The 144,179-nt window shown below is 40.5% G+C and overlaps 4 protein-coding genes and 1 non-coding gene across 7 annotated transcripts; 4 read left to right on the plus strand and 1 right to left on the minus strand.

The window, feature by feature from the left end:
* The first annotated feature begins 3,945 nt into the window (after positions 1-3,945).
* Positions 3,946-8,462, plus strand: RPL37 (ribosomal protein L37). Its single transcript, XM_032214782.1, has 4 exons — positions 3,946-4,052; positions 5,866-6,001; positions 6,750-6,834; positions 8,344-8,462. The coding sequence occupies exons 1-4, from the start codon at positions 4,050-4,052 to the stop codon at positions 8,411-8,413; spliced, it is 294 nt and encodes a 97-aa protein (XP_032070673.1). The 5' UTR covers positions 3,946-4,049; the 3' UTR covers positions 8,414-8,462.
* Positions 8,180-8,260, plus strand: LOC116506902. Its single transcript, XR_004255108.1, has one exon. It is a non-coding gene; the product is annotated as a small nucleolar RNA SNORD72 (small nucleolar RNA).
* A 9,109-nt stretch (positions 8,463-17,571) lies between the features above and the next one.
* Positions 17,572-47,424, plus strand: PRKAA1 (protein kinase AMP-activated catalytic subunit alpha 1). Of its 3 annotated transcripts, none has more exons than XM_032212875.1 (9): positions 17,572-17,729; positions 32,494-32,635; positions 34,377-34,470; positions 37,749-37,893; positions 39,328-39,415; positions 41,371-41,595; positions 42,504-42,987; positions 43,102-43,228; positions 45,768-47,424. In XM_032212875.1, exons 1-9 carry the CDS (start codon positions 17,627-17,629, stop codon positions 46,010-46,012), a joined length of 1,653 nt encoding a protein of 550 aa, XP_032068766.1. In that variant the 5' UTR covers positions 17,572-17,626; the 3' UTR covers positions 46,013-47,424. The 3 variants fall into 3 exon arrangements, with proteins under 3 accessions (XP_032068766.1, XP_032068767.1, XP_032068768.1); XM_032212876.1 differs by lacking the exon at positions 17,572-17,729 and adding an exon at positions 25,973-26,423; XM_032212877.1 differs by lacking the exons at positions 17,572-17,729; positions 32,494-32,635; positions 34,377-34,470; positions 37,749-37,893 and having other exon boundaries at positions 39,409-39,492.
* Positions 47,425-54,381: 6,957 nt separating this feature from the next.
* TTC33 (tetratricopeptide repeat domain 33) lies at positions 54,382-93,590 on the plus strand. Its single transcript, XM_032214063.1, has 5 exons — positions 54,382-54,700; positions 56,065-56,294; positions 77,718-77,799; positions 82,324-82,455; positions 92,739-93,590. Exons 2-5 carry the CDS (start codon positions 56,074-56,076, stop codon positions 93,081-93,083), a joined length of 780 nt encoding a protein of 259 aa, XP_032069954.1. The 5' UTR covers positions 54,382-54,700; positions 56,065-56,073; the 3' UTR covers positions 93,084-93,590.
* A 6,140-nt stretch (positions 93,591-99,730) lies between these two features.
* Positions 99,731-123,760, minus strand: PTGER4 (prostaglandin E receptor 4). The gene is made up of 2 exons (XM_032212642.1): positions 122,058-123,760; positions 99,731-102,694 (listed from the first exon to the last, which is right to left on the minus strand). Exons 1-2 carry the CDS (start codon positions 122,886-122,888, stop codon positions 102,122-102,124), a joined length of 1,404 nt encoding a protein of 467 aa, XP_032068533.1. The 5' UTR covers positions 122,889-123,760; the 3' UTR covers positions 99,731-102,121.
* Between the last annotated feature and the right edge of the window lie 20,419 nt (positions 123,761-144,179).

Raw genomic sequence — 144,179 nt, forward strand, 5'->3', positions numbered from 1 at the left:
TTCCCTATCGGAAAGAATGGAGTAGCTGCGAATTTGTAACAACAACAGAAGATAATAACTTGGTGCTTCGCAGGTTACGAAAATCTCAAGTTTGATTTGCACAGTTTTTTAAAAGTTAGATAAAGAAATTATGCTGTGAAAGCGACTAGAAAGCCTCCCCTCCCCTTCCTGTGTGCGAGAAAGGGAAGGAGAGGAAGGAAGGAGGGAGGGGGGAAGGAAAAGAAGAAGGGAGGGGGGGAGAAGATGGAAGGAGAAAAGATGATGGAAGGAGAAAGAATGGGAGGAGAAGGAGGAAGATGGAAGAAGAAAAGAAGAAAAAGAAGAAGGGAGGGAGAAAAGAAGGAAGGAGGTAGGAAGAAAAGGGGAAGAGAGGGAAAGAGCAGAAAGACAAAGAGGATGAAGTTGATAGGCAAGAGGAAAGAGGAAGGAAGGAAAAAAGAAAAAGGGAGGGAGAGAGGAAAGAAGAAAAGATGGAACTAGAAAGGAAAGAAGGGAGGGAGGGGGGAAAGGGGAAGACAGGGAAAGAGCAGAAAGACAGAGAAGGTGAAGGTAGATAGGCAGAAGGAAGGAAGAAGGAAGAAATAGGGAAGGAGGGAAGGAGGAAGGAACAGAAGCGAAGAGGAAGAGAGAAATGGAAAGAGCAGAAAGACAGAGAAGGTAGATAGGCAAAAGAAATGAAGCTGAAAGAATGGAAGGAGGAAGGAAGAGAAAAGGAGGAAGGGAGTGAGTGAGGAAAGAAGAGAGGATGGAAGGAGAAAGGAAGGAAGAGAGGGAAAGAGCAGAAGACGGATAAGGTGAAGGTAGATAAGCAAGAGGAATGAAGGAAGAAGTGAGGTGCCTCAGGGAGTGGGAAAACATTTAGTGACCAAAGTTACAATGGCATTGAAAAAAGTGACTGATGACCATTTTTCACACTTAGCGACCGTTGCGACCATTTTTCACACTTAGTGACCGTTGCAGCATCCTCATGGTCACGTGATCAAAATTTTGTTTGGCAACAGATTCGTATTTATGCTGGTTTCAGTGTCCTGGGGTGACCTTTTGACAAAACATAAAATTTTTAATCAAGCCCCCCCCCCCCCCCGGGTCAATGGTGTCTCTCTTTACCAATCTGAAAATCTGGTCACCTTAGTGTAAGAACATCTCCTTTAATATTCTAACAGGTTATTGCCAGATTCCTATGGGGTCATGTAGCAGTAATGGTTGGTTCTACAGGCAAGAGGGGAAATGCAAATCCTAGATATTTTGGTTGAGCTAATCTTGTCAACTTTGGCTCCTTGCCTATTTTATTGCTTTTTTGGAGTCTCTTTGCTTATGAATAGAATGGCCCACTCTTTCTGAATGGATACGGAATCTCCATTCCTAATGACTAACCACTTCAGGTTTCTGCTTGAGGCTGTTTTTTTGCCTCTAAGAAGATGTCTCTCCTCTTCTCCTTCAGGGAAAATATTTATTTTTACAATTTATTGTACATTTTATTAAAAATGTATGTTGATAACTATAATAAGGTGCAGAGATTATAAACCTCTTCCCCTTATTAAAGAAAATTCTGTGGGCAGAATGCCTGTACAGAATGATTGCTCTCTTGTATTAATAGTTAATATAACTAATAGAGTTAAATAAATCACAATGGGATTATTATTAGATACTTAAGATATTGGAAATTAAGCCAAGATAAGATTAAATAATGAATAAGATTATATATTTTAATGTTGGCACATTGTACCCAGCCGACACACTGGTTAATGGAAAAAGAATTGTTTATATAAAAATAAAATAATTATATATTTTTTAAAAGAATGATTTTCTCTGTGACAAAAGGAAAGCCTACTGTTGTTTCTCCACTATACAAAGAAATAGGGAACAACCTATGAGGTTTTTTAAAGAAAAGGTTATATTTATATGAAGAAATAAAAGGAAATGTATTTTGCTAGAATCTTCAAATGCAACCTGGTATTTTCCAGTTCTGTTGGCTAACATTTCCATCATACTGTGTGGATGTCTCTTTAGCAATTTAGTAAAAAGTTTAATACTGTAATACATTGTTTAAATGATCAACAAATAAGTAAAGCAGATTGTTTTAAGATTTAAAATCCACAGATACGTAACCATTTTCTTAGAAACCTTGGAAACATTTATTTATGGTCCTCCCAACTCAACAACATCAGCCCCCCACCCCTTTTTAGTTTTTGGAAGGAAGACCACCAGGAAAATCCCAGGCTCTGAACTACAGTTAGAAGTTTGGGGGGGGGGGGGGGGTTCCAAGAAAGCAGCAATGATGACCCATTGCTGGGAATTAAGCTCAACTCAAAGGAGACTATACATAAATCAATTTATGAAAGAAAGATTCCATAGTTTTCCCATTTTCACTACTCCTTTATTTATATCACAATAATTAAAATCATTGATTTCCACTATCATAGAAGTGCTGATGTAGATTTTAAGAGCCAGTGAATTTACAAGAATGTAAATACACTGACCTCTGGTGGTCATTGTAGGACAACCTTGTTAGTCTACTCCGAATTGGTTTTATAAAGTACCTATAATGCATCTCCATGCAATCTAAATCTGCACAATGATTCTGTCTTCCCCTCCTTTACCTCCCCAATTCAAACTGAAATCTGCATAAGTCAAGGCACTTTATATGACTGATAAAAGTGATCTGCAGTTTACAAAAATGTATGCCTTTAACAGTGGTGTGTTGCCAATTTTTTACTACAGGTTCAGGCACGCTCCCGGGCGTGCTTGTGCACGCTGCACTTGCACAGAAGCATCCTGGCAGGTGGGCAGAATCTCCCGCTGCTGCTACTACCGGTTCGCCCAATCCGGGCTGAACCGGCAGCAATCCACCTCTGGCCTTTAAATACATTTATTAATTGGAAAAGGTTCTATCAGATTCCTTGTGGGTTTTTTTTTAACTTCCAGTGGCAATCTATGTGTTTGTCACATTAAGTTATTCATAAAACTATAAGTAGTTATTGTTAAGAGTTAACAATACTTCTTAATTCATAAAACAAGCTATACAACTCCTCAATAATTCATAAAACAAAATATACATCCTCACTTATTCCAGTGTTTTCATTGTTACATCAAAACAGAAAATTTAATATTGTGTTAACTACGTAAAGGCTGGTAGATTGTGTTTTTGGTGACAGTGACAAATGATTGTGGTAAATAGTTAGTCCTAGTGACTAAAATATGAAATAGGAGCAATGCACCATGTTGCCAAAATTGAATACCGTACTGTAATTCCTTAGGTTTCACCTTCTCATATCCATTTAAATATTTTCTGAATTATTTTTATATGATCTTTGATACAACCTATGTTTGAAAGTAATTTGAACACCCACCCCTCAGCCTTTTCAATACCACGAAGCTAATTCACGGGAATAAACTAGTTATTATTTTAAAATTTCCACTTGTCAATATGCAGTCTTTTTTTCTTTTCTCCTGACTTTGTTATCTGTTCTTGTTCCCCACACCCGCCCCTCGCCCCAATATTTTTAAGAGTTTGTAAACTGCCCATTAGGAGTCAGGCAACTTAATCAATTTAATAAATAAATTAAAAATTAAGTCAATTAAATTAAATTAGCATTATAGTTTGGAGAGACATCATCATCTCGGGTTGCATTAATTCTTGGAGTTGCATCTGATCACAAGAGGCGGTGTGGCTGTATTTGTACGATGCTCCGAGGTACAAAGCACGCAATTATATTTCAACCAGTTGACCAAAGCGGCCCGAACAGTATTTATAATTCATTTGCCTGCGCGAAAATAGGGAAGTGGGTGGAGCTAGGTAAGGTCAAACGAACCACGTGTCACTTCTGCCAGACCTGCCCCTGCGCAGAAGGCGCTGCGGACGTCATTTCCCAGACAGCCCAAAGCCTGGCAATCTTATGTTCCTCGCTTTTCCTTCCGTCTTGGCCTCGGCGGACTTATTCAGTTGTGGGCCTCTCTCTCTTTCTCTCTCTTTTTACCGGAAGCGTGTGGAAGACATTGCGGAAGTGGGGGAGGGATTAGTTCTTTCTCGTTCTGGCGGCTGAAAGAAGATGGTGAGTCGGTGCTTGTGCTGAGGTGATCGGTTTCCATCCAGCACTTTTGGAGACTTTCAGTCCTGGGAGACGGGAGGGGGAAATTGCCTAGAGTTCATCAGACCTGGGGAAAAGTGTATTTTCCCAACAGGCTCCCGTGGTTTCATACAACGGTTGACAATGGAAGATTCCTGTCCCATGTCCAGGCCTAACTATTATTTTTCAGCCAGAAGAACGGCGGCTTTTCAGAGGCTTTTAGGGCATCGCTGGGATGGGGTGGAGAGCCAGGCAGTCCTCACTTTTAAGAGCAGGGAACAATATAGGAGGCTTTCTGCGCGCTTGGGTCATGTTTTTCCTCTCTACTTATTTATGTTGGAACTTCCTTTAGATGCCCCAAAATGAAGCGTGGTTCTGCAATCCATTAAGCAGAGTTTAAAAGGCGAGGTGCAGTGCATGGGTTAATTGAGGTTTTAAATCCATCTCTTATTCAGAGGGTTCTAAGATACGTTGCAGTTGGATAATTTAGGAATCCTTTAGTTCCAAAGGAAAGGGGTTGTAAGCGAAGGGCAAGTAAAGGTTTGCAGCTTTTCCTCATCCTATATGGCTTCTTTATTCCTACTGCTGCTTTGCCGTTCAGACGTGCAAGTTTCCTCCAGCGTGCATAGTCTGTGCCGGATCGGTTTAGAATGCTGGTTCTCTCAAGATGTGATCTGAATTTTTTGGGATACATTACCCATCCAACTTGATCAGCATGGGATATTGCAAAAGAGTTCTAAACAGGGAACAGTCTGCCACTAGATCCTATCATCATTTTAGCCGTTGACTATCCATAGCAGGATGAAGGCCTCTTCTGCATGTTTCCAGCAATATGGTCCCCAGCTTTCCTTTACCATTTGGGCCAACAATAATTGCTGATTGATCCATCCTGGTTTAAGTCTTTATCAAGTGGGATCTCCCCGTCTGTCTATTTAATATATAATGTAACTTCTAAATCAGCATACATAGGATTATCTCTCTACTGTTAATTCAGTTAACTGAACAATGCATTACCTTTATATCAACACAGCCAGAACAGCTAAAATATGACCTAACAACAGTACAAAACCTGTTAGGGTTGGTGTGGAATCTTCATTTTATTTTTGCAGTTGTATTTTAGGAAGTAGTGGTTATCAGCTCAGCCCGGAAAAACATTCTGCTCCTCAGATAGAAGGCAGTAAATAGCTATAATTATTGGTGCCAAATTGACAACAAATTCTCCATTAATTTGTTTACACACTTTTGAAGACCACATACTTTATAAAATTTATGACTGCCCATTTTAAAATGCATAGCTTTGTGGCTAACTGCCAGTTTATGAGAAAAAAACTTTTTTTAAGTTACAAATAATCCAGTACAAAAGAAAACCAAGGCAACATATAACAGACTAGCAAAACAGGCACTACTTGTAACTTCCCTGCCTTATACCTAGGGATGAAGGCTTCATCCATGATGTTGACACATAGATTTCTAAGGAGTTGGGTTGTACCTTTCAAATAAGCATACAAAAACCTTTTTATGTAGAGAAAAAACAACTCAATAAACTTTTGATAGGGCATTGCTTTGTTTTTTTCCACCTAAAAATCTGCTTAAAGTTTCCACAGAACTTGCAGAAGTGTAAGTATTTTGTAGGCACCGTTCTTTGAGCTATTGAGCCGGACCAATTTGATGCAAAATATTTTCTCTCCTGTTAGCTACTGTTGCTGCATCAAAGTGTTTCATGAATCACACAGATCCAATAGGTAAGAGTTATGGTAATGTTATCATTTGTGTAAAGTAATTTCCATGTCTGTTTCAGACAAAAGGAACATCATCTTTTGGCAAGCGCCGCAACAAGACACATACTTTGTGTCGGCGATGTGGATCCAAGGCCTACCATCTCCAGAAGTCCACCTGTGGAAAATGTGGATATCCTGCTAAACGCAAGAGAAAGTGTAAGATTGTCATTTTCAAAGTACACGATGCGCGGAGGGTTCGGGCACAAAAAAGGGCACATTTTTGGCTAAAATGGGCCATGCAGAGCACAGCAGAGTGCTTCTGGGGGCCTGGGAGGGCAAAAACGTGACCCATGGAGGGCTTGAGAGCCCAAAAACGGCTCCATTTTTCGTGAAAATGGGACGTGCAGCGCACTGCAGAGTGCTTCTGGGGGGCGGGGAGGACGAAAACGCCTGTTTCGGTCTATAAGACACCAAAATTTTCACCCAATTTTAGGGGGGGAGGTGTGTCTTATATTCTGAAAAATACGGTATTTCTGTAGGATGTTTTTGTATCAGTCTTTTATTTATTGAAGTTAATCCAAATACAGTGTATCAACAAAATGCTTCATACCACTGACGTTTATGCCCAAAAGAATGAATGGAACTCAAGACTTCCCTGCTCCTAATCTAAAACTTAACCACTAGACCAAGTTGGTTTTCATCGTAATTTTACTGTGTTTAATTTTTCTCTTATTTTGGGATAGTTTTCAACAACAGTTATTACTGTCCTAAAATTATATCAATAAAAATATTATTATTATTCTCCTTAGACTTCCCCAAAAGTGTTAACATGAATGTGGGTAATAGAAGCTGGTACAGGGATGGAAACACCCAAGCTCAGATTTCGATGGGAATAAAATAGGGCAGTGTAACAATGTGGAGTAAAAGAGAGTATAAATTGTGTGCCACCATATTTTTTCTTTAGATAACTGGAGTGCTAAAGCCAAAAGGCGCAATACTACCGGCACTGGCCGTATGAGGCATCTTAAAAAAGTCTACCGAAGATTCAGGTAATATCTCTCTAAATTTATTTTGGCTGAAACTATCAAGTTGTTGGGCCAGAACAATGCAGTCAGATTTCTGAATCAATCATAATATTGTTTCATGCATATTCCTACCAATGCTATGTGCCACTGAGGTTCATTTGTCCGTGAAGTGGGTGTCTATATAAACGTGACCAAACAAATGCGCGCATGGCAAAACTGCGCCGAGAAAAGCGTGATGTCATAAATGCGCACACAACAACACGCCGATGAAACGGTGCCCACAAAAGCGCGATTTCAGTTAAGGTAAGGGTTAGGTTCAGGGTTAGGTTTAGGGATTTCAGTTAAGGTAAGGGTTAGGTTCAGGGTTAGGTTTAGGGATTTCAGTTAAGGTAAGGGTTAGGTTTAGGGATTTCAGTTAAGGTAAGGGTTAGGTTTAGGGATTTCAGTTAAGGTAAGGGTTAGGTTCAGGGTTAGGTTTAGGGATTTCAGTTAAGGTAAGGGTTAGGTTCAGGGTTAGGTTTAGGGATTTCAGTTAAGGTAAGGGTTAGGTTTAGGGATTTCAGTTAAGGTAAGGGTTAGGTTTAGGGATTTCAGTTAAGGTAAGGGTTAGGTTCAGGGTTAGGTTTAGGGATTTCAGTTAAGGTAAGGGTTAGGTTTAGGGATTTCAGTTAAGGTAAGGGTTAGATTTAGGGATTTCAGTTAAGGTAAGGGTTAGGTTCAGGGTTAGGTTTAGATTTCAGTTAAGGTAAGGGTTAGGTTTAGAACTCGCGGTTATTACTTGTTTTTTGAAGGCGCGCTGTTGAAGGCGCGCTTCTGCGCTCATTCGTCAGCCCAATTTAGAACTTGCGGTTTTCTCGCCACGGTTTTGTCGGTCGCGCTTTTGTCGGTGAACATCTGAATAAATAAATGATGCTGAAGCCATTTTAACAGGAAACAGGCAATTACCTTAAGTGCCACCTAGATTTTGTCATTATTCCTTGCAGAAGCTTAATAAAATCAAGTTCCTGTTGAGAGGAGCTTGATTTCTGATGGTTCAGAGACACGTCTGTAATTTTTGTGGCAGCAGTATTGAGGTAGTTTTGTATTACCTTCTTTTAGGCTGTTGTTTTGTCTTTCCTGGTAGTCTCATATCAGGACAGTACTAATAAGGCTCCATTTTGATTGGATTGCCATTCTACATAGATTATAAGGCACATTCCTTTGGAGTAAATTAAAAATGTTTTCCCAAGTCATGGTTAACAATTGATTTCTTTAAGACACTTTAAGCATGCTAACCTTGTGCTTAAATGTAATATTCATTTAAATGACTTGGGAGTCACAACTTCAGCTTACTTTGATGTGCGAATGAGGATGCTATATGGATTTTAGCAGCTTATCTGTGATGTTAATTAAAACCAAAGTCTGAACATCTGATATCCTAAGTGATTTCATTTTGTAACTGAGATAAGCTGTTTTTTTAAAAAAAGAAAAAAAAATGAAATAAATATAAATGCTTAAATGCAAAAAGTCCTGTTTCTTCTTTGCCTTATACAGGAATGGATTCCGTGAAGGAACCGCGCCAAAACCCAAGAGAGCTGCTGTTGTGGCTTCCAGCTCATCTTAAGGACTCAGATGTTGGTTTAAAATAAATGGCTACGCTACAAAAAACAAAATGTCATCTTTATGCAGTTTATTCAAATTTGGTGATTTGTTTTGTTCCTTATTAATCTGAAATTTGACTGTAAAATATGGAAGTTTTTTTTCCCTTCACATACACAAAGCACATTCCTTATATCTAATAGAAAATTCAGATTTGTTTTAACATTTGGTGGAATGTCAATAATTAGATCTATATTCATATACATAATAAGGCCATTTGAGCTATAATTGGAATCTTGAACTGGTCAAACTTGCTCCCAATGTAGAGATTCAGGGTCTGTTGGTCATTGTGCTGTGATTTCTGTGTGTCAGTATCTGCAGTCAGACTATAATTTCAATAGTATAATCTTAAGATAAGCAATGTTTCACAATTGTGGCAACTTGGAGATATCTGGACTTTAGCTCCCAGAATTCTCCAGCCAGCATGTCCACACATCTTCAAATTGCCAAGGTTGTTGTTAGTTGCAAAGTCGTGCCCGACCCATTGCGACCCCATAGACAATGTTCCTGCCTTCCTTTCCTCTACCATCCTCTGGATTCCATTTAGGCTTATGCCTACTGCTTTGGTGACTCCATCCAGCCACCTCATTCTCTGTCGTCCCCTTCTTATTTTGCCCTCAGTCTTTCCCAGCATTAGACTCTTATCCAGCGAGTCCGTCCTTTTCATTTGGGGGCCAAAGTATTTGAGTTTCAGCTTCAGGATTTGGCCTTCTAAAGAGCAGTCAGAGTTGATCTCTAGGATTGACTGGTTTGATCATCTTGCAGTCCAAGGGACTTGCAGGAGTCTTCTCCAGCACCACAGTTCAAAGGCCTCAATTCTTTGGCGCTCAACCTTCCTTATGGTCCAACTTTCACAACCATCCATTGCAACTGAGAAAACCATAGCCTTGGCTATATGTACTTTTATTGGCAGGGTGATGCCTCTGCTTTTTGGTATGCTGTCTAGATTTGCCATAGCTTTCCTCCCCAAGAGCAAGCGTCTTCTTTTGGGAAAACCCCATGGACAGTACCAAAAGGCCAAGGTTGAGAAACACTTAACTCTTCAAACCCTGTTCTCATGTGGTATGCAAAGTGGGAAGCTGACCTATGGAAATGCAGAGCAAGATTTTGAAACATTCTATATGTGGGATTAAAGGACAATATCTTGAGAGGAAGAGTGGAGATGAATAAGAAATAGCTTTCTTGTAAATACACATAGTCCTTGACTTAACAACCATTACTTTAGTGACCAAAGTTACAATGTTTTATGACTTTTTCACATTTAATGACTTGCAGTATCCCTACGTCACATGATCACAATTTGGACACTTGGCAACTGGCATGTGTTTATGATGGTTGCAGTGTCCCAGGGTCATGTGATCACCTTTTCTTACCTGATAAAGTCATGGTAAAGTCAGATTCACTTAACTGTTATTAACTGCAGGGGTTCACATAACATCTGTGGCAAGAAAGGTGTCAAAATGGGGCAAAACTCACTTAGCAACAAATTTTGGGTTCAATTATGGTCATAAGTCAAGGACTTATGCTTTTAGCCAATTAAGTTGTTTACAACTTTTTTGTGAGTTGGAAAGGTCTTCATCTAATATTTAAAGAGATCACTTGTACCATGTTCTCAAAATTGCTCAAGCCTCTCAAGAGTTTTCCAATAGTTCTTTTATTCTTGTGTTATTCAGGCAAAAATTAAGCTTAATTAGTTCCTTTATATATTACCTGGCTAATTTCAAAGTTAGTTTAGTACAATTGGCTGTGCCAACTAGGCTATCAAAAAACTATGCCCAATAAGGCTAGTTAGATAACTATGCCTAACAAGATTATTCAAGTTGCGGTATTGTTGCCCAACTAGGCTACGCATTCACACAATACACACTCTCAGCACAGGTGATCAGGCTGCATTAGAGTGGGCTGGGAAGCAGACTGGGCGTTCCCTTTTCCAAGAAGAGTCATCTTGGTTCTAGGTCTTGGTTCCATGACTCCATCAAAATATACAATCCACTGCATTTGTTGCACCCACTAATGTTCCATCTGGTATCAGCAATAATGCATTCATGCAGACATCCAAGATCTTGCGCTATCAGTAATACATTCCAGCAACATGAGTTTCCCAGCGGGGCGATGTAAAGGCTAGATATGGTTGTACTATAGGCCCACTATACTCATGACTTATTGTAATATATGTTATACATTGTGTGTATGTAACAAGTATCAAAAAAATTGCTTTGGAGACCTGAAGGATTCTAATGAGCTGATAACTAGATGTATATACTTGACTATGATTGGATCCAGACTTCGTCATGAGTGATCAAAATCAATTGGAATTTAAATCCTTAATCATAACTAATACAATTTTTATTTAGCTACGCCCATTTACAAAACAAAATGTAAGATAAAGCCCTATTGGCAGTAAAACATTACAGTATAATAAACAATATAGACAAGACTTACCATATTTTTTGGAGTAAAAGATGCACCGGAGTAAAAGATGCATCATATTTTGAAGAGGCAAATTAAAAAAAAAAGTTTTTGCACTCTGCAGGCCTCCCCAAAATGGCTTGGTTTTTGCAAAAACGTGCCCGTCTTTTGTCAAAAAAAGAGGAGCATGCATAGCCTTTAGGAGGCTTGTAGAGCGCTCCTGGGGGCTGGGGAGGGGGCAAAAATGAGCAAAAACAGGTCATTTTTCTGCTCATTTTTTCTCTCCCCAGTCCCCAGGAGCACTCTGGAAACCTAAAGGTTATGCACTGCCATTTTTGCAAAGGGGATGGGGTTTCAGGAGGCGAAAAATGCTGTATTCAGTGTATAAGACTGAACACCCTCTTTTTTGAGGGGAAAAAGGTGTGTTTCTACTCCAAAAATACAGCAATTCCAGCATAGGCATAGTGCTTATTAATTAAATTCTTTCCCCTGGCCTCTCCTTGCCAAAACTAACCTAGTCTCTCAGAACAGGACTGCTAGCCACAGAAATAGTCCTTTTTGCCATTGTCATCACCATCAGATAATCCTTAATAAAGCTTCATGTTCAGCACTATCAGAGCTTAATAGTAAACTCAGGGAATGCATGTGGTTCAGTAGCTCTGGATGGTCTTGACATTAAAGCAAAAAATTGCATGAGATTTCAAATATGAACTGAAGTGCAAAAAATCCCTATATATAATACAGGAACTCTGCAGAATTCACATCTGAATAGTGGTCATCATCAGTAACTTGCTTCTAGCTCAGTGGTTCTCAACCTGTGGGTGGGGACCCCTTTGGGGGTCGAACGACCCTTTCAAAGGGGTTGCCTAAGACCATCGGAAAACACATTTCCGAAAAAATATGAAAACAAAATATAATTTTATGGTTGGGGGTCACCCCAACATGAGGAACTGTATTAAAGGGTCGTGACATTAAGAAGTTTGAGACCCACTGTTCTAGATTAAGATGCATTTTGGATGCTAATAAGAATGTTCAGAGAGACATATTGGTGGGATGGTAGAGACTATGATTAGTTCCTATACTTTAATAGTTAGACAGTTGTTCTGTGCAGCACACTGTCTGTTCTACTTTACCAGCCAAACGTGCAATGAAATACTACTTTACTTTGCAATAAAGTAGAAAAGTCCTAGATTGATTTCCTTTCAATACTATTAAAATGGCAATTGGGTGATTGGAAAGACTTTGTCACTAAGTAGAGAGCTTCCCCAAAATAATGTGGATAATAAAGGTAAAGGTTCCTCTTGCACATATGTGCTAGTCATTCCCAACTCTAGGGGGCGGTGCTCATCTCTGTTTCAAAGCCGAAGAGAAAGTGCTGTCTGAAGACGTCTCCGTGGTCATGTGGCCGGCATGACTAAACGCCAAAGGCGCACGGAACACTGTTACCTTCCCACCAAAGGTGGTTCCTATTTTTCTACTTGCATTTTTTACATGCTTTCAAACTGCTAGATTGGCAGAAGCTGGGAGTAATGGGAGCTCACTCCTTTACGTGGCGCTAGGGATTCAAACCGACAAACTGCCAACCTTTCTGATCGACAAGCTCAGCGTCTTAGCCACTGAGACACTGCGTCCCTGTGTGGACAATAGATCTGTGCAAATTAGCTCTGATTTAATTCACACGGGAGGTTCGAAGTGGGCTTGATTTGAATACTGTACAATAGGATATAAAAGATTTGCCCACAGGCAACCATTGGAAGGCTTTCAGACACCTGAAGCCACTTTATTTTTTGGAGAACAAGATGAAAAGAACAGAGATGGTACCGTAGATCCTTTAGAGGGCAGTAAACCCACTGGGGTTCAGCTAGATGAGCTCAAGGGTTTTATTGCAATTAAAAATATTTCTCCATAATGTCTTTTTAGGGCAGCTAGAGTACAACTGGAGAAAGTCCAACTTGGCATTTAATGTGTAGTGTAGTTTATAAATATTCAAATCTCTTTTAATAGTAAGCACCTACTTCTCCCCTAGTTGTTGGTTGTTGTTGTTTTTTTTTTTTTTTTGGAGTGCTGTGAGCTAATGTTTGGAATGTTTGGAATGTTTATTAACATTTATAGGCCGCCCTTTTCCCTGAGGGGACTCAGGGCGGCTCACATAAAAATCAGGAAGGGGGAATACAAACAATGACATAGACACATATAATAAAAAATAATAAGCAACATTCATTCATCATTCGGGAGGGGCGGTTATCTTTGTCCCCAGGCCTGACGGGCTAGCCAGTTCTTAAGGGCTGTGCGGAAGGCCTGGACGGTGGTGAGGGTACGAATCTCCACGGGGAGCTCGTTCCAAAGGGTCGGGGCTACTACTGAGAAGGCCCTCCTCCTTGTAGTTGCCAGCCGGCACTGGCTGGCCGATGGAATTCGGAGGAGGCCCAATCTATGAGATCTAATTGGTCGCAGGGAGGTAATTGGCAGAAGGCGGTCTCTCAGGTACGCAGATCCACTACCATGCAGGGCTTTATGGGTGACTAGTAGCACCTTGAAGCGCATCCGGAGATCGACAGGTAGCCAGCGCAGCTCGCGGAGGATAGGTGTTATGTGGGTGAACCGAGGTGCACCCACAATCACTCGCGCGGCTGCGTTCTGGACTAGCTGAAGTCGCCGGATGCTCTTCAAGGGCAGCCCCATGTAGAGCACATTGCAGTATTCCAGCCTAGAGGTCACAAGGGCCCGAGTGACTGTTGTGAGAGCCTCCCGATTCAGGTAGGGTCGCAACTGGCGCACCAGTTGCAACCCTACCACTGATCTCTAGGTTTTGGAAGGAAGGAGGAAGCCTGGCACAGGTGACTGGAAAGCTCTTCTCTTCTCTTCTCAGGAAGAACCTCTTCCACATTGCCAAGGTTTGATGGTATCAGAGCTGCAGTCTGCAGGCAATCTAATGCAGAAACAGGCTGACAGAGTGAGATACAGTGCCACACACAGAGGCTGGCACCAAGTAAATGAATTCATTGCCTTGCTTTGCATCTAGTTCTTAAAAGCAGGAAATGCTTCAGACCAGCATCACGAACTCATTATTATACAGAGAGACTCAAAGTAGCCTTAATCATGCAGCATCTAAAAATAATAATGTTGGACCCAGAGTGTGCCTGGTCAGCCTTGAGTTCATATTCAGAGTTCTCAGAGATGAACTGAACTCCCATTTATGCTGACAAGACCATCAGAAAAGATGTGTAATGTTCCATTAGCAAAGAGAGAGAGGGAGGGAGGGAGAGGGAGGGAGAGGGAGGGAGGGAGAGGGAGAGAGAGAGAGAGAGGTTTAAGATTTTTTTTCTGGCTGGCTGGTCAGTTACAGTAAAGTTGAGAGCTGAAAAAGTTGAATGATGGCCAAAACAACATTAGCCTTACTAGCTGCAATACATTTTTGGGAAGAGAACACAGACTCTGGGCATTTAAATGGTCAATTAGCAAATATCCAGTATTAGCAGCAACCAATTGCTATTATCAGTTTTCACATTATGAAGTCTCAATTCATCCATTCACATCTCTAATCCCAATACATTTTTCAAAATGTCATGCTTTTCTCATCTACTTTGAGATTTAAATTGCTTCCTTCAGAACAATTCTATATGTACTGGGTTCTCTTGCGATCAGTGGAACTTTTATATTTTGGGCATAATAAACATTGCAATAAAATAAGATTAGTAAACTACATAGATAGGCAAACATTCAGCCAGCTTTTGCATGGCACTTTAGGAAGATGCAACTTCTAAATTATCTAAGTTTCCTTTCCCTTTTCCCTCCTTCCCCCACTTCCCCTCCTTCTCCACCCCTCCTCTCCCCTTCCCTTTCCCACATGTATACATTTCTATGCATTCGACTCATATGACACTAGATTGCTTACAATTTATAAAGCTAAAACACACCCATACAATAAAACAATTCACAATCCCATTATTCTACCTCCTGCCATGCAATTGCTTTTTTGCCTGCCATACTAGCCGTGTTTTCTTTCAGCTTGGCAAATAGGGTTTCTTATCAGAAGGACCCTGAAAAAAGATCCTATTGTAATTGCAAATAACTTTAATAACTTAAAACTCAAAGGTTAAAGCTTTGTGCTATTATTCTAATTTCTTGATTTAAAGGATTGCTCTTATAGAAGATTTTACAGTAGATTCCTAGTAATGTCACCACAGAACTAGACCCCTTAATAATTCTTAGGAGAAGGAGGAGAGCAAACTTTTCATTTTATTCTTTCAGTTCAGGCCAGTACATTTACACATTTTGAAAGCAAAACTCACCTGCCCTAACATTAGCAGATCTGAAGACAAGAGCCAGCATGCTTGCCAAAGCTTAAAAGGAAACAAACCATTTTGGGGTCAATTTGCAACAGGGGTTCCAGTGTTGAAAATGCCCTATTTATCCCAGAGAAATCAAAGGAGGGTATTTTTATTTCTTTCTGTGTTTAACTTTTCCAAAGTCTATTGAGCCTCTGTTCACAATCTCCACCAAGGAAAATGTTAAATGGCTAGGCACCAAGCTAATCTCCTGTGGCCTCATTCCTAGAATATATCAACTATCTTTCCCAAATAATATATTTAAGTTGCAATATTGTGTGAGGGAGACCAATTTAAACCATGTGGTGATTGTATTTTGTTAGAATCTCAAAGTACAAAAAGAAAAAAAAGACTCTCCCTCGAGTCTTAGAAACTTAGAGCTAGATTTAGCCCTCTGATTCTCTGTGTTCAGTTCAGATCCTCATTTTAATTTGATGTGATTCAAGCAAATCTCCATTTAACCTTAGATGGGCAAGCTGTCCACCTATGTACAAAATAGAGATTTTGGAGAATGTTCCAAATCCTATCACTGGATTATCGTAAGAGACGGGATCTAACACCTTTTTGGAGAGAGGGTGCATTTGAAAATAATAAACAGCAAAGGAAGGCAGTGAACCTGGCCAGCAGTTTTATGCAGATCTGTGCATTTGAGATTTTAAGCCTCCCCCCCCACTTTTTTTTAACATCTTCCCATTTTTCTTTAAATTCCCTTGAAAAACTGGCAGGAAAATCGTGCTCTACAGTTTTCTAGTTTACTCCTGAAGTCCAACAGAATAATTTTCAAGGCTTCTGAAAGCTGAAATTTAGGTTGCAACTTGTTAGTTGCGAAGTTGTGTCCGACCCCATAGACAATGTTCCTATCCTCTACCATCCCCCGGAGTCCATTTAAGCTCACACTGACTGCTTCAATTATTCCATCCAGCCACCGCATTCTCTGACATCCCCTTCTTCTTTGGCCCTCAATCTTTCCCAGTATTAGGCTCTTCTCCAGTGAGTCCTTCCTTCTCATTAGGTGGCCAAAATATTTGAGTTTCATCTTCAGGATCTGGCTTTCTAAAGAACAATCAGGTTTGATGATCTCTAGGACTGACCGGTTTGATCGCTTTGCAGTCCAAGGGACTCTCAGGAATCTTCTCAAGCACCAGAGTTCAAAGGCCTCAATTCTTTGGTACTCAGCCTTTCTTATGGTCCAACTTTCACAGCTATCCATTGCAACTGGGAAAACCAGTTTTGAGGTTACAGATAGTCTATCCCTGGACTATGAGAGTTGTTTGCTAGGCTGAGAAGTTACACTAAGCTATATAGGTAATGGTTTAATATGAGACATTAGTAGCTTCCTGTTTTTAGTGTTTTATGCTTCCCAGTCTGATACTTTCTCTTTCCCACTTTAATAAGGGAAGCAAATATTTCAGTTATGATGGAAATGAGTATCCATATAGGGATCATGGATATGTCAGCTCTGTGGTATGGCTGGTATCAAATGGCTGCTCTGAAATTAAGCAGGCATAGCTGCATTATGTTCTGTGCAGAGAAGTGTTTATACTATATTTTGAGCCGTATTTTGGTGCTGGAGGATGCATTCTATTTTGTTCCAAGACTTATTCCTAAATGACATACTGTGTACACAGAGAACTATCATTCTGTGTTGAGCCAGCCACATTTGGTTGGCATCACCTAGGTTCAGAAGCTAAAGAGGAGATGAATTTGGTGAGCACTTGAAGAGGGGAAGCTGTCAGGAAATCCCAGGACTATAGGATAAAGTTGCTCTCGCCTCTCAGTCAGGAGGTTGTGAGTTCGAGGTAGGTAGAGGCAGATGTAGGGTCTCCTGCTTGAGCAGGGGGTTGGACTAGATGACCTGCAAGGTCCCTTCCAACTCTGTTAAAGTGGAAAATCAAAAAATGACTTGTGGCTAAGGATCTGGGGGGGGATTGCAACAGGTTAAGGAGCAAATAAAAGGCTTGTTTTCTTTCAATGGAAGAACCGTTAAAGAGCCTTTTATTTGCTCCCTAACCTGTTGCAATCTTTTCCCCCCCCAGATCCCTGGCCACAAGTCAATTTTTGATTTTCCACTTTATCCTACAGTCCTGGGATTTCCTGACAGCTTCCCCTCTTCAAGTATTCACCAAATCCATCTCCGCTTTCGCTTCTTTCTCAACCTGGGGCTACGGCAACCAAACGCGGCCGCCTCGGCAAGAACCTCCTTGCACAAAAGGCACAATAAAAACAACGGCCCCATAATTAGGAGTGGGCGTGGTCTTACGCGATTCAGAGTCGGGCGGGCGCTTAAAAGGGACCGCGTCTCTCCTCCTCTCGTCGGGCTCCCCCCCTGCCCGCCCCTTTCACAACACACCAGCGGGAGGGAGGGGGGGAGGGGGGGAGGGGAGGGAGGGTGACACGGTCCAGGCCCTGCTCTGGTGCGCAGGCTCGGCTTTCGGCGCAAGATGGCGGCGGCGGATAAACAGAAACATGAGCACGGGCGGGTGAAGATCGGGCACTACATCCTGGGGGACACGCTGGGCGTGGGCACCTTCGGCAAAGTCAAGGGTGAGCGCTGGAAAGGGAGAGGCGAGAAGCGGGAGGGCGGCGGCGGCTGTGGCAGCGGCAGCAACGGGAGTGGAGATCGGACTGCCGGCCGGCTTCTCCCCCCCCCCCTCCCCCTGCGTTCAAGGGGCAGTGGTGGTGAAGGTGAAGAGCCGGGCTGGTTGCGTCCTTTCTCACCCGCGGGGGTCCCGAGGAGGGAAGCGCCCCCGCCCCCTCATTTTTTTTCCTCCTGGAGGAAGGGTCGTTTAGCATGAAGGAAAGGTCTCCATGGGATTGCACCGCCCTCCCCTCGTTTTGCAAAAAAAACCCCAAAACCCTTCCCTTTTTTTAGGGCGGAAAGGAAAGAGGTGATCTGATGGCTCCAGTGCACTGGAGCATCCTTCAATCCAGATCAGTTCATTTGTCTAATCTATCTGTTTAATCTCCGTCTGTCTGTCATCTTGGTGGGGTTGCACATCCACCTGCCTAGGAAAACCCTTTCCTTCCCCCCCTCCCTACTTTTGGCTGGGGTACTTTAAACTCTGCTCCGTTAAGGAGCTGCCGAGGAAGCGGCCCCAGGGTTTTTCTTTTCTTTTGCTTTCCCCCCCCCCCCCCAAAAAAAAAAAAAAAAAGCCCAGCCCCGAGGCCGGGACTCGGGGTCCTGCAATCTGACCGGAAACCGCGACCTTTCAAAGGGCTTCTTCGTTGCCTGGAACAGCAAACGTGTTTTCTATGTTCTATGACCCCCTGCCTGCTTTAAAAAAATTTTTTTTAAAAAAAAATTATTTTTGCAAGGGAGCCGCACAGAGTTTTTGCTCCATTAAGCGTTGGATTGCCGTGCAGGCAATGGCAGCCTTTGGGGGATGCAAGGGACGGGACTAGTGGAGGAAAGAGGGAGCAAAAGTAGTGTCAGGATCCAAGCCCGCTTTTAGACTCTCCCAGTTGCTGTTATATCCCCCCCCCTCTACCTCCGCCCTCCCAATTTTGTTCTTCCTGCTGGGTTGAGTTCCGTATTATTGCCCCATCTAGTTTCAGCCAGTTCAGTGCTGCATCCTCTTGCTTGTTCTCTTCTTCTACTGAGATCTCTGTTGTAGACAATGAGTTAAAATGAGGAGGTAGGAACAACAATAAAGGTGTCTGAGATGGAAATCAGTTGCGTCTCCTTGGAATACTTTCAAGGAGTTGTTCAAATTCTCTCAAAAAGAAAGAATGTTTTGCCTGGAAATTAAGATGCGTCTTTATGTGTATGTGTGTGCCATTTCTACTTCATTCTCGTCAAGGTTTTTATTTTTAAATGGCATTAAGTGCTGAAGGAAGAGACAGCGTTTCTTCCAAAATAATAAATCTGGAATCACTGTTGAAAGCATGCTAAAAGGACAGATTTGCTTGATACAGAAACTTAAAGGGACTTTGCTGAAATATTAGTCATAGGTGTTGACTGAAAGATGCAAAGATTTTAAATCTTGTAATCAAATCCAAAGGCATTTCTGTAGATCAGCAAGGGACATTGGTTTTGTATGCTTGATGAGGCATGTTTTATTTACAAAAATATCTTGCATTTCTACAATTATATGTATTGATAATACAGTAAATAATCCAACTTCACAATATAGTTGGGACACATTGAAAGAATAGCAGGGTGTTTAATGTTATCCTTGAAATGTTAAGAATTTGCTTGTCTTCTAAATCTTGAAATTGGTAGCCATGTCTTCTTTGAGAGCATATTCCTCACTTGTTGCATCAAGATAGAGAGTCCAAGAAATCATCAATAACTTAGATCTTACTGAGTTAGTATACTCATACAAAGGTGTCTATGCTAATATATAGGGAATTGCAGTGTTTCCACCTGTGAATCAAGGACAGAGGAACATTTTGAAGGAGAATGCTGTAATCATTTCATTCTCTTTTCATTCTGCAAGCATTTACAGTATGTTCTTCCTTTCATATTTTGGAAACTTGGCTTTGATTTTCAAATGGCTGTATTCTTCTTTGGGTTGAATTAATTCATTATGTGTTGTAATTGTGATGTGTGGTATTGTGCTTGTCCAAAACATCATATGGAGAATATGTTGCTTTAAAAGTATAAGCTCTATGTGGAATTGCTCAGCTGCAGTATAGGTGAGCCATAACAAAAATAATGCACGTTTTGTACCTGACCCCAGGGAGTCCTGCTGTATTTTAAAACTAAGTACCATACCATTTAGATCCTCAAGGCTGTTTACATTATAGGAGCAATCTTGGAATTACTGGAACATCAATAATTCTGGAAAATTCCTGTCCTCAGGGATGGTATGAGAAAGCTTTATTAAATGCAACTGGTTAAATTGTTTACTCTTTTAAGTTTTGTCTGCAAAATTGTCATAATTATTTGATGGCTAATATTTAACAATATTTGCTCTTTCACAGCAGATTATCTAGGCGCTATTAGAGGTTAGACTAATGGGAAAAATCCTTTTGAAAAGACTCTGATTTTGTAGAAACAGTATAACAGCCTATTAAAATGCTGTCATTCTTTCAAAAAGAGATAAAGTGATAGACAGATCTTTTGAAATGATTCTAGGGCTTTCAGTCCAATACCAATTTTCACACAATCCTACAGAAATTCCTTGCTATTGCTAAATTGCATTGAATTTCTCAAAAAGTAATTATATATTTATTTTTTAATCAGCTTAATTCATGCACATGGCCATATTCTTTAATTGGGTTTTGATTGAGGATTGGCTGGTTTTCTAATCCGTCAGATACTCATCTGCTCATTAGAACACACCAGACAAAAGAATTGGCCAGTTCTTCCCTTTGCTTAATTTGGGCCCAAATGCTAAGACTGAAAGGTTCTCTAATAAATTGTAATGCTAATAGACTAGAGCATTTATGACAGCCAGTAGTAAAAAGTAAGGATTGTATTCTGGTGTACCTTCTACAGTAATTTTTAAGCTTACCAAACTAAAGATAGGTGCAGAATCTGAGTTCATCTCCATTTTCTCCTTTTCTTTCTTATTCAACACTTCGAAACAATTTATATGCATGTCAGGTTACTAGTTGCTATAGTACACTTTAGTTAGCTTAGCCAACAAGGTCAAGCCTTACAGCTTGATTCTTCTGTGCTCCTTTACTAGAAAGTCTCCCAGCGCTAAAACAGAGGTATCCGTTTATGTTCCCAGTATATGTGTATGAGATTTGCTTGATCGGATTGCTTTGTTAGTACTATTAATAAGACAGTTAATTGGCAGACCAGCTCAAAAGCAAGATAAGAACAGCATCTGCAATGTAGCTGTCTAATTTTTTTAAAAGTAGAATATGCTACCGGATTAACCAAAATCTCAGTTGAGAAATCGACTCTGTTCCAGCAGTTGCTGTCTGGGCAGTGTTCAGAAATATTGTAGGCATATGTTATTATTCTTAACTGCTGTTGTGGACAGGATTTTTGAATTGGATGAATCACTAGATGCAAGATCAAAGTGCCAGCTTCTAATGCTTTTCCAGCATCTATGACTAATGCTAACCAAGCCGAATTGGCATAAAGGGGAAAACTGATAACTATGTCAGGACAAGTTCTCTGTAGCTTCATATGTAGAAGTCACTGTGTGTAATGTCTTTAAATTGCTATACAACATTTATATGTTGTCTCTTTTAACAGCATACTGGAACATTTTGATATTTGGATGTAGCAGCTTTGAAGTTCGAATGATAGTACAGGGATTTGGACAAAAAACATTTGATTATATTCTCATTCTCTCTCTCTCTCTCTCTCTCTCTCACACACACACACACACACACACACACACACATTCTCTCTCTCTCAACACTCACATGCACATCTTTTTCAGGGAATTACAACTGAATTGCCATTGAATGAAGTATATTTTGTGTTTTGTAATATAAGCTCCTTCCCACAATACTTGTCATGAAAATAGTTTGAGTTGCCTTTATATTTCACATATAGTTCCCTGATTTTGTTAAAGATAGCTCCGTAAATACTTAAATGCTTTGGAAATGGTCCTAGATTTTAAGAAACATAGGGCAAGCATGTACCTGACAGATAACACCATGCCTCAATATTGTGTTGAATTGCCTTTATTTCTGTTTATAAGCAAGTGGAATCTTGCTTTCATCTCATCTTGTGGTCAGCATTTCTGAAAACAGAAATGTAGTCTTTCTGCTTAAAAATAAATTTGTTACCCTTATTTCCAGGTGAATTACCTCAATCAGAAATGGTTAACTTCTTGAAGCCTCTGGATAATCCGGGACCTGACAGGAATTCACTTGTCCCATCTTTATCCTGGTATAATCCAGCTATGGTGAACATTCCATCCCCTTCCCCAATTTCATTTCTAACAAAAAGAATCAATACACAAGGGGATTCACAGCTTATTATGCCTATTGAAGTAAATATTTTCTTCCATGAACTTATTGACATGTTCACATGGGAGTGTATATGCTGTAATCTTGAAAAAATATCAAGATTCTTCATACCTGTAAATTGGATTGCTTGACTTCTAGATGGAAGGCCATCTACTTCTGTCTTATATCTGGTATGGCAGTAATTTGCTGGGGAGCGGATTATATGCCCAATGTATTCTGAGATGTTCACATGTAGCATAATACAGTACAGTGTTTTTTAACCTTGGCAAATTTAGGATGTGTGGACTTCAATTCCCAAAATTACCCAATCATGCTGAGGAAGTTAAAGTCCATACATCATAAAACCAAATCTGAAAAACACTGATTTAATGTGTATTTCCATGCAAGTAAGTCCCATTATGCATGGAAACAGAAGCCTACAGTCCTTAGAGGTGTTTTTTTGTCTTAAAATATTTGAAATTATGAAATAAGTTTAGAAATTACTGGGATGGAAAAAAGTAATTATTTTTATTGTCTTTATTTGTCACTAAATTTTTATAGGAAAATTTATATAAGGAAAAAGCAAGGCAGTGCATGATTTGTGTCATGTGATTGCTTGGAAAAGTTTGTGTTGCTTTTCTATAGTAAGATTGAGAGAAATGATAATTACTTTTTGTACTGTCCAGTCTATGGCAATTATGCCGTGTGTCTTTGCTACTAGATTTAAAGGTTCTTTTTTTTTTTAGATTGATCAAGACTCAAGAGAGAAACAAAACCATTGGACCTCAGACAGATGTTTTTTTATATCTCTCTATAAGAGGTTGGGGAGATATTTTATTTTGTGAAAAGGAACATAAACATGATATGTGAATGCTTCCTATGTTCTTTTCTATTGTTGTTTCTATATTGTGTTATTACTATGATTAGCACATCATACTAGTACGATTCAATTACTACTATTTTATTGCTTTATTATAATGATCTATATATTATCTTCTATACCAGGGGTGTCAAACTCAATTTCACTGAGGGGTCAGGGGGACCAGGGGGGCATGGCCAGGGTGGATGTGGCCATCTCAACATCACTCGTGTTGGGCTTCTGTGGTGGCCCGAGTGCTCTGCCTGTGAAAACGGTCTCCCAAGTTCCGTTTCAGGTGTGATGGCCTCCTGCAACCTTCTGCCAGCGAAAACTGAGCTCAGGAGGGCCTCACGGTCCTCTCCCAAGCTCTGTTTTTGCTGGCAGAGGCACTGCGGGCCAGTTCCTTCACTGTTTCCAGGGCAACCCCGCGGGCCAGATCTAAACACCTTGCAGGCCGGATCCTGCCCCTGGGCCTTGAGTTTGACACCCCTGCTCTACTATTACAAGCGTGCATCGTTTCTTTCTTACGCCTGCTCTGTCTTAAATCCCCTGTCTCTGAGATTTCTTCTTTTTCTGTTGATGGACAGCATGTAGAGCTCTTGAACCCCCCCCACCATTATTTTTCCTCTCTTTTGGACCACCCACTCCTGAAGGAAAAACAACTTCTGCCACTTGGCTACTGTACTCTGTTTGCTAGTGGCTGTAGAGCTCCAAAATGCATGTCTCTTCCCATACACTTGTGTCAAGGTTGCAGCTTTATCTGCCATGCTGACCCTGGAGAGAAGGCTCAAATGGAAAGTCAAAAAGGCAGCACAGGGGCCTGCAATTTTGCTAAGCAGCTTATCTTCCACGTACAGGGAGCTCTTATGTGTAAACATGGCACATTCTGTGGATTTCTGCTTAAGGAATTACATTAAGTGGATTAAACACCTTTAGAAAGACAGTAATCATCTTAATTGAAGGAATGTGGCTTGATGCTCTCTAAATTTTGCTGGACAGCAGCTTCCGGGAACTAACCAACATTGCCAAAGTTGCAAGATGTGGAAAATTCAGCAAAATGTAGAAGTTCACAGATTCTTTATAAAACATCGAGTTAACTAATCTGATTGATTGATTGCCAGGTGTCTTTTTTTTGTTAATAGGTTGGACTGTATATTTTCTGTACATAAGAGTGCAAGATCTATTTTTAGCAAGACTCTTGACTAGAATTCGTGTTTTGTGTATCTTGGATTCCATCTAGACTTTGTTGTAAAAAACAATATTTGTGCTCTAACATTGCTGTCTAACATTGTCCCTTCTGCAAAGCTTTTAAACTTTTGTTGAAACGTTCCTTTGTAATGCAGGACATGTACCAGGCTAAATATATTCTCAGCTTTCTTGTTGTGTTTTATGGGGTGTGACAAGTTAAGGATAATGGTAACCCAGTGCAATAATATAACATTCCTGCTTATTTAAAATTAATATGTGCCTAAGACAGGCAGTGGTCATTCTGTCTACAAAATCTAAAATCTGTTTGGGCTTAGCATATTTTAATGGAGATGTAGCGTGTTCAGAGCCACTTCATTTGTACTTGTAATGTTTGATCATTTGTAAACATTGGACTATTCATGCTTATAAACAATTGGTCAGCTGTGATAAGAGAGATGCTCAGCAGAGAGGAAACTTTTGATGAACAGAAAGATAGCTCCTTTTTTAAAAGTATAATTGTATTCCTAATGGCCTAACTTGAGATCAAGGAAGCTACCTAAACTTAAGAATGTATTTGTATTATTTATGATTATTTAAAGTGTACATATGCTACTCAGGTGGCTCTAGAGGAAGAATTATTACTACAGTGAATTTTGATGAACTACAGTGAATTTTGATGAACATAATTAGTGAAATAGAATGATACAGTAACTATGGAGAAGTAGCGTTTTCAAATCTCACTCATTGGGGCAAGATGATCCTTCAAGAACAGCATAGGGAGTCCTTGACATATAATTATAATTTCCATTGCTAAGCATTGCAGTTGTTAAGTGATTTTATGACCTTTTTTGCCATGGGTGTTAAGCAAATCACTCCTGCTATTAAATGAATAGAAGAGAAAAGTAGGACAGGACCTTGGATGTCTTCTAGTTCAACCCCTGCTCTGGCAGGAAACCCTACACCATTTCAGACAAAAGGTGGTCCAATCTCTTCTTAAAAACTTCCTGTATTGGAGCATTTACAACTTCTGGAGGCAAGTTGTTCCACTGATTAATTGTTCTGTTAGCAAATTTCTTCTTAGTTCTAGATTGCTTCTCTCTGATTAGTTTCCACCCATTGCTTCTTGTCCTGCTTTAAGATGCTTTGGAGAATAGTTTGACACCCTCTTCTTTGTGACAGCCTCTGAGATATTGGAAAACTGCTATCATGTCTCCTCTAGTCCATCTTTTCATCAGATTAGATATACCCAATTCCAGCAGCCGTTCTTTATATGTTTTAGCTCCCAGTCCCCTAATCATCTTTTTTGCTCTTCTCTGTATGAATCATACAATCATTAAGCAAATCCTGCTTTTCCCATTGAGTTTGCTTGTTGGAAGTTAACTCTGAAAGTTGAAAATGATGATCAAATGATGCGGGATGCGCAACCATTATATCCATGCTGGTGTGTGCATTAAATAACCTGCTGGTTTCCAGCCATCTGGATTTTGATCATGTAACCAGTCATGTGAAGTCCAGTCATAAGTTGCTTTTACTGTACAATGGTAACTTTGAATGGTCAATGAATGAATGGTTGCTAATTGAGGACTACCTATATAGGAAACCTTTACGCTGATTCTGAAAGTCACTCTTTTGCAGTCCCTAAAACATTCTCAGAATTTTGTATGGTAATATGGTGGTTAAATATTGAAGACATGGTTTTCTGCCATCTTAAGGCAGGTATAATAGCAATAGCACTTCTATACCACTTCACAGTGCTTTACAGCCCTCTCTAAGCGGTTTACAGAGTCAACCTATTGCCCCCAACAATCTGGCTCCTCATTTTACCCACCTTGGAAGGATGGAAGGCTGAGTCAACTTTGAGCCTGGTGAGATTCGATCTGCCAAACTGCTGGCAGCCGGTGATCAGCAGAAGTAGCCTGCAGTACTGCACTCTAACCACTGCACCACCGCGGCTCATTACTATAGCAATAAAGAGTTTTTAAAATGCAAGGACCTCTTGTTTGCCCCCACCCCAAATTGGCAAAAATAGGCAATTCAGGGTCTGCCAATTCATTGTCACATACATTTCTATCATCCCTTTGTCCATTGTGGGTTTACACTTTCCAAAGGATTATGTGTACAAAGGTTAGAATGAATAAGTGTTTGTTTCTTGTCTTGTTTTGTGCTGAAAGTCTTAATAAGAGAAGGACTTCTGCCTCCCTTCTGACTTTCCCATACAAGTGTTGTAGAAGTACTTGAACTGTGCTTCTTGATTTCAGATGCTGAGATGCAGAAAATATTAGTGCATTTTGAGTCACTCATTTTGGAAGTTGGAAGATCACCAACCAAAGGTTTTTGTTTTAATTGTTATTAAAGTCTGCTGATAGGCTTGATTGGGGTGTGTGGTTTTGTTTTGTTTTTTTGCAATCTTTGAAAAATGGTGCAATAAAGCTTAATGACTTTGTCTTTGAAAAACTGTGAGTCAATTGCCAATGGCAAAAAGAGGAGGATTTCATTGCAAATGACCAAAAGCAACCTGAGTAGAGAAAGGTAATTTTTTTTTCTTTCTTTATTAGGAAAGAAAAATATTCACTTCAAATTCTTTACCCGTAGGTCCATTGTAAAAGTCCTTGTATTTAAGCTGCGGCTTTAATCACTAATGTGACCAAGACCTATCTATTAATTATTGATGTGTATCATGCCCCATTATGCTTACTTGCTACATACAGTCCTTTGGTATGATTTTAAAATGGAAATAATTTGCACTGTTGATTCCAGAACACGCCGTTCTCAACTCTGTCTTTGCATTGATCATGCTGTTTGAAAGTTCGGTTGAAAAATGTGGAAATTGGGCAATCTGTTATTTTTCTCAAAATAAAAAAAATGCACCACTCACCAAGAAAACAGGCCTATTAAACCTGTATCTGTTGCTGTAAGAGGAAAAGAAAAACAGATGGAAATTTCAGCTCTATCTTGTCTGGTGATATGGTCGTGTTCTGATCATATGCCCTGCAAGCCTTGAAGGCTGAAAATAATAATATATTTGTTTTAATTAAGGTAGAAGAACTTATTGTCTTTTCTGGAATTTTAGGATGACCTTTCCCTTTTAACAGGGAATTATTTGGGAAAAGAGTCTTCCTTTTAAGGAGAACTTCTCCCTTTATCTCTCTCTCTCTTTTTTTCTCTTTTTTTTTAGGTAGATTACATGAAGTTAGAAAGGAAAAAAGGCAAAGTCTTTTAATAAAGGGTGATATGATTAAAAGCTAGAATAGATAATAGAAATAAGAGAAGGGGGAATATCAGTGTACACATTTTTATATAATAAAATGAAAGCAATAATAAGAGAAAATGTGGAATAACTGAACAATGATAGATTGCAATCTAAGACTAATGTGCATTATTTACTAGAAATATATAAGTTGATTGAATGTAATAATTATGATTAACACTGTCAATTTTATTTGTATTAGAATGTATGACACGCAGATGTCACACTGTTCACATATTGATTTGATATATTTATAAAAAATAAAAAAAACTTGTGGAAAAAAGGAAAACTTAAAATGGTCTTTAGGTGTAACCTCTATCGAATGTCATTCACATCTCTGATATAAAAACTAAGTACATATGACTTGGTCTGGACAATAATAAGAATAAGGTAAGACACTAAAATTGAGCTTTTTTTTTTTTTTTTTTTTTTTGAAAGATTACAGCAAGGAGGCTTCATTTCTCTTTGAGATATTCTTGTCCTAACAGGTATATCTTTCTCCAGGTAGAAATATATAGCCTTAGACTAAACTTGCAGGCTTGCTATTTTCTTTGTTTCAGCAAGTTTTCCATTATTTTGGCAGATCTCCCATTTTCATAGACAACCCTATATTTATTCTTTAGGAGTTCCTGAGACATACTGCTCAAGGGCAGTGACATCTATTTGTGCATTATTGTACTTGTAGGAGACTGGATTTTTTTTTTTAAAGTCAAGGAACTGCAGCTTAGAGTTCTGGAGAATTGAGCGGTTCAAAGACATATTCAGTGAAATTTTGATTCATCTTTCCATGTTATGTCACACTGTTCATAAAAATTATAATTCCGAATATTTGCATGTGATCTGGATATTGCAAGTCATGTGGGCATGTGAGATTCTTAACGTCTATATTGCTTGTTTCAGCTTCCCACTGGTAGATAGATTCATTGATAGTACATTGTTCAAAAGCGTACATGAATCAAATATGGAATATTTATTCCATGCATAGATTATGTAAATATACACAAATAGTCTTCGACTTATGATCACAATTGAGACCAAAATTTCTGCTGCTAAGCGAGACAATTGTTAAGTGAGTATAAACATTGTACAAACATTTCTTGGCACAATTGTTAGCTGAATCACTGCAGTTGTTAAGTTAGTTACATGGTTGTAAAGTGAATTTGGCTTCCTCATTGACTTTGCTTGTCAGAAGATGATCAGATGACTCCAGGACAGGGGTGAAATCTACTTACCTTTGTTACTGGTTCACAAATGTGAGTGCGTGCAGGAAATCCTGCTTTCTAGCTAATATAAATCACATGTCACAGCTGATTGTTGGAAATACCAATTCGCCTGAACTGGTAGCTTTTTTTTTACTACTGGTTCAGGCAAACTGGTCTGAACCGGTAGAATTTCACCCCTGCTCCAACCATCAAAAAGACATGCCAATTGCCATACATCCAAATTTTGGTCATGGCCATGTGAAAAAATGTTCATAAGTCCCTTTTTTCTCGATACGTCATGTGATGTGATTGAGTTTGACACCAGTGGAATAGACAATCAAGAGTAAAGGATGGGGAGAAATAGAAAAAAGATGAACTCATCTTTCCCATAAAAGAAAATAAAGAGTCCATAAGCTAATCAGATAAGTGAGATAAAAAATAACTCAGAAATCCTAAGATGGCTGGTTGGACACTGAGGTGAATAATGATTAAAGGAAGGTTTATCTGTTACATTTTTATTCCTGTTCTGCTTCCTAACACAATGGAGCAAATGATGATAATCTGATTACTTTGGATTTTGAAGACAGAACTGTCAATTAATGAATCCAATGCTGCTCTCTCTCTCCTAGTAAAGTATTCAGTGGACTAACATTGCCAGAAGATACTTGTTTTTCCTTAAAATAATTTCATTACTTGCAAAACAGTCTCACAACACAAAACAGAATTGGGATCATCAGAATTTCAAGAGTGCCAAGTGGGTAGCGTTGCATAGGGAAGGTGCAGCAACAGAAAAGACATACCCTGTTTCCCTGAAAATAAGACCTCCCTGGATAATAAGCTCAATCGGGCTTTTGAGAGCATGCACTAAAATAAGCCCTCCCCTAAAATATTTAAACACATATGCAGCCAGTCCCTGCCATTTCCGAGCGGGAAGGGGAAAACATGCCCCCCCGCCCCCACATGCATCTGCCATCCACATGGAATGGCCTCTCAGAGGCTGTTCCTGCAAAGCTAGCTACCAGGCTCCTTCCCTTAGTGGCAGCCGTAAAAAGAGTGGCAGGCCCAGCAACGCTAGGGCTGGCAAGAGTATGCTAGAAACAAAGACAGACTTTCCAGCCCTCTCTGGATCAGTTGATCTGCAGCCGCAGGCCAAGGTTAAGGGGCCTCCTGCACCTCAAAAATAATAAGACCTCCCTGAAAATAAGGCTAAGCACTTATTTCAGGGGCCAAAAGAAAATAAGACCCTGTCTTATTTTTTGGGGGAACACGGTACTTCCTGGATCCTACTGATAATACTGTGTCACAGAAGGGACTTGGAGCATACCAACATGCAGTCCCATAACTAACCAGGGTGTGTGCCAACATATGACCCGACAAATGCGCGATAGACATATGCGCGCCGACAAAATAGCACCGATTAAAACCCAACGTCAAAATCATGCCCACAAATTCGCAATGTCAAAATCGTGCCAACAAAAGCGCGATGACAAGCACAATAAAGGGTTAGGATTAGGGTTGTTGATGACGCGATTTTGTTGGCGCGCATTTGTTGGTACGCTATTGTCAAAAATCAATTAGCGATTTTGACGGCGCTCATTTGTCTGTCGCGGTTTTGTCGGCGCGCATATGTCTCACGCATTTGGCGGTGAACCGTGCCACTAGCTTTAAAGATGACAAAACAGCATTTTGAATTGAACCCAGAAACCTTGTTTCTGGCTATGTACGAGTGGAATTACACGGAAGTACCAAGGTGTACAATCTATGAATTCTTGAGCATCTAACAGCTTTCAGTGCTTTTTAAGGGCTGTCCTGTGCAGAGTGGGACATAGGAATCCGATGGAGAAATGACCAAGGCATGACTTATCACAATAGAGCCTGGTAGTCCAGGATTAAGCGCATAAGATGGATTTGTACAAAAGCCTTTCTGCCTGTCTATTTCTCAAGTAGGAGCTGTGAGTCTAGAAAGATTTCCAAATTATGCACCAACTCTGTCTGGGTGAATGTTACCTCAACCATGTTTAGTGAAAAAGTTCTAGATCTGGGGAACCCTAAATCACAGTCAGTCTTATTCGGGTTGATCTGTTATTCCCATTCAGACACTCACAGACACTCAGACAACCACAATACACAATCTTTGGCCCATAACTTGGATAGTTCACAACAGAGAAACATATTTCAGTATTATCAGCATAGTGAAGGTACTTAGTCCTTTCTAATAAATTACCTCACCCAGCAGTTTCATATAAACGTTAAATTGCTATTTGGAGACCTGTGGGAACCTGAGGCTCCTGCAAAACAAAGATCATGGGAAAATCCCACCCCACCCCAGAATCAGCCCTACAGAGCAGGGGTGTCAAACTCAAGGCTCGTGGGCCGCATCCAGCCCATAGGATGCTTAGATTTGGTAAATATCAAAAGACTGGCCCATGGTGCCTCTGTCTGCTCAAATAGGCTGCGCGGAGGTGTGCCCCCTCCCTGCCGTGGCCCATTTTTGGCTATGAAAGTGCTGCAGCGGGACGTGGGGTGGAAAATGGGCCGGGGGGAGGCACCTGGGGCCTCCATGTAGCTTGTTTTTGGCTGGGAGAATGCTGCAGGGGGGCGTAGAGGCTGAAAATGGGCCGTGTGGAGCTGCCCGGGGCCCCTGCATGGCATATTTTTGGCCGGGAGAGTGCTGCAGGAGGACTCGATTAATTATGTGGCCTCAAGTACCTGATCATGAACCATGAAAATCTACTTTTCAGTTCAGATGAGTAGTATGATTAAGAAGGGCTAGTACACCAAACCCATTCCAAATCCACCATAGGTTATTTACAGGCACAAGCAATGCTGTCTCAATGCTGTAACCCAGCCTGAAGCTTGACTTAAAAGTGTCTCCATAGTTTTATTTTCTTCAAGAGCTGCAAAACACACATCTTCCTTAAACAAACTGGCCCAGAATTTCCACAGAGAACTCTTAAGGCTATCAGGAGTTATCTGTTCCTGACAAGGGGCAGATGACGAGTCTCTTACAACGCATCACTACCTTGAGACAAAAACCAAGTTTGAGGATTGGGGAACTAGGAGGCAAGGAATTAAAAAAAAAACAGGCTTGCAAGCTTCTGTTACTATAGTCAACGTTAACAAAAGTAATTTGAGTCCTTTGGTGGGATTGATTGGACACCATTCTTGCAAGTCTTAACTCTGTTCCATTCTTTTCCTTGTGTCTCCCCCCCTTCCCAATGAAATGTGAATTAGGGAGGTGTCTGCCCACTTCACTTGCACATATTTTCTTGTTTTGCACTTAAGCCATACAGTATCTTTTCACTTGTCGCTTGGTAACGGACATGGTGCATCTCTATCAAGGTCATCTTTTCTAATTCATTTATACATTCAGCCTAGCAAGCACTAGTGTCTCTCTCCTAGCAGCCATTTTTAAAGACCGCTTACAAGTTCAGATGTGCAACAAGCACAGTTCTGGGGACAGAACTTTTCATTTTTTCCCCCCACCAGACCATGCTGATCTGGTCATTAAAAGAATGGTCCTTCAGATTTCCAGAACAGGATTTGATTTGTGGATGTGAAATATTCTACCCCTAAAATGATATATCTTGCTCACAATATTCTCTCAGAATCCTACATCTGCTCACTCTGCCAAATGGCATTCTCTGGGTAAAGATGAATTCTCTCTTGACTTCTGATGACTATATGAGTGTGCCCATGTTGTTTTCTTGACAAAATAGTATGTGGGAAAGACTTTGAGCTGTGTCATAAAACTTTGTTGCAAAATCGTAATGTAGATTCTTTGAGCTTATTGTCCCAGTGTAACCACGAGGTCTATAAATAATAGTTCCTGCCTTTGTGTATTGTATGAATCCAGCCAATTTTTTCCCCCTTATTCACTGACCCCTGGCTCAGCAAACAGTGACTTTATGCAGCGTGCATTTGTTAATATTTGTTTTATCTTTCTTGCAGTTGGCAAACATGAACTGACGGGGCACAAAGTTGCAGTGAAGATTTTGAATAGACAGAAAATCCGTAGTCTTGATGTTGTGGGGAAAATCCGTAGAGAGATTCAGAACCTGAAACTTTTTCGGCATCCACATATAATTAAACTGTAAGTTGCTTTCAGAATAGAAGTTCTCTTATTTGGGGTGTTTCTCCTTCAATCAATAAAACAAATGTAGCCTGTTTTTCAGGTACAGTCCTGTTTGCTTACTGTGGTATAAATCAATAATGGTAGACCACCATTTATAATTTGGATAGAGTTGGGAAACTGATGACTTCAGTGTCAACTAAAGGATTATTGGTAGCCAGCCCAGTAATGAAAATGAATAGTGACTCCTCAGTTCCCCGAGAAGTGATGTGTTTGGTGACAACAAGGAAAGGAAGGCATAAAATATTTTAACCTAATAAAAGATAGGGTTCCTTTTGCCAAAATGTGAGATTACAAACTCTGTCCCTTGCTTTCAGTAGAGGCTTAATGATATGTACTATTTGCCTCAGGAGCCTCAAGCCAGTGTTTTGCCTGATGAGAAAATGCAGTGATTGTTATCTGAGTAAAGGAAAGGTTATCCTTTGTGGTTAGAGAACAAAGGTCTTTAGCAATGCAGCGGTTGAGTTATTGCAGAAGCTTCTCCTAGTTATCTTGTTTTTCTCACCTATTATGGGATTCGGCCCTTAGAATAGCAGTTGAACAATTGAAGGGTAGATAGTAGTGGACAGCAGACGTATATCTACTATCAGTGGAGAAAGTAAGGAAGAAGAGATGGGTCACCTATATGTTTGTATTTTTTATTTATTTGTATCCCAGTTGTATTATTTTTACAAATGACTCAATGAGATATAGAATAGAATAGAATAGAATAGAATAGAATAGAATTCAATTCTTTATTGGCCAAGTGTGATTGGACATACAAGGAATTTGTCTTTGGTGCATATGCTCTCAGTGTACATAAAAAAAAAGATACATTCATAAAAAATCATAAGGTACAACATTTAATGATAGTCATAGGGTACAAATAAGCAATTAAATCATACTAGGAAACAATCAATACAAATAGTAAGGATACAAGCAACAAAGTTACAGTCATAATTGGGAGGAGATAGGTGATAGGAACGATGAGAAGATTAATAGTAATGGAGACTTAGTAAATAGTTTGACAGTGTTGACTGTCAACAACAACACACCATTCTCCAATTTGCTTCCCAACAACAACCCTGTGAAGTGGGTTGCGCTGAAAGAGAGTGACTCACCCAAAGCCACCCAGCTGGCTTTCATGGCTAAGGCGGTTGTTGAACTCATGGTCTTCCGCATGTTACAGTTTGCTGGTTATCCTAATAAGTACAGTTATACAGTGATCTTAAATAGGCTTGTATAGATTCTCCCTTTCTTGTGAAATTGGGTTTTTAAATATGCTCAACTGATCAAATTTCATGTCAAGCAGCATCAATGAATTGTCTTCTTGTTATCAGCTTTATGTTAAAATTTAATAATAGGGAGAGGACTCTTTGAGTCTAATGGAAATCCTTTTCTAAGATGTTTTTACTGAATTGCTTTAAGTCCTGGTAATGGTTAGGCTGCTATGGCAATTGCTGTAAAAATGTTACCATATGTGATGTGACAGTTAATTCATGGGAGCATGAAGGATTTTTTTTAAAAAACCTACTTTTTCTTTCGCACAATGCTTTTGATAGTGCTGATACAAAGGGAATAATCCTGTTTTAACTCAAGTCTTGCTTCTAGCTGAGTGTGTATGTGATTGGGCTACTCAGCTATGTGTAGTTTTTCAAGACCTGTTTAATTTCATATACTGAATATATTGTATATTAGCAAATTAATTAAATGTGTCTCTCAGATATCAGGTTATCAGTACACCGTCTGACATTTTTATGGTGATGGAATACGTTTCAGGAGGAGAACTGTTTGATTATATCTGTAAAAATGGAAAGGTAAGGAAATCCAATTTCTCCAAAAGTGTCAGCTTTTCATTTTGAAGCCTTTCATTGTTCTCTTACACGGGGTTAGTACAATTAAGCCCCCAGAGTCTTTGTAAAAAATTGTGCTCATGATACATCACCTGTTTATGTGGGTGTTGGTCTTTTCTCTATATATAATATGAACAAAATCCCAATTGCATAGTTTGTAGGAGCAAACAAGTAAATCCTTCCTTGCTTGCAAAACATTTAGGCAATAAACTACCACACTCTTCTAAACTTGCCATAAATTAACAAGTACTACTTTCTATTATTTTGAATCTGGACACCCACAAAAGCTGAACTGAAACTTTAAAATGTTTCTAGAGACAGTCATTTCTTAAAATTATCCCTCTGAAACCAGCTCCTCCTGGCATGCATGGCACAGCCCCACCAGCTTTGCGTATTTGATTTTACTTTCTCCAAATTTGTATCAAAAGGTGCCACCGCTAATTTAAAGGAAAGCACACATGCACACATGTATATACAGGTAATCCTTGAGATAAAGTCACTCATTTAGTGACTATTCAGAGTTACAGTAGCACTGAACAAGCAGAGAGACTTACGCCTGCTCCTTGATATTGTGGCCATTACCGCATCCTTATAGTCATTTGATTACCATTTGGGTACTTGGCAATTAGTTTGTAATTATTATGATTGCAGTAGCCTGTGGTCATGCGATTTTGACCAGCTTCCCATGAGAAAGCCAGTGGGAAGCCAGCAGGAGGTAACCGGTTGTTCTGGCTTCTATTGCTTTTTCTCCAGAGAAGCCATTGGGTTAACATGTTGATCCTTGTTCTCCATAGTGCCTGCCCACCGTACCACCTGCATTCTGCAGCACCTGTCTGCACTCCATAGGGCTTGCCCATGGCACCTGCTCACCCATGCTACGTTGTGCCTGACCGCACCCTGTAGTGCTCTGCCAACAGCATATGCCTGCCAGTGCATATTCTGTACCACCAGTGGTGGCTTCCGGATCCCATTCCAACTGGTACGGTTGGAACAGGCCCGGCGTCACCCACATGGAAGCTCCAAATGACACTTCCGCAAGCCTTTGCGATGCTCCAGCTGCTTAGTGGAGCATCGCGCAGGTGCTGTACGTGCCATGCGTGTGCACGGAATTGCCAAAAGCTTTAAAACATGGTAAGGAGCTCGGGCAGGTCCTCCGGGGTACCAGATACAAGAATGGTATCTGGTACCCCGGGCAGGCTCCGGTATACAGTACTGGGGTGTACTGCCTGCAACCAACCACTGTGTAGCACCCACCCATAGCTCTTCCCTGCTAGCCCCCTTTTCTGAGGAGCAGTATCAGTGCCTCTTCCCACATAGCTGTTAGAGTGACATCTTTGCTTAACGACTCGCAGGGTCCTCACTTAACGGCAGTAACGGGGACTGCTAGGATTGCCATTGCTAAATGCTATGGTCACTAGCAGCAAGTTGGGCAGCAAACAAATTTAATAAATAAAATAAATAATAAATAAAATGAAAATAAATAAAACATAATGATGTATGTCAGGGGTGTCAAACACAAGGCACCCCGCGATGTGGTCGGATCTGGCCTGCAGGGCCGTCCTGCGTTGCTTTGGCCCAGTCTACCCAATGCAAAAAGGAAACATTGGGCCAGCATGGCTCAGCCCGGTCTACCCAGTGCAAAAAGGAAACATGCCAGTAGTTTGGGGAGTGGCATCGATCTGGTCACACCCACCCAATCGGTCATGCCCATTGAGTGGTCTCAGCCTGACCACACCCACCCAATCGGCCACACCCACCCAGTCAGCCAACCCTCCCAGTCAGCCATGCCCGTCTGGCCCCCCAAGGTCAACCACACAGCCCTCAATGAAATCGAGTTTGACCCCTCTGATGTGTATGATTGGACTACTCATTATGCATCACTTAGCATGGAACTTTCTGTCCCAATTGCCAACATAACTTAAAGACACAGGCAGATGGACGGACACACGGACACACACACACACACACACACACACCAATGGATCTTCCAGGTCTAGATCTTAATGTCTCTGGAAAGTGTTCCAATCCGTAGTTCTGATCATTAACCATTTACATCTCAGCAGTAACCTACGTAAACATATTTATTGGCATTCATTGTTCAATTTCCTTAAATTCCTTTAGAAGCGGGTATAAAAGTGTATGTTGTATTCCTAGTCATTTAAGTTAGGCTGCAGCTTTTTACTTTTCTTCAAATTAAGAATAATGTAGAAATGAGTGGAAAGTTATAACCTAGTAAGAAACTGAATCTTGAAACATTAATTTTAGATTACAGTCCATCTTGCACTCTCAAAATTTTAGAAAGATCTCCCAGATTTCCAATAAAATACCTGTAGCCCTCGATTTACAATTGCAATTGAATCCCAAATTTATGTTGCTAACTGGACATTTAAGCAAATTTTTGCCCTATTTTATGACATTTTGCCGCAGTTGTTAAGTGAACCACTGCAGTTGTTAAGTTAGTAACACGGTTATTAGGGGATTATTAGCTATGGTTAGAAAAAAAACACTATGGGATTTGTTGGTGTAGATGGGGAAGATTTTCATGTGATTCCAGAAAAAGAACGACTAAATGTCTTCCCTGCTATTAAAAGAATGATTAATGTTTCTATTATTGTAACATTGCATTAATTTTTAATAAGAAAATAATATGGATCCATATTACCGTAACATTAATAGTTTCCTCAGACTCTTACTCAATTAAGTTTTTAATGTTGATTTTTAAACCAGTTTAAAAATCCCTTTTCTCAACAAAGTGAGTGTCACCATGTTTTCTTGATTGTGATTTATTAATCCCACCACCCTCCCAGTCCTGCATACTTTGTTGAGGGAGCATCAGAGAGAGCAGAGAGCAAAAGGAAAAAAAATAATCAAAATTGATCACAACTATGTGGTAGAAGCCCTGCCCATATTTTACATGTGTCATATTAGCAGGGTTTAAAAGGGGATTGGGTGGGTGGGTAGTGCAATGGCTGTGATTGTCATCTTAACTGTTTTTACTCACCTTGTGAAAACTGCTAAACTCAGAAACTGCATTCCTTCTTTTGCCTAATTTTACTTATTCTTTTTTTTTTCTTGTCCTTTTCTTCCACGTACACTTTCTTTTAAAAGTCCCCATTGGACATTCTGGTGATGCTGCTCTCTTTTGCCACTAATGCTGAGACTGCTTGTAATGTGTGTGTGTTTCTTTAAAAAAAAGTACTCTTTTTTTTGCTCTCATCTCTTCCTCCCACTTCCGTAAATAGCTTGATGAAAAGGAGAGTAGACGTCTGTTCCAGCAAATTCTTTCTGGTGTGGATTATTGTCACAGGCACATGGTGGTCCATAGAGATTTGAAGCCTGAAAATGTACTACTTGATGCACATATGAACGCCAAGATTGCTGATTTTGGTAGGTTTTGTTTAAAGCCCATCTTTATATTTTGTTTGTCAAGTGTTAAGATTCAAATACCTGTGTTGAAGTCTATAACTCCACAGAAAGGTCTTTTATTTCTAGTATTAAACCCTTCTTTGCCAATTTAGGAACTGTGTGGTTTAATGTAGCTGTTAATCTTGCTTTTAAATTCAGGTTGTTTAAGAGCCGAGGTGGCGCAGTGGTTAAATGCAGCACTGCAGGCCACTTCAGGTGACTGTTACCTGCAGTTCAGCGGTTCTAATCTCACCGGCTCAAGGTTGACTCAGCCTTCCATCCTTCCGAGGAGGGTAAAATGAGGACCCAGATTGTTGTTGGGGGCGATATGCTGACTCTGTAAACCGCTTAGAGAGGGCTGAAAACCCTATGAAGCGGTATATAAGTCTAACTGCTATTGCTAACTGCTATTTTTACTTTGAATAGATGCTCACTTTATTTGTACTACTTCGACAAATTGCTCTTGAAATATCTATCTATCTCTATCTATCTTATTTTTTGGAGTATAAGACACAACTTTTTCCCTCAAAAAAGAGGCTGAAAATCTGGGTGCGTCTTATACACTGAATATAGCATATATTTTTTTGCCTCCTGAAATCCCGCCCTTCACCAAAATGGCCATGCATAGCTTGTAGGAGGCTTTCAGAGAGCTCCAGGGGGCTGGGGAGGGCAGAAATTTTGTCTCCCCTCCCCCAGCCCCCAGGATCATTCTATAAACTTCCCAATTCCCTTTTTTTGACAAAAAAGGGCCTGTTTTCGCAAAAAAATGGGCCGGTTTTTATTCTTTTTGCCCCCACCCCCCAGGAGTACTCTACAAGCCTCCTAAGGCTTAGTTATGCCCTTTTTTGGAAAAAACACGGGCCTGTTTTTGCGAAAACCAGGCCATTTTTGGGAGGTTTGCAGAGTGCAAAAACTTTTTTAAAAAAATTTGCCTCTTTGGTGCATCTTATACTCCATTGCATCTTATACTCTGAAAAATATGGTATCCATCCATCCATCCATCCATCCATCCATCCATCCATCCATCCATCCATCCATCTATCTATCATCTTTTGTATCTTTGAACTGCCCATTCTAGGCAGTGTATAGAAGCACTTTTTTTTTTTAAAGGAATGCAATTTTCTTTCTGCATTTTTTTCTCACCTGGCATTTTTGTACTTGCTACTTAGAATAAAAGTTGATCCTTTGTCTCTTTCATAACTCTTTTTCTTGTCACATTTTTATAGAGGTTTTGCAGTATTCATTTCTATTTAGAGAACCATTTTTTAAAAAAAAAATATTACACATATGATTCTGATTTTATTCCTCCTTGTGGTCCTGCCGTTGAATAGGATATGATGTATCCTCCCTAAGAGAAGGTTAAATATCTGTTCATCTTTTTTGTGGGTCTTCATTTGAACTCTTGTGCATTTTCAGGTCTCTCAAATATGATGTCAGATGGAGAATTTTTAAGAACGAGCTGTGGTTCTCCTAACTACGCTGCTCCAGAAGTAATTTCAGGAAGGTAGTTTCTCTTCTTGGATAAATGTATATATGTATTCTCAAAATCAAAGCCCTGCTCTTCAGTGTTAAAGCTGCAAGGTAGATTGAGATACTTCCAGGTTTGGAAATTTGAAATTCCTGGCTTTGATGGCTTCTTTTGATTTTATCTTAACTGTGTCTGTGCACAAGACAATGATGGTGATCACATGTCACATCAAACCATGACTTAATATACCATGCAACAAATTCATATGTACCTCATTTTTATTGTCTTCCTCCTGCATACCAGAAGGACTTCTGGAGTTTTAATTTTAGCTTGACATTGTGTTTGAAACAAGCCAGATTATAGTATTTGAATTTGAGTTGTTTAGACATTTATTAACTATAATTCTTAAGTATGAGTTTTACTCTGGACAATATGGCAAACTATTAAAAAAAATGCAAACTCATTCCAAATTCATCATTTAAGCAGTGAGGAGGAGATGTGGGGAAAAATCCTAGAAGTCAAAGGTTGCTGTGATATGTACACATTGTGTTGAGTCACCGATGGCCCAGGATTTTATGGGCTGAGGGAAACTTTTGAATGGTGGGCCAGAATCTGCTTTAGACTCTCTTTTCATTTAAGTGTACTTAAATTTTATATTTAAAGTTGGAATACAGTAAATATGTTTTAATATGATTAATATAATCGTATATATTGTCTTTCTGTCATGGAAAATCAGAGGCAGAAGAGGGCACTTCTGTGTTGGACTATTGATATGCAAACAAATTTCTAACTTGTTTAATATGTTTTTTGCCAATATTAATTTTAAATGTTTCTACATACATACCTGACCATAGAAGAAGACGAAAAAACTTCTGTCTTTTGATTGAAGTAGTAAAAATACCTGTGGTCTGACAGGGTCCCAAGCCAGGTTTCCCTTTTGGCTCAGAATAATTATAGCATATTTATATGCTATAATTATAGCATGTATCTTGTCAGAAACATATTTTCTAGATTATAAGGTTTTCTTTCTGACATTTCAATTTTTAGGTGCAATTTTATAAAAGACTCTTGATGCCTTGAAAATGCTTCCAGGGGCCCCAGATTACTCTATACACAATGCAGTTCTGTAATTGTATGCTATATTGCTGAATATAAATTGCATTTGAACTACACTCTTCAGTCAAGAAGCTCCTGAGCATATTTTGTTTTTAACCTTACAACAGTTCCTTAGTGTACTATGATCTATGCTTTAACTACAGCTAATAAAGTCAGGAGTGGGCAAGGAGTTTTGTATGGCATCATCTCCAGGGGTGTTAATTCACTTACTTTCCCTACCGGTTCGCAAATGTGATCGCGTATGCATCCATGCATGCGCTCAGCCTTCCATGCATGTGCTTTGATCACGCGTGCAGCTTGCACACATGCACACGGCTTGAAAACGTGCCTAATTTGAATGGCATAGAGCCGCGATTTTCACTACCAGTTCCACCTCTGATCATCTCCCTGTGAGGGAGATGATTCCGTCTTATCTTTACCTCAAATTTCCTATTCCTCTTACCTTAAATCAGTCACTACATAATGCTAATGAGGGCTAAAGTAATCAAAGCTTGCATTTAACTACTCTCTGAAACTTGAGGGCTTGGTTCTGTTGCTTTAGACATGCTGACTAATCCTAGATTAAGCATAATTATACAGAAAGAAGGTTGCTCAGAGAAGGGGAGAGGCTGTATCATGCCACCTCAGGAGACAGTGTTAGACTTCTATCAGCGCATTATATTTGTCCAAACCAGATCAAGGCCTTCATCTTTCTGACTTAGCTCACTTTACCAGTTTTGTTCTATTTTATATAACAAATCAGGAGTTAACTGCATGAATATTAGTGCTTTATGTAGCCTTTCATAAGCATTGCTAAGAGGCTAATAATCCAGGGTAACAGTTGCTTATGTTGTATTTTTTTACTTGGCAAAAATACTATGATCTCCATTTTACAGGTTATACGCAGGGCCAGAAGTTGATATCTGGAGCAGTGGTGTTATTCTCTATGCTTTATTATGTGGAACTCTTCCCTTTGATGATGATCATGTGCCAACACTTTTTAAGAAGATATGTGATGGTATCTTTTATACGCCTCAGTACTTAAATTCAGCAGTAATTAGTCTCTTGAAACACATGCTACAGGTGGATCCTATGAAGAGAGCAACGGTGAAAGATATAAGGTACCTTACAGCATCTGGTTCCGTCAGGGAGGCAGTGATCTTCTAAAAAGTTTTATTCAATTGTTGGCTTGGCGTTGGTTTGGTTGTTGTATCATATGAAGCCATTTTGTGATTAGGCTGAGTTGAATCAAAAGGGAGTTGGGCCAATACTTGAGTCCAATACACTCTGATGCCATGTTTGTTTTAGCTTACTTGACGATTAGTCCTGTGTATGAATAGAAAACCTCTATGTCTTTATTTTAATTAAGGGCATGATGTCTTTGCATATGAATTGAACCAAATTGGTCTTTATTTAAATTATGATATATAAAATTAAACTAAAATCTGAACTAGACACCCAGAGTCAACATATAGGGAATATGGGCGGCTTAATGAATGAATGAATGAATGAATGAATGAATGAATGAATGAATGAATGAATGAGAGAGAGACACACACAGAGAGAGAGAGTTATGGAATACCCCAAATTCAGGAATAATCATTGCTCAAACTGCATGGTGTCACACTTATAGTCTCTAGAACCGTGATGGTGAACCTATGGCATGCGTGCCACTTTTGGGGCGCGCGAGGACATGCAAGGCATTGCCCTATCAGCTCCAGCGTGCATAAAGGTGACTTATTTTGTATCAATGAGAAATCTGAAGCTAAGATCTTCAGAGTTATAAAAGGGAAGAGAAGAATATTGCTTAAAAGACTTACATTTTAGTCTGGTGATAATTACTACAGTCACAGCATCTAACGACTTTAATTTCAAGTTCAGCAAAATCCATATGTGAATTGAAAGAGGAAATGTCTCCCACCCCTTATTTTAGCATATTTTTTTCTGTGTACTTTGCATGTTCTGTCAGTAAAACATGGGGAAATGGTTGAACCGGCTAGCTTTTAATATGGTTCTTGCTTTCATCTAGGGAACATGAGTGGTTTAAACAAGACCTCCCCAAGTACCTCTTTCCTGAAGATCCTTCTTACAGTTCAACTATGATTGATGATGAAGCCTTAAGAGAAGTCTGTGATAAGTTTGAATGTACAGAGGAGGAAGTGCTAAGCTGCTTATATAATCGCAATCATCAGGATCCGCTAGCGGTTGCCTATCACCTCATTATAGATAATAGAAGAATAATGAATGAAGCAAAAGACTTCTACTTAGCTACAAGCCCACCAGATTCCTTTCTTGATGACCATTTTTCCCGACCTCACCCTGAAAGAGTGCCGTTTTTAGTTGCTGAAGTACCAAGGTCACGCCATACACTCGATGAGCTAAATCCACAAAAGTCCAAACATCAGGGGGTCAGAAGAGCTAAATGGCATTTAGGAATCCGGAGTCAGAGTCGGCCAAATGATATAATGGCGGAAGTCTGTCGGGCAATCAAGCAGTTGGATTATGAATGGAAGGTGAGTTTGCTTAAATTGTCTTCCTGCAAGTGATGCTTTTCAAATAGAGATAATGACAATCAATGTAATAATTCTTTTGATGTTTTCTGTTAAGTTTCTACTTTGTTTTCCTAGGTTGTAAATCCATACTACTTGCGCGTTCGGAGAAAGAATGCAGTAACAGGCACATATTCCAAAATGAGCCTGCAGCTGTACCAGGTGGATAGCAGGACTTATCTACTGGACTTCCGTAGCATTGATGGTATGTAAAACTGGTTATTTGCAGGCAGCCTCTTATGCAGAGTATATCAGTGTTTATAAAAGGGGAAAGAAAGATTAATTGTCTGCTTTCTGTGGTGCTTATGGTGGTGTGTCAGAGTATGCACAGTGTGACTATTATTTTGAGAACCCAGGAGCAAAATACAGTACCCAGAGGTTTTGTCTTTCAAACAGTGGTTTATCTACAAGGCATCCATCCATCCATCCATCCATCATCCATCCATCCATCTATCTATCTATCTACCTACTTACTGGTGGGTTCTGGATCCCGTTCCAATCAATACGGTTGGAACTGGCCTGGCGGCGTCCACATGTACGCACGCAGTGCGCAGATGCATCTTAGCACCTCTGTGACACTCCAGCTGCTCAGCGGAGCGTTGCACAGGCACTATACCCGCTGTGCACGTGTGCAAAAGAGCCAAAGACTTAAAAGACTGGTAAGGATCTCAGGTGGGTGGGTGGGCCATCCAGAGTATCATACTGGAAGGGTATCCGGTGCTCTGGGCAGGCTCCAGTACGCCCATACCGGGGCGTACCATCTGCAACCCACCACTGCTACCTACCTAACTATCTATCCCCCCCCCCCCATATATATATATACAAACATATACATATACACATACATACACATACTAGGCAAAACCAGGCAATCAATCAATCTTCAACTATAACACGGAAGAAAACAGGGAGAGAGAAACCGCCCTCACATGGCCTCCCTTATATAGACAGCTTCTTAAAGTGATAACCCTGCTGACTCATTCTCATTCCTTCATCCCGGGTTACAGCCTTACAGCAGCTGGTCAGCTATTAAATCATCATTCCCTTAACATGGCGCTAGTCTGGATCGTGCCACTACGGATTTAAAATTAATTGCAAAAGTTAAAATCCATAAGAATAGAAAGGAATCTATGTGAATGAAGATGGCATTTAATTTTATTGTACAAGGTGCGATGACAATAAAGTAAATTAAATTAAACTAAACTAGTAAGTAGCTGGGATCTCAGGTTGCTTCTCCCATTCATCCAATATCTGCAAACGAATAACAATATGTGCTTTAGTGGTCAGCACAGATGCGACTGTCAGAAATTGCTATAAGGCACCTCATGGGAAAATATTTCATCCATCCACTATAAATGATACATATAAATAATAAGCTTGTTTGTGAAGTCTCAAAGGCTTTCCCCCCCAGTTTTAATTACCGGTACCATATATACTTGTAGAAAGTTAGCACCCACCCCTCCTAGAAAAATGAAATATTAAAAGGGTAGAATATTTCCCCTAAAAGGGAGGCAGAAACTCATCCCCCACACCTTTGTCAATGGGCCATTAAGGCCCGGGCCAGTCTATTCTACATAACAAATCTACCTCCTTCAGGCAGAGCCCAAATCCCAAAGCCCTTTTAATTATATCATCACCCACAAAAGTCAACCAAACCTGGGGCTCAAAAGAATACCTACAAAGTTACCCATGCATGGCCCCATAGGAGTCTGACAACCAATTAGAACACAAGCTCAAATTCAAAGCCCAACAGAGGACATAAAACCCAGGCACTCTCAGCATCTCTTCTCTTTTTGCCCAGAATTTCAAGCCATGTGATCCTGTTTATCAATAAACCTTCTTTCCAAGCAATTTCCATGAATCCAGTGTCTTTTTTACTCACTTGGAACTGAACCCAGATGGACATTTCTTCCAACATATTTCTTGATGATAGATATTCAGAATCAATGGAATGGCAAACACCAGTGTAACCTGGTTTAGACTTGATTGGCCACTTATGGAGAAAGTCAAGCTTTTATTGAATTCAGCAGAGTGTTTTTAATAAATTTTAATAATAATAGTAGTAGGCACATTCTCAAAAGATCTGGAGTACAACTTGAACACCATTGTCATTGACCAAATCTCTATAAGTCAATTGCAAAAGGCATCTTTATTTGGAATTACACCCATCCTTGGATGGTACATTTAACACCATCAGACAACAACATCTGCCTATCCCAGAACCTGGGAAAGCACTCTCTAGATCAGGGGTGTCAAACTCAAGAGTGCTTAAATCTGGTCCGCGAGGCTGGGCTGGAAATAGCAAAGGACCAGCCGTGGTGCCTCTGGCAGCCAAAACGAAACCGGGAGGACTGTACATGGCTCCCCTGCGCCCTCTTTTGGCCGGCAGAGTGCTGCAGGAGGCTGTTCAGGCTGAAAACAGGAGCCCCCCCCCCCCCTCCCGTGCCCCATTTTGGCCGGCAGAGTGCTGCAGGAGCTGTCCGACCCATCTCCCTCCCCACCCCACGGAGAACTACAATTCTAGCCTGGCCCTCGAAGAAATCCAGTTTGACACCCCTGCTCTAGATGGATAAAAATGCCAAATCCAGTCTCAACACTTGGTTCACTGTGCAACCAACTAGAAACAATAATAAGGGTAACATGTTCATTCTGGATATGTAGAATGGCGACTTTTAACATTTTGTCTTTCTTATTAATTTCTCAAATTGTTCTAGCCTTTAAATTTTTCTCTTTGCTTGCCCTAGATGAAATTACTGAAGGAAAATCAGGGACGACCACTCCCCAGAGGTCAGGCTCTCTGACTAATTATAGATCTGGTCAGAAGGACTCAGACCCTGATATTCAAGCAAAACCATCTGATGCATCTCTTACCTCTTCAGTGACCTCTTCACTTGACTCCTCTACAAGCGAATCAACCCCAAGATCAGGGAGCCACACGATAGAATTTTTTGAAATGTGTGCAAATCTTATTAAAATTCTTGCACAATGATTTATAAGGTTGGCTTTTTTTTACAGCAATAAGCATGCCGGAAAAAAAGGAAAAAAAATCATAGTCAAATGCTTCCAATTATAATCAAGTTACAGTTAAACTTTGGCACTGAGAAGACTAGCTACATTGCAATTTGCACAGGAATCGAACTTGCATTTAGAAGCAGTCTACACTTCATACTGCATCCTTCCCAAACCAGACGTCCTCCAGATGTGTTTGCCATTCTGTCCGCAGATTAGGAAGGGCACATCTGGAGGTTTCCAGGTCAGGGAAGATTATCTTTAATGTACCGAAGCAAATTATGATTCAATAGTCTACCTGTATGATGTGCAGGTACAACAACAGTATGTTTTACATTGTGTATCATTAGGGCTTCACGGAGTTTGACCTTTATATGCTGATAATTTATTCCTTTTACAGTACATGTGCTCATTTATGAGATCAAAAGGTAATTTTTGGACACCGTCTTTGCTTGTATTCTGTTGTGTCAACAAAAGTGTTCCCCTTTCAAACAGCACTTCAGCCATCTGGCACCTACCCTAAGTTTTCACCAGCCAGTGGTGCACTTGAGTGGAAAAGACAAAAAAAAATGGTACTCTGCTTTGACCAATTTGGACTTTGTCCTGAAAATGATAATAACAAATGTAGCAATGTTCAGTTTAATTCAAGGAAGAGAAAGGCAGGGTCTGAAACTACGTTGCATGGGTTTTCTCCAACATTTGTTACATGTGACACGTTTCGGAAGCACTTTGTAAAATGGGGAGGTGAATGGTGTTTGAGTGTTCCTTGGAAGGCAATCAGAATTTATAGTACGAATGCACAACTTCCGACCATGGACCTAAGCAGGTGACCTTAGGAAGGATCCATGAGATAGGGGTATCCCCCCCCCCCTCCGCAGCACAACTGATCTGTGAGAATGATACTCTGCTTGACCCAGATTGCAACTCTGCAGGTTTTCTGACCCATGTTGGGTGCGTGGAAGCAGTTTTTTGCAGCCACAACAGGATATGGATTCTGTGCCTGAATCTAAACCCAATGGTCTCATGGTTGATAGGATAGCCCAGACTGGTATATCCAGTTCTTGGAATCACGTCCTGCCCTGCCCTGGGATTTCAGTGGCTCATGTTTTCATATAGCTTTCATACAGATCTCTAGCAGACCACCCTTCTAATAAGAGTGATCTGGATTTTGCCTGTGTTGCATAATCACTTTTTTATACTGCTTTTATAATATACCGAATTAAAATTTCTAAAAGTTTTGAAAGATGAGTAACTTTGGTTTTGTTTTGATATGTATAGAACTTAATTGGTTAGGTCAGAAATGAGTCAGCTGCCACAAATTAAATTTTCTTATTGAAAAAACTGCTAGAGAGAATCTTCCCCCGGCTCTAACTGTGAAAAATATTGGTTTTTTTTTAAAAAAAAAATTGGATAAAATGATGCTAAAGAGTTAAAAGAGGCTTAATTTGAACTGATTAAAATGATAGAATGGAAATACTGTATTATGTTTCAGCAATTCTTGTTTGGTGAAGACGTAACACTTAGCCACGATTTGCACAATTTGATTATTCTTGGCATATACATTAAGATTCCAAATGTATAAATCCCATTGAAACGAGATGATAAATCAGATTCTTGCGTTTATGAATTTGTTTTGGTGTCCTCTATGTTCCTCTTGGCTTCCACAACTGCTATAACAAACTAAGATGTTATCCCTCCCCCCTTCTTATTTTTATTGTTGACAGCAGAATTCTGTTTATTTACCCACTGTAGAGGATCTTTTAGTAATAATTCTTGAGATCAGTTTATGTGACTTGCTGTACTAGATAAATTGGTCCTAGTTTTGTTATCAGTTGTGCTAATGGTGTGGAAGAAATAGAAATCCTGGGATGTTGTTCCTTGCCAACATGCCCACAGTTAAGATAAGGCAGCAACCAGCGTTTTTATCTTAAAACCAGAAAAGAAGACGAAATTGATCTTTGCTTGCTACAGATGCAACACTTTAGTTTATGGGTAATGCAAATGCACTGAGAGAAAATTTCAGAACACAGGCAAATCCTTCACTGTGATTTGTTCCGGCAGGCCTGGGGCTGTTGAACCATCCAGCCCCATTCGAGGTTACGGCTGTTGTATAATTTTAAATTGTTGTTTATTTTACTTTTTTTTTTGTATCCCTTCCCCTTTTTTATTGTGAGCCGCCCTGAGTCTCTCGGGAATAGGGCAGCATACAAACCCAATAAAATTCTAAATCCTAAAATTTGATATGCATATGATTAAGAAAAAGCATCCATTAATATGTGATTATTAATGAGACTTAGGGTTAGGTTCATATATCATGCTATGGCATAACAGCTTCTGCCTGGCTTAGCATGTTGTGTGACCCCAGCTGTTACACTGTAAAGCTATGCTAGTTGTAGCTTATTTAACAGACCTTGATTCAGCAGACAGATTGTGATATGTATGCCCAGCCAATTGTTGCTTATTCAACAAACCATGGTTAAGCAAATAATGTCAAAGCAGTGTGTGAGCCTTCTTATAAGATGCCAGAGAACAGATAATGACTCTTGCTTAATGTGGTGCCTTTGGAATGTTTTGCAGTATGATTTCAATTATCATCAGCCTCCAATTTCCATGCTAAGCAAGGTAATAAAAAGTGTACACCAGCCATCATCCAGGAGACACTAGCTTGACTTCATCTTGTAAAGTAAAGTCTTTTACTTTGATGGGAATGTAAAGCAGAGATATCCAACAGAATTGTGCCAGCAAAGAATGTAAGAACGGCCAGTAAAGAGATGCTTGGGTTTGAATGCAATAGTGTATCTAGTATGTTTGTGCCAGCAACTCAAGATACACTGAAGAAGCTTGGCTCAGTCTATAAATGCATGAATTCAGAAGCTGCACTGTTTTAATAATTGAATTTAGTAGACATTGAACTTCAAAATTTGTGCTATGGTCAGGAGACCCTCAAATCTATAGCTATGAGCTTTTGCCATGGGCTGGCCTTTTTAGAGGCAAACACTTAAGGTGGTCTTATAATATAGTTCCATACTTCATTACTTCCCAGAATTCAAACAGTGATTTTATAACTGAAGTTGACTCGCAGTGACAAATATCTACTCCAAAAGAGATAAAATGTGTGGGAAGGAAAGGGCAGCGGGGTGTGTATATGTGTGTGTAAAAGGAGTCAGTAGCTAAATAGTGTTGCTGTGATATATAAAGAGAGACGGTTGTCTTGGGGACCAAGTAGTAGTCCTTAATTTACAACACGAAAATAAAACTACTTGTTACTTTGTGCTCTGCTGCATCTATACAATTACTGTGATTTTTTTTATTTATTTATGCTGTCTTAATTTGGAATTGTTAATACTGAACTTGGCAAATGGCATAAATGACCCCCCCCCCCCTTTCATAGCTCAAAATTGTTTTTGGCAAGCTACAATCTTAAATTTGGGGAAAAATAGCTAAAAATTAGTGTGTGTAAACCATAAGTGAATGTTTCTCTGTTTCAGTGGGTCCAAAAGTAAGTCCAGCCTGAAATAAAATTGTGTTGACTTTAGGGTTCCATATTTTTAAATCTGTCTGCATATTTAACTGTAGCTTTGGTATGTTTCCTGCTCAAATCCAACTGAAATGAATGGAAAACATCTGCTAGCCTCATCAGCTTGATTTTATATTCGGTGTCTACATTAAGAAATGTTATCATGTATAAAACTTTTAATTTTTTAAAAAATGTATATGTTTTATTGAATGTTGGGGCGGATGTCACATTATCAGGCCTTAACTTTGGAATATGAGGGCCAAAGTACATAGCAAAAAGGTACAGTTGCCTATTCTTAAATACATAATTTTGTAACTTTTCTTTAAAAGCCATTTCAATGCTCCCTTTTTACTTGTTTTGTTAACTTGGGCAGAGGAATATCTTGGATGTATTCAAGCAAAAGAATATGAATCAATGTTTTTAAATAATTTTTAGACTTAGAGTAAAATATTGATGTTGAAATTACTCCCCCTCCCCCTTTTAACTCAGACCTGGTGTGGTCTTATAGTGGAGGATTATTTGCTGGCACTTCTTAGTGATACAGAAAAATCAGGGCCGTTGATCATGAAATACAAGCTGTTTTGCAGAACTGACTATGATGGGAACTATGAAGAGAAAAAAAATCTGTTTTAAAAATGAAAAATAACAAGTGTATAGCTTGACTAAGCAGCCTATTCAAATATTGTTCCTTTGGGCTCGTTCCAGTAGAAAAGCCCTTCAGATGATCGGTTTTTATTGCAAACACTTCATAATTGATTGCTGAAAAGGGGGGTGGGGGTGGGGTGGGGACGTAGGAAGTGGAAACCTTGTGCAATGTAAATTGTTAACATTGGTAAAAAGTAAAAAAAAAAAAATCCATCTTCGTAGTGCAATCTTTCCAAAGGCTGACTTTTACATGTTTTGTCATTTTTAACTTTTCAATCAGTATAAAGTTTGAGATAATATTTGCCAATTGATTTTTACCATTGTATTGCTTATGAAATGGATGATCACCATTTCTCAAAAACGATATGTGCCTACTTTTATTGCATATTCTCTCTTTCTCTTTTTTTGTGGGGGGGGGATCAATATTGAATGAAATTGCTTGTGATAGCTGTATATGACCTGTTACTTTTAACAAACATTAAACTGTATGCAAGTAAAATTTGAAATGTCATGGTATAGTTTCTTAGCTTTCTTAATTCATCTGTCCTCCTTAATGGCTGGGGACTTTCTCAACATTGATGGAGGTTTACTACAGTGGGAGAAATATATTTTGACATTGGGTTAATAGCAACTTCTGATTCTCCAGTTATTGGTGGAAGTAGTAGCTCAGTGAGGAGCCTAATCCATGATGGCAAACCTATGGCATGCGTGTCACAGGTGGCAGGCGGAGCCTTATCTGTTGGCATGTCAGCTGTCAGCTCCACCAGCCAGCTCATTTTCGGCTTTCTGGAGGGCCGGAGGATGCCGTTTTCGCCCAGAGCCTGGGGCTGGCCAAAAAAGAACCCAACGGACTTACCGGAAGTTAAGAAATGATCTGGTTTCCAGTAGGCCCGTTGGGCTGTTTTTCGCCCTCTCCCGGCTCTGGAGACTTTCCTGCAGCATGGGGAGGGCGAAAACGGCTCCCCCCAGCCCCTCGGAGGAAATAGCAAGCTCAGCTTGGAGGCGAGCAGTGTGGTATGCTTGGGGGGGGGGGGGTTGTGCACACATACACGTGGGGTTTGCTTTTCATTATGGGTGCCGGCATACATGTGCATAATAGCAATTTTGGCACCCAACAACAAAAAGACTAGTCATCAGTGGCCTAATCTCTGACCCCTGGAGAGCAGAGGATAACAATGCTTTCAAGATGTCTTTCCAAGTTTCCTAGAAATTTGTCAGGGATTCATTAAGGGTATTATTACCATTGCCAAAGAGCCACCAAGACTCAGGGGATTTGGTGAGTAAGTTATAGGTAAGTACACATGAAACACCTTTGTAATGCAGAGGACTCTGGTGAAACCAGAGATGGATGTATCATATTTATTGTCAGTCGTTGTGGTCCAGGCTTGAGACCACAACTGGCATCCTATTACTCCCATCAGCCTGGTATCCTATTACTCCCATCAGCCTTAGTAGTTTATGAGTCTAGTTGTTTTTAGTTGCAAAGTTGTGTCCAACCCATCGCAACCCCATGGAAAACATTCCTCCAGGCCTTCCTGTCCTCTACCATCCTCTGGAGTCAATTTAAGCTCACACCTACTGCTTTGGTGACTCCATCCAGCTACCTCATTCTCTGTCGTCCCCTTCTTTTGACCTCAATCTTTCCCAGCATTAGACTCTTCTCCAGTGAGTCCTTCCTTCTCATTAGGTGGCCAAAGTATTTTGACTTTCATCTTCAGGATTTGGCCTTCTAAAGAGCAGTCAGGGTTGATCTCTAGATCTTACTGTTTTGATTGCCTTGCAGTCCAAGGGACTTGCAGGATAATGGGTTTAGTAGTATGACATAACTGGAAGGGACAGACCAGATTGCCTATTCCTGACCAAGCCCAGTATATTTTTTTCTGATTGGCAGCTGGTCTCTGTGGACAGGGAAGTTAAAGTCATCTAAAGGGGATCTGTGTTGGCTGTATGCAGTGGAGTACCCCAAGATGCAGAAGGTTCTTGGGGCACTATCTAATAAAATAAAATTCAATGGTGAAGAGAGTAAGGTTCTACATTTAGGCAAGAAAAACAAAATGCACAGGTACAGTATAGGTGGTACCTTGCTCAATAGTAGTAACTGTGAGAGGGATCTTGGAGTCCTAGTGGACAACCATTTAAATATGAGCCACCAGTGTGCAGCATCTGCCAAAAAAGCCAACACACTTCTAGGCTGCGTAAACAGAGGGATAGAATCAAGATCACGTGAAGTGTTAATACCACTTTATATACCACTTGGTAAGGCCACACTTGGAATACTGCATTCAGTTTTGGTTACCACAATGTAGAAAAGATGTGGAGCCTCTAGAAAGAGTGCAGAGAAGAGCAACACAGATGATTAGGGGACTAGAGACTAAAACATGAAGAACGGTTGCAGGAACTGGGTATGTCTAGTTTAGTGAAAAGAAGGAGTAGGGAAGACATGATAGCAGTGTTCCAATATCACAAAGGTTGCCACAAAGAAGAGTCAAACTATTCTCCAAGGCATCTGAGGGTAGAACAAGAAGGAATGGGTGGAAACTAATCAAGGAGAGAAGCAACTTAGAACTGAGGAAAAATTTCCTGACAGTTAGAATAATTAATTAGTGGAACAGCTAGCCTCCAGAAGTTGTGAATGCCCCAACACTTTTAGAAGATGTTTGAAGTCTTTTAGAAGATGTTTGATAGCCATTTGTCTGAGGTGGGTAGGGTTTCCTGCCTAGGCAGGGGGTTGGACTAGAAGACCTCCAAGGTCTCTTCCAACTCTTCTATTGTATTATTGATCCAGAGTAGAATTTAATTATTAATTATATAGGAGATCATCCCCAAATCCTACAACTATGGTTTTGATTGATGGTTTACAAAACATACTAGAGGAAGGCAATCTCCTTACTGCTGTTAAGAAAATTACCCCAATTTATCACAAAATTACCTGGAATGAAGCTTGTTTTAAGACGGGTGTACAACTTTGGTAACTTTAAGATCTGTGGACTTTAACTCCACAAGTCTTAAAAGTTGCCAAGGTTGGACATAGTTTTAGAAAGACTTTATTTTTACTATTCTTTAGAAGTTCAGGTGTTTATAGCTTAAGTAAAAGTAAAGGTTCCCTTTATGTGCTAGTTGTTCCTGACTCTAGGGGGCAGTGCTCATCTCCGTTTCAAAGCTGAAGAACCAGCACTGTCGAAGACATCTCCATGGTCATGTGGCCTGCATGACTCAATGCCAAAGGCACGTGAAACACTGTTACCTTCCCACCAAAGGTGGTTCCTATTTTTCTACTTGCATTTTTACATGCTTTCGAACTGCTAGGTTGGCAGAAGCTGGGACAAGTAACAGGAGCTCACCCCATTATGCAGCACTAGGGATTCGGACCGCCAAACTGCTGACCTTTCTGATCAACAAGCTCAGCGTCGTAGCCACTGAGTCACTGTGTCCCTTGCTTATAGCTTACCAAGGTATAAACAAGGTATTCCCCTCTAAATTTCAAGGTTCATGTTTGAGAAATTGGTACAACCCTTTGACAGATACGCCTCCCCCACCCGCAAGTTTAGTTTAGTTTAGTTTTAGTTTAGTTTTATTATTATTTATAGGCCGCCCTTTTCCCTGAGGGGACTCAGGGCGGCTTACAAAATATAGGGAGGGGGGGTACAAAACAGTAAACATAAAACAATACATAAGTAAAAATAGTACACAACATTCATTCATCATTCGGGTGGGGACAGATTACGATCTTTAAGTGGCATGAAGAGGGAGGGAAGCAATTCACCATTTGTTTAACTTGCACATAATCAAGACCATGCCACTGTCGGAGATAACGAAAAATGGAAAATAGAGGACGAATGTGGATTGGCAAAGAGGCTATACATTTCACATTGACTCTTCCAACGTGAGGATTATGTGGAGGAGATCTTAACCCAGTAAAGCAAGAGCGGGTTAAGATGACCCTTTTATGACTTGTGGACTTCAACTCTCAGAATTCCTGAGATAGTATTGCTCAGGGAATTGAATTCTGGGAGTCGAAGTCCACAAATCATAAAGGGACCGACGTTCCCAAACTCACAGAAAGCAAAGGAATCAAAGTCGCAACACGTGCTACGCAGCAAGTGGGACGGTTGAAGTTCTGATGCTAGCCAATAGTAGCAATCCGTGTCGGTCACGTGATCATAATAAACACACTACAATACCCAATAGGCTCTGCGATGCAACCCCACGGTAAGGCTCGCTGTGGAACTCTGAAGTTCCTCTACTCTTAATTTTATAAACATAACGAATGGTCTCCTGGACGGTACACAGAACGTATTTTTCGTAATACTGGGGCTTGCCAATCCCGGTTCTTTTTCTCCCTGACGCCAGAGCAGACATTCCCCCCCCCCAAAAAAGCAGAAATTGAGCATAGAGTTTGTGATATTGCGCAGAGCGCCACTATTTCCGGGATTTCCACTTCCGGTTGGTGCTTACCCTACGAACGACGGAGGCTAGGAAGACACCGCTGGAGAGGGGAGATTCCAGGTAATCAGGCTACCCTTCTTTTCACTGGATTCTGGCCTTTTTTCTCCTACGTTTTTCAAATTAAAGGCCTTTATTTCACCTTTTTGCATTTTCATTATGTAATGAAATGGGATATTTGATAAACAGCTCTTCGCCCTTGATGGCTGCCTTGCATTCCCAAGACTTTAAGACAGAGGTCTTCAACCTTGACAACTTTAAGATTTGTGGACTTCAACTCCCAGAATTCTCTAGAGAACTCTGGGAGTTAAAGTCCACAAGTCTTAAAATTGCCAAGTTTGCGGACCTCTGCTTTAAGAAACTATAACTCTCTTAAGTCCCACCGCGAGACCTCCTGGGAGTTGTAGTTCAAGAATGGCAAAATGCCTATCATTGTTCCAGCAATGGCAAAGCTTCTGCCTGTTGTCAGTCCTATATTGGAAGATATTATTTGCAGATGAATAGCTCTTCAGGTGTTTGGAAATTTAGGAAACCTGAAGGGTGGGAATGCTGAAATTGGCCCTTGAACCTTGACTGTCTGAATCCTCCTGGGTATAAATAAGAAGCTGACATAGGCCTAAGCTTTGTCTTTCGCTGAAAGGTACTTTGAAAATAATAGTATTAATGTCCATGAACTTAAAAGGATAGCATTTTATGATTTAAGCCAACTTCTGGAACTTTAAGATCTAGGGACTCCCAACTCCTAGAATTCCCCAGCCAGCATCTATGATGTTGCTTTTCATTCATCTGGACACCTGTAGATAAGCAAAATAGGAACCCAGTGGCTAAGACTCTGAGCTTCTTGATCACAAAGGTCGGCAATTCAGCGGTTCGAATCCCTAGTGCTGCGTAATGGAGTGAGTTCCTGCTACTTGTCCCAGCTTCTGCCAACCTAGCAGTTTGAAAGCACATTAAAAATGCAAGTAGAAAAAATAGGGACCACTTTTGGTGGAAAGGGAATGCGCCTTTGGCGTTTAGTCATGCTGACCACATGACCACAGAGATGTCTTTGGACAGTGCTGGCTCTTCAGCTTTGAAATGGAGATGAGCATCGGCCCCTAGAGTCGGGAACGACTAGCACATATGTGCGAGGGGAACCTTTACCTGGAACTTTAAAACCTAGGGACTCTCAACTCCTAGAATTCCCCAGCCAGCATCTGTGATGTTGCTTGTAATTCATTTGAACACCTGTAGATAGCAAAATGATAACTTGTAAGCTGATTTTGTTAGCAGAAATGAAGGCTTTTTTTGAGCAAATGTATTTGTTAGTTAGGCTAGATTGCTTACATAATATGGATTACCTATGTAAATTGATGTGATAAATTTAAATAGATGCGTTTAGGTATAGATGAAAATTGTACCAATAATAAAATGTGCATTCTTCTCAGTTTCCTGGAATGGCTTCCTTTGGATGGAAGAGAAAGATTGGTGAGAAGGTATCTAAGGTAACATCCCAGCAATTCGAAGCTCAAGCTGCTGATGAGCAGGTCCTGGTTGATAATAGTGAAGTTGATTGTCTTCATGAGGCCAAAAGGAAAAAACGGCTTCTTCTGGAAGACCGTGCAGCCCAAAGTAAACATCTGAAGGATGAAGGTGCAATTTTAGCTGAAAATGGAAGGTATGGAGTTTTTCCCTCTAGATGTGTATGTCCTATTCCATGTTAAATAGTTGGGTATGTTACCCTTTGTTTTATTTAAAACAGCATTGATATTAATGTTACATTGATGTTTGTAAAGATCCAAGTATTGATTAAATAACCCACAGTGGCTGGATTCATACATAGTAGTGTCATTATAAAACATGGTTTGTGTATCACTGTAATAGGATTCAGGATTCATACAACTTACTCAAAATGAGAGACATTCTGTTACTGTTTAGTGCAAGTGTGAAGTTAGTCAATGTCTTTTATGGAGTATTTCATGGGTTTTGAAGTGTCCACTTGCTAACCCTAAGCTTTACTATTCTAATCACCTAATCATAGTTAGGAAACATTCATCTCTTTTCTTCTTTCTCCATTACTAACACTATGCAGTTTCTGTAGTAACTTTGGTGAGTATGATGTCTTCACCAATCTGAATATTAACCATATTTTGTACCAGAGTATGCTACTAAATACAATTGGTGATCAAGTCAGAATAAAAATAGATTGATTCATAGTTAGCTCTGAAAGTAAAAGGGAAATACCGTATTTTTCAGAGTATAAGATGCTCCAAAGTATAAGACGCATCTAGATTTTGGGGAGGAAAACAAGGGGAAAATATCTGCCTCTGCCTCCCAGCTATTTGCCTCCTTGCAACAAACAGTACAGACAATATACACTGTTTGTAGTGTTATATTTCAGACTATACTTGTACAGACGCTGTTAAACTGTGCTTTCTGGAAGTATAGTTATTCTCTGCTATTTAAAAGAATAGCACTTTTTAAAACAATAGCACTGGGTCTCTTCAGATTAAGCATTTATTTTAAAAAGCCTCTTCATTTTGTTAAGTTGTCTAGAACAATAATAAAGCAGTCTTTAAAAAATAAGTCTAACAATTTGAACATTCTATAGGCATTTATAGTTGTTGACTTACCTCCTGGCAGCCAACAGCCTGATTAGCACAAGAAAAAAAAAATCTGCCTCCCAGCAAGCCAACAGGTAGTTTCACTTTCAATTTCTCCCAATCATCAGCTGTTAGAGGCTGCAGGGACAGCTGTAGTTTATTGAAGCCTCCGCAAGCTCCGTTTGCTGCAAAGAGATAAATTGCTGGGAGGCAGAGGCCAAAGGGTGCGGGCCGGTGGGTGGGACTACATTCGATGTATAAGACACACCCAAATTTTCACCCTCTTTTAGGGGGGGAAAAGGTGCATCTTATACTCCGAAAAATAGGGTAGGTTGATTGTAGTCCTGGCCTTTGAAGTCCTAGAATGTCAGCAGTAATTGACTGTGGCTCTAGTTTGTAAAGACTAGTTTGGGGGGGGGGGGCAGGTCTAATGCTTTCTGTGAGATTCTAGATAGTGAATTACCTGTGACACATATCAGTTGGCCATTTGGTTTCAATAATTCTGTCCTTCAACTATGCTTTGCAGCAGTGGTGGGATTCAATTTTTTTTATTACCTGTTCTATGGGCATGGCTTGGTGGGTGAGGCATGACTTGGTGGGCATGGCAGGGGAAGGATACTGTAAAATCTCCATTCCCTCCACACTCCAGGGGAAGGTTATTGCAAAATTTCCATTTCTTTCCAATCAGCTGGGACTGAGGAAATAAAGAATAGGTGGGGGTGGGGCTAGTCAGAGGTGGTATTTCACGGTTCTCCAAACTACTCCAAACTTTCCACTACAGGTTCCCCAGAACTGGTCAGAACCTGCTGAATACCACCTCTGCTTTGTAGGAAGATATCTTTCCTTCTGTCTGTTCTAAATTTTACACGTCTTAAATTCCTTGGGTGATATCTGTTCCATATCCTCTTTGCGTTGTACATTATTTTATGATTTGTCATAAAGTAGCTTTGATGTTTTACAAACATAGCAGCATATCAATACAATCAATCAATCAATCAATCAATCAATCAATAGTCCATTGTAACTGTATAACCAAGGAAAGTATTCTGGACCCCAATCACTTCTATATCTTTCCAAGGATACAATACCATTTTTAAGACATGGTGATTAGAGCTTTTTTTTGTAAAACAAAGTTAGAGTGTTGGTAGATTCTGAGTGGTAGTTTCCAGTTTTCAGAACTTTTGGAAATTATCTGCAACTTTTTAGTAAATTCTTGATTACTAACCAATCAATAATAACTAGTATTAAGCTAAACACTCCTCCCCGATTTTTCTGCTAAATAAATGATTGTGGCACGTTGGATTCTTGGGTCATTATATGGTGTCATGTAGCTTGCAAAAGATTATGGCGCTTACATGCTGCACATAACATTAGAAATCAATATTGCCTATACAGGTAGTCTTCGAGTTACAACCACAATTGAGCCCCAAATTTATGTTGCTAAGTGGCACATTTATTAAGTGAGTTTGCCCCATTTTATGACTTTTCTTGACACCTTTGTTAAGTTAATCCTTGCATTTATTAAGTTAGTAATAAGGTTGTTACGTGAATGTTGGTGTTCTGAGAAATGCACCCATTGAAAGCATAGCTCCAAGGCAGGTAGATTCCTCAAAATATATGTTTATTGGATAATTAAGAAGTATCAAACTCCTCCCTCCCAAGTGTCATCGTTCACCTTGTCCAATGATGGTGGAGGCAGGCTCTTCTCCATTTTCAATGGCCATCTGTTTCAATGACCTTGGTTCCCAGAAGAAAGCCTTTTGTTTTGACTAGAGGCTGGCTATCTACTTCCCCCCTCCCTTCCCCCTTTCTGGCTTTGTGACAATTATGAGGCAGTATAAGATGGTTTCAGCCAGGTTTGTTTCAGAGTTGACACTGACTTTGCTTGTTAGAAGGTCACAAAAGCTGATCATATGAACCCAGGATACATAAATATGAATTAGTTGCCAAACATCTGAACTTTGATCATGTGACCATGGGGATGTCACAATGGTTGAAATTCACTTTTTTCACTGCTATTGTAACTTTGAACAGTCACTAAATGAACTGTTGTAATTGGCAGATTACCTCTATTGATGAATCCTTTTAATGATGGCCTGTTATAGAAATGGAAAATCTCAGATGTTTCCAGATATTGCTTCTTTACTACTGGCTTGCCACACACCATTGGCTTGTTCAAGTGCTGCAATTTGTTTCCCTACCAATTAAGAACTCTAGATGAGGTGTATCCAACCTGCATGCGGTCCTGGACAGCTAGTAATGAGGCCCCACGTTTGTAAAATTTGATTTGTATAGATTAATTACCATATTTTTTGCTTCGGACTGTAAGACGCACATTAGCTTTAGAGGAGGAAAACAAGAAAAAATAAATCTGCCTGTGACTCCCAGCATCAATCCGGTATTCATCTGGCTGGCGTGCTTGTGCTGCCACCCACAGCAGGGAACGCTGGAGCCTTTGCTGCTGAGAAGCTGATTGGCGGTTGGATCAGCTTCCTGGAATACCGCCGATCAGCTGTTCTAGGCGGCAGGGATTGCCACTGCTACTGCCAACCACTTTCACCACCGATCGCCATTCGGTGGCGGCAATTAGTGCCGATAGGTGATGATAGGCGGTGGCAATCCACTTAATACTCCATACTTTAATATTAAATATATACATTTGAAGCATCTTCTAGGAAAATGGGCTGTTCAAATCTGATCTCTGTGTAAGTGTATTTATTTGGTGGGCTTAATGAGTTTACTTTATTGTCATTGCACATGGTACAATGAAATTAAATGCTGTCTTCAGTGTATATTATAACTATAAAAATAAAAACACAAACATACATCCTTTACAACCTGATATTGCACTATACCGTAGAATTCAATATGGTTATTGCCCTGGGATAGAAGCTGTTTTTCAGCCTGTTTGTCCTTGTTTTTATTATCCTGTACCGTCTGCCAGATGGTAATAGTTAAAAAAAAAAGTGCCCAGGATGAGATGGATTCTTGAGAATGTTTTGAACTTTCTTAAGGCAGCGGGAGCTATAAAGCTCTTCCAAAGAGGGTAGGGGGCAACCAATAATCCTCTTGGCAATGATGTTGACCCTCTGGAGAGTTGTCTTATCTGCCACTATGCAATTGGCAAACCATACACAGGTGCAGTAAGTTAAAATACTCTCCATGGTGCAGCATTAGAAGGTCAATAGCAGTTTTTCATCCAGTTGTTGTTTCTTGAGAAGTCTCAGGTAGTATAATCTCTGCTGGGCCCTTTTGACCAGTGTTGCAATGTGAGTATCCCAGGTCAAGTCCTCTTTTATGATAACAACCAAAAACTTAAAAGTGGCCACTTGCTCCACTCGGTCTCCATTGATAAGCAAGGGCTGCATGTCTGATCTATTCCTTCTTTAGTCCACTCTAAGATCCTTGGTCTTATTTATGTTAAGGATCAAGTTATTGTCTCCACACCACAAAAGAAAACTGTTCCACCTCATCTCGATAGGCAAACTCATCCACCCCACCCTCCAGAGATTAGTCCCACCAAGGTTGTATCATCTGCAAATTTAGTAATAGTATTACTAGCGTGAGTGGAATTGCAGTCATGCACATAAAGACTATAGAGTAAGGGACTCAACACGCAACCCTGTGATGTACCAGTATTAAGAATAAGGGCTGAAGAGATATGATTACCTAATCTGACCCTCTGAGAGCAGCCGGATAAGAAATCCATAATCCAAAGGCAGATTGAATAAGAAGCCTAAGATTCATAAGTTTAGAGACTTGTCTATGTGGAATTATTGTGTTAAATGCAGAGCTAAAATCTACAAAAAGCATCCTCACATAGCCCCCCCTGCTGTTCCAAATGAGTCAGCAGTGTGAAGAGTGATGGCTATAGCATCCTCTGTAGAGCTGTTTCTTCTGTATGCAAACTGGTGTTTATCAAATGTATGCGGAAGACCAGAAAGGACATTCCGGCAGACCAATTTCTCAAAGCACTTCATGTTGATAGGAGTAAGTCCTACTGGTCTGTAATTGTTGAGGTTATTGATAGGGAACTTTTTTGGCAGTGGAACAATGGTGGAAGCCTTCAAACAAGATGGAATAGTGGACTGGGATAAAGATCATTGAAGATTTTGGCAAAGACTCCAACCAACTGATCAGCACAGTCTTTAAGCACTCGGCCAGAGATACTGTCAGGACCGGCAGCCTTTCTAGGGTCCACAGCCCTCAGAATGCTCCTGACCTCCTCTTCCTCCACAATGGGTTGGGGGCTACAATAGCAATAGCAGTTAGACTTATATACCGCTTCATAGGGCTTTCAGCCCTCTCTAAGCGGTTTACAGAGTCAGCATATGGCCCCCACAGTCTGGGTCCTCATTTCACCCACCTTGGAAGGATGGAAGGCTGAGTCAACCTTGAGCCGGTGAGATTAGAACCGCTGAACTGCAGATAACAGTCAGCTGAAGTGGCCTGCAGTACTGCACCCTAACCACTGTGCCACCTCGGCTCTTCTTACAATGGGCTGGTGGCTGTATTTAAGCTGTCTCTGATGTCTCCACTTCAAAGCGAGCAAAGAAATGATTCAGCTCTTCTGCCAACGAAGCATCCCCCTCAGCAGGGGTGACATTGGTTGATGGTTGGTAATTTGTTGAATCCCTCTGCACACCGGCCTCATGTTATTACTATACAAATTTTCCTCTTCCTCTTATAATCAGTCTTGGCCTTCCGAATACCTTTCTTCAGACTAGCTTTTAATATAAAATAAAAAGGTAAATGAGTTTGACTTGATCTGATAACTATATATGTCTGTGTAATTTCTTTGTCAACAAAATAGAAATAGTTTGCCATTGGCTTTTTCCTGGATTTTTTTTTTAACTTTCCAATCTATCCTTCAGCCCTCAATTGTCCTGGAGGTCTCCTACAAAAGCTGAATTTTAATATGCAACTATGGAATTACTATCCCTGAATTTGGAACCCTCCAAAGATTGTAATGTAACTAGCCACAAGATGGCAGTAGCACCTACTTTCATGCAGTATTTTTAAGAAATAGGTTCCTTTTATTTTGTGAAATTGTCAAGCACTTGAGTAGACACATACATTCCTTAATAGTAAGGGATGAATGAACATATATACGTACATACATACATACATACATAATTATATACATATACATACATTGCACATAAACATATATAATACATATAAAATATAATTTAATAAAATCATATACATATACATACATGTATACATACATACATACAATTATGTCAGTTTGATTTGGAGCAAGCATCTTAAATGTGAAACTATTGTATTCATCAATAGGAAATTATTGTACTCCTGCTGCCGAGGAGTAAGCCGATCATTCATCACTGTGGTTGTGAAATGCTAAAAAGGAAAAAAAAGAGTTCTTTTTAAAGTTCATTTCATACTTTGCTTGCCCCATGATATTCAGTTCTATCTGTATATCTTTGGAAGCATAATTTTCTAATGACACAATCCTGTTTTAGGAAGGTATCTAGTTTGGAGGGGGGGGGAGGTTGTAGGATTTTTGTAGTTTTCAATTTGGTTAAATGCTTTTTATATCAGTGTATAAATCTGTTCTTATTCTAATAAGGTTAGAGCTTTTCAAAGCCCATCTTATCAAACTTTGGAAATATTTCCTGCAGGAGTTTTGTTATGCAACCTCTGTCAGATAGAGCAACTTCCATTTCAGTTTTGTGGTGGTGTAGAGGAAAGCTGGACATTCAAGAATAAGACTTTCTTCCCCTGTAGCAAAATGAGATGAGAACTACTGGATAGAATTTTGAAAGGGGTTGAATGTATTGTACCATCTAACATTGTAGCTGGAAGAGTACCATTTTTGAACGCTCCTCCATATTTAGTAGAAAATACTACAGGTAGTCCTCGAGTTATAAATGGAACGGAGCCTGCCCATTCCATTTGCAACCCGAGGATTTGTGGGAGTGAATCTTCTATCTTGAACAGGATCACTCCTTTTGCCCACACATTCGCTAATTGAATACGAGGCTTGTTAAGTACACATGAGGTATTTCAAGGTGGGAAAGGCCATTGGGGGGGGGGGTACTGATGGAACAGGCCACCTGTCTAAGACCACCCAAGGCCTCCCCAACTTACTGAAATACCTCATGCTGCCCACAATTGCTTCCCCCCCCCCAACCTGCTATGCTGGGTCACTTACCTTGTGAAGATCTAGCAAGCAGTCTCCTCTCCGCACAGCCCTCAAGACCTGGCTATCCCGTCAGGCCTGGGGTTAAAGATTATAATCCATCCCCGCCCGAATGATGAATGTTGCTCTATTCTTTTAATTATGTATTGTCCTATATGTCATTGTATGTTTCCCCTTCCTATATAAGTTGTAAGCCGCCCTGAGTCCCCTCAGGGAAAAGGGCGGCCTATAAATAAACTTAAACTAAACTAAACTAAACTCTCCAGCCTCTCAGCTGAGTGTACCCCTCTGCAGGCCTTCCCTGGCCCGTTGCAGGCTAAAATGGAACTTCCGAGGGCAATTATTTGTACTGACTGAGAGATAACGGCTAATCTGCCTCTCAGAAGCTCCATTTTGGCCAGCAGCATTCAGGACGAATGTTGCAGACGCTCTGTAGTTGTTCTTAAGGGCGAACAAACTGCCATGGTGCCGCAAGATTTGTAGTTTTGTTCACAAACACTAGGGGGCGCTTATCACATAACTTCAAATGTTCACTAAAGAAATGCTGGTAACCGAGGGTTTACCTGTAATAAACCAACATTGTAGACTTCCTAGCTTATTGATGACAAAACATACTTACAAAATGTATCATTATGCTTGAATTTGAGTTTGAAGCTGTAGTAATCTTTCATTGCAATAAATTGAATTGAACTGAAGCTGGTTTGGTCCTCTCTGATTTGTTTGAAGAACAATAGGCTGGATTCAGACATAGCGGAGTTGTTCCCCCCCCCCCCCTTCCATTAGTTTCTACCTAGTTCTGTTACTTTTACTGGAAGAAATAAAAAGGATGAGTGAATCTTATCTTAGCAAGTGCAGGTTCACTGTTGCTGAGCAATGGGCCAACTTTGTCAAACATCAGACTTGTTCATGTTGAATGAACTGTTTAAACTATGTTTAGACAGAGCAATGACACTGAAGTTTTGAATTGCCTGCTAACGTTGAGTTGGGAGTGGAGCAACTAAAGTTCACATTCTGCCGTGAAACTCAATAGGTGAGCTTGCACAGCCATTATCTCTCAGTCAGTACAAGTAACAGAAAGTATTTGTAGCTCAGAGTTGAAATGAGAGGTCCTTGGTGCTCTCTGAGCTGGCTTGTTTTTCTTGTAGGCTTGTTTCATTACATCCCAGTGTTGTACGGTGGAGTAAAAATGAAGTGGTCTTATATATACTGCCTTGAGTTCCTGGAGGAAACATAAAAACATACATATAGTAAAGCAAATATAAATGATGTATGAAAGTTTAAGTGAAGGTAAATTCTCTTCAATTAAACAGTGTGTCGTCCAGGTGCAAATAATCAAGATTTACAACAATATTCATTATGTTAACATTACTTCTATAGTGTTAAAATAATATTATTAAACATAATAACCATAATATTTGCTTCTTTTTCTTAACATGTTTTCTTTATGTCACTAATCTTTTTCTTTCCCTGTTTCTAATTTCCATTTTCGTTATTTAACCATTGATAAAATAAGTCCCATGTCATGTAATATTTGGTTTGTTCTTTCTCCTTAATTGCTAGCATTAGTCTATTCCTTTCCCGCACATTCTGATATTTTCCTGATCACATTCTCATCTGTGGGGATCTCTTCACTTTTCCAATTTTGTGCAAATACAATTCTAGCTGCAGTTAATATAGGAATAATTAAATATGCATTCCCCTTACTATATTTTTCACGTAAAATCCCCAACAAGAATAATTGTGGTTTTAAATTAATATGCTGCTTCATCAATTTTCCCAGCTGCATATGTAGTCTCAGGGTTTTTTGTTAATGCAGGCAATCCTTGACTTACGATCACAATTGAACCCAGAATGTATGTTGCTAAGAGAGAAATTTGTTAAGTGAGTTTCGTCCCATTTCACTATTTTTTTGTTAAGTGAATCACTGCAGTTGTTTAGTAACATGGCTGTTAAGTGAATGTGGATTCCCCATTGACTTTGCTTGTCAGAAGGTTGCAAAAGGTGGTCACGAGACCCCAGGGATTGTCAGGATTCCAAATAGCATCCAAAAGTAAATCAGAGTCCAAGGCAAAGTATTGCTCAAAGTTTCAATTTATTAAGAGAGCCATGTTGGCATATTTGGGAAAACCCGAATCTGAAAGCTTCCCTGTTTTCCCCACCCAGTTGACAGTTCAAGATCTTGTCCCCACATCCACAAGTCCAACACATGGTGCAATCTCCCACTGCCATGCTGGCAGTTCCACCCCTCCAGTTCTGGTCAGGTGCAGAGGTGCAAAGACAAAGGATGACCTTGGCTTTCTAGAAAGGATTTTGTTGTTGCTACATAGTATGTGACTCCTTACAATTCCCCCTCCCATTTTCCCACAATAGAAAATGCATAGCAGAATAATAGAAATTGTGGCAGGCCAAAGACCCAAAAGAAAAGATGGCTGCAGGCCTGGCAGGGACATTGCAACCGTCATAAATATGAACCAGTTATCAAGTGCCTGACTGTAAATCACATCACCATAGGGCTGCAATGGTCATGCGAAAAATGATCATGTCACTTTTTAAAGTGCTGTTGTAACTTTGAACGGTCATTAAATGAACTGTTGTAAGTCCAGGATTACCTGTATATACTTTAGATAAATAGCAATAGCACTTCACAGTGCTTTACAGCGCCTCTCTAAGCAGTTTACAGAGTCAGCCTATTGCTCCCAACAATCTGGGTCCTCATTTTTCCAACCTCAGAAGGATGGAAGGCTGAGTCAACCTTGAGCCTGGTGAGACTCAAACTGCCAAATCGCTTTATAAGCTCACTGGACATTTTCCTTTTGCAACGAAAGAGGAAAACTTTTGCAGGTTCATTGGGTATTTTTCTGTCTTTCCCCTCATTCTTTTAAAAATAATCTGTCGTCTCTCATTTTTGTCACTTGTTGGCACTTAAATCAGTTTGAATTCTAGAATATTGATAGCTTTAAAAGCCATTGATTACTTTCCTTCCTGCTTTTCAGATTTAAGAGGAAGTTGTGATGAGGGAGAAAGCTCCTAGGAGTGCTTAAATCAGCTGATGTCTAGACAATATAAAGAAAATACGGTAATCACACTTTTTGCTGTTAGGGCCATAAAGTTATGCAAATTCTGAAGTACACTTTCTTCTCTAAAGCTTTATGTCACTAACCAAATATAATTCCTTTTTAATCTCTGAATGAACTTGATAGAGTTGAATAACACAGCATCATTTCCAGGATTCTTTGCTTTGAAATGTGGTAAATGTTGACAAAGGAGAAAGTTGCTAAAGGTTCCTTAATCACTCAAGGAAGTTGGCACTTGTTGTATCAATATAATGTGAGGAAGTGATATTTTTAACGGGCCTAATCTAAAGGGGACATAACATAGCCGTTTTATAGCATGCCATATTGCTGTGCATCAACATCAGAAATGATGAAGGCCTGACATGCATCCTATAGGATAAATATTTGCTCATGACAGCGTTGCCGAGACTGAGATTTCTCTGGGTCAAACCAAACTCAGATCAGGTCCATCATTTGGCGTAGCCACATTTTACTTTACAGACTATTTAAAAATAAAAATGCTATGCAATGTCTAGCCCAGTGTTTCTCAACCTTCTCAACTTGAAGATGTCCGGACTTCAACTCCCAGAATTCCCCAGCCAGCATTTGCTGGCTGGGGAATTCTGGGGGTTGAAGTCCAGACATCTTCAAGTTGACAAGGTTGAGAAACACTGGTCTAGCCACACTTTCTCTTGGTTAACGGTTTCCTCTCTCTCTTGGAATGATTGGAAACCCCAGGGAAACTTACTACAGGTAGCGCTCAACTTTCAACAGTTTATTTTAGTGAGGGTTCAAAGTTACAACATCACTGGAAAAAGGGGCTTACGACCATTTTTCAACATTTAAGACCCTTGCAGCATCTCCATGGTCACATGATCAAAATTCAGATGCTTGGCAACTGACTCACATTTGTGACAGTTGCATTATCCTGGGGGTCATGTGATTACCTTTTGCGACCTTCCGTCAAGCAAAGTCAATGGGGAAGCCGAATTCACAATAACTATGTCCCTAACTTAACAACTGCAGTGATTAACAACAGTTTGCCAGAAAGATCGTAAAATGGGACAAAACTCACTTAACAAATGTCTCACCTAGCAACAGAAGGGCTGAGTTGTAATCGTAAATCGAGGACTACCTGCATATGGTCTTTGGAAGGCAAGAGTAATATCTGTTTCTCAATCATGCACTTCTGACATTGAACAAAGCAATGTGACAAAGCCAAAGCAGGAAACGTATACCATCTTGTTAGATTGCTGTATCCACATAATGCATGCTATACAGTCGTTAGTAGGAAGTCTCTGTCAAAACATTGGCATTAGATTGGCAGAGGCTGCGATATATTTCTTAGGAAAATCAGGATTTTGATTTTATGTACTGAAAGTCATCATTATTGTTACAGTTCATCACACAGTTAGCCAGATATTCAGACTGGATTTGGCATTTTTGTTTGCCTATCGAGTCCTTCCCAAAAACCTGGAATAAACAGATGTGGATGTTTGATGGTGTTACAGATATCGTCACAGCATGTAAGCTCTTCCAAGTAAAGCTGCCTTTTGCAATTGACTGATGGTGAATTTGTCAATTCCGATGGTCTTCAAGTGGTGTTCCAATTGTTTTGGGATTTATTTATATCCTGACTTTATTTTGTACAACTCAAGACAAAGAATATCATGCTGTTGCCTTCTAGTTGCCTTCTGTTTTCCCAACTACAACAATTTTATGAAACGGGTTGGTCTGAGTGAGTAGCCTAAAGGCACCGAGTTCACTTTCATGCATAAGGGAGTACTATAACTCATGGTCTGCAGATTTCTTACTACACCACTAGACCAAATTTGCCTAAAAGGTTTTGAAATTAAGAACATTTTCCTCTCTGAAAATTTGACTATTCGGTAAATCAGCCATAAGTGAACAGGCCTTGGTTGATTCAGTTCTAATTGTTCAAAACTGAAGTTATAATTAACTCATCATGTTGAAGATCCCCAAACCATTCCTCCAGTCACAGAATAAAAAAGCATAATTACAACTATTGTGTCAAAGAGGCAACGGAATTCTTTTGCAAAGTTACTGGTTACATAGTGAGGCATGTACATATGAGATAAGAGACAAATCTCTTCAGGATTGACGTATGAAATATATATAAAGCACATAGCAGGATATGACAATTTTGTATTACTGATCTTTGAAAAGACCCCCTACACACTTTTTAAAGCTCTTGAAAATCATACTGAGATCTCATTTCGGACAAAATTAAACGAGCACATCTTATTGCATAGTAGCCACACATTGACCTGATTAGCAAAAAGATATCCCAAAGAGTCAGCCTGCAGGAAATGAGATATGTAAGAACTTGTTTGTGGCTGGGATAAAATTGAAAGGAATGGGTGTTGATGCTTATGGCAACTGGAGGATTTTCTATGCTGCAGATAAACTCATTGTCGGTGTGCTAATATTGCAAATAAAGGTATTAAGCCTTTTTTAGACTTCCCTTATTTATTATTTTATTTGAATTTATAATAGTCTCCTATCCTGGCAGGCTACTTTGTATGCTCAGACCATAGTTCATCTTTCCCATCATCAATTTCCTCTAGATAAGCTCCAATCATTCCTAGCAAGCATTTCTGCAAGATGGGGATGATGGGAGTTATAGCAACAGCACTTAGACTTATATACCGCTTCACAATGCTTTACCGCCCTCTCTAAGTGGTTTACAGAGTCAGCATCTTACCCTCAACAATCTGGATCCTCATTTTACCGACCTCGGAAGGATAGAAGGCTGAGTCAACGTTGAGCCTGGTGCGATTCGAACTGCAGTCAGTCAGCAGAAGTAGCCTGCAGTACTGCATTCTTAACCACTGCACCACCATGGCTCATGGTGCAGTAGAGTTCAAGAAACTGCCTTTCTGAAGAGGATTCCAGTCAGGCCTCCACAAGGCCCACCTTGTTCTTCCATTATTGTGTGGGAAGAATTAGGGGCAAGGAAAGACATTTCCCCAGAGTGCAGCTGAGTTTGAAACTCTACATCAGTACCATGTTTTCCCAAAAATAAGACAGGGTCTTATTTTCTTTTGAACACCCCCCCCCCCCCGCCGAAATATGCACTTGGTCTTATTTTCGGGGAGGTCTTATTATTTTTGAGGTGCAGGAGGCGATGAGCGTGGTTACCTCATGGCTGCTGCTGTGTTGCAATATTTTTGGGGAGGGCTTATTTTCAGGGGATGGCTTATTTTGGCGCATGCGCTCAAAAGCCCGATTGTGGTTATTATCCGGGGAGGTTTTATTTTTGGGGAATCAGGGTGTCTTTTCAAACTTGACAACTTTGAGATGTATGAACACAGTAGAAATCTTTTGAAAAGTTGTTTGCTAATCCCATCGTTCATATCAGCATCACTATGCCATATGGAGTATTTGGTAGTGCATTCTTAACAGGTTTAGATGCATTGTGAGATTTCAGTGAGTGGTTTTATTTATTTTTCATTTCCACTAAAATGGCTTTCATGAAAAGCACTTTTCCTGAAAGGAAACAATTGTATGGGGTCCCCCCACCTCAGAAATGAAAATGGAGAAAGGAAGCAGCCTGTTGTTTCTCAAATATCTGGTCTATTACTGGTGCAGTTTTGAGGGAAGGAGGTTTAGAAGCCTCTAAACAGGAGGTTGGAGGAGGCGTGCAGGCCAGCTGCATGTTGTCTCTGTGATTTTATTTTTATAAATATCTTGGAAAGATTTTTTTTAGAAGGCTTCGTAAAAACATATATATATATATTTGTAAAAAAAATTACTGGTTTTTGTTTGTGTTCATGGCATTTTTATAGTGTGTCTGTGTGGCCTCTTCTTCTAAAGTGTTTGAAATGACTGATTCTTTAAATGTGGGCTAAATAGACGACTCACATATTTATAATCTCATAAATAAAATTCAGACATCCTAAATGCAATCTCCAAAGACGCCTTTTTTTTCAATTTACACAAGCGTGTCAAAAAGGAAGATTGAGAATGCATATTTTAATGTGCCTCCGTGTTCTTTTGCACTTGTTATCTCTTGGCAATGTGGATTTTTTTTTCCAGTCAGATGGGCATGGAAGTGTCTGCAAGGAAGAAAGAACTGTGTGAAACATTTGTGACAGGATTTTTCTATTCTGCAAACTATGAGGGATAAAAAACCTCAGTTGCCTTGGAGTTATAAAAGGACACTCAAATATATACATTTCTTGGAAGTTTCTGCTTTTATAATTCAGGAAGATAATTTATGGCAGCTGAGAGACTGCTTCAAGATTTATTACGGAAACATTTCACTTTTGAAAAGTTTAAATATCCGTAGTAATGTAATTGCCAATCTGAGTTTTATTTAAATATATTTATTCATTCGTTCAACTTGCACGCTGCCTGTCTCAACAAGTGAGTCTGGACAGTGACAATCTTAAAGTGAATTAAAAACAATTCCCATTACGAATCTAAAAATGAAGACACCCAGCAGCTGGGGAAGATATCACAATCAATGTTTGCTAGCACAACCAGGTGGTGGCACCCTTCACACAATCTATGCCCCAGGCTGAGCCACACAATCAGGTTTTCAGGGCCTTACATCTCACCTCCAGACGGAGAATGTTTCATAGCATAGATGCTAGAGCAGAAAAGGCACGCTAATGAAACCCAAAGCATGCCCTTCCTGTCAAACCAGATAACCGGGAAAAATCAGTTCTTTGGACAACTGATCTCAAGCCATGAAGGACTTTAAAGGTGACAACCGGCTTGAATTGCGCTCGGAAGTATAATGCTGCTCACAGAGTAGTGTTGTTACATGTATGCTGAATAAGTGGCACCCTTTGCTACCTATGCAGCTGCATTTTGCACCTGTTGTAATGCAGGTGGTTCCTGATTTACGGCCACAATTGAGTCCTGCTTTTAACTGAGACACTTGTTAAGTGAGCTTTGCCCTATTTTACCACCTTGTATTGTATTTGTATTGTATTTAATGAATTTATAGGCCACCCAATCCCGGAGGACTTAACAGCCTTGCCACGGCTGTTAAGTGAAGCAGTGCAGTTGATTAATTAGTAACCCGGTTGTTAAATAAAATCTGGCTTCTCCATTGACTTTGCTGATCAGAAGGTTGCAAAAGGGGAGATCACATGACCCCGGGACACTGTGACTGGTTCATAAATATGAACCAGTTGTCAAGCGCCTAAATTGTGGTCACATGATCTGGGGATACTGCAAAGGTTAGACCTGTGAAAAACAGTCCTAAGAGCCAAGGTGGCGCAGTGGTCAAATGCAGCACTGCAGGCTACTGCTAGATCAACAGGTCAGCGGTTCAAATCTCACCGGCTCAGGGTTGACTCAGCCTTCCATCCTTCCGAGGTGGGTAAAATGAGGACCCAGATTGTTGGGGGCAATATGCTGACTCTCTGTAAACCGCTTAGAGAGGCCTGAAAGGCCTATGAAGCGGTATATAAGTCTACTGCTATTGCTATTGCTATTGCATTGTAGTGCCGCTGAATGGTCACTAAATGGGCTGTTGTAAGTTGAGGATTACCTGTACACTTCAGGAGCAGCCCTATGTAGAGTGCATTGAAGCAGTTCAAACAAACTCCCTACTTACACCAGATTAGGCAAAGCTAAAACAGCATCCAAGCATAAGTCCCACTCCCTCTTCCGTCTTCCAACTGGGAGGTGGGGAAGGAAGAATTATAAATCCCACTGTCAAAACCATACTAAAACCAACAATAGGAACTGAGGTGGCGCAGTGGTTAGGGTGCAGTACTGCAGGCCACTTCAGCTGACTGTTATCTGCAGTTCAGTGGTTCAAATCTCACCGGCTCAAGGTTGACGCAGCCTTCCATCCTTCCGAGGTGGGTGAAATGAGGACCCAGACGGTGGGGGCAATTTGCTGACTCAATTTGCTAAAAATCTGTAAACTGCTTAGAGAGGGCTGAAAGCCCTATGAAGCGGTATATAAGTCAAATAAATAAACAAACAAACAAACAAACAAACAAATAAATAAATAAATAAACTCCAGCCCAAAACCATACTAAAACCAACTCCAGCCCAGACTGACTGCAGAAGAATGCAGTCTGAAAATCCATGGCAAATGGCCTGAAGGGTCAGGAAGCCAGATCAGGGCAAGATGGCAAGATGGCAAGCCAAGTGCCTGTTGTAGCTCTTTTGGGATCCACGAGTTCCATGGTGACTTAAGGGAGGTAAGATGGCTATTGCTTTCCCTTGCCAGACATTGCCAGGGGTGGAATTTTACCGGTTTGGGGGAACTGGTAGCTCCGAAGATCAGCTCTGTGCGAACTGGTTCACACTGACTTCAGGTGGGCCCCGCCCGCCCCTGGGCTATACTCGCCTATATTTCCTTGTTTTATACCCCAGCTGATAGGCGCGGCAGAATGTATTGCTGCACCTCAGCTGTTTTCCTGCGGATTGTGCACACTTGTGCAGTGTGCGTCAGGCATGTTAGGCGCGCTCAGCGAACCGGTTATTAAACCGGTTAGGATCCCCGCCAGGAGTGAAATTCAGCAGGTTCTGACAGGTTCTGGAGAACCGGTAGCAGAAATTTTGAGTAGTTTGGAGAACCGGCAAATACCACCTCTGGCCGGGCCCTGAGTGGGATGGGAATGGAGATTTTGCAGTATCTTTCCCCTGCCATGCCCACCAAGCCACACCCACAGAACCGGTAGTAAAAAAAATTGAATTTCACCTCTGATCCCACCCCTGATCAGGACCAAACAAAGGCAAGATGGCTACGCTCCCCTGGGCATCTTGTCTAGGCTGCAGGAGGCTGGTTGGTTCTCCCACAGCACCACCCACCAACTTAGACTCCCACTGGGGCTTGATGGCAAAACTGAAATACATGTGCCCTCCAGACATTGAAGACTGGCGGGAATTAAATCACACTCCTGAGATGCTGAAGGAGAAAATACCAATAAGCTGTTATTGTCATTATCACCGCCAGAAAGGAGACCGTCTGTGGCTTTGCCTACCTAACAGCTGAGGCGTGGCAGACCCAGCTCAGCTAGACTTTCATGTAATTTTACATAGAAAATTAATTTTATATAGGCATATCATAAGCCATATTATTTTACATAATATTTTTTTTAGATAGAAATGTAAAATTTCTGTGTAAAATTGCATGGCTTAGAAAAGGGCCATTGAAATGGTGAGTGCAACTAGAGTTTTTATATGGATGTGGATGTGTGTATGGAAAGACTCAAATCAATAACAAAGCACAGGGCACAAATCCAGTATGAATTTTAACAAACAGTAGATGCAGGTTACAAGAAGGCAGGCAGATACATTAACATGAAAGACAACCAGACCAGAACAACAACAACAAATTAAACCATTACTCTTAATTGTCAAAGAGCAGATAATATGGGCACGGCAGGCCCTGTCTTTTTGGTGGAAGTAGCACAACTCTCTTCCTAGCAATTTTGACCTTTGTTCACACCCAGTATCCAGATATTTAATGAACAAGTTATGCACATTTAAAGTTTTAAAATTAAACTGGCTATTGCAACCTTTTTTAGACATCTAATTTTCTAGACCAGTTTGCTAGTAAAGGTGGTAATTGTATCTTATTTACAAGGAAATCTTATTCTCCTGTTCTTTTTAATGTAAGGAAAAAGGGCAATCCATATTCTTTCCCTACTGTGCTCTTGTTGCATTCTTACAAAAGAGGTTCAAAGGTTTAAACTTCACTTCCCTTGATGTTACCAGCAAAGATAAAAGGTAAAGGTTCCCCTTGCAAATATGTGCTAGTCCGAAGACGTCTCTGTGGTCATGTGACTGGCATGACTAAACACTGAAAGCGCACGGAACACTATTGGTTCCTATTTTTCTACGTGCGTTTTTACATGCTTTCGAACTGCTAGGTTGGCAGAAGCTGGGACAAGTAACGGGAGCTCACCCCGTTACACAGCGCTAGGGATTCGACCTGCCAACCTTTCGATCGACAAGCTCATTAGTCACCGTATTAGTCAGTGAGCCACCACATCCCTTCTACCAGCAAAGAGGCAATGTCAATTCAGTCCATATTTAAGATAAGCAGTGTATTTCCATAATGGTGATGATTACATTGCGTCATAGTGTCAACTCCTAACCACATAGATAGACGTTCTGTAGGAAGACTTGTCCAATCTGCTCTTCAGGTCCCATAAATAGTCGCTTTCGTTTTAAAGGACCTGCTGCTCAGCTTGATGAGTAATAGAGTTGAGGTCTATTTGGTTTTTTTTATAAATTGTGGTTAACACTTGCCTCAAATGACTTAAGATAATCCAAGTGCCTAGCATCTGTTTTAAACTAAGCACCAGTGACGTGTGGTGAGGTTGATACCTGGTGAGGCTCAGCAGGGTAGCGGTCGGCCTCGGCGGGGGGGGGGAATTTGCATCGCGGGAGGAACCAAGCGCCCGGGTCTGCAGCAAAGGCGCTTGGTGGCTCCCGCGATGCAAAGTGCCCCGCTGCCCCCCTGCTGTCCCGGCCTGCGTCCGCTGCTTCTCCAAGCTCCGCCGCTGGAAGTCCCGGATCGCCTCTGGGGGAAGGCTGAGTGAAAAACGGAGCGAAGCTTCTCTGCGGCCTCCCGGCGCTGCCCAGAGGCTCTTGCAGGAGCACGTGTCAGCGGCCGGCGGCCTGGAGCGGCCCCGGCTGTGAGACAAGGGAGCACTTAAAGTAGCCGCTGCTGCTGCCGCCACCACCTCCCCACCGGGCGAAGGAGGGGCAGTGGCGGCAGCGGCTGCTTTAAGTGCTCCCTTGTCTCACAACCGGGGCCGCTCCAGGCCGCCAGCCGCTGACACATGCTCCTGCAAGAGCCTCTGCGCAGCGCCGGGAGGCCGCAGAGAAGCTTCGCTCCGCTTCTCACCCAGCATTCCCCCAGAGGCGATCCGGGACTTCCAGCAGCGGAGCCTGGAGAAGCAGGCCGGGGCAGCGGGCGGCAGCATCGGGGATGGTGGGGCACTTTGCATCGCGGGAGCCGCCAAGCGCCCAGGTCTGTAGCAAAGAGGCAGCCTCCTCCTTCTCACCCACTCCTCTCTCCTCTGAAGCACGCCCCGCCCAACGTAAGCGTGCTCAAGAAGACACGATTAGCTGCTTCCAAATCAGGAGGCGGGAGAATTAGTGCCTCTTTTCCATCTGAACTTCTTTGCCTTTTAACTCTTTATTAACTTTTAGAAGGCGAAAAATTCCTTATGGAAAAGAGGCCCCGAGTTCTCTCGCCTCCTGCTTTGGTTACCACTAAGCAGACACTAAGCCACTGTGAGCTGGAATCTGGTAGCAACTATCTTGGCTTTAATTGTTTAAAAAAATATATTTAAATTTCTTTCTTTTTCCTGAGGAGACTGGTGAGGGTCCACCTCCCTTGCCTCTAGTGACTGCACGTCCCTGCTAAGCACCCTACCTTAATGTACATCAGAGGTCCTTCTCCCACCTGGGTGCTTTGTTGGAGTGCCTAAAAAATACCCAGATGAAAAATGTACAGAAGGGCTGAGGACAAACTTATGATTTCTCAGCATTTCATGCAGCAACACAGTATGAACCAGAACTCCTCCTACATGTTCTGGCAGCCTGAACACCATGTCTGTGCATCCAGGCTGGGCTGGGCTGGCTCAGTAAGGAGAGCCAAGAAAGGAAATTGAAGAGGTTGCAAAAAGTGGGAAGTATTTTCTCTTTGCACTGACTGAGGTCTTTGCTTCTGGATTTTGAGGATCTAGATCAGTTTGGCAGAATTCTGGCAAATTTCCAATTCCAACTCATTTTTGGATGACAACTGGGGAAGACTGATAAGCTTCTAGTCTGTTGGTGCCCTCCTTGGATCAACATGCAAAAATATATTCTTGCACGAAAGTTTTCCCACTGATAATTTTTTTTTTAAAAGAGCTCATTGAGCAGTTCATATTTTGCCTGTGGAGAAATATGTTCTCTCTAGGGAAGATGGTTCTCCTTTCTTTGTTTTGCTGACCGTGTAAACTCCAGAGTTATCTCCAAAGTAATGGGCCATTGAGCTTAATACTTTTATTACTTCTTGTTTTGTCCTTCAGATTCTTTGAGTGAAACATGAAACATTATCTATACTGGTTTATTTTTTAAAAAAAAAAAAAAGTTAATGACTGTACAGTCATTTCCCCTGGGTCCTATGTAATTGCATTTTAAAAAAAATTACTGAGATCACATTTAGACATTTAACACAGCTCATGTAAGATAAGCAGATAGTTAAAACTAAAAAAGTTATATTGCTTATTAAAAATAAACTTTTATTACTTTTATAATAAACTTTTATTATAAACAGGAAACCCATTTCAAAAGACACTGATTATTATTTATAAGTGTGCTATTACTCATATTAGTGGTTTGTTTTAAAATAAATGATGTTCTCAGAATGTTAAGATGGTACTATAAATTAATTTGATTTACACTAATGCGGCAGAAAATTCTGAGGAATTATTTCAAAATTTAAAGATATTGCAGTATAACAGAAGCATAAGTTTGTTGCCAAGTTCTGAAGAATGCTAAGTCATCAGTCTTCTGTTTAATGTTATGGCTCGAAGCTAGGGAATTTAGTTGAATTATTTTTTTCCCGGACAACATATTTTCCCACGTGCAAATCCTACTAGTTCTTGTACCTTTTGGGTAGAAAATTCACAGTCTAGAGTAAATCTATCTCACAGAACTCGTCTCTTTATGACAGATATCATACGACAAGTGCATGCTTACAGTTCTGAATATGTAATGCTTAGCTTCAGATTAACTTCATGTTCAATTAATATTTCTTTGGGGTTTTTTGCAAGTTAGGAAAAACTAAACCTTTGGGATAAGCAAAAGTATAGCTCATATAATGGCTGTACATATACATGATATAGACTATATATCTAATATGTATCTAAGGCTTTAGATCCTCAGGGCATGCTGCAAAAACATCTGATTGTATTTCAGCAGTAGAGCAAGCGTTGGTTTAGATTTTGGGGATAAGAATGGGAGTGGAGAAAAAGGCACCTATTAATGAATTATGCAGCAAACATGTACTATTTAGGACAGTGTTTCTCAACATTAGTAACTTTTAAGATGTCTGGACTTCAATTCCCAGAATTCCCTAGCTGACTAGGAGTTGAAGTCCAGGCATCTTAAAGTTAGAAGTCCAGGCATCTTAAAATTGCCAGGGTTGAGAAACATTGCTTTAGGAGATATCTCCGCAAATACATCACTGTTAAAAACACGTTTGGCACAATGATCAAGGTGCAAACCTTTAAAATATTCATACATTTGTTAAAAAGAAATTCCTTCTTAACAACTTTCAGGTACCAGGAAGCTCTTCACAAATGGGACGAAGCACTTCAGTTAACCCCTGAAAATGCCACTCTGTATGAGATGAAATCACAGGTAATACTTGGATCATTTCTTTGCAATAGAAGCAAGTGCAACTTGGTGTCTTTCTTATCTTTTCCCCTAAAATCAGTAATAATTCCAGTCAGAAACAAAAATATATCCTTGCTATTTTATATTGTTCTAAAGCTTTCCACTCTTGTGTTTCTTCTCCACCAGCTTCCAAGTGAATGTCCTAAAGATATTCAGCAGAGACAAATTAAGATTTTCTGCTAACTGTATATTTAAATGCCAAGCTGAAACTATTTACAACTATGGATAGTTCACTCAAAACATATAAATACAGCCTTAGAAGGTGTTATCTTACAGCTTTGTAAAGAAATGCCTAGCTGTTGGATCATTAAATCCCAACCTGCTGTCTTTTAAATGTCTTGGATGTTATCTTACATAGTTATCTGCCCATGTAATTGCCCACAACGAATGGGAAATACAAGTATGGTTGCGATAATGGGAAACTCACCCAGAAAGTACCAACTGCAGAAGATCCAAACAATCATTTATTAGTTCCAAAGCCAGCAGGTTACAAGAAGTCACTAGCCTCTTGTATCCAAATGAGCCAAGAGCAAGAGCAATTTAACAAGGTTAAATTGATTTTATTTGAAATATTGATCAAAGACAGTACAGGCATGTGTATAGACTATCAGAAGACTCAAAATATGGAAAGAATTGCTTCCCAACCAATAAAGAAACAAAATAAGAAAGGGGAACATGAGGGTCATGTGATTTGCGACCTTCCTAGCTGGCTTTTGATGAGCAAAGACGATAAGGGACACCAGATTTACTTAACGGTCACATGATTCACTTAAATGTTGTGACAAAAAGTGATCGTAAAATGGAGAACTGCTTAGCAATGGAAACATTGGGTTCAGTTGCGGTTGGAAGTCAAGGACTTACCCGTAAGGGACGTGCAACCCATAAAATTTGCAGAATAACTTTTGAGAGCAAAAAGGATGTGCAAATACAGGTAGTCCTCGACTTAACGACCACAATAGAATCCCAAATGTCTGTTGTTAAGCGAGACATGGGTTAAGTGGTTACGTTAAGTGAGTTTTTCCCCATTTTAGGATCTTCCTTGTCACAGTTGCTAAGTGAATCACTGCAGTTTGTAACCCGGTTGTTAAATGAACTTGGCTTCCCCATTTTGACTTGGCTTGTGAGAAACTGCATTCAGTTTTGGTCGCCACAAGGTAGAAAAGATGTGGAGACTCTGGAAAGAATGCAGAGAAGAGCAACAAAGATGATTAGGGGACTGGAGGCTGAAACATATGAAGAACGGTTGCAGGAACTGGGTATGTCTAGTTTAATAGAAAGAAGGACTAGGGGAGACATCATAGCAGTGTTCCAATATCTCAGGGGTTGCCACAAAGAAGAGAGAGTCAAACTATTTTCCAAGGCACCTGAGGGTAGAACAAGAAGCAATGGGTGGAAACTAATCAAGGAGAGAAGCAACTTAGAACTGAGGAGAAATTTCCTGACAGTTAGAACAATTAATCAGAGGAACAGCTTGCCTCCAGAAGTTGTGAACGCCCCAACACTGGAAGTCTTTAAGAAGATGTTGGATAGCCATTTGTCTGGAATGGTATAGGGTTTCCTGCCTAGGCAGGGAGTTTGGACTAGAAGACCACCAAGGCCGCTTCCAACTCTCCTATTGTAATTGTAATAAGGTCACAAAAGGGGAATCCCATGACCTTGAGACACAGCAACAGTCATCAATATGAACCAGTTGGCAGGCATCTGAATTTTGATCATGGGGAGGCTGCAAAAGCCGTAACTCTGAAAAAAACGTCATAAGTCCCATTTTTCAGTGCTTTGTAACTTTGAGTAACTTTGAGCAATCACTAAACGAACTGTTGTAAGTTAAGGATTACATGTATTTATATATCCATTTTATAGCCTTCTGAATGCTGCAGAAGAAGAAAGGCGATTTGTGTTTGCTCCACGTTTTTGCTTTGGAACATCAAAAATCAGCCTGCGTTTAAATTAGGATGCGATGGCTGCAGTCCAAAGAGGCACACCGTGCTTTCTACGTGTCTGTTCTATCTTTCTAACCACACCATGCCTGACTCGTGCGTTATTTTTGTATTATTTTTTTTAAAAAAGGCTCTTGGATTCTCCCCGCTTTGATAAGTGCTCTATAAATGACTCATAGAAACTTTTAAATTGGACATAATGTTAAGGAGTTTTTAATAGTGCACGTATACATTTGCATATCCCCGAGAGGAATTGTGCGATGGCTTTTTTTCTTCATACTGGGGCGGGCTCTAATGTTAATACAGTAATACTTTAAAAGTCAAACAGTGAACGGAGCGAGTTGTCTCTCGTTAGTGAGCAACCTTAAATCCACCAGCTGTTGTGGGAAAGATGAAAATGAAACACTCTGTGTCAACAGTAGCATCTGTGTCATGGAGCAAACAACCTGCAACGAAAGGTGAAGGACCAGAAGAGGGTTTATTATTACAGATGCTGTTCGTAATTTCCATCGTGGGTACAATGCATAGGAGGGCAATTCGGATTTATTGTTCTGCTCTGGATGATGTACAAACAAGGACTGGAAGGAGCTTCCACATCACATTTTTACAACCAGCAGCATCCTGTAATTGTTCCCATTTGTTCCCATTTCCCAACGTCACATGAGAAGAATTAATACACATTAATGACTCAGGAGAGATTAGATCTGCCAAGCCACATGCTTTGCAAGCCTCAAGCATTCCAAGCATATGTCCAGATTTTTCTACTTGATTTTGGGATGAGAGGAAAACAAACAGAATTTGCATCTGATTTTTTTCCCCCCTTTGGTTCTTTTTAAAAACCAGAAATAAAACATGCTGATTGCGGATGGATCGATATACTTTTGCGCAAGTTGAAAATGGATCCAGCCAGGTGCTAACGGTCATAATTTGAAAGCTGAGTGTATTATAAAATTTAAAAATTGATAAAATTTGAAATCATGAAAAATGAAAACAAATCCTTTTTTTTTTTTTTTTGGCTATTTCCATGAAACTAAAAAAGGGTATTTCTAGAGTCAGGCATAAAATGCCTAGAACAGGGGTGTCAAACTCACCACCCGTGGTCCAAATCTGGTTTGTGGGGTGCTTAAATCTAGCCCATGGGGCCGGCCTGGAAATAGCAAAGGTACCTCAGCAAAGTGATGCAGGAGACTGCCCAGGCCGAAAATGGGGCACGGGGGTGCTGTGTGTGGCCTCCCCCATGCCCCGTTTTGGCCTGCAAAATGCTGCAGAAGGTTTCTGTCCTGTCTCCCCCCTCCTCCCCGGTCAACCCACAGAGGAGAACTACAATGCTGATCTGGCCCTTGAAGAAATCCAGTTTGACCCCCTGGCGTAGAACAATCACCTGGTATTAGAATTCTTGTATTGTCTAATGCTGTAAAAAGTGACTGCACAATACTGATAAATTTCTTTACCAAAATAATAATAATACAAATTCAGTGTTTAGTTAGAAAGCAGTATACTTTTGCTTCATAAATTTGTATAAAGACAGGGTTAAGTAGAATTGCACTCTCCAACCTAGGTATCTCCTAGTTGCATGGGTTTCTCAGCCATGACACTAGAGGCAGTTCTCGGATGAAGGCGGCGATCGGAACCAGAATTTCCATCGTAAGCAATGCAGTCATAAAGTATGATGTCACATGACCCCATTTCTTAGTGACAGCAATCCTGGCACTCGCTATTGTCATTGTTAAGCAAGGATCATGGGATTTAAGCAAGGACTTCCTTATAACTTCATGTCAGCTTGCAGTAAGCAAAGTCCGCGGGGAAGGCAGCAAGCAGTCACAAGGCCCAGAACGCATAAACAAATCAATAGGCAGATAAACATGGCTGTTGCAGAGTGGGAGAGGGTATGGGAATGGGTGGCACAACGTGAGCCTAGCGGGTGGGCGTGGCTGCTGCTGGTGCTCAGGCAGTCACAGTAGATGTGCTTTATGTGTAAAAAGCTATGAGAGTGAATGCAATTTATCAGAGTGACTTGTGACCTTCCCTGCTGGTTTCTCTCTCTCTCTCTCTCACACACACACACGGCGCAAAGAGCCATAGAAAGATACATGCTTGGTATCACAAGACAAGATAGAAAGATCTGCACATGAATTAAAGAGAACGAATGAAAGTATATGATATCATCAAGAGAGTAAACAAAATGGAAATGGGCAAGAAGAACGTAGCAAGAAGAACTGATGGCAGGTGGACCAAGGCAGTCATAGAATGAATCCATTTGATAAAAAGTGTCCATGAAACAAGATGGATTGATGACATCAGCAAGTATTGCGGCTCCAATTGGTCCCCTGTAATGTTTCCGGCTATCTTTTCACCTGGAAGTTTTGGTCATTCTGTTATTAATCTCTCCAGGGCTATACAAGATATATTCTTCTGGTTGACCATTTTCTTTTTTTTAAATTTGTAACTCATCCAAAAATGTTGGGAAGCTTTGAAATTTGTATAAAATCAAAGAAGAAAAACAATGTCTGAAGTTTAGGTCTTTCTCCCACCCACCCCCCTTTCTATTTAGGTTCTGATGTCTCTGCATGAAATGTTTCCTGCAGTCCAGGCAGCAGAAATGGCTGTGCAGAGAGATTCCCATTCTTGGGAAGCATGGCAAACGCTGGGGCGGGCCCAGCTTGGATTAGGAGAAATCACATTGGTAAGTATAAACAGAGAATTGGGTAGTACTTTTGACAGCTATTTATACACCTGTGAAAAAACCATTGCTTCAGGAACTTACACAAATTTCTGTAAAGAGGAGAGAATCAGAGGTAATTAATTATTTCATAGGCACAATGACAACCATGGGCTTGTTCCAGATCTTCATGGACCTGTCTTAGATAGGATGCAGGTATCTGCCAGGTATCTGGTTTTTATCTTAAAGCCAGGTGAATTGTGACCTGAAAGTGCAGTATATTGCCAGTCTTGTTGTAGTCAGACCAGTCTAGTATCTGGAGCTTTCTGTCCCACTGCTTTCCACAGAGAGGAAAGACTTATACTCGGTCCTCCCCAGGTACCTGATATGGCCAGCTGGTTTTCATAGAGCATTTATGATTTTCCCAATGGACTAGCAAGTAGCTTGGTTGAGTACCTGGTCAAATTCTGGAATGCAAGACCAAAAAGAATATGTGAAAAGATTTCTACTGAATAGCCTCCTGCTCCAGTGTGGTTTAGAGTTTCTCATCCTGCTTATAGGGAATGGGTTTCTAATTCTGGAAGAATGTTGATTGACCACTGTGATGAGTAGAGTAGAATTAGAATTAGGAATAGGAATACGACAGGTAGGCCCCGGTATGGGCGTACTGGTGCCTGCCAGGAGCACTGGGTACCATTCCGGTATGGTGCTCCAGAGGGCCCACCTGCCTGCCTGCAGTCCTTACCTGTATTTGAGCTCTTTGGGGCTTCCACATATGTGCACGGAGCATATGGTGCCTGCGCAATGCTCCACCGAGCAGCTGGAGCGTCATGGAGACATCGCGGAGCATCACAGGAGGTAAGGACACATGTGCGCGCTGCACACATGTGCGCGTTCATGTGGAGGACGCCAGGCCCCATTGTACCATACCAATTGCAATGGGATCCGGAACCTACCACTGGAATAAGAATAGAACAGAACCTTGGAGGTCTTTTAGTCCAGCCTCCTGCTCAAGCAGGAGACCCTATACCATTTCAGACAAATTTGACAATGTTAATTGTAGAATAAAACCACTGATATTCAATCAGAGCTAGAAGCTAGTTGGACAGAGTTGACAGAGATGCTGAGGTAAAAATCTAGCAATGTTATTTGGGATCTGTATTTGTTGACCTTCAGGAAGTGGACAGGTTCAATACTGAATTCTAGAGCCTTCCCAAGTTCCCAATCGAGCATTTGTTGAGCAAGATCTACCTGTAGTTTCCAACTTCTGGAAAATTATTTTATATACAAGTAGTCATCAGCTTACAGTAGTTCATTTAGTCAACTGCTAGTTTGAAGTTACAATGACATTGAAAAAGTGACTTATGTCTGTTTTTCACACTTACAACTCTTTTAGCATTACCATGGGGTCATATAATCAAAATTCAAAGACTTGGCAACTGACTCATATTTATGACAGATGCAGTGTCCTGGGGTCATGCAATCACCTTATGCCGCCTTCTGATAAGCAAAGTCAATGGAGAAGACAGTTGTACTTAACAATGGTGTTACTATTGTTAACAACTGCAATGATTCGCTTAACCACTGTGGCAAGAAAGGTCATAAAGTTGGGCAAAAGGCACTCAACATCTGTCTTAGTTAGCAACAGAAATTTTGGGCTCAGTCGTGGTCATACGTCGAGGACTGCCTGTATATTTTATCAAATACTAAAACCTATGGAAGCTACAGAGTTAGTTGTTCCTTCTTGCATATTTAATGCACGTACAAGTGACTAGATAAAAGATGTGATAGCAATAACACTTAGACTTATATAGTGCTTTACAGTGCTTATAGCCCTCTCTAAGCAGTTTACAGAGTCAACATATTGTCCCCAATAGCTAACACACCCTGTTAGTTAATCTGCAGTATCTCACTTTAGTTTTCAAGTCTTGTAAGATTTCCTGGAACTTTTTCTTAATCTAGCTTGATTGTGAAAGAGACTGTGCAAGCAGAATTCCAGCTGGACTGTGATCCAATTATATTAGGAATTTGGTTGTAATCCTAGAATTTATTAACTTTGAATTCATCCCAAATGGTTGCTAATTTGCTCTTAATTTAACATTATGTTTTTCAAACTTCCTGCCTTCCAGAAATTGCTTCTACATCCACTTAATTTCTGGGCCATCCAAAGCATTCATTCCGGAAGATCTGGATATTACAAAGGATTCTGCTTCATAGTTCAGTTATACAAGAAAAGACATAAGACATGATTTTTCACTGACGATACAAGTATGCACCCATGGTTAGTCTGGCAAACATTCCTGTGAGAAATGGAAAGGCAGATTTCTCCAGGTTGCTAATGTTCATTTATTACATTTTCTTTTCATTTCTTTCATGAAATAAAACATTTCTTCTGATGTGGAGAAATGATCAAGTATTTCACAAACGTATCACCAAGTTACCAAGGCTTTCTGCTTTCATTGAAACATGTACATATTAATTTTGACCAGAACTGGGAGGAAGATATAAACAAACACGTTTTGGTTAAGCTTCAGTACAAACTTTAAACAATCAAAAATTTAATTAATTATAAAAAGAGACAACTTGCATCTATTCCTAAATTACTTGCATCCTGAATCACATTTGAATCACCCTGACAGTTTAATAACCATATATTGAATTACTTTGGTAGTATTCTTCACATGGTATTTCTTGATGTTTTTTTTTCTCTTTTAAATTTCTCTACACTGTTTTCCTCCAAATATTTTATTCTCGTATCCTCATTTCTCTTGCTCTAGAAAAGTTTCCATTGCAACTTATGTAAAAGTTTCATTGTGACTTTGCGTGGAAAACACCATGCTTTTTCCTGCTGCAGCCTTAAAATAGGGAATTTTCTTTGTATGAAATGAAGCAATGGAGTATTTCAGTCACTCCCATGTTTTCAAGTAGGAATACTGGGGTGTTCATATATATATAGTCAGACGTGTAATCTCTGGGTATGAAAACCAATGTGAGTTGAATCTGTTAGTGTGTTTCTAAGAAGTTATTTGAATGTTTGGTAATGTCAGTAGTGATTTATATTCCAGGATGAAGAGAGAAATTAAGAATTTTTTTCATTTATGAAAATTGCTGCCTTATTGCCTATAACTAATATTGCTGCAATAGTAAATCTACAGTGTATTTATATTTGTCAAGGATCTTTAGGTATTGATGTGATCTTTGAAGACAGGATTTTTGATAATGGTGGTGAATTGAGGAAATGTGCTTAACAACTATAGTAGATTTTGCACTCTAGAGCAGGGGTGTCAAATTCACAGCAGCATCACGTGACAAATCGGGACACTTCCTCTTTGTTAAACCGCGTGGGCGTAGCCAGCAGGTGATGTATTCGGGCCACGAGTTTGACAGCCCTGTTCTAGAGTTTAAAAGCTACACCTGGGTGAAAAGTTTCACTATCTACTCAGCCAGGCATCTCTGGCACAAGAGCAGTGGATATTAAGTACCACAGCCTGGATTGCATTCATTTATCCATTCACTCATTCATTTAACTTGTATGGTCGCCCATATAAAACAAGTGACTCTGGGCAACAAACAGGCACACACGCAAAAACATACACTGTGTGTGTGTGTGTGTGCGCGCGCGCGCATCTATATGTCTGTCTGTCTGTCTCTCTCTCTCTCTATCATCTATCCATCCATCCATCCATTCATTCATCCATCCATCCATCCATCTTATCTATACTGTATATGTCAAAGCACCTAATATGCCCAAATATAGGAGGGAGCATACCCTAGGAGCCTTCCAGGCAGAAAACCAAATGCAACACATATAGCAATAGCAATAGCAGTTAGACTTATATACCGCTTCATAGGGCTTTCAGCCCTCTCTAAGGGGTTTACAGAGTCAGCATATTGCCCCCAACAACAATCTGGGTCCTCATTTTACCCACCTCGGAAGAATGGAAGGCTGAGTCAACCCTGAGCCGGTGAGATTTGAACAGCCGAACTGCAGAACTGCAGTCAGCTGAAGTAGTCTGCAGTGCTGCATTTAACCACTGCACCACCTCGGCTCTGACATATGCAACACACACACACACACACACACACACAATTATAAATGTTAACCAGAAAAGAGGGTTCACTCCCTTGGGACCCCAGACCCTGCACATAACCAGGTTTTTTAAGGCCTTCCATAAGGCCTGCAGAGTTTGGCCATTCTAATCTTTAAGAGGAGAATGTTCCAGAGGGCAGACATTATCGCAGAAAAGGTACAGCTCCTAGTCCCCACCCGCTGATATTCCTTGGCTGATGGGACCTGGAATATGCCCATCCTGCAAGACTGGATTGCAAAAGGTATAAATGACTAGGAGAAGATAACTGAACCTAAGCTAGGAAGGACTTTAAAGATGACTATCAGTACCTTGAATTGCATCTGGCCATGAATGCAGCTCATGAAGCTGTGGTGTTACATGTGTTGAGTAACCAACACCATTTCCAATCTTCCAGTTGCATTCTGCACCAGCTGAAGCTTCTGAATGTTCTTTAACAGTAATCCAGACAGGAGGATTTATGATCCTTTCAGCAGAAGGCCTACAAGAGCCAGAACCACGTTGAACTCTTTTTTTATATATATCCAGGGTATTTTTCATAGAATCTGTTTGTCTAGTTAGTAGCAATCTACTGCTGCTGTTTCCTTAATCTTGTTCACCTCTGAGCTTCTACCTGGGCTTCACTAGCCCAATCAGGCCTACCTCCAGACAAGTGGTGGGTTCCAGATCCAATTGCAACCGGTATGCTGCAACAGGGCCTGGTGCCCACCATGTGCACGCGCGTAGCATGCACATGCATACTTAGCCCCCGCAACCCTCCAGCTCCTCGGAAGAGCATCGCGCAGGCGCCGTATGCTCTGCACGTGCACGAAAGCCCCAATCGGCTCAAATACAGATAAGGTGGGTAGGTTGATGGGTAGGCCCACCGGAACATTGTACCGGAATGGTACCTGGTGCTCCCAGCAGGCACTGGTATGCTCATACTGGGGTGTACCGGTCGTATCACACCACTGCTCTAGCCTAAAACGTCCATTTTCCTCTCAACCATCCATCTAGGTCAGAGAGATAGCTCACAAGAAGGAGTCCAAAGTTCTAGCAATATTTGAAGAACTACAGGCTTGCTACGTTGTGCTGTTTTAGCATTATGCTGTAATAAATATAGAAACATCAGCAAAATCAACATTGTAGTTAGCAGTGAGTTCACAAAAGTTTAGCAACATGTCCCGAAACCTGAGTTACACCGTCTTAAGTTCATAAGCAACTAGTTAGGCAACTTTTGTTATGATTTCAAATAGAACGTGTTGTTTAGACTCTCTATGTTCATGGGTCCATTGCTAATATCAGCATCAGCTGTCACATTTATTGCATCATATTAGGCAGATGTTAATTCCAATACAAAATGTGATCTCTTCAGGAAGAGTGGGGGATTTTGTTGGACAGAAAGATTTTGATAAATAACATATCCCTTGCAGTCAGGCTTCATTAGCTAGACTTTCTTTTGCAAGGTACTAAATAAGTTTTAATAATTGATGGCATCTGAGCGGAGGGAATCTGGTGATCAGATAATCCTGATATTAGGGAATTAATGAGAATTGCCAAATTGCCGAAAGAAAGACCAATAAAAACACAATGATGAAAAATGCAGGAATAGGCAAAATGCAATTCTACTTCCTGGATTAAAAGCTACTTTGTGATTGCTACTCCATTTTCAGTTGATATGGCATTGTTTAGCCAAAAATGTATTCTACAATTCTGTGTTTTTTTATGATAATGAACAAGAAACTCTTGCTGGTATTAATGTGTTCATAGTTCTATTAGATTGTGAAAGGCTAAAAGATTTCTCAAACTTTTTGATGAATAATATAGAGTCAAGCATACTTAAAATTCCAAAAATGAATAATGAGTGAGATTAAGATAATTTTTTTTCATAAACACACCAATTTCAGCATACAGCTGAAAGGCTATTTTTGATAACTACTTAGATGGTAAAGAGAACATAATGTTATATATCTGAAAATATTTATTACATTTTATTGTGGAAGGAAAAATGTTCAAAATCCTTCCTTTTCTTCCCACATTGCAAAGAAAATCTCAATAAGAATTATATTTATAAAAAAAGAAAATGTTGTGCCAAGTGCTTATAACGCACTAAATTAGAAAAAAAAAGGACTTTGGTAATCCATGAATCAATACACAAACCAAGCTGGGTGCAAGAAAACTAGATTGGCTAGAGGAGATTACTACACATCAAATTGCACTAAAACCTGAATTATTTTTGTTAGGGATTATAAAAGGAAATTATGAAAAAACTACATAGATACTTAATTTTACATATCGTTACGGCAGCGAGAATTACATTCGCACAAAACTGGAAAAATAATTACATGCCAACAGAAGAAAATGTAATTAAAAAAATATTGGAATGTGCAGAGATGGATAGGCTCACGAAAGAACTGAAAGAGAAAGACGAATCTGAATATTACTCCGTATGGGGTTTATTGTACAATTGGCTAGAGGAAAGGAGGGGAAAAGCAGGAAAGCAAAAAAGAAAGGAAGAAAGATCAACAAAACAATAGACAACTACAAAACCAGAAAAGAATTAAAAGATTGAAATATTAGATAGACTATAGCAAATAAATATTACACAAAAATGATGTAAATGTAGTAAAAACTGTTATATATAGAATATATAGAATATTATATATAGAATGAAAACAAATGTATGAAATAATGTAAATGCACAAATATATGAAGTCATAGTTATAAAAGATTTATTTGTATAGATAAAACCGACACAACAAATAGGTAAAAAAATGTAATGTGTTGCAAAGATGTGAAGTTTGTACAAACAAAATAAAATTAATTATTAATTTAAAAAAAGAAAACTGGTTTTCCCATTGTACTATGGCACATGTGCCAGAGGTGACATGCCAAACCCTCTGTGGGCACATGCGCCGTCACCAGCTGTTGTTCTGGTTTCCGGCCAGCTGGTCTGTTCGGGCACCGGAGCCAGAAAATGGCCAGAAAATGCCCCACAAAATGGCCAAAAAACAGGCAACATGCGCTGGCCAGTGCTCATGTGTATGCTGGAAACCCAAAGACCATCTGGCCAGTGCGTACTGCAGCACACATGCAGATGTGTTCCACATTGATCACTCGGTGCCGAAAAGGTTCCCCATCACTGCACTATGGGATAGCCTCAGTTAATTGATTATATTTCATGAATGTACTTTCTCATAAGCCCACAGAAACATGGAGACGAAGCTGATAGCACTTTGGCCTGTTAGCGTATATGAGAGTCAGTGGGAGACCTCTGCATAGTGTATTCAGCTTTTATTTTCTTCTATTAGATGGCTGCCAATTTATATGGAAACCTATTTTCTGCCTGTCCTGTATATATAATAGGCCTTCTCCCTTTTATGGTGATAATGATTCCTGATACTGAAAATAAAAATATTCAAAGTCCTATTCAATCATTTCTGGAAAAGCTAGAAATAGTTTTCCATTTCTGCAGCTATTAATAATTCAGATAGTTCTAAAGAATGGCCTTCTATAATCTGGTTAACTAAATCTTCCACAATTTTGACCGTGGTCGAAATGACGTGCATCATCAGATTGGAAAAAATCATCTTACAGAGTAGCACCTCACCTTATTTGCAGGAATTATTGTGGTTCTTCTGATTAGTTTTTGCTAATACTGTAGAAACATACAGTGTAAAATAACTTCCTGAAGTATACCATCTTCCCCTGGTCATGAAGAGGTGGACTACAAGGCTATCCAAGACTGCATGGAATCCTCCTCATTATTTTTGTGTGCCCAGGAGCTGTTTCTGATTCCAGTTGTCAAAAATGAATTGTAGAGTGTCCTGCCATTGTGACACAAGATATATATGGAAACTCTTAACATATGCCCTAAAATAGTTGGGCATATTTTTCCCCAAATCAACAACCACACAAACTCTTCACAAAAAGATTAAGAAAAGATAAACCAGGGATGGCTAATCTTTTTGTCGTAGCATGCCCACACCCATAATGCAATACATGTGTGACACACCCTGTGTGCCCCATCCCCCTGTGCATGCACACGCTCACCATGCCCCTCCATACATGTGCAAGCCACACACACACATACACACATCCTGGTTTTGGGCGTAGCAGGCCTCCCTGAAGCCGCCTGGTACCAAAAATGGGGTGTGGGAGGTTGCGTCGCCCCCACGCTCCCCACCCCCACACATGCATGCATGACCCACCCCCACACATGCATGCGCATCTCCCACATGCGCCCCTCCCCCCACATGCACGGCAGAGACCCGAAAATCAGCTTGCCAGTGGTGGAGCTGAGCTGGGGAGACTGCTTGTGTGCCTGTAGAGGGCTCCGCGTGCCCCCTTTGGCACGCATGCCACATGTTTGCCATCATGGAGATTTCTGCCCTCATGTATCAATGGCCCTATCCACTTTAATCTTCTACCACCCTATATATATTGTCAAGTGCAATGATGTGAATTTTCTCAAACTCATTGAGGATATATTCCAAAAAGTGTTTGAGGTAAAACTGTAATATGAGTTCCTTTCTGTTTGCATTTAAATTCAGTGCAGTTAATTGATTTTTTCATCCCATCATATATATCTATATATCTATACACACACACACAGAGACAGACACACACACACACCATTTTTAATATGACTGTAGCAAAAAAAAAACTCAATACTTTGGCCATCTAATGAGAAGGAAGGACTCAATGGAGAAGAGCCTAATGCTGGGAAAGATTGAGGGCAAGAGAAGAAGGGGACGACAGAGAATGAGGTGGCTGGATGGAGTTACTGAAGCAGTAGGCATGAGCTTAAATGGACTCAGGGTGATGGTAGAGGACAGGAAGGCTTGGAGGAACGTTGTCCATGGGATCGGGATGGGTCGGACACGACTTTGTGACTAACAACAACAAGCAAAAAATAACTCAAAAATCTCTGGAGAGTAGATTTTTTGTGACAATTGTGGTCCTAGAATTTTGGTGTGTCTGTACCTCAGTGGATGAAAATCAGAATTTCCCTTCAGTGCTTCTTAATGGTCAGCATTCTCTCAAAAACCTAAAATGAGAAGAGTCCTTTTTTCCTGAAATATGAAATCTGGAAGTTTTCCTGACTCTTGTAGGAAGTGAATTCAATACCATGGTTTAATTACATAGTTCAGGATTTAATTATATTTTTCATCATGGTTTAAAGTCTATGTTTGACCTAGTGAATTATATTTTTATCCACATAAAACTAATAATCCATATATACTATTAGAATAAAGGGGCTTAGTAATTCAGATTCATAAAAATAACTAGTATTCATACTACACAATTATACGGTGATAAATGTATGCCTTGGGGACCTCATTAAAAAGAAAGAAAATTAAAATAGTCCTTTTGTATTTTGTAACACTGAATTATTTTCACATTTATTCACAATCTAAGCAATCTATTGATCTAACAGTTGTTGATAGGTCCTGGACTGCAGAGAATTGAGCAGAATTATTTCAAATGCTTGTAAGGTCTGCTTGAACATTTATGCAGACAATTGTTATACATTTAACAAGATAAACAGTTGAATCTGTAATTCAAAGTTTTGGGGGAGATGTTGCAATAATCAAGACATCACTGAATGAAAGAAATGTTTTTCCATGATAATGAGGCTGTAAATGTCTTAACACATTTCCCCCGCCCCTCTGGATCAGAAGGAATAGAATTTTTTTATAAGTACTTCTGGTATTTTTGAAGAACCCTATAAAATGAAATAACTGTCATGTTAGACATTTGATGTATCAGAATGTTTCCAGGTTGCACAAAACTTTTTAAAAAATATCAAAGTCTGAAATAAATCCAAATCTGATTATATGCACTGCCATAGAAATAAATAAATAACCCCAGGAACAATATAGCACATTGTAAAGCCACTTTTAAAACTAGTAATTGTTTAAAGGAAGAGCTCAAGATAGCATTCACTGCCGGCCTTGGATATGTTGAGTTGAATTTTAATATGCCCAGTTCAAATCCAAAACTTGAACCACGGACCAAAGCCACCAATGAATATGTTGCTTGTGTTTCCAACTGGATCATACTTGGCCACACATTTGAAAAGATCAGACTTTGTATTCGGTATAAGCAGAATCCATACAAACCCATTAGATTCTTAACACCGTTCCATAATACATCGCTTAACTCTTTCAAGGCATGAAAGTATTGATGGGTTGGCAGATGCTAATGGCTGTGTTTTCCTGCTTGTTTTTTTTTCAGGCGATTCGAAGTTTCCAGATTGCCTTGCACATCTATCCACTCAACTCTGAATTGTGGAACGAAGATCTTTCCTGGGCCAAAAAATTGCAACAACAGAAAAAAGCAACCAAAACAGAGACAGGAACACAGGGGTCTGAGACGAAAACTTTGGAGGAGCCGATCCCAGATTACGATTTTGAAAGCGATGAGATCTTGGCTGTGTGTGCTGCCATTGCAGAAAAGGAAAAAAGCACTTCGACTAAAAGTGTAGTGATTGTATCAGCTTCGGGGACCGTTGAGACTGTAACCGAACAAGAGGAGCGTGCAACGGTCCCCGATGGTGCTGTGTTTATCAAAGCACGATAATCCACATAGTCCTTTCCTGTAACAGCCATAAATTTGAGGAGTGGCTGTTGCGATTGTTGTTTTACTTGCTTTCCCTTCTGTTGGAGCCTTGCCTTGAGTCACTGAGCAGTGGAGATCCCCATTCCATCAAATTAAACTTTCGGAGGCACAGGGGCAATGCGTCCTATAGGTGTCCAGAGGAGGCAGAATTTGGAAAACCGAACATCGGTAATGTCATTGCTGTTGCCTATTCCCAGATTGAATGCTACTTTGAACAACACCTTTGCAAATGTGGTACCTTCCTAACATGTCCCACAATCCACAGATAGCGTGGTTCATGGGGATGTTAGCTGAGGTTCATGGAAGATGATGTGCAATCCTCCCAAAAGGCATCACCACTGTAGAAACCTGGTGAGGGGTGTGGTGGCCTTGAGGTAGAACTCTTGCTCACAATCAAGAGACTGTGAGTTTGATCCTAGATAGAGACAGATATTTCTCTTTCTGGGCACACTGGGAATATATCTGCTGAATAAAACTCCACATTGGCGACAGGAAGGGCATCTGGCCAGTAAACACTCAGTTCCATTCAGTTGCCCAGACTCCACCCCACAAGGGATTATGGGGTCGTTAAGAGGATGATGACTGTAGAAACCTGGTGTTCAATATAGAAAGAAAACAGAGCAGTCTGGCAATAGTGGCTTTAAAATAGGAACTGGAAGTGTTGAGTCTCTATATGTTTATACTGCCAAAACTTAGAAAAGTGGAATGGCTTTGTAAGCTTGCTAGCAATTCTTGCTAACATCTGGTCTTGCTGTGATGAAGCAAAGCAGGGGAGGAGGCAAAATCTTCACATGCTTGTACAGCTGTGGTACGGAATGTGCTGAACATCTTTCAGTCTAGTCTTTTGAGTCAAAGTCATTCTGTTGTCTTAATATAGTGGCTCTCAGATGTAGTTCTCAGATGCTGCTTTGGATGCAAAATACTCTCCTTGGGTTCCCCCCCCCCTCCAAATCCAGTTTTAAACTACTGTGTAATTCATGCACTCGAACACAATACATAAAGTGGCCTTTATGCTTCCCACTGTCGACGGACTTTTAAAAAGGGATTACTTTCATGACGTTTAAGGTTCAGGTATTCCTTGTTTGGTGAGGATCATTGGGATCAGGAACTCCCATCACTCAGCTACACCATCCATAGAGTGTGATATCATGTGACCACGCCGATTTACCTTGGCAGTTTGGGCTGTCCGGTTGCTGCTGTCAGGTGCAGTTGTAGTGTAACGTGTCATGTGATCACCATTTGCAACCTTCTGCCAGCTTCCTCATAGACTTCGTTGGTGGAAATCACCAGTTACCGTATTTTTCGGAGTATAAGACGTATCTTTTCCCCCTCAGAAAAGAGGGTGAAAATCTGGGTGCGTCTTATACACTGAATACAGCATTTTTGGCCTCCCCAAACCCTGCCCCCTTTGCAAAAATGGTCATGCAAAGAGTTTGGGAGGCTTGCAAAATGCTCCTGGAGGCTGGGGAAGGCAAAAATGAGAGAAAAATGGGGCATTTTTGCACGTTTTTGCCCTCCCCGGCCCCCAGGAGCACTCTACAAGCCTCCCAAAGCCTCTGCGTGCCCTTTTTTGTTGTTGCAAAAAGCAGACTGTTTTTGCCCAGCCCCCAGGTGCACTCTACAAGCTCCCAAAGTCTCTACATGCTCCGCCCTTTTTTTGCAAAAAATGAGGCATGCAGAGGTTTGGGAAGCCTGCAGAGTGCAAAAGCTTTTTTTAAAAAAATTACCGCTTCAAAATCATGGTGCGTCTTAGAGTCCGAAAAATACGTTTCATAGTTCATGAATGGTGGTCATGTGACCTAGGGATGTTGTGACGTCATAATTGCAAACTGGTCATCAAGTGTCAGAATTGCAATTACATAACGGGGGGGGGGGGGAGTGAACGCTGCAACAGCCTCAACTACTAGATATTAAATGAAGTATATTGTTGAGAAAATTTCTGGCCAATTGCTTTTCCAGGGCTTAATCCCACTGCTACAAAGGATTTTTTTTTAAAAGCCCAGATTGATTTTAATCTTTAATCAAAGAAAGAAAGATGAACTTCAGTGGAAGCAATTTGTAACAGCAATTTAAAATAATCTAATTGAAATTGTGTGTATTTAAACGCATCTATTGCAGGATAATGTTGCAAGCAGTATGAAAATGCTGTAGACAAATTATTATATCTAAGCCATCACTCGAGATGAGAGACATGCAAAGAAGTTTACCCCCCCCCCCCCCCCACAAAAACATTCTTTTTAGGGACAGTTTGTTCTGCTGCTTTAGAGTTTAATCCATGTTTGATGTCTTTCTGGAATATTCAGTGGGGAGAAAAGTATGTGTATAATTATGCTTCTTAGGGTAAATCTGGCAATTCCTGTCTAGTTCTTACAGATAAGTTCTATGCATAGCATTTCCTAGGATTAATCCAGAAGCTTTGTTGGTGGCCTCCATAAATTTCTTAAAGCAGAGGCAGTATTAGGCCAGCAGGAACAATTGGTACATTATTCAGAGTTGATTATAATCATTTGAAGCACTGTTTGAAGATAGTGAGTTTTTCTATCGTAGTTTTATCCTCATCCGGTTGATATGAAAAACTTGGCATAAATGTAATTTTCATAAATTTCCACACAAATAAAAAGTTGGACATAAATCACTTAAGCCCTTGTCATGGAACAAATTTGTCTCCCATTTATTCAAGACTGTTTTAGCCGTGTGTGTGTATATATATATATTATTTCAGAATTTCCATTTATTTTAAATAATGGTATCTAACTGTATATAGTACAGGTAGTCCTCGATTTACAACAGTTCATGTAGTGACCATTCAACGTTACAATGTCAGTGAAAAAAAGGGATTTATGACCGTTTTCACATTTACCGTGTTTCCCCGAAAATAAGACATGCCCTGCTAATAAGCCCAATCGGGCTTTTCAGAGCATGCTAATAAGCCCTCCCTTGTAAATAAGCCCGCCCCCAATTATTTAAGCGCATGCGCAACCGGTCCCCGCCATTACCTCTGTACCACCTACTGGTACATTACCTCTGTACCACCTACCGGTGCAGTTTGCGGGGCAAAAAGAGGGATTGCTGCAAAAACAGCGGCAGGCGAAGCAAAGTGCTTCCAACCCCCCGCCATTCCCTCCCGCGCAAAAAGAGCCAGTCGCAAAAACAGCAGCAGGTTTAGCAAAGTGCTTCCACCACCACCCCGTCCTTCCCCACAAAAAGAGCCCAGCGCAAAAAGAGCGGCAGGCCAGCAATGCGATCACCCCCTCCCGCCTGTTCCTTCTCACACAAAAAAACACCGCCCACCCCAATGGTAAAGGTAGCCTGCCTGGTTCCCTTCCCGCTGTCCCTTTAGTGAGGGGTGGCAGATGGGGCGGGGAGAATCAAGGTGTGCCTCTTGCCTTTCCAGGTCCGTTGCATTCCTCGCCTTTTCGCCCATTGAAGCCCCTTGTAAAAAAAAAACCTCGCGAGGTGAACTCATGAGGTTTTTTTTACAAGGGGATTCACTGGACAAAAGGGCGAGGAACCCAACAGACCTGGAAAGATAAGAGGCGTGCCTCGCTTCTCCCCCCCCCCAACCTGCCACCCCTCGCTAAAGGGACGGTGGGGAAGGGAACCAGGCAGGCTGCCTTTACCATTAGGGTGAGGTGTGCGATGTTGGGCTGCGAGACGCGCCTCTTACCTTTCCAGATCCATCGCGTTCCTCGCATTGTGTCCAGGGAAGCCCCTGGTAAAAAAAACCTCACAACTTCAAGAAATTTGAACTTGCGAGAAGGGTTTTTTTAACCAGCGGCTTCCCTGAACACAATGGCGAGGAACGTGACGTAGCTGGAAAGGTAAAAGGTGTGCCTCACTTCTCACCTGCCCCAGAAAATAATAAGCCCTCCCCTATAATAAGCCCAAGGCCATATTTCGTGGGGCAAAAGAAAATAAGAACCTGCCTTATTTTCGTGGGAAACACGGTATGACTGTTGTAGTATCCACATAGCCACATGATCAAAAATCAGAGGCTTGGCAACTGTCTCATATTTATGACAGTTGCAGTGTTCAAGGGTTTAATCACCTTTCACAATCTCCTAGCAAGCAAGGTCAATGGGGAAGCCAGATTCACTTAACAACCATGTTACTAATTTAACAACTGTAGTGATTCACTTGACAGCTGTGGCAAGGAAGGTTGTAAAATGAGGCAAAATTCACTTAACAATGGTCTCACTTGGCAACAGAAATTTTGAGATCAATTGTGGTCGTAAGTCAAGGTATCAGGCCTGCAGTCATATTCCTTTTAGGATCTTTGACCTGCCACTCACTCTATTATTTTACTATGCTGTTTCATTAGTTGGGAGTGGGAATAGTAAGGAGTAGAATGTGTTGTTGTCAAAATAAAACATTCCTTTCTAGAAGCCCATGGTCATTCTTTGTCTTCGCACCTCTGCACCCGACCAGAACTAGATGGATGGAACTGCCAGCGTGGCAGTGGAAGATTGGGCCATGTGATGGACTTGTGGGTGTGGGAGCAAGATCACGAACTTTCAACTGAGTGGAAAACCCAGGAAGCTTTCAGATTCCGGTTTTCCACAGATGTGCCAACATGTCTCTCTTAATAAATTGGAAGTTTGAGGAAAGCTATTCCTTGGACTCTGATTTAATTTTGGACGATATTTGGAATGCTGACAAAAGGACTACCTGTACTGCATTCCACACACACACACACACACACACACAAAAAAAAACAACCTAGAAAATGAAATAGCTGCCACAGCATTTTCAGAAGACAGCAGTAGCTCTGACCTGATCCAAGAAAGGCATTTTTGAGCAGGTGGTTCAGCAGATAGATGTGCAGGTAGGGGAATCTATAATTCACCATGACCAACTTGCTGAGGCCCCTTTCCCGTGACCAACTCTCTGCAGAACAATTTGCTGCAGGACAAGAGTTCCACTAATATGAAAGAAATAGAATCATTAAAGAAAGGATGCAAAAGGAGAGACAGAATCAGTGGTGGGATTCAATTTTTTTTTACTACTGGTTCTGTGGCCGTGGCTTGGTGGGCATGGCATGGCTTGGTGGGGGTGGCAGGGGAAGGATATTGCAAAATCCCCATACCCTCCGCACTCCTGTGGCAAGGGTACTGCAAAATCCCCATCCCCATCCCACTCCAGGGGAAGGATACTGCAAAATCCCCATTCCCTCCCGATCAGCTGGGACTCAGGAGGCAGAGAATAGATGTGGGTGGGGCCAGTCAGAGGTGGTATGTACCAGTTCTCTGAACTAATCAACATTTCTGCTACCGGTTCTCCAGACCTGCTCAGAACCTGCTGAATGCCACCTCTGGATGGAATGAAAGGTGAATGGCAAAAAATAAATTATATATTTAATTTATTATAAATAATTAAATGTTAAGTTGACCAACAATGCATTGTCCCGCACAGTGAGTTGGCCCATTCTGGCAGGTAGGTGTGCAGTTCTAGAACCTTTCTATAACTCTTTAAAGGGCTGTATCTTTCTCCAGGATTGTATGCTGACCCATATATCTGGAAAAGGATGGTTGTTTACTGTAAATAGCAGACTGGGTCTACCTTTGCACACTGGCATGGCCTGAAGTGCTTTATGGAATTGGATCCAGGTTGAATGTAAACAGCATGGAATAAGCTCTTCTCAGCATATGAACACTTTTTTTTCCTGTTCATCTTGAGTGCTGTACTATCCAGTAATAAAAATTGTTTAGTAGAATGTAACACCATGTCAAGGCTTTCCTTCCCAATATGTAGCTTTACTGAATAATTTCATGAAGAACACAGACATACTGGGAAGGTTTGGGGGACGGAGGGTTTGGTTATGTCAATCTTACTCTTAATTTCCAATGCTGGGTTATATTCGGCATGCCTAAAGTGTTGGTGACTATTCCTGTGTTTTTCCTGTGTAAAGAAAATTTGTGTGTAAAATCTGCAGCACGCGGTGGCTCAATGGCTAAGATGCTGATCTTGTCAATCAGAAAGGTCAGCAGTTTGGCGGTTGGAACCCCTAGCACCGTGTAATGGGGTGAGCTCCCGTTACTTGTCCTAGCTTCCGCCAACTAGCAGTTCAAAAGCATGTAAAAATGCAAGTAGAAAAAATAGGAAACATCTTTGGTGGGAAGGTAACAGAGTTCCGTTCGCCTTTGCGTTGAGTCATGCTAGCCACATGACCACTGAGATGTCTTCGGACAGCGCTGGCTCTTCGGCTTTGAAACTGAGATGAGAACCGCCCCCTAGAGTCAGGAATGACTAGGACATATGTGCGAGGGGAACCTTTTACCTTACCTATATGAAGTCTAGAATGGTTGTATTCAATGAGCTTGATTAATATAACTCAAGAAGAATCCAAATCTTGGGTCATCAGTGAAGTACATAATTCTGGACATAAGAATTTATTATGGAATGAAACATAGAAGTCTTTAAGGAACTGATTGCTACCTTATCTTTAGGGCTGGGCATTTTATATTTACTGCCTCTAAATTAATGTTTAGAAATTGTGTGTATTGGGTTTATGAATATGTGAGGGTCTTCCCAGGAAGTTATGTTAAGGATAAGTAAGCAGGCACAGACTCACACCGACTTCGTTACCCAGTGGGTATGTCTGCATTTAATAATGATTTCCAAAAAAGGTTTGTGCCAGGAGAGCCAGCTTCATAAGCCGTCTCTGAAATTCAGGCTCAAAATTCTGATTCCAATAGAAAGCAATTTACATGAAAACCACAATAAGCAACACAATGTGCTTTTTCCTTGACAAAAACCAGACCTTGAACATCAATACAGAATAATAATACTGGAACACAAAAATCTAATCCTTTGAACATAGCATTTGAAAACATAAATTTCCAGTGGCTTTAGAGATTTTTTTTTTAATGGAGAGAAACTTTAAGGCTAATGTTTTTCCTAATCTTACCTGTCATTGTTTTTAATAAATAGACCACACCACAGTAGTTGCTTTTTCTTTCAGTTCTAGAGCCCAAATCAATTAAATTGGTTTTTTAAAAACATAGTCTCTCTTTATTCCAAAAGCATTAGTGCAAACTACAATATTTCCTGTAACAAATGTCAGAAATAACTGAAAGGCCACAAAAACAACAGTGTGGTATTTTTCTCATGCTCCAAATTCATTACAACTGAAAATGGATAATTGCAACATGCATTCCGAATCACAAACGATCAACAACCATCTCTAGAATACCTCGCACATCGCTGTGTACAATAAACATGTTTGGAGTTTCCTGCATTTCTCCATTTCTTCTATAGCAATCCCACCTCCAGATGCCTCGGATATATGACCCCCAGAATTCTAAGCCAATGAAGCTTGGCTGTTTGCAAATCTTTTATCAGTTCCATACAGGCTGGGGCAGACTGGTTGCAACCGTAACCAACATAAATGGAAAAATATTGCTCACGTAAGCATTTGGCAATCATATCGTCATATAAATAGAGTGGACTGTATAGCAGATAAGAAAAAATTTTCAACAGGATGTTTATAAGAATGGTAATGCCATGTATTGTACAGCTGCCAATTCCTATATGGACACTGATAAAGCAAAGCGTGATGTTATACTCATTTGAATATGTGTTAACATTCGTAATGGACTGGGGTTGCCATAAGTACACAAACAGCAGAGGCTGTAAAGTTAAGTTACCTTAATCTAAGGTAACCCTTAGATTATGGTCTTTTAGGATGCTTTCTTGAACTAATTTCTGAAATATCTCTGAGCAAACACATTTAGAATTAGGCAGAGAGGATGTTGACTATGGATGCATGTTTTTTGACTTGCACACATGTGAAGAAGTGCCTAAATCAGCAAGAATTGTTACGGTAATTGTGGAATGTACTTCTAAGTAAAGCCTCAGTGTGGCATCCATGCACACCAGATGTTAACAGAACTGCATTATTAGCTTAGCTAGGAACGACTTGCATTTTGAAGGGAAATTCACAGCACATACAGTCATTTTTATTTCTTTTTAAGGATGTGCATTTCCATAGCTCTCTCCATGAAGTCATAAAGAGTCAAGCTCCACTCAAAAGGAGACTTAAGAAAATATGAGAAGCATTTTAAAAACATAAAGCTTTTATTATTCCTATAGTGGCATCGAAACGTTTTCCCATGTCATTCTAGATTCCTCAGCTCTTGTCTTATCAATCAGCTCTAGTCTGGCCTCTTGAGTCTGCAAATTTTAAAAAAAATCTAATGCTAACCACATACATTAAGAAAAGAGGACCTGACCATATTACCTTTTTTTCCTATACTTTATATTAATAATTAACCTTCTCACAGAGAAGAATATACATTCCTTAAATACAGTCAGTCACAACATTTCAGCCGGAAAAATTCACATTTTTTTCACACAATAGAGAGATTTTTCCGTTCCATAACAACTGGACCAGTTTCTTCCTCCATTGGCAACTATCTTATAATTAAATCTCTCTGAACTATGAAGCCAAGAGGGGAGTTTGGAGTGGAATAAGTATGCTTCTGCCATGTTCAGATGGAGAAGATTGGTGACTTTTTCCAACACAAACTTTGTGAAAACAGTCCTATCTCCCAGGGCAAGGTAAGGCAACAAGCATCAGCCTGTGCTTCAGACACCATTACATTCCTCTGTTGCTTTGGCGGGGTTTGATGGCAGAGGATGAATCTCTAGGGGTAATAAATCCCTGCAGAAACGTGTGCTTATCACATAACAGGAAAGCTCCAGCAGCTGCACCTTGGAACCAACGTTGAGGGAGGTGCAAATCGAGATGCTTAAACTCTGATGGTGACTAGTTCAACGTCTCCCATGGATTCCTGCCTGATGCACATTTCCAAGTCTATCTTGCCTTAAATGGCTATTTCAACCTCAAGCTTAGGACGGGGAAATCCAGATAAGCTTCAGGTGTATGCCTTAGCTAGGTCAACAATGGACGGCAAAGATGGGCATTTGACATGTCTATTGTGTCAGTTCCTCCCCGCTTTACTTAAGGACCAAATTGTCTCTTAACTTCTTCCCACTGCTTAGATGCACTTCTCCGACAAGTCCAGAGTTTCGCTGGGAAAAGTGACTTGAAGGGAGCTGCCTTTCGGAGTGCTTCTATCACTAGGCTTCAGTTCAGTCACCAAAAAGGCATTCTCACACTCTTGCCCCTGAGAGGACTCTGAGGTTTTTGAACTCCTTAAGGTCCTTATAGATGTAGTATCCGACTGAGCCAGGCAGCTGCTGGTTCCTGGTAACAGCATTCGGTCGCTGACCGTCCTTTCACTTGGCTCCAGTGGGTAGAGCAGAGTCTGTGAAGTGCTACTGATCTCCCTCAGCTCTCGGGAGATGAAGGAGGGCGAATGGCTGGCTGTGACAGAGGAGTTCCGGTGGCAGTTGTTACCTGCGTGCTGTCTCCGGGCCCCACCAATGCGGCAGAAAAGACACTTGACCTTCTCAATGGCTTTGCTCAAGACTGTCTTGCGCAACAGAATGTAGACCCATGGATCCAAGATGGGGTTCACCGAAGCTATACGGATAGCTTGCAAATCTGGGTTCTGTTGGATTTCTGTTATTATAGCTGGACGGTACAGTTGATTCACAAAGACCCGGACCTAGAAAAGAAATGAACACATGTGTAAATAAACTCCATTCATAATTTGATGACTGAAGGCTGGGCTGACTTTTCAAGGCCAAGAATTGGCTTAGACTGTTATAACAGGAAGAGAGAGATAGGAGAATGGGTGAAGTACATGGCATTCTGCAATGTCAGATGGGAGCTATTTTCAGAATGGGAAAAACTTTCCAGCTGCTTGATTTCAAATAGAGATAAAAGACCTTTCCCCTTTTCCAGTTTATCTAAGTTACCAGAAAACCCAAGGGTCAATTAACCTTTTGTGAATTATTTTCTGAAAAACCTGCTGCCCCTTACTGTGTTCTAAATCCTGAATTTAAAGCCCTGATGTTTTTGGTTTTCATTTAATAACGAACTCTTAATTCCTCCTATATCCAAATCTGCTATTAAGTGTGTTGGGTGTGTAAGGAATGCCAAAATGTGCCTGTGAGCTATTCTGGGAGATTCAACCAATATTAAAAGCACTAATCCCACCAACCTCCACAAATACTTGTTTGGAAACAAAATTTGAGCCATTGTTTTTTTACCTCACAGGCAAATTCTCTTTCAAGCACAGGCCTAGAACTGTGGATTCTTTGAGGTTAGAACGCAGCTTTTGCTGGAAGACTTGAACAGTCAAGAAAAAGTTGTTTCTTTTTTAATACCTTCCAAAGTTTGCCTGTGGTAGCTTGTTAAAAAGTTATTTTCTTGACAGACAAGCTTCCCTGGAATGAATTTCTTTTTTTCCAAATAAAGAAAGAACATGATGATGCACAGTACTCAATTATACCCTTGACAGTCTCTGCTGCCACTTTGGCAAGTCTTGTTAAAATACATTACAGAAATGCTGGCTGTAATCCCACAAACAGTTTCCACAAATGCATGGGATAGCAGTCCATAGGAAGTGAAGCCCATGTAACTATTTCCATAGGTGGCTTGTTGATTGGTTTATTCATTTTATTTATATTTTGTGTTTAGTATTTTTATAAACAATAGCAGCTAGGCTGTTTCCTTCTCCTATTTCCCTCACAACAACCACAATCCTGTGACATGAGCTGGGCTGAGAGAGAATCAGAGGTGGTATTCAGCAGGTTCTAACCAGTTCTGGAGAACCAGTAGCGGAAATCTCGAGTAGTTCGGAGAACGGGTAAATACCACCTCTGACTGGCCCCGCCCCATCTATTCTCTGCCTCCTGAGTCCCAGCTGATCGAGAGGAAATGGGGGTTTTACAAGATCCCTCCCCTGCTACATCCACCAAGTCATGCCACGCCCACCAAGCCACGCCCACATAACAGGTAGTAAAAAAAATTGAATCCCACCACTGGAGAGAATGACTCATCCATGCCTAAAGCAGGACTTGAACTAACGGTCTTTCTATTTCTAGCCTGTGCTTTAGCCACTGGACCAAATTGGTTCTTGTTTCAGCAAAAAAAATAAATGTTAGATGTCTGTGAACATTCTTAATCATCCAATGATTGTCACAAAGGTGCTTTTTATTTCTCCCAAAAAGGCAACTGGACTTGGTTTTTTGCTTGAAGACATTTTGCTTCTCATCCAAGAACTTTCTTCAGAACTGAAGAAGCTTTTTCCCCCCTTCAGAAATGAAGAAGCTTTTTGGATGAAAAGCAAAATGTCTTCAAGAAAAAAACAAAGTCCAATTGCCTTTGGGGGGGGGGGGAAGCACCTTTTAAATATTAGATCAGTGTTTCTCAACCTTGACAACTTTAAGTCCTGTGGACTTCAACTCCCAGAATCCCCCAGCCAGCACAGCTGGCTGGGGGGTTTCTGGAAGTTGAAGTCCACCGGACTTAAAGTCGCCAAGGTTGAGAAACACTGTATTAGATGCTTTTATGTAGAGGCTGACCCTTTAACCTGTAGACTGAAAATAGCCCCAAGCTCTTTCTTGTTATCCTCAATGCTTTCCACTCAAATTTAACAGCAATTTGCCAAATATCCGAAATACTATTTCCTGCTGGATTTAGTTGCTGGAAGAAAAAAAACCAGATACTACCCACAACTTAAATTAAAAATGACAAAAGAAACGTCCTGAAAATCATCAATACCCATTTGTGTGGCATTGGTATGTTGCATTTCTCCTGTCGGTTTTGACAGCCAGCCCTGTGGAGTCAGCTAGAAGCAGACTTAGAAGTCGATGCCCGAGCCTTGCAAAAGACACAGCTGCTTTAATGGTGAGAAGAAAAGTGATTTGTATGTGTGCTTGGGTGTTGCAAAGCAGCTCTTTCAAGTCCTTTGCCCAGCTCTAATTGGTGAGTCTGCTAACTGAAATAGATTTCCAGGCATCTCTATATTTTTTTAAAAGAGCGTGTGATGTTACCCTCAACACAACTTGTAATTATTGATCACTGAATAGCATATGAAGTGGGGGTCTGCACACTTGAGAAAACATTTGAAATTTTGGATTTCACAAAAGCTCAAAACACTTGCAGAAGTCGTCGCAAAAGTCTTCATCCAAAAGAAGCTTCTTGGATGAGAAGCAAAGTCTTCAAAGAAAAAAAGTGTTCCAATATCTCAGGGGCTGCCACAAAGAAGAGGGAGTCAAGCTATTCTCCAAGGCACCTGAGGGCAGAACAAGAAGCAATGGATGGAAGCTAATCAAGGAGAGAAGCAACTTAGAACTAAGGAGGAATTTCCTGAGAGTTAGAACAATTGATCAGTGGAACAATTTGCCTCCAGAGGTTGTGAATGCTCCAAAACTGGAAGTTTTTAAGAAGATGTTGGAAAACAATTTGTTTGAAGTGTTGAAGGGTTTTCTGCCTAAGAAGGGGGTTGGACTAGAAGACTTCCAAGGCCCCTTCCAACTCTGTTATTCTATTCTATTTTTTTTAAAACCAGAAAGTCCAGTTGCTTCTTGAGAAAAAGGGTTCCACCACAAAACCGCGATAGACTAAAGCGCGTGTGACTAAAGCGCGGTGACAAAACCGCACTGTCAAAACCGTGCGACAACAGCGCGCCGACAACAGCGCGCCGACAGAAGCGCGCTGTAACATAACCCTAAAAATAACCCTAAACCTAACCCTAAACCTAACGCTAAACCTACCCTAAACCTACCCTAAACCTAACCCTAAACCTAACCCTAAACCTAACCCTAAACCTTACCTTAAGTTAAATCGCGCTTCTGTCGGCGCGCTGTTGTTGGCGCGCTGTTGTGGGCGCGCTTTTGACGTTCGCGGTTATGTCGTGCCACGGAGAAAAAGCACCTTTGGGATAACCATGACTTGGATGACTGAGAATCTCCATGGACAGTTAGCGATGCTCTTGCAGAAGTCCTTCAAAAGTTGGGTGACTTAAATGAATGGCAGAGAGGTCCTATGTGGAAGGTTCCAAGAACTTCTGCATCTTATTCCAAGTGTGCACATTTAGGAAATAAGCTGGACTTTACGCAACCGTGTTACAGTTGTGAAGGACACCTAAGGACTGCAATATGTGCCATTTCCATCTCCCAGGCTGCAGGAAAATTGCTGACTGCAGAGGAGATGATACAGTAGGGAATTTACCCATTTCTTTCCTCCCAGTTTCAGAAATTGGTTTTTTCGGTAATGGGAAATCCCAAGATCAAAAATGCCAGAAGTGGGAGAGGCTACATAAATGCCATTCTTTTTATTTATTTATTTTTCAAAACAAAAAACCCCTTTGAGTTTCTAATTCACAAAAGTGAATAATGATGGAGTATTCAAAACCTGCAGCCTCTGACCCAGTACGACAGCTGTGCAAACTGCAGATTAAGCTCCGTTTCAAATCTAAACTCTTGCTAGGTGAACTTACGCAAAGAAGCAATATCTATCACAGCTTTCTATAGATACAATATGTTAAAAAAAAATGATGGTCTTTCTACTCCCATTCTCAGCCTTTTGCATTTTACCGTGCTGGAAATCAAAGACTTATTTCCAAAGATATTATATATACTTTAAAATATTATTTTAAAAGTAAGGTAAAACAGCATGCAAAAGGCTATTTATATTCCTGACTCTGCAACCATGCATTCTGCCCCTCAAAGTTGAGAGCTGAAGTGTTCCTTCAATTGAGACTTGAAAGTTGAGTTGAGACTTGAAAATAAAAGTCTAATTTCCACTGTTGGTGTGACAGAGGAATTATACCAGGGGTGGGCTTAAAAAAAAATGCAATGGGTTTGCTGCCCTGTTGCTGGGTGGGTGTGGTCATGGTGGGCGTGGCCTAGTTGGCCTCCAGCACCATGGTGGGGGGGTGTTTTTCACCCCCAGGCTCCAGAGGCTTTCCTCAAAAACTGCTTCCCCCAGGCTCTGGAGGCCAGAAACAGGCCCATTTCCGGATTTCCGGAACCTCCGGTAGGCCTGTTTTCCATCCTCCCCGAGCCTCCGGGTGGCCCTTGCACTTACCTGGCATGATGAATGGGACACGTGGAGACTCCTTGGAGAGGAGGGGCAGGGTGGGGTGGGGCCAGCCATGAGTGGGATTTGGGGGTTCCCTGAACCCCATAGAATCTTTGGTAGAGGATTGCCCGAACCTGTGCGAACCCACAAGAGCCCACCCCTGAGTTAGAATAGCAGTCCTGCACAGATTTCCAAGATTTCCTCCCAGTCATTGAACAAGTTGCAATCATCCATATGAACCCGCCTTACAGGACAAAAGCAGGGTAATATTAGTGAATATTTTAAGCATTAGAAAATGTGAAGTACTGTACATTCTATTTGTTTTAACTAAGGCTGAAAGCTTTCATACTAAATCATGGGTGCTTATGCTAAACAAAAGTACTGGAAGTTATATTCATATAGGGATATGTGGATACTAGTACCTAATCATAGCAAGGAACGAGAAAGAAAATTTATGTTAAAAACCAATGGTTTTGTTTATTAAACTGTAAATCACTGTAATTGCAATTATGAATGTATATATCTATCTGTTTCTATCTATCCAAACCCAACTTTGAAAGAATAAGAGTTTCAACACGCTTTTCTCATTCATTTTCATGTTTGCACCTTTCATGATAAGCAAATATTAGAGTGCTATTTTAGAACTTTGAAAGTCAATAATTGAATTATGTCACCGGCTGATACGACCTGAAATGTACATTTGTTAATCTGTATGTGCTAAAAGGTTTCTTGTTAAAGACCATTCAAATGAGAGATACAAAGGAGACTGGAAAAAATGGATCGATTATATACAAAATAAAGATGGAACTAAGAAATTCCAGATAGCCTATGCTTAAGACTAGGAATGATTTGAACTGTTTATAGTTAATTTAGCAAGGAGGAGCTAAGTTCAATGTAAAAAGGTTATTAATTTCTTACTTTTATTTTTTATCAATATATCTTAGACTGTGGTTGTTAAATATCTATACCGTATATGGGTTCTGGGAAGTCGGGGGTGGTGGTAGCTTGTGGGGGTTCGGAGGTTCGGTGGGGGAACTATTCCAGGTTTGATTTTAAAGTAGTATGATTGCACATGTATATTGTTCTCTCTTACAACATGATATTGTCTATGTAATAATATACATGTGATCATATGTTATGGAAATGAAAATAAAATATTTTAAATCAGAAAAAAAAAGGTTTCATGTTCTTCAAATATGACTCTTAGATTTTGCACCTAAGTTGATTTAGTCCAATTATATTTTGGCTAACCAACTGGCCAGAAATTTAATTGGCTGAATATAAACGGTCAGATTTATAACCACTAGATGGCATACTAACTACATTTCTAGTAGTTTCTTCTATATCCTGCTATGTAATTTGAGAAATCATGAAAAAAATAGAAGACAGTTGATTATTATCAGATCTTGTTCTGAATCGTTGGGGCAAAGTTAACCCAATATTTGCTTTTATATAGAATAAAACTGGTGATAAAAATAAACAAAAATAATTTAATTGAACAGCCAACCAATTAGAATATGCAAATTGAATGTATAAGTATTTCATCTAATTCAGAGTACTGTACCAACAGGATTTAATTGAAGTAGTAATTAACTTTTAATAATTCATGTATAAATATATCACTATATATAGTACTATAGCTTATATTAGACAATCCAAAATAAGTGTTCTGGGAATCTCTCTAAATTCTTTTTAATTTTACCAGAAAAACCTCAGTAAGACTAGTAATGGCGAAACATTTTTTTAAACATTTTCTATAATTTGTGATATTATCAGTAACGTACGTATTTTAAAAAGCAGGAGAGAACATAATATTTTATACATTCAATTCAAGTTTTTCTTTTCTTTTCATGAATAGCAAGTATAATATTGGGAAACTGGGATACCTGAACAGAAAAAGGAAAACTGTAAAACTTAGCTTCTGATGTAAGACCAAATAGAATTTGAAATTCCTTGCTTGCAATTCAAAAATGTTTCATTAAACTAGTGTTTCTCAACAATGGCAACTTTAAGAGGGGTGCACTTCAACTCCCAGAATTCCCCATACAGTTAATCTAAGGTGACTGAGGGATTCTGGGAGTTGAAGTACACCTCTTTTAAAGATGCCAAGGTTAAGAAACACTGTACACAAGAAACACAAATGGAACCTTGTTTTGCAATGAAGTTGCAGGGATCTAGATTTCTAAGCCAAGTCATAGCCACAGAAGGAGAACCTCTGTATTACAACCCTAAAGCAGATCAGAGATTTTGCTGTGACTATTTGTCAAATACATTTAAATCTAAAAAATGCTGAATATGTACCCTAAAGCCCCTCTCTGTACTTTCTTAGAATTAACCTCTCACAGAAATTTCACAGCAAAAGCTCAGTTCTTCTTCGGTAGACCAATTGCTACAAGAAATGTTCCATAGAGGTAGACATTTCAAAAACAATGACCTGGGGAAGTAATAATTATTCGCCTACGCTTCTTTGCAATTAACATCTTCAGTGGGAAAAATGGAGGAACTATTTAGACGCTTGCCAAAGACTACAGTACCTGAAATTCCTAACAAACAGGAATTAAAGACAGAGCCAATTCTGAAAATCAATCCAATCCAATGGAGTATTTGCACTGTCTAATTGCTACATTGATAAATAAAAAAATTAAAATGATGATTAACCAAATTCTTCTTTCCCTCCTGACAAAATGTTTATCTTAGAGTTATGTGGTTCCCTGGCTATTTTAGGGTTTTTTCAAAGATGGAGCTTCAACGTTTGATGAAACCTAACATTACTCTATGGAAGACTAATTTGATCAAGGCTATAGTAGTGTGAGAAGAACCAGTAGAAATGCCCCCTTTTTATCTTATGGCAGATTCCACCCATCTTGAGGGATGTTGTAGAACTGGCATGGTTCAAGCTGGCTATACTAGGCAATTATGGCTATACTAGGAAGTGGTAGAATTCAAAATCTTTTACTACCGGTGTGGCATTGCTTGGTGGGCATGGCAGGGGAAGGATACTGTAAAATCTCTATTCCCTCCCCACTCCAGGGGAAAGTTACTGCAAAATCCGCATTCCCTCTTAATCAGCTGGGACTCGGGAGGCAGAGAATAGATGGGGCAAGGTGGTATTTACCGGTTCTCCGAACTACTCAAAATTTCTGCTACCAGTTCTCCAAAACTGGCCAGAACCTGCTGAATTCCACCTCTGATACTAGGTAGGAATCATGGAAGCTGAAATTAACCAATTTGGGAATTATCAAATGATCTGCAGTTGTCCTATGTAAGCCCACAAGCTGTATTCTTCAGAGTGATTATCAACCTGCCTGGCCTTTAATAGATAAATAATTTGATAATTAACACGGAATGTGTAAAAACATGGAAAAAGTTACTTTCCTGAGTTAAATGGACAAATAATAATACCTTGGTATTTAAAAGTTCATAATCATATCTAAATGAGTGATAAAGACTGTATTGTCTAACAAATAACTGACAAGTTTCAAGATAAAAATAAGACAATTACTATTTACTAAGACTGTATTACTATTATTCTTCTATTCTCTGTCTATCTGTCTGTCTGTCTGTCTGTCTGTCTATCTATCTATCTATCTATCTATCTATCTATCTATCTATCTATCTATCTATCTATCTATCATCTACCTACCTACCTACCTACCTACCCAATTCTTCCAACTTATTACTATAATCATGTTGCTTGTATCTTTCAATTTATATTGTTTTGTTTCCTGATACAATTTGATAGCTTATTAGTAACCTTGACTATCACTGTTATATCTTTTTATTCTTAATGAATGTATTTTATTCTCCTTATGTACACTGAGAGCATACGCACCAAAGACAAATTCCTTGTGCGTCCAATCACACTTGGCCAATAATGAATTCTAGTTCCAGTTCTAATAAAATAATATGGGGAAAGCAAGACTGCCAGTACAAATGACCCCAAAACAAAGGATTCTGGACTTTTCTTTACATTTATACAGGGCTAAATGTAAGGAAGTGTCCTTGGTTTCTTTCAGATCCATGGTTAAGCAACTGCCACTATTTCTGTAGATGGTACTGTGGCCGGAAGACCTTAACTGAATTTCTTACGTTATGGGTAACTTCCTCTTCTTTCTACACTAATGAAATTGTCTGATGCAGCAATTTCTGCTTCATTTCATAAGGCCACTCCAGGGAAATTGATTCATGGTTTAAATCCCACTTGTACACAAACAATGAGTACATTACATTTGAAAGCCTTCTGATGAACAGGTCTTCTAGCAATGTGGATCCAGCGGTTGACTGAATTCCTATTGTGTTTCCCTTAATGTTTCTCAACTTTGGCAACCTTAAGCGGTGGGGATTTCAATTCCCAGAATTCCCAGTCAGCATGATTGGCTAGGGAATTCTTGAAGTTGAGGTCCACACACCTTAAAGTTGCCAAATTTAAAAACCATTGGTTTAATGGATCACAATAGAAGTCAGCTAGAGAGAAATTCCAACCACTAGGATGCCTAACTCAAAATCTTCTCTTTTTATCAGAAAGCTGAGATAGTATTAAGCCAAATCATTCTTCACAACAGGATAAAGCACTCCAATTTGGGAAGTCGGTTCAAGGAAATAAATCTCCATATCAAAAAGCAATGTTCTAATCAACCTCTTCATTACTATCAAATTTGATTGAGCCAATTGCAACTTAATCAGTACAAATGATTAATACATCCATTCACTCACCTAAAGGTAAAGATTCCCCTCGCACATATGTGCTAGTCATTCCTGACTCTAGAGGGCGGTGTTCATCTTCGTTTCAAAGCTGAAGAGCCAGCGCTATCCGAAGACATCTCCGTGGTCATGTGGCCGGCATGATTAAACACCGAAGGCACACAGAACGCTGTTATCTTCCCACCAAAGGTGGTTCCTATTTTTCTACTTGTATTTTTACATGCTTTCGAACTGCTAAGTGGGCAGAAACTGGGACGGCGCTAGGGATATGAACCACCGAACTGCCAAACTTTGGTCGACAAGCTCAGCGTCTTAGCTACTGAGCCACCACATCCACTCACCTAGAACTGCTTAAATAGCAGCCTAAAGCAAGAATATGAACTTGATAGCAGAGTTAGCATCTAACAGAGATTTCAGCATAGCTTCCTCCAAACCAAGCTTAATGCTTGGTGACTTCATGGATGCCTCCATGTATTTTTCTTGGCAATAATGCAGAAACGAATTGTCACATACTTTTTTCAAAAAGTTCCCCCAAAAGCTAAGTGAGATCAGATCTGATTAGTACTTTAACTGGGAGGGACCCAAGAAATTCCAGGGCAAGATAAGAAGTCAAACTATTTCTCTACTGCCTGGCAACAATATGATGTGTAGGAGTCAAACTCTATTTGAGACAGTCTTTACTTTAATCAAATGTAATACTAGTTGCAGTCGTGGGTAGGAAGGGGGATGGATATATGTATGTTTGTACGTACGTATGCGCACACACACACACACAGAGACATATATATATAGGTATGTATGTATGTATGTATGTATGTATGTATGTACCGGTATGTATGTATGTATGTATGTATGTATGTATGTATGTATGTATGTATGTATATATATATATATATATATATATATATATATATATATATATATATATATATATATATATATATAAAGTCACAACCCCTGGTATGCCCAAATATGGGAGGAAGTTCACTGCTTCCATTCTCTGTCCATCAGCTATATATATATATATATATATATATATATATATATATGTATGTATGTATGTATGTATGTATGTATGTATGTATGTATGTATGTACGTACGTACGTACGTATGTTGTATTTGTGCTGATAAATAAATCCTATCCTATGATGAATTTTAAAAGCAAATGATTCCACTGTTCAAATGCATTATTAGAATGCTAGATTCTTAAAACATATTTCTGGGCTTCATCCATGTTAGAATGGCCACACTTTTACAGCTTGGCCCCTAAAAACAACTATCGTTCATTTCTCCAAAATTTAAAGAAAAGTGTTACCAAAGAAAGAACATGTTACTTAGTCTTCTCACATTGATTTTTGGATCTTACACTTAACTTATATTAACTTATATTAATGCAAATGTTTCATGCTGAACCTTTTTAAAAATAATAATCCATATACAGTCCTCAACTTATGACTTTTCATTTAGTGACTGCTCAGTGGTAGGATTCAGTCAGTTTGTACCTATTCGGGAGAACCGGTTGGTAACTTTCTAAGCAGTTCGGAGAACCGATTGTTGGAAGAAATCTTTTGTTTTTTTCCCACTTTACAGGGCTAATCCTGTAAGGAAGGCAGGAAGGAAACATTCTGGTGTTGTTTCTAGCTTAATCTTTATTGCCCTGCTTACAGAAACTGCCTCTCCAGTTAACCCTTATTACCATTATAACAACTAAGGCGAAGTGCCCATCGACCTGAGTGACATTGACTTGGCCACGCCCACATAATCACATGACCACTGAGCCCCGCCTACCCAGCTGCTCATTAGGGCAGAGAACTGGTTGGTAAATTATTTGAATCCCACCACTACGACTGCTTGAAGTTAAAATGGTGCTGAAGTAAGTGACTTACGGCCAGTTCTTACAGTTAGAACTATCAAAGCCTCCCTGCAGTCACATGATCAGAATTTCGGTGCTTGGCCACTGGCATGTATTTAAAACAGTTGTGGGAGCATGTGATCCCCATCTAAGACCTTTCCAGACAGATTCCAACAAGTAAAATCAATGGGGAATCTGGATTCACTTAATAACCATGTGATTCCCTTAATGTTGAGTCTCTTAACCGTGGGCAAAAAAAGTTATAAAATTAGATGTGACTCACTTATCAGCTGCCTCGCAAGTGACACAAGTATCAGTTCCAATTATGGTCACGTGAAGGACTACCTGTATTATGTCTCTCTTAGCCAGGTTTCTCTTCTCTGCCTTTCATAATCCTTCACATTTGATGCAATCATAAATTGAAGTAATAATAGCTTGGATAGTGGCGGGTTTAGAAACTTCTTTCTCCTTCGCTGTTTTACAATATATATCTGCAGTTATTGTGGGCCCGGTTAACTTTGCCCTGGATTCTGCTTTTGCCTGAGGGAGCCTGAATTGAAGCTTTATGCAAAGGTTTTACGAGCTACACCCAATTCAATCCAAAAGCATTAAGCCTTTCAATGCTGTAATCCTCAAAAGAGGTGAGATGAAATAAAGTCATGGCAGATTAGGTCAGAACCGAGATTTGAGTTTAATTCAATAAAAAATGCATTAAGTACAATTCTTATCTGTTACATTTTTTTTTAAATATATATAAGGTAAAGGTTCCCCTTGCACATATGTGCTAGTCATTCCCGACTCTAGAGGGCGGTGCTCATCTCCATTTCAAAGCCGAAGAGCCAGCGCTATCCGAAGACATCTCCGTGGTCATGTGGCCGGCATGATTAAACACCGAAGGCACACAGAACGCTGTTATCTTCCCACCAATAGGTGGTTCCTATTTTTCTACTTGTATTTTTACATGCTTTCGAACTGCTAAGTGGGCAGAAACTGGGACAAGTAATGGGAGCTCACTCCATTACACGGCGCTAGGGATATGAACCGCCGAACTGCTGACCATTCTGATCGACAAGTTCAGCATCTTAGCCACTGAGCCTTTCTTCTTATATAACATTGCAATTTACCAGAATCTCTGACAGAGCTACCCTAAGACTTTCCTGCCAAGTATGGCATTAAGATCTCAGATTAGTTTAGAATAGAATAGAATTACAGAGTTGGAAGGGACCTTAGAGGTCTTCTAGTCCAACCCCCTGCTTAGGCAGGAAACCCTACACCAGACAAATGGTGATCCAACTTTGCCCCGTTAAAGTTCTCACGATTATTTCAACCAAAGTTCCCCATTTTTTTTTGATCTAGTAGTTCAAGGAAGACAGAATTATCCTCTATTCTAACGTTACCTGGCTACCTGCTTTCGACAATCAGGATCTAATCCCCAAAATGACATCTTAACCACCAGCTTCTGGATACATGCAAAATCAATTCTCCTCAATTTCAGGAAAGAAGAATGTCAGTGCTGGATGAGCTTGAATCCTGGGTATGTTTGTATTCAGGAGTCAATTACTGATTATTCAGTAAATAAGGCAGGAACTGTTTTTATTGAAATGCAGCGTGTGGGAACGAGGATGCCCCTTTCGTCAAATATCATCCCCCCCCCCCCACATCTGAATTGCCTGAGCTCCCAAATTGGGTGTGAAACAACAGGCTCTGAGATTGCATCCAAACAGAGTTCCTTATGTCTGCACAAGTGCACCGAGAACAAAGTTTGTGCTGACTGCAAGCCCACGGGTCACAATTCTCCTATATCTCAATCCCAATACATATTTTGAAGTCTTATTAACATGGCCTGTTTCATACTATGAAACAGGCCATATCATGAGTCAACCTCCAACCTCGGATGAGCTGATATCCAGGAAAAAGTATTTTTCCCTCCTAAGTGCACGCCTAAAGTATGTCTTACCATAAAATGTGTTTTTTTTAAAAAAGAAAAACAGTCGCCTTCTACAGCAAACAAAGGAGGAGCTATCCACAAAATCTTTACATGCCCTCATAAAATTCTCCTCTATCACATTCCAATACCCGGCTTTATATAGGCAGCTAGTTAATATTAAGCAGGAAGACAATTTGCAAAGTAACCTTTGCTCAGGAGATCTGCTGTTTAGCACAGGTACTCCTCAACTTACGACCCCAGTTGAGACCAGCATTTCCATGGCTGAGCAAGACGGTTGAGAGCCACACCCCAATTTTATGACTTATTTTGCTGCTGTTCTCTGCTTTTAAGCAAATCACTGCAGTTGTTAAATGAATCAGGCTTCCCCCACTGACTTTGCTTGTCGGAAACTGGCTGGGACAACCGGCTACAAATGACAATCACAAGGTCACTGGGAAATTGCAACTGTTGAGAATGCATGCCAGGTGCCAAGCACCCAAATTCTAATCATGTGACCGTGGGTGTGGTGCAACGGTGATACCTGCGAGGACTGGTTTGTAAGTTGCTTAAAAGTCACTTTTTTCAGTGCCATTGTCGCTAAACAAACGGTTGCATATTGAGAACCAGTTGTAAACAATCACAAACTTGGCTTCCTCCAGATGTGCTGTGATTTAGGCAATGGCTCTTCTGATTACGACTCATGCTGAGCACATGAAGATCTCTATACAGATTTCTGGGAAATCATAAAATCAGTTTCCTTCAGAACTATTTTTAAAAGCTTTTTAACTTGCTCCTAGATCTAATCCCCAAATTTCCCAGTTTAACTGTTCAGCTCTGTGTGCTTCTGAAACATGCATTGGCTCTGCATACAAACCAGCTAAAAGGGGTATGATCCATACGCTGAAAGATCAACTAGAAACTCTTTTATTTCACTCACTTTATCACATTTCTTGTCTTTATACACGGTAGATATAGCAGGCTCTTCCATCACACTTTTGTCCCCAATCCATTATCACTTCTCAGGGACATTAAAGACTCTAACATTAAGAGAAATTGTACTGTATACAAGATGCATACAACAGATTTTTTTTTATAGGAGAAAAAGTTTCCACACATTTAAAAACGTATCTTGGGAAAGAGAAAATCGTTCTATTCTCTGATGACAGAGCAATCTATTTCAAATTTCTATTTTCTGCAAAAATCAAGAAGGCACCACAAAGTCCCTGCTCTTTTCATGGACCTGAGACATAAAAGGTGCTTGTCTTCAATCATGTACCTCCAATGTTGTCATTTTGGACACATTCATGCTTGCCTTCTGTGAATGTCTTGGCTATTAGGAATTTTGATAGCGCCTCAAATAATAATAAGATTTTCCAGGTTAATGTACCCCAATCCCAGTCATTTCAAGTTAAAGATACTCATTAGAGGTAGTTGTTTGCGGTAGAGTAGAAAAGGGTAGGGATTAAATTAATTAAATCTAAGGGGGGGAATTAAAATGTGGTTATTAAACAAGTATGTATACAAAGCTTTCCTATTTCAAATGGAGAAATTATGAAGACTCTTCACTTCTGTTCCAGCCCCAATTTCTGTAATCTTCACTATAATGAAATATCAGATCTGTCTTTTATTTGAAAGTAAGTCATAATTTCTGACATGCATCGATTCCCAGCATGTCTCACTACAGAAAATACTGTAATCATCAGGATTTGGGAAACTCCACTGGAATTTCAAAGAGACATATGCAAATCAAATCAAATACTATTCTTTGAGCGTTTTATTTGTTCTGGTCTCTGGTCTTTGACTATAATAAACTTGATACGATTTGATTTGAGACATATGCACTGGCAGTCAATTCCCAACAGCAAATTCTAAATGTTAACAATGAACAGAACACTAAATTTATATAAACAAAATACTCCATATCTAAATAAATGAAGTATAATATTTCTTCAACAGGATGGACTGGTTCACATTAAATTTTTAAGACACTGGTTGGGAGCATGACCTATTGAATCACAAATTCTCCAAATTATTTTGGTTTAGCCTAGGTCACTGAGTGATCCCAGTCTATGAGTAGGAAGCAGGTGGTTAGGACGTTAGGTCTAATACGAGGATCTGTTGGACTTAAAGTCCCATAGAGCACCACTGCAGTTCTCCAAAGTGTTATTCCAAAATAAAGTGTGTGTACTGATAAAATCTGGGTTCAAATTCCTGTTCAGCAAGATAATTCATTGAGTCAACCTCAAAAGTTATTGTGAGCATAAAGCCAAGAGGGAAACACCCTATACGGTATATATATAGTTCTGAAAACTATCTGTTGGTTTCATACAAGAATCCTGACAATGAGTCTTTGGCATTTTTAATTCACAAATAGAAATGACACATTTGATTTTTCTATATGCTTCCCCTTCCTTTTACTTTCTCCAAGTTCCCCAACATAGTTTGTTTCTATATGATTAATTTCATTGCTGAGATTATTAAGAAATGACAGGATACCAGTTTCCAAAATGAGTTCCAGAAGGTTTTACAAATTAACATTACTTACTATTTTACTATTTTCATAGTCAATTAACCCTCTCTAATAGCAATTAACCCTCTCTAATTGAGCATGATGACATTCATTGTTTTCCATTCCTCCTGTTTTTTGTCTTAAAGATTGTTTACTGAAAATTTTTTGTCAGGTGCTTCAAGGCCACATCTTTCCTTCAATACAACATTTTGCAAAATTTCATCTCCACATCGGAGTACTGCTCTGTAGTATCAGAACTAGCCTACATGTATCTTCATATTAAAAAAAAATACTACCCACAGATGCTACTGAAGTCAGAGTTACACTGACTGATATAGCCATTTATTCATGTAATAAACAGAATGGTTCAAATAATTTTCTTCTAGTCTAAGCTTCTTCACAGGGCCACTGCAAAGATAAAGCATGGAGACCCATGTCATTTGATACATAATATAATACCGAATACAACACTTTTAATTCAGAATAAATAATCAGCAATAAGCATTCTAAGCATTTATGTTGGAAAAAAAAACGTTAACTGCATTAAATGGGATGCAAGCATTTATGTATACCAAATAGTTGGGACCATTTGTCCCAACTTGGCATCCAGCTACTGTTTCAAATAGACAATTTGGACAATAATCTCTTATGTTCTATTTCTGTTTGAATCTCAGATGGATTTAATAAGATCCCTACTGGAACAAATAAAACATCCATCCTGTCTAGCTTTCTGTTCCCATAGCATTTACTGTATTTAATTTAAAGTATTTTTTTAATCTCCTGCATTATGAGACACCACTAACTTATAAGTATTGCCTTATCCATTATCATCTTCTTTAGGTAGAGAGACTTTTACTTTAGTTGTATCTCTGTGAATACAGTTGTCAAGACTCTTGGCCACCAATTCTTGCCCTTGGGTGTCTTAATCTTGGAAGTTAGAGGATTCACAAATGTTGGTTTGCCTTTATGATCATCTCTGAAGCTTCTATCCAGCATTCTATAAAGTGCTGAGGAGGTTTGTGAGAAATGACCCTCTTCCTTCTATTAATGTGGAATGTGTAAAAGGCATGAAACAGAGACTCTCTCTCTTCTCAGGAGAAAACATTGCTGTTTTTCACCTGGGTGAAAAATTAGAGGAATGAGTCCAGTCTTCTACAGATGTCTAGTATGGAAGGCAGGAGCCACAGGCACTTGCTCCCAAGCTAACTAGCAAATGGGTTTACGATAATGATTTAAGGACTACTTAGCCACAATCTGAAAAGATTCCACACCAGGAGGGTGTCACAGCAGGAAGTAGCAGCACCTTCACTTAACTTGTAAAAACTAAGCAGATACAGATCTAATCAGTAATTGGATGAGAGACAACCAGGGCTGTAGACTAGCTTAGAAAACAAAATTCCCAGAAGCAAGAAATCACAAGCCACAATTGCAAAGGTGTGTTAGGCGACCATATAAATTACGAAGGAAAAAGAGAAAGAACAAAAGTTGCACGAAGGTATCCATGTAGTCACCGAAGTTGGAACACAACTCAAGTGATATCTTATGTTTACCCTTTCTGAGGAATAAGTAGACTTGACCACTTTACACTGCAAATAGATGTGACAATATAACTGTTTCTCCATGCTTAAAAGTCCTGAAAAGTGAAGTACTTCCCAAAAGTAAGCAAACAGTTGAAGCAGAGACAAGTAGGGTAGCTCAGTTCGAATTTTACTACATTCTGAAAGCTTTTATAAGCAGTTTATCCAAAAATAGCTACCGCGGCAAAATGTGTGGGAGGTTCCACTATTGCCCATTCACCATCATTTAGCTTTTACAAGTAGGAACTGATGTTTAGAGTACATAGTTGGAAGAGACAGGTAACTCAATATGTGTACATATTGCAACAATATCAAAGGTAAAGGTTCCCCTCACATATATGTGCTAGTTGTTCCTGACTCTAGAGGGCGGTGCTTATCTCTATTTCAAAGCTGAAGAGCCAGCGCTGTCCGAAGATATCTCTGTGGTCATGTGGCTGGAATGACTAAATGTCGAAGGAGTACAGAACGCTGTTACCTTCCCCCAAAGGTGATTCCTATTTTCTACTTGCATTTTTTATGTGCTTTCAAACTGCTAGGTTGGCAGAAGCTGGAACAAGTAACGGGAGCTCACTCCGTTACACACGGTGCTAGGGATTTGAACAATATCAAAAGGACTGAGTTATTATTACATTATTGGAACAAAAAAAAATACTTGTGTGAAAGGAGGAAATGAGCCCAATTTTAGCTACAGTATTTCCCCTCCAGAAGCACACACTTCATTAAGCACAATTTCCTCTATTCGTTACCAGGCTACTTACACGTGAACTCTCCTTGTGCAAGATGATTCTGAATGGTAGGGGACTTGTTTTTCATATCCCCCCCCCAATCTGGGCCATTTCCATGTGAGAAGATAACAAGCACTACAAGAAAACAATTATCCTTAACTTGCTACCAGATCTTTTGTGAGGAAATTACCCACCACCCTTTATGTTTACTTTCACCACTTAAAAACAGGACTCATTATGCTAGTAAGTCAAAGATCATGGAGCAAAATGTTGTAGTCTGAGTAAGAAACACCAATGGAAAAGTGTACAGTTACACACTGAAGAACATGACCTGAACTACCTTTAAAATGCATTGGTATCACAAACCAGGTATTCATAGCTGGATTTTTTTTCAGTTATGTGGCCAAACTGGCCAAACTAGTAAAAGTATAGCATTTAGTTGAATAACTCAAGCTTGTGGTTTGGACATCGGTTTCTCTGCTTTTACTACCTTCTTGTTAGGGAGCAATTTTACATTGTCTGTTGCCTACAAAAAGCCCCCTCTACTATGCCCAACCGTATTCTCCATGCTTTTCTCCAAAGGACCACTTAGCTTACAAAATGAAAAGGGGGGGGGGTTAATAGCAAGCATGCCTTGTCAGTTGTTTGTTATATCCCTGCCAAGAAAAAGGAGCTTGCTGCATTTCATTGGGAAGTTTACAAGAGGGGGAAAGTCTTAGCTAAGCCCCCAACTGTTGTTACTCCTTCTCCCTTCCTGAGAGTCAACTGGGAAAAAGTGAACACCTACAACCAGGCACAAAACAGTTATCAAAGTTGTCCACGCAAGGATAAATAATTGCACGCAACTGTCACATTGTCACAGGAAAAAAATCTGTGCTTTATTTGACAAAGAATACTGCTAACTTTACTTTTTTTAAAGTTGTGGGGGGGGAGCAATTTGGGAACCAATCTTTATTAGACTGTTAAATCTTTTAGCCTGCTATACATATCTCTAATACTTAAAGATACTTTAACATTTGTTTGCTTAAGTGTATCTGGGGACCTTACGCTAATGCTATGAATACTGAACTGCAAGCAATTTCATAACATTTGGCTAACGTGTTTTGCAATTTCAATATGCTCTACTTTAAGCCGCCCCTCAATCTTTATTTCTACAACATCCCGTGAAAGCCACTAGTTTATTTAATCATTCAGTCTATCCAACAACCCAAGGAAATAGAAAAAAAATTGAATATAAAGCTGCAAAGCTGTGCATCAGAAAAATAACTCCCTGAAAACCCCATGATACTTTTGAAGAAAGTGAAGGCACACAATTTTAATGTCAAGTAATGTGCCACAATTATTCTGTGTATCGATTGCTTGAATATGCATAAACAGTTTTCCTGCATGAGACTAAAATTGTCCACAATGAATTTCTTTAAGAGATTGGCAATAATGAAGATGTTTTGGGATCTTCACAGCCCTATGAATAGGTAAACAGCTAAAAAGCAGGTCAAAAGTGTTCCTTAGTGTTTTGTGTTGAATATTAGCATCCAGTCAAGAAAAAAGTAGTAGAATAGGTTTCTTGCTTTTGCTGGGTTAAAGAAGTTTTAGATCACATGTTGTGACAACTGCAAAGGAGGGAATTTCATGTTGCAGCACACTGTTCCCCTAAAGGAAATTAATGATAATATTGGAAAGAAAAAGGATAAGCAGATTACTCACCACTAGAGGAATGGAACAAATCACTACGACCAAGGAAGTGGCAATGAGCAAGATGACCATCTGGATTTCTGCACCGGCCATGCGCCGGAAGCTCCTGCGCCGGCGAAAGTCTGACACGCGGTTAGTGGCGTGGTCTGTCCCCAGGGAAGTTCGACGCATAAATTGCCTGTGCATGCGGATCAGGGCCATGCACACCAAGATGTTGGATACCACCGTGACCATAATGAGGAAGGAGCTGAAGCCGGCATACATGTAGGAGAAAGCAGCATGGCTGGATATGTTTGTCTGCCAGTCTATGAAGCACCAGGTGTACGGGTACTGGAGCTTTGTCTTCCCTAAACCCATGTTTGGCATGGCACAGAAGAGGACATTGGAAACGTAGATTGCGAAAAGAGTGAGCGCCGCCAGTTTCTTATCCACGTAATGGCTGTAGAAGTAGGCATGATTGATGGCCAGGTACCTCTCTATGGACATGGCGCAAATGATGCTGAGTCCGGACAGGCCAAAAAAGAGGAGGATGAAGCTGCTGTATTCACATAGGGGTTGGCCACCAGGCCATTCCTGTTTCAGATATGTAGCAATAGTCACCGGACTGACCAGGCAAGTCCCCAAGAGGTCGGTGACAGCCAATCCACAGACCAGCGTGTAGAAGGTTGTCTCCTTCTGCTCCTTCCTGGACTTGCAAAGAACCACGATGGCCACGAGGTTCCCCACCACTCCGAAAATGAACATGACCATGGGGATGGTCAGGGGCTTGCTGTTCTCAGGCAGCCCACCTGTCCCATTAGAGGAGCCGTTGGTAGCGGGGATCATGGTGGAGTTCAATGCCATGGCAAAAAAAACCCGAGAAGAAAAAGCAAGAAAGCGACGTGGATAAACTAGGAGGGTCAAGAGTGCTAAAGTTCAGTTCGGAGAGGAAGGGAAACAAGAAGGCAGCCAACATAAGGGAAAGAAAAAAAAACCCTACATTTCAGAGGGAGGAAGAGAAGAGATGGAAAAGGAGTTGGGGAGTTATTCTTATTTCAGAACGGTGGGGAGAAGACAGGAGCCCCAATGCCTCAGAAATAATTCTGCAGGTCAGGAAGATAGAGAGACTTGCGGGTGGGTTTTCCGCCCTGATTTTGGGGGTTGTCTGACCTTCTGTTCTTCAGTTTAAAACTCGGACCCCTTTTGGCCACAGTTAGGGCTTCCCGCACGTCTTCTGATAAAAGTAGCCGTTTGCCTGCCTTTTTCAGATCCCGGAGCGAGGACATCTATCTATCTGCGAGCAGACCAACAAGTCCCATAGATTTCTTCTTCGTCCCGGGGCTTCGCGAAGCCACCCCGATCCGAAAGTTTCGCGGGACCCGATCGCCCGCCGGTTTCCCCGGGTCCTCCGGTCGGCTGCAGGAGGCGACTCCGGCGACTCCGCCACTATTTCATCCGTCCTCTCCGGCGCTCCGATCACAGCGCGGCGGTGGCGTTGGTAGCGGACGCCAGAGCGATACATCTCACTCGCGTCTCCCCATAGGAGAAGAGCTGGGGAAGCCGGGGGCCCGAAGATCACCCGGGGGATGCCGAGGATGCCCCAACTCAGCCCCTCTTCCCGCTCCAATCATGTGCCGCTACTTCCTCCGAGCGCGGCGCTTTACTCACTCCTCGGAGCGTTCGCAACTTCGCTCCTTCCAATTTCTCAGCCCGGGAGGCTCGCCGGGCTCCGCCTACCCCGGGCCCCCATTGGTCCAGCGGGCCGAAGAACGCGAGAGGGGTGCGGTTGGGAGGGAAAAGCGCTTGGCGCGGAGAAGGACTTTCTTCCAACCAGCGGGGCGCGCGAGTTGCGCGTGGCTGTCACTTCGGGAAGGGGCGCGGCTGGTGGGGGTGGGGTGGGGGTGGGGTGGGGGGCTGGAGGTCCTGGCTGCTCGTGATGTTTTCCCTCAAACTTCTCCGAACGGCCGCTCTCGCAGCTCTTTCTACCCTATGACTATCATTAAGTGTTGCACCTTATGAATATATCTTGTCTTTTTATGTACACAGAGCGCATCTGCACCAAAGACAAATTCCTTGTGTGTCCAATCACACTTGGCCAATGAAGAATTCTATTCCATCCCATTCCACATTCCATTATTCTATTCTATTCCACATTCCATTATTCTATTCTACTCTATTCTATTCTATTCTATTCCACTCCACTCCATTCCATTCTATTCTAATTTCACATTCTATTCTATTCTATTAATTCTATTCCACCCATGTCTGCAATTGTTAGGTGGGTATTTAATCCAGCCAAGGATGAAGTGATTCTCACCATTTGTGCCCTCCATCCTCATCCACCCCACCCCCCCCCACTTCCAGCTTGAAGTCCTATCCTTCTGGGAATATCTATTTTTTATTTTATTTATTCTTATTTTTTAATTTATTTTATTTCATCAAGTATGAATTAGATAACAGATATAAGTACGGACATGATTATGAATGCATGAAATGAATACAAATACAAGGGAGTATTAGGACAGGGACGGTAGGCATGCTGGTGCGCTTACGTTGCCCCTTACAGACCTCTTAGAAATGGGGTGAGATTGACAGTAGACAGTCTAAGGTTAAAGTTTTGGGGGTTTGGGGAAGAAACCACAGAATCAGGTGGAGCATTCCAGGCATTGAGCACTCTGTTTCTGAAGTCATATTTTCTGCAATCAAATTTGGAGCGGTTTACCATAAGTTTGTATCTAACCCTTTGGAACGAGCTCCCCGTGGAGATTCAGACCCTCTCCACCCTTCAGGCCTTCCGGACTGCCGTGAAGACCTGGCTGTCCCAGCAAGCCTGGGGTTGAGTCCCCCCCCCCCGCCTACTCTAATTTGCTGTGTCTGTTGTGTTTTTAAATTGTTCATATTGTCTGATTGTCTTTGTCTTACTTTTTGTAATTTCCCCTCCCTTGGCTTTGTTCAGCCGCCCTGAGTCCCTTCAGGGAATAGGGCGGCCTACAAATTGAATAAACTCCAAACTCCAAACTCTATTGTGATACCTATGTTATAAACAAACAAACAAACAAACAAACAAACAAATAAATAAATAATAAATATATATTGATATTTTATATTTATACAAGTATAAATAGACATTGTGATGTCTATGGAGATTCTCAGACATCCAGGTCTTGGTTGTCCCAAAGGTGCTTTTTTTCCCAAGTGGCGACTGGACTTTCTGGTTTGTTCTTTGAAGACATTTCGCTTCTCATCCATTTCTGCTTCAATTTCTTGGATGAGAAGTGAAACGTCTTCCCAGGAAAAACCAGAAAGTCCAGTGGCCTCTTGAAAAAAAAAAAAAGCACCTTTGGGATCCTCCTGGGAAACTATGGACTTTAATTTTAATGTTTAATTTTATGTATTTTGTCAAGCATATATAAGATAACAGATATAAGTATAAACATGATTATGAATACAGGAAATGGGTAGAATAAGTGGGGACAGGAGGACGGGGACGGTAGGCATGTCGGTGCGCTTATGCACGCCCCTTAAAGACCTCTTAGGAATGGAGTGAGGTCTAAGTAGACAGTAAACAGCCTAAGGTTGAAGCTGTGAGGGTTTGAGGATGTGACAACGGAGTCAAGTAGAGCATTCCAGGCGTTGACCACTCTGTTGCTGATGTCATATTTTCTGCAATAGAGTTTGGAGTGGTTTACCTTGAGTTTGTATCTATTGTGAACTTGTGTATTTTTACGTGGTTTTAGACTGCTAAATTGGCAGAAGCTGGGAGACAGGAGCTCACTCTGTTACGCAGTGCTATGGATTCAAACCGCCAAACTGCTGACCTTTCTGATCGACAAGCTCAGAGTCTTAGCCACTGAGCCACCACATCCCATAGAATGTTCAATTACCTCTTGAAAAAAGCAACCATGGCCTGGATGACAGAATCTCCATAGATATCCATTACAAATAAAGTATCTATCCCTACAAACATTTTAAAAAGTATTCAAAGTAAAATTCTTCTTTTAGAAAGCTTAAAAAGTGTCTTTTGGGAAATAGCATATTCCAGTGATTCCCAACCTTTTCTTCATGGTGGACCTCCTATAAATACCTTTTGTGGCCATGGACCACCAAGACTTAACTCAAGATTTAAATCATAACATTTCTTCAAATCTTTGAGGATCCCCTATGATGACCTTGTGCCTTCTCCAGGAGTCCGTGGACCACTAGCCTATTCCATCATTTATAACAGTGATTCCCAAACTTGGCAATTTAAGACTTGTGGACTTCAACTCCCAGAATTCTCCAGCCAGCTGGAGAATTCTGGGAGTTGAAGTCCACAAGTCTTAAAGTTGCCAAGTTTGGGAACCACTGATTTATAACATGGTCAACTGGAGATACAAACTGAGCCTTTCTTAATGACAAACTTATGCATGAGATTGAAGGGAGGGAGGCCAGCATGGAAGTAGAGAACACAGATGGGTTAAGGAAGGTGATTTTAAAGAAAGAGCTTTGATATCTGGAGAATAGATCTAGAGTGGTTTCAGACAGAGAGTTCCCATCCCTGTCAGTCAAAGGACATGGTGCAGCTCTGCTGCTTTTCCATCCTTCCTTATTATGGTAAGAAGAAGAAAAAGCAAGTGGATTAATGGGAAAACACAGGAGGATAACAGACAGGGAGACTACAACAACTTGACCTTCCCCTAAAATTCTTTGAGTGAGACTGGACAATTGCACAGTAAAAATCTTGTCAGGACATACCTTAAACTCTTCCAAGAACATAGACCAAATGCCTACAGATACTTCTCCCTTGTTACTCATTAATTAAAAGTCATGTTTTCTTTTATGGTCAAATAGAAGAGAATCTTTGTCCATCATCCTATGTTTGCTGTTTCATTTTAACCCGTGTGCTGTTTTCCCATGGACCAGTGTCCCCCCCCTTCCGGGACCAACATTAAAAGTATTAATTAAAATAATTAATTAAAATAATTAATTAAAACAATTATTTAAAATAATTAATTAAAATAATTAATTAAAATAAAATAAAGCACATATGTGCTAGTTGTTCCTGACTCTAGGGGGGCAGTGTTCATTTCCGTTTCAAAGCTGAAGAGCCAGCGCTGTCTGAAGACATCTCTGTGGTCATGTGGCCGGCATGACTAAATACCGAAGGCACAAGGAACGCTGTTACCTTCCCACCAAAGGTGGTTCCTATTTTTCTACTTGCATTTTTACATGCTTTCAAACTGCTAGGTTGGCAGAAGCTGGGACAAGTAACGGGAGCTCACTCCGTTAAGCAGCACTAGGGATTCGAACTGCCAAACTGCCGACCTTTCTGATCGACAAGCTCAGCATCTTAGCCACTGAGCCACCACATCCCTGATAGAAATAATATAGGCACTCTCATATGAACTTGATACGGTAATTTCAATAATTACAGAAAGTCGTGGGCTTTAGCCAGCTTTATCCTGTCTGTGTCTATATTATAAAGCAGATGCCAGAGGATAAAGTGATAATATTAAAATCTAGCTGCTCTGTTTCAGGGTATAGAAAGAGCATTTAAGTTAGTGTTCCTTAATGAAGACATTTCAAATATAAGCACTAAGCTGGATTCCCCCTCCCCCCTTTTGACATGCTAGTTTTCTTTATGCATGGAGATTTATGTTATCATTTGATTTATAGATTCCCACCTTTATTGGTTACACAAAATTATTTACTGTAAATAAGGCTCCTGCCTCCTATTTTCTCTACATCAACCAGGTGAAGTGAGGTGTGTGCTGAGAAATAATGACTGCCCCCAAATCACCCTAGAATTTATGGTTTCCTAGTTTCTAATCCTGCATTTTAACACCTACACCAAAGTGGCTCTTCATTGGGAAATATTAACTGTCCTTGACTTTATGGACTTGGGTAACTCTAAATGTAATTAATTAATTAAGTGTCATTACCTCTCCAGAGAAACGGCCAAATCACCTAAATGCTACAGGTATTAACAACTGCAATTGGGACTGGAATTTATCTCACTATGGAATGAGGTCATAAAGTATGATGCCATGTGGCTACATCACTTAGGGATGACAATTCTAGCAGTCTTTGTTGCTGTTAAGAAGGATTGTGGGCCCTTAACTCCATCACAGTGTTTTTTTAATGGTGCAGAACTGAGGAGAGATCACCTGATATCCTACTTTCCATCTCTGCTGCCATTGTATGCATGAAAGGGTTGAAGTTGGAATAACCAAAGGCCCTTCCCTTGTACTGTCTATACCCGTGATGGTGGCACACAGTGCCCTCTCTGTGGGCATGCAAGCCATTGCCCCAGTTCAGCTCTGCCGTGCATGGGCCCTTCCCACTGGACAGCTGATCATTGGGTCTCTGCCATGCATTCACAGGAGGGCAGTGTGTGTGTGGGGGGGGGGCTGTGCACACATGCGGGGGGTGTAAGTGCAGGGGACACGTAAGTATGCGTGAGGACATGGGGGTGCGCACACATGCACGTGGTTGGGGGGTATGTGTGGGGGATATGTATGTTTTATGTATTCCCTGTGAACTGTGAAATCGGCAACCAATTAGAAAATGAGCTTTTCCCACCAGAACCCTCCTTTAATTTCAACCAATGGCAATCATCCTCAACCCTGATTGACACTGAAAATACAACACCATGCATTGCATTTGGGGGTTTGGGCGTGCACCTGCATTTGTGGGTGCATACGCTTTAGGCACTCGGGTCCAGGAAAGGTTAGCCATCCTTGGTCTATACAAATTGTTCAAGTTATTATTTCCAGTAGCTCTGGAAAGTTCATTCATATGTATGTATGTATGTATGTATGTATGTATGTATGTATGTATATATATGTGTGTGTGTGTGTGTGTGTGTGTGTGTGTGTGTGTGCGCGCGCGCTATATTACATCCTAGGCAAACTTCTTAGTCATTAGGTCACATACATACATACATACATACACACACATACACACACACACATACACATACACATATATAAAATACAGATCAGGCATTGACATTTTTTTCAGATCATGGAACTTATTTTTTTTAAATCTCAGAACTCCTGATCAAGGGTGGCAAATCAGCAATTTTGGGAAATTAGAAATAAAACAAAAAATGAAGTTTTTATTGCCCACCTGAAAATTAAGACTTTCAATGTACAAGACTTGAATTTCACAATTATGTGAGAAGCTAATGCTTTAGCCCATGGGTGACCAAAGTTGGGAACTTTAAGACTTGTGGCTGGGGAATTCTGGGAGCTGAAGTCCACAAGTCTTAAAGTTCCCAAGTTTGGACACCCCTGCTTTAGCCAAACAAATCAACATTGAATAACTGGATGCAATTGCTTTTTCTCAGATCATTGTTCAATATTTGGAACAATTGATGCTACTTGTGGTATAGTCTTGTTTGTCATTGTACAAAATAAATACAACAAAATTGTCAGCAGAGATCACCTTTCTTGTAGATGTTTGCTTTTTCATGGCTGTGAGGTTCTGTCACAAACAAGGGAGGCTGTTGCAAACAGCATAAAAGATGCAGCTAGTCCTCAACTTAAAACCGTTCATTTAGTGACCATTCGACCAGTTACGAGGACGCCGAACAAAGGCACTTTTCAAACTTACAACCATTGCACATGGTCACGTGATCAAAATACGGGCACTTGGCAACTGGCATGTATTTATGACAGTTGCACCATCCTGGGGTCATATGATTATCTTTTCTAATCTTCCCAGCTGGACTGTTTTGACAAGCAAAGTCAATGGGGGAAGCCAGATTCACTTAATGATCGCATGATTTGCTTAATAACTGTGGCAAGAAAGTTCGTAAAATGGGGACAAAACACTGTTTAACATCTGTCTCGCTTGGTATTGGAATATATGGGGGCTCAGTTGTAAATCAAGGAATACCTGTATTGACTGTCAATTTCAAGACAATTGCTTTTAAAACTCTATTTGGAAACTCACAGCAGACAATATTATTGCAGTATGAAAATTAGTTGAAATCTCTTCAGCTGTTCCTTAGCCTTTAAAGGCAATTCAGATGCAACGCAGTGGGACTTATGCCTAAGTAAGGTGTGCGTTGGATGCCACCTTGATGATTAAGCAGACTTTGTGGGGACATAAAGGATGCATGTACACACATCCAGTCTGCAACTTGGAACATGAAGAGGGAGGGACTTCCTGGAATAGCTCTTGTGCTACTAAGCAAAGTCAGGAAGCCGCACAAGATTTCTAACCACCTTAGCTTTCAGCTGGCTCAGCTGTCATGGCCTGCTTAATGCCTAGAGAACTATCGATCAGAATTTGGGGGGAAGGTAGAAATTTGGCTTGTGTGCTTGTGCCTGTGAGGAGACTCAAGGGACAGGCAGCTTAACAGGTGTGATGGCAAATGTTGGTGATGTCCTGTTATGGATAAAGGAAGAACTACACCAGCCTAAGGGTTGAGGTTTTTCCTGCCCCTCTTCCCTAGTGTTTTGTAGAATCCAGTGAAGTTCTCCCCAGGTTTCCACAGAATCCCCTTTGAACAATCGGAATGTAAATTGTCGCCCTTAAAACCTTAAAAAAAAATAATTTGTATCTTATACTTGTTTCTCTCTTGCACACCCTGCTTTTGTCCACCTCTTAGCCAGTGAAGTTTGCTGATATTTATGAAATAAACATCAAGATATATATCGCTAGCTGAACTGAACATGTGTGCTTTACTAGTCTTTCCTAGTAAGACTAGTATTTTCCTAGTCTTACTAGGAAAATGCTGGGTGAAAACTAAACTGGAAATCTCTTGCAGGTCATTTCCAATAGGGACAATTTTTTTTTTTTGTAAATATTAAACATACTGTTAACCTGGTTGATCTTGGATTAGGGCCTGTGGTATTCAGCCGGTTCAGACCGGTTCAGGTGAACGAACCTGTGGCGGGTAGGTGGCCTATGATGTCCGATTTAGCCATGTTTTCTAAGCCACACACATGTATGCAAGCCATGTGCACGAGCAAAGTGCATGCGCGGAAGGTGCACGGTGAACCAGTGGTAAAATTATGTGAAATCCCCCTCGGGCCTGGTTACTTGAGAGACCACCTTTCTCTCCTAGTATCTTCCTAGCTGATTCGATCTTGCTCTTGGGCTCCTCTAATTAAGCAATGGGTCTCTTTTGTTCAGAAAAGCCATGGAGATGGTTCTTCATCCTGGCCTTTGGTGAAGGAGAGGGAAATCCGTTGCTTCATCACTCTCACCATCATTACATTTAATATGAGACTCTATGTAGCACACGGTTGAACTGTGCACAATAACTGTGGAGTTACTGTTTCTCAGAGCTTAATTGTTTGCTTGCAGACATTTTATTACCTCTCTAGGTTGCACTGGTGTATCCTGAAAATGTTACCTCGTTAGGATAATTAAATATCTGCAGGTGAACAACCAAACTCAGAGAGCACCAAGGTGTCCATTTTTAAAAACTTTTATTGATGTTATGGTAATCTCATTGTCTGGTTGTTGTGAGCCTCCTCAAATTGTTGAGAGTTATGCAGCATACAATTAATAATAATAATAATAATAATAATAATAATAATAATAATAATAATAACAACAACAACAACAACAACAGTGAACAAACTTGGTTATGGTTAACAACAGGTACATTAAAGAAAGAAACAGAGTCACTAATCCTGGCTGCGCAAGAACAAGCTATCCGTACAAATGCCATTAAGGCCAAAATCGAAAAATCCTCTGATGATGCCAAATGCAGACTTTGCAAAGAAGCTGATGAAACTGTTGATCACATACTCAGCTGCTGTAAAAAAATCGCGCAGACTGATTATAAATTGCGGCACAATTCAGTAGCACAAATGATCCATTGGAATTTGGGCAAAAATTATAATATTAAAACAGCAACAAACTGGTGGGAACATCAGCCTGAAAAAGTCACCGAAAATCAGATGGTCAAGATCTTGTGGGATTTCCGTATACAAACGGACAAAATACTGGCACATAATACACCAGACATCACACTGGTTGAGAAAAATAAGGTCACAATCATAGACATCGCAATACCAGGTGATAGCAGGGTCGCCGAGAAGGAACATGAAAAAATCGCAAGATACCAGGACTTAAAAATCGAAATTCAACTACTATGGCACAAACCAGCAGTGATAATTCCAGTGGTAATTGGCACACTGGGTGCTATTCCAAAAGCACTGGAATTACATTTAAAACAGTTAAAAATTGACAAAATCACCATCAGTCAAATGCAAAAAGCCGCACTTTTTGGATCTGCTTGGATCTGCACGCATATTACGAAAATACGTTACGACGTCCTAGGCCCCTGGGTGGGGCCCGACTAGTAACCAATGCCAAATCCGGCGAAACAACTGGCCGCTGTGATACAATTGCATAATAATAATAATAATAATAATAACAACAACAACAACAACAACAACAACGTTACGACGTCCTAGGCCCCTGGGTGGGGCCCGACTAGTAACCAATGCCAAATCCGGCGAAACAACTGGCTGCTGTGATACAATTGTATAATAATAATAAATAATAATACCACCTAAGCAGGGTTAGACCTAATTAGGATTTCAGTTGGCTGTTGATTAAATTGGGAAGTCAAAAAACACATTGGAAGAAAGCAGGGCAAACCACTTCCGTATATTTGCCAAGACAATGACGTAGTGGGTAGTCATCAGAAGACTAGCTGGATTCAAATAAATCCTTAATTCCACAAACTCCAAAGGATGTACTCAAATACTATTTTCTGGGCTAATGGTGGAAAAAATGAAGTGGGTGTGTTCATGTCGAGATCAGCTGGAGGGAGCCAATTATTCCATATGTTGCTGACACTCACTGAACCCCTTCAATCTGTGAAGTCCTTGAAATGTCTGGCACAACAGAAATCATTTTTCCTCTAAACGGAAAAAAAAGTTTAACAATCCATTTGCCACAAAATTCCATGTGGAGTTTTTGTTTTTCTTGAGCATGATTTGAGCAACATGATTCCATTGTAAGTTATGAGAAGTTAATAGAGTTTGAGTTGCATTAAAAACATCTATGTGTAGTGCTCCAGTACTGAAGGCATCACACATCCCCTGTTTGATTTCTAATTATACCTTGTAGTAAGGGCTGGATGCTGAGGTCCTTTTCTAGAATCTAAGACATTTTGGAGCAATCAGAACAAACTCATATTTTTTTTAATCCAAAAGAAGATAGATTATTTTGTTGACTATGAGAGATGAAACGTTATCAGGTTGATATCTTTCCTTTCCTTTCCCTTCCCCTTGTCTCTTTCTCCCTTCCTTCCTTCCTCATTGACAAAATTACCACCAGTCAGTTGCAAAATGCTACTTTGCATGGAACAATTGATATCCTGTGATGACATCTTTAACACTCTCAAACAATAACATCTGCCTAGCCCAGAACTTGCATTTTATCGATGGATAAAAATACCAAATTCAGCTAAGCTAACTGTGCAACCAACCGTAAAACTAATTGATTATTATTCCTGCCATTATATTGTGCCTGAGGAAAATCAAAAGTTTACAACTGGCATCATCTTTTTAAAGAATCAAGAAGCCTCAGGACTAGAATACATTTTATATTAAGATAATTAGGAACTAAATCAGATTTATTCCTAACTTGTTTTACAGGGGACCCAAAGATTGCCCTCCCTCATCAGCATTTACAAGCAAGGATGAGGGAAAGGAGGCATTTTATTTGGACAATGTGTGAGGAAGGAAAGGCAAAATCTGCCCTTACAAACAGTAAACCTGATGAAAATGGCCACAGCAAAATTCTATCAGAATTCTCAATGCCAAATGTACTACATCACTGTAGATGATTGCTAAAAATTAGAGTATTAGGATAAGGGAAGGATGAAAATTGACCTTTGTACATGAGTCTGACCTCCTGACCTCCTTACAGTACTGTCTTGATTGAAATCACAGGACTGTTGCCAGGAAAAACACAACAATTTAGCAATAATTATACATTACCAATATCGTAACTATAATTGTCATACTTAATGAAGGGAGGATCTCTCTCTGCTGATACTAAGGAATATTGCTCTTTATTATTAGCTATTTTAAATGTTCCACAGAACAAGCAAATTAAATTAATCCTAATCAATAGGCTAATCCTCACAAGCTTCTAACCACAGGGCAAAAGTTATTTTCAAGAATATGATCCAGGACGTTGCCTTTATCTCATCCTTCATTGGAGGCAATTTAAATAGAAATCTCTTCTAGTTTTTTTTAGAACTGTTTTCCTCTGTTTTCCCAACAGAATTTCAGCTTGGACATGAACTATAATGTTTTCTTGATGAAATAGTTAAGCTTTGCAACTTGAAAATGTTTGCGGTGGAATTCTGGAAGTTGAAGTCCATATATCTTCAAGTTGAGAAACATTGGATTGAAAGTTTGAAAGCTATCTTCAATGGTTTCATTGTCAATTGATTGTTGTAGCTGTTGTCATTAGCTTGATCTTCATATGTAATTTCATTTCCATTTTCTCATTGGGTTCTTTGATTTTTATTATTAAAGAGTGGAGCCAGCATTTTTAACTATCGGAATGGTGTTATTTTTGAGACTGTAGCTTGCTTAATATCGTATAGTATGGCAAGCTTGCATAATTCATATTCACAATTTATTCATTTAATTATTTATCTATTAATCAAATTTACATGGCCTCCCATCTCACAAAAAGTGATTCTGGGTGGCCTACAATTTCTCTTCACCAAGAAATTCTACAGCTATTTACTTATGCCATGTTGAATTGGCTGGGAAACAGATAGTCCTTGACTTACAACCATTCAGTTAGCAGTTGTTCAGTTCTGAACAAAGTGACTTACAACACGTCCTCGCACATACAACTTTTCCAGCATCCCCATAATCACGTCATCAAAACTCGAGCTCTTGGAAGTTGTCCCTACATTTATGACAGTTGTAGCACTGCAGGAACATGTGCTCATTTGTAACCTTCCTAGCCAGTTTCTGGCATGCAAAGTCAATGGGTGAAGCCAAATTCACTTAATGACCATGTGATTCACTTAACCACTGCAGTGATTCACTTAACAACCATGGCAAAAAGGTTGTAAAATCAAGAGCAAGTCACTTAACAATCGCATTGCTTAGCAACAGAAATTCTGCTCAATTCAGTTGTGGTTGTAAGTTGAGGCCTGTCTGGAGTGTTTCCTCCCACTTTGTGGAGAAGTGCCAGGGAAGCAGCCCTGTCTCCCTCGGAGGGCACCTTGTGCTGCTGAAGGGTATTTATTTAGTAGTTGCATTCCTGGCAATTAATAAAGGAGGGGTGGGTGGATGGGAGAATATTCCACCTACCTTTACAAGGAAAGATGGGCATGTGAAAACAATGGTTGACAATTGTTTCCTGAGCCAAAAAAGTGATCTCAGGTGTTCTAAAAATTGAGATTTTCTGTATCCCAGAAATCGCTGCCTACGGGCGAAAATAATACAAAACGCTGAACAATCAACTTTGGTGGTTTTTGCTGCTCTGCAGAGATTAATTTCCTATCACATGATCAGCTGGCAAAGGCCCAGGAATATCGTATATCAAAATGTGCTGCTAAAACACATGACAGGTGTGTTTTCTCAGGGAACCAAAATTTAGAAATGTGTCTGAATGAAGGACAAGCATCAATGACAGTCAGGAAAGCCAGTGCCAAGCCTTTGTAACGGGGGACGGGGGCACTCACCGTCAATCTGTGCATAGAATATTGGTCGTTACTCTGGGTTTTTGGATTAAGATCTGTTGAGAATTCAGTCCATGGCAGCCTATTCCATCACCATGTTTAGACAAGTAAGAGTTTACTGTGATATGTGAACCAACAAATAGGTTGGCATAATTAAATAAGAAGAGTTCAAGGCAACTAAACAATAATGCACCATTATTCTAACATAATGAAACAGTATCATTATGATACAGTAGCTGTATGGCACTTGTAATTCATTAGCAGTAATTCAGCCTTACTCTACTGTAATGATGAAGCCACATCCTTGCCTAGTGGGGCAGCTATCTGCAAAGACAACAGAATGAATAGGATTTTCCAGTAGGGCGCCTGGAGGTATTTTTCTTGGCACCTATCAGGCTTCCTGTTCCCCCCTGAGCTTTTTGTATCAAAAGCATACATTTTAATTAAAAAAAAAATGGGAACCTGCCATGCTGCAAAGCACAGTACTAGCCTGTAGCATCTTATCTGATTCCAAGAATATGCATGGGATCCAATGGGAAACTTGGTCTTTTTTTAGAATAGAGCAATAATGGGAATTCAATCCAGAGGTTAGTTTGGAAAGGTGTCCAGCAGCTCAGAGAAAGAACAAAGGTAAACAGGGATGGAAGTGAGTGCCCTGCAGGAAAGGGGCAAGTAGTAATCAAGTTTATGGTTAGTTTTTTCCCAGGGCAACTATTTTTTGAATGAACAGGTTCTCCCCTTTCCTCAGCAGTCATTTTGCAGAAATGCCTAAGTATATGTTCTCTTTTCCAAAAAAAATGTTGGAGTAGATTAGCATACTATGGTATGCTAATTTATTATTTTTAATAAATAAATAAATTTTATTATTTAGCATGCTAAATCCAGGCAAACTGAGTGAGCATAGTTGGATTCATAGTTGGATTCAAAAAGCATACTATGCCTAAATAAACCATGATAGCAATAGCAATAGCAACGTGACCCGTCAAAAGCGCGAACGTCATAAGCGCGCTGACAACACCGCGGCGCTAAAACCGCGATGTCAAAAGCGCGCCGACAACAGCGCGCCGACAACAGCGCGCTGACAGAAGCGCGATTTAATTTAAGGTAAGATTTACAGTTAGGTTTAGGGTTAGGTTTAGGGTTAGGTTTAGGGTTAGGGTTAGGGTTAGGTTTAGGTTTAGGGTTAGGGTTAGGGTTAGGGTTAGGGTTAGGTTTAGGGTTAGGGTTAGGGTTAGGTTTAGGGTTAGGTTTAGGGTTAGGTTTAGGGTTAGGTTTAGGGTTGCGTTACAGCGCGCTTCTGTCGGCACGCTTTTGTCAGCGCGCTTTAGGGCTAATTAGTCGCTCATTTGTCACACGGTTTTGTCACCGCGCTTTAGACACCGCGGTTTAGTCAGGCGTGCTTTTGTTGTGTGCGCATTTGTGGTGGAACCAATAGCAATAGCACTTTACAGTGCTTTCCAGCCCTCTCTAAGCGGTTTACAGAGTCAGCATATTGCCCCCAACAATCTGGGTCCTCATTTTACCCACCTCAGATGGATGGAAGGCTGAGTCAACCTTGAGCCTGGTGAGATTTGACCTGCCAAATTGCAGGCACCTAGCAGTCAATAGAATAATCTGCAATACTGCACTTCAACCACTGCGCCACTGAGGCTCAATGGCCTGAATTCTACAATACAATTGACCAATTAAGTTGAACTTCAGGTATTCCACAAAGAAAATGTCATTCTGGGCACAGGATTTAAAGAAGACTACCATACCCTGCCAATAATCTATTGAAGCCAGGAAGTAGTCCAGATTACGTCCATCTAAAAGAGCCTATGCAGACATAAGGTATCTCTTGTTAATAGGAATGGCTATGTTACAAATTTGTGCACAAGTATGCATTAGTGTGCAATCCAATTCAGAACTCTCTGAAATCTCTACTCCTTTGAAATAAATTTTGAAATCTCTTTCATCAGATTAAATAAGAACTGGTAGGAAAGTGAAGGGGAAATTTCCTGAAAGATATTAGTCTTAGACTCCTAGGTGTCATTTTGACCCAACACTGTGCACTTCTAATTGTAGCAAAAAGCATTCTGTTCAAAAATGTCCTGTTGGGAAAAATTAGGCTTCTGAAGAAATGTTGAGATCTGATCAGATTACTGTTCATTCAAGGATGAATTTATAGCTGTCAGAGCTATTGTAGTTTCCCAGTGAATGATTCATACCGAAGCTAGGTAATACTTGCCCTGGTGTATTCTATAGAATTTCATATTTTACTTCCTGTGTTCTTTGTAATACAAATTGTTGATTCAGTTTGGAGGAAGAGAAGAACAGTCTCATTGGGTCTGATTGAAGCATGCTAGATATCCAGTATGGTGTTTTATATTTAGCATTATCTGGTCATATGCCTCCTAGGAATATTTCAATCATGGATGACATCAACCACATCTCACTGCTTTGTTTCCCAAATCAAACTTTACTGCTTTGGAAAGTGTGTTTTTCATTTCATTAGCACTATCATAACATAAATGGATTGGATGTATCGTTTGTGAGCTTGCTAAATCTGTATAATGTTTATCGAAGATGGAGGATATCACACCCATTTTGCAGTAGTGCATTCTAAAAACTGATTGCACTACCCAATATTCTTGAATGCATAAATTGGATTTACTCTGCTTAAGATTGGTCACTTGTAGGGCTGACATGCATGAATAGACAGAAGCCAATGATACACAGGGGAGGGAAGAAATCTAAAATCATTACTAGCTAGCTTGTTCTACTAGCTGATAGAAGAAATCTAAAACCATTGCTAGCTGGACTCACACTATACCTTTAACCAGGGCAGTTAAAGATTTAGTAACTGCACTTGTACAACATGCTAAACATAAAATTATCTTTTAACTGTGATTAGATTATTATTATTATTTAAATTGTAGCTTAGCATGTTGCCTCAAACATAGTTTCAAGTTTGATTAGTTTATGCTTCATTATACTGCAGAGACCCAACATAGTCTTATTTTAGGAACCAAATTAAGTACATTGCATAAATCCAGCCATTCTGTAATTTACAAACACACAGACACACCTTTTCAATGTTTACATCCTTTTGAATTTATCCTATTAAACCCAACATTTTTATAACTTAGGAGACCAGCTGGTGCTTTATTAGTGCCTAACAATTTTGACATGTTCTTTGGTGATGTGCCTCTGCAACTTTATGAGTCACCCACCTTTTACCAAGCAAATGAAAGTAGCTATAACTGTATTTACCCAAGGTAGAAGCTAGGAGGAGAGAATAAACAAACAGCTCAAAAGGGGAGTGTTTTTCTAATCATAACAAGCAAAAGTTAGGAGAATGCAAATATGAACCTGCTTCACATACTAAACCATACATAATAAGGTTTATTTTTCTTCAGCATGGCATCAAATGTAGCCAAAGAAATGCCGTAGTCATCTCTTGTTGGCAACAAACCATTGTTTGAAAGTATAGTTCGTCATTGGTTTATAAATATTAGCTTATTTAACCATCAGTTATTGTGTTGTAACTGTAGTCCTAAGACTTGCCAAACAAATTATTATTATTTAATTGTTTATTAAAAAAAAACCTCTGGCTTGTTCCTTGTTTGTCCAACAAATCACATTTAAAATGAATCATAGCTTTTTGTTATATGCAAGAAAAGCTATAGTATTGAAACCAAACGAACAAATTTATTTTGGGTATAACTAGCCTGCTTTGTTGTTATATAAAGGATTAAGTATCTTGGGTTTCACTATAATAGGAAACACCAGCATTTTCATTACCAAACTTCAGCAAATGTACAGTACAATGAAACTTTTTATTTCTACTTGGAAAAGCCACAAGAAAGCATTTGTGTTGTTATAACGTGCATAGGTTACTTTATGAAAGTAATTTTTTTCCCCATAAAAGGTTGTTCTTAAATAAAAAGGGCCCACAGGGAAAAAGATAAGATATACATGTAAAAAAATCATAGCAAAAACCAGTCAGATAAATACATTTATGTACAGTATTTCAAGCGACAGCCCTTGCTGTTCAAAAATAGCTTATTAAAATTGTTTTACTGGATATGCTTATTAAAATTGTTTTACTGGATATGCTTATTAAAATTGTTTTACTGGACAATTTCCTGCTATGACTTAAGATGATTATTTTATACCGACTGTACACCTGCTAAAATGTGAACTTTGATTCTTTGGCAATCTCTCCAGTTCTATCTATCCTCAGCACAAACTTGCCCCGGGCATGTCTTTTTTTGTCTTCTGCTGGGTCTTTGTGGTGTTACAATTATCATGTCCCCAACCCATGAATAAAATGAAACAGGCTTAAATAAACCTTCACTATACAATTGTTGAAGTAGCATTTCCCCTTATTTCAACACAGAACAAGGACAGACTCTAGGTGTGTAAAATCTATTAGGTTTTGTCACCTATTTACTTTGGAGAGAATTCAGGTGACTGGCAGGAACTAGGAATAGAAGAAGCAGAGGCAGGATAGTGATCAGGATATAATAGCACATTTAATATTAAGATAGGTAAGATATCCTTTATTCAGTGGTGGGTTCCTACTGGTTAGGACCAGTTCAGTGAACTGGTAGTAGCTTGGCAGCCTGGGTCGCTGGAACCGGCAGCGACCCAAGCCTGCCACACCCCCAAACTGGTTCTCCCGGCAGCACCATAGCCGATGCCATCTTGTTTTTTGCTTCTGCACATGCACAGAGCAATTTTAGTTGTACTGTACATGCGCACAAAAACCGCATGTCCAGCGTGCCCCTAAGCAAACCAGCAGTAGTCTCTGCCAGAACCCAGAACTGCCGGCGAGGTCTCACTCTCCATCTTCAGGCTGGGTTTTGGGCTTAAAGCATGGTCGAAGCTGCTGTCTTTCTATAAATCTTGGTGGGGGTGTGTGGAGATCTGGCTTTGTTTCAGTAAGTGGAATGATTGGCTGTGTGGATGTATCATGATTGGTAGATTGGTGCTGATTGGTGCTAGCTGTGTGTCCATTGTTGTTTCATGTTGTAACGGCCTGGGTGGTGGGTGGGGTTTGTTCATTGACTAGGGCTGGTTTCCAGATGTCTGATAGACAGGAGGTATCATCATGTTTATTCATGTTGTGGGGGAGTTTCTCTATTTCGATAGCTTCCATAATTATTCTCTTGCTGAAGTGTTCAGTTTTGGAGATTAACCTGGTTCCTTCAAAATTAATTTTATGTCCTGTAGCTTTAATATGCTGGAAAAGGGAAGAAGTTTTTTTCTTTTTTTCTTACTGTGTTCTTGTGTTCTGTGATGCATGCATTTATTCTCCTGTTCATTTGTCCTATGTATGTTGCAGGGGAGATGTTGCTTGGTATTTCGTAGACTCCTTGGTTTTCTAACTGGATTTTGTCTTTGGGGTTTCTTAAGATGTTGGTTATTTTTTGGTCAGTGTTGAAGGCTGCCTTGATATTGTGTTTGTGGAGAATTTTGCTGATTTTATCTGTGGTGCCTTTGATGTAAGGGAGGAGGGTGATGCCGTTGTCCTGTTCTGTGTCTCGGTTTTTTGGGGGAGTCTCCCTTTGGATTAGGTTGGCAATTGTTTTTCTTTGGAATCCGTTGGCGATTAATATGTTTGTGAGAGTGTGTAATTCAGTTTTCAGGTGGTCTTTGTTGGCTAGGTGTTTGGTTCTGGAGATTAGGGTCTTAGGTACAGAGTTGATCTATGCAGGATGGTGATGGGATTGTGCGTTTAAGTAGCGGTTGGCGTGTGTGGTTTTTCCGGTAGATTGTGTGTCCTAGGGAGCCATTGGGTTTTTCAATTTTGCAGTCACCCCTAAACACATCCTCACTGAAGACATCATCTGCGGAGTTGAAGCTACACTCACCAAAATCAACCCAGATGAAGCCAATAAAATCAGACTTCCTTTACTCCAGTAATCCACCCAGAAGCAACTTACAGCAAGAAGAAGAAATAGCACTCACCAACCTGAGGAAAGACAACATAATCATTCTCCAAGCAGACAAAGGTAATGCCACACTCTCACAAATGTATTAATCTCCAACGGATTCCAAAGAAAAACAATTACCAACCTAATCCAAAGGGAGACCCCCAAAAAACCGAGACACAGAACAGGACAACGGCATCACCCTCCTCCCTTACATCAAAGGCACCGCACATATACACATACTATATCATCGTCGTCATCATCCTCATTTTAGCCATTGTCTATCCACTGCACGATGAAGACCTCTTCCATATGTTTCCTAAATACCGTTCTGGGTACCACACACTACACACACATATATTAATCACTGTCCATTTTGAATACATTACAGAAAGAGGAAATTTGAGAGTTCACAAGATTGATGCTATATGGGAAAAAAACCTGTGACTGAATCTGGATGTTTGGTTTCAGATACCATGAAGCCTCTTCCCAGAAGGTAACAAGGAAAACTGGTCATGGGGAGAATGTGTAGTGTCCCTGACAATCTTACAGACACTGGTCAAGCATTACTTATATGATATGTCCTGGAGAGAAGGAAGTGAATTGCCAATAATATTTTCTGCTGTCCTCACCACTCTCTGCACTCCCCTGTCTGAAGCTGTAATGCTTCCAAACCAGACAGTAATGCAATATGACAGGATATGCTCGATCATCTCTATATAGAAAGTGGTAAGGACAGGGGAAGGAAGATGTACTTTTCTCTTGTGATGAAGAAAATGCAGGTGCTGGTGTGCCCACTTCACCAATGTCTCATTGTTGAATGGCCAAGTCAACCTACTCGTCAATAGTTTTCTATTGAAACCAGAAAGAATGGATAGGACTATAACTCAACAGAGGGGGAGGGGATTGATTGTAATATTAGAAGTTTGTATACAATTACCTTGCTTTAAATATTTTGATGATTGTATTACTAACAACAATCCTAGACAGACTTTATTGGGAAAGATAGCTTTAAAATGCTTTACATAATGAATAATATGGCGACCATTATGGCTTGCAAAACAGAAGTGTCCAGAAAGACTTCCAGATCACACATTGCTTTTGAATGGAGGAGTATATCTCAATCTAAGGACAGAAATCGCATATCCCCAGATCCAGGCGGTCCTAACATTTATAGATACCCAGTCTTAGTAGGATTGAATTGAAGATAGTTTCTCCCCATTCAGACATGCACAACTTTCAGGCATCAGGAGAAGACCTCGACACTTGGTTGACCTGGAGACAACAGATGTGATCAGTTATTGTCAGTGTACTGGACAAATGACCTTACCCCTGATTTCATGTAGATGGACGGGGGAGAGTGAGTCAAGCCCTTTGGTACCCCAGAAAGGAGAGGACCTAAGGAGTGTCCTCTGAATCAACACCAACTGAAGCTGTCCCCAAAGGAAGGGTGAGAACTGCCATACAACTTTGCCACTTATCTCTAAATTGGCTGAGGAGGATACTGTAATCCGGGGGTGTCAAACTCAAGGCCCACGGGCCGGATCTGACCCATGGGGTGCTTAGATCTGGTTCTTAGGGCTGCTCTGGAAACAGTGAAGGACTGGCTCACGGTGCCTCTGCAGCAAAAACAAAGCTCGGGAAGGCCGTGTGCAGCCTTGCTGAGCTCTGTTTTTTACTAGCAAAGGGTTGCAAGAGGCCATCGTGGCCAGGAACTGAGCTCGGGAGCCCATTTTCACTGGCAGAGCACTCAGGCCACCATAGGCACCCCCGACACAAATGACATTGAGCTGGCCATGCACACTCCGGTCGTGCCCATTCTGGCCCCCCGAGGTCAAACACAATCTTGATGTGGCCCTCAATTAAAATAGAATTTGACATCCTTGCTCCAGTCGATGGTATCAAAAGCTCCTGAAAGATTGAGACGCACAAGGATAGATGCATGACATCTCTCCTGGCTCCACAACAGGTCACCTACTGCAGTGATCCCCAACCCCCGGTCCGCGGACCGGTGCCGGGCCGTGGAGTACCTGGCACCGGGCCGCGCAGCGGCCGGGGGCCATGATCGCTGCAGCGGCCGGGGGCCATGATCCCTGCTGCCTCTTCACCCACACGCGCAGCCTGAGATCAACCCCGGGACTCGAACCTGAGAGCCGCCTCTCCGGTCCAAACCCCACTCCCACCCCGGCCGCCCGCCTGGCCGCCTTGGTAGCCCGTGGAGACGGAGCGCGTTTGGTTCGCCGCTACCTGGGGGCGCCGTCCCCATGACATCACCACGGAGTCCTTGCCTCCTTCCCTGGCGAGGCTTTCTCCCCGCCAGCCAATCAGAGGCCAGTCCCCGGGCAAGCGGGGACAAGTTGCTGGCCGGCCGAAGCAGAAGCGGGAGATTGGAGGGGGGGGGAGAGAGAGAGAGAGCGAGAGAGCGAGCGCTGGGCGGGTGGCAGCGCGTTCCACAGCGGACTAGGCGCGCCGCGGGCTGCCAACCCCCCCCCACACACACGTACACACACTGCCTCTCTGGCAATTGGCTGCCCAGGAAGGGAGCGGGGAGCTTTCACAGATAGGAAC

This window comes from Thamnophis elegans, chromosome 3 (genome assembly GCF_009769535.1).
Source record: "Thamnophis elegans isolate rThaEle1 chromosome 3, rThaEle1.pri, whole genome shotgun sequence".
Classification (NCBI taxonomy): domain Eukaryota; kingdom Metazoa; phylum Chordata; class Lepidosauria; order Squamata; family Colubridae; genus Thamnophis; species Thamnophis elegans.

Bases quoted from the DNA above. Each gene is read 5' to 3' on its own strand.
- PRKAA1 (XM_032212875.1), top strand. From the start codon at position 17,627: ATGGCGGCGGCGGATAAACAGAAACATGAGCACGGGCGGGTGAAGATC. The intron at 32,636-34,376 runs GTAAGTTGCTTT...TGTGTCTCTCAG, and splicing joins CATCCACATATAATTAAACT to ATATCAGGTTATCAGTACAC. The intron at 39,416-41,370 runs GTAGTTTCTCTT...TCCATTTTACAG, and splicing joins CCAGAAGTAATTTCAGGAAG to GTTATACGCAGGGCCAGAAG.
- RPL37 (XM_032214782.1), top strand. The intron at 6,002-6,749 runs GTAAGATTGTCA...TTTTTTCTTTAG, and splicing joins TGCTAAACGCAAGAGAAAGT to ATAACTGGAGTGCTAAAGCC. The intron at 6,835-8,343 runs GTAATATCTCTC...TGCCTTATACAG, and splicing joins AAAGTCTACCGAAGATTCAG to GAATGGATTCCGTGAAGGAA.
- PTGER4 (XM_032212642.1), bottom strand. From the start codon at position 122,888: ATGGCATTGAACTCCACCATGATCCCCGCTACCAACGGCTCCTCTAAT. The intron at 102,695-122,057 runs GTGAGTAATCTG...TTTCTTTTCTAG, and splicing joins TTTGTTCCATTCCTCTAGTG to GTCCGGGTCTTTGTGAATCA.
- TTC33 (XM_032214063.1), top strand. From the start codon at position 56,074: ATGGCTTCCTTTGGATGGAAGAGAAAGATTGGTGAGAAGGTATCTAAG. The intron at 77,800-82,323 runs GTAATACTTGGA...CTTTCTATTTAG, and splicing joins TGTATGAGATGAAATCACAG to GTTCTGATGTCTCTGCATGA. The intron at 82,456-92,738 runs GTAAGTATAAAC...TTTTTTTTTCAG, and splicing joins GATTAGGAGAAATCACATTG to GCGATTCGAAGTTTCCAGAT.